General features: G+C 64.0%; 6 protein-coding genes, 2 long non-coding RNA genes, 2 other non-coding genes and 1 pseudogene across 17 annotated transcripts; 4 read left to right on the top strand and 7 right to left on the bottom strand.

Annotated features, from left to right (window-relative positions):
- Window positions 1-528: 528 nt before the first annotated feature.
- Window positions 529-6,566, bottom strand: LOC125149900 (uncharacterized). Its single transcript, XM_047829035.1, has 4 exons — window positions 6,409-6,566; window positions 4,544-4,676; window positions 3,379-3,690; window positions 529-1,676 (listed from the first exon to the last, which is right to left on the bottom strand). Exons 1-4 carry the CDS (start codon window positions 6,564-6,566, stop codon window positions 1,062-1,064), a joined length of 1,218 nt encoding a protein of 405 aa, XP_047684991.1. The 3' UTR covers window positions 529-1,061.
- A 5,296-nt stretch (window positions 6,567-11,862) lies between these two features.
- On the top strand, window positions 11,863-19,391 carry EGFL7 (EGF like domain multiple 7). Of its 4 annotated transcripts, none has more exons than XM_047829764.1 (9): window positions 11,863-11,958; window positions 15,524-15,645; window positions 15,766-15,882; window positions 16,773-16,888; window positions 17,128-17,220; window positions 17,360-17,524; window positions 18,239-18,303; window positions 18,817-18,979; window positions 19,152-19,391. In XM_047829764.1, exons 2-9 carry the CDS (start codon window positions 15,566-15,568, stop codon window positions 19,172-19,174), a joined length of 822 nt encoding a protein of 273 aa, XP_047685720.1. In that variant the 5' UTR covers window positions 11,863-11,958; window positions 15,524-15,565; the 3' UTR covers window positions 19,175-19,391. The 4 variants fall into 4 exon arrangements, with proteins under 4 accessions (XP_047685720.1, XP_047685718.1, XP_047685721.1 ...); XM_047829762.1 differs by having other exon boundaries at window positions 17,125-17,220; XM_047829765.1 differs by having other exon boundaries at window positions 17,125-17,220; window positions 18,779-18,979.
- Window positions 19,392-19,844: 453 nt separating this feature from the next.
- AGPAT2 (1-acylglycerol-3-phosphate O-acyltransferase 2) lies at window positions 19,845-32,862 on the bottom strand. 2 transcript variants are annotated; one of them, XM_047829760.1, is made up of 6 exons: window positions 32,588-32,862; window positions 24,795-24,928; window positions 24,207-24,382; window positions 22,967-23,062; window positions 21,392-21,464; window positions 19,845-20,563 (listed from the first exon to the last, which is right to left on the bottom strand). In XM_047829760.1, exons 1-6 carry the CDS (start codon window positions 32,767-32,769, stop codon window positions 20,388-20,390), a joined length of 837 nt encoding a protein of 278 aa, XP_047685716.1. In that variant the 5' UTR covers window positions 32,770-32,862; the 3' UTR covers window positions 19,845-20,387. The 2 variants fall into 2 exon arrangements, with proteins under 2 accessions (XP_047685716.1, XP_047685715.1); XM_047829759.1 differs by lacking the exon at window positions 32,588-32,862 and adding an exon at window positions 32,055-32,413.
- Window positions 32,863-40,854: 7,992 nt separating this feature from the next.
- LOC125151073 (uncharacterized) lies at window positions 40,855-40,980 on the top strand (annotated as a pseudogene).
- Window positions 40,981-41,917: 937 nt separating this feature from the next.
- LOC125150596 (uncharacterized) lies at window positions 41,918-48,646 on the bottom strand. Its single transcript, XR_007146397.1, has 3 exons — window positions 44,566-48,646; window positions 43,935-44,208; window positions 41,918-43,788 (listed from the first exon to the last, which is right to left on the bottom strand). It is a non-coding gene; the product is annotated as an uncharacterized LOC125150596 (long non-coding RNA).
- A 339-nt stretch (window positions 48,647-48,985) lies between these two features.
- Window positions 48,986-57,422, top strand: DIPK1B (divergent protein kinase domain 1B). Of its 3 annotated transcripts, none has more exons than XM_047830701.1 (5): window positions 48,986-49,125; window positions 52,397-52,531; window positions 55,228-55,335; window positions 55,455-55,631; window positions 56,389-57,422. In XM_047830701.1, exons 1-5 carry the CDS (start codon window positions 49,063-49,065, stop codon window positions 57,040-57,042), a joined length of 1,137 nt encoding a protein of 378 aa, XP_047686657.1. In that variant the 5' UTR covers window positions 48,986-49,062; the 3' UTR covers window positions 57,043-57,422. The 3 variants fall into 3 exon arrangements, with proteins under 3 accessions (XP_047686657.1, XP_047686655.1, XP_047686656.1); XM_047830699.1 differs by having other exon boundaries at window positions 56,233-57,422; XM_047830700.1 differs by lacking the exon at window positions 48,986-49,125 and adding an exon at window positions 51,666-52,054 and having other exon boundaries at window positions 56,233-57,422.
- Window positions 57,423-58,354: 932 nt separating this feature from the next.
- LOC125150595 (uncharacterized) lies at window positions 58,355-61,741 on the bottom strand. Of its 2 annotated transcripts, XR_007146396.1 has the most exons (5): window positions 61,071-61,741; window positions 60,633-60,722; window positions 59,823-59,934; window positions 58,990-59,078; window positions 58,355-58,763 (listed from the first exon to the last, which is right to left on the bottom strand). It is a non-coding gene; the product is annotated as an uncharacterized LOC125150595 (long non-coding RNA). The 2 variants fall into 2 exon arrangements; XR_007146395.1 differs by having other exon boundaries at window positions 58,355-59,078.
- Window positions 59,631-59,766, bottom strand: LOC125151049 (small nucleolar RNA SNORA43). Its single transcript, XR_007146608.1, has one exon. It is a non-coding gene; the product is annotated as a small nucleolar RNA SNORA43 (small nucleolar RNA).
- On the bottom strand, window positions 60,799-60,932 carry LOC125151051 (small nucleolar RNA SNORA17). Its single transcript, XR_007146610.1, has one exon. It is a non-coding gene; the product is annotated as a small nucleolar RNA SNORA17 (small nucleolar RNA).
- Window positions 61,742-72,995: 11,254 nt separating the features above from the next.
- On the top strand, window positions 72,996-101,050 carry LOC125149899 (uncharacterized). Its single transcript, XM_047829034.1, is given in 8 exon segments — window positions 72,996-73,136; window positions 85,796-86,045; window positions 86,353-86,621; window positions 87,681-87,790; window positions 90,261-90,384; window positions 91,497-91,573; window positions 100,364-100,521; window positions 100,524-101,050. Coding segments are annotated over 8 exon segments (1,653 nt in total). The 5' UTR covers window positions 72,996-72,998.
- A 49-nt stretch (window positions 101,051-101,099) lies between these two features.
- On the bottom strand, window positions 101,100-107,239 carry LOC125149898 (translation initiation factor IF-2-like). Its single transcript, XM_047829033.1, has 4 exons — window positions 107,093-107,239; window positions 106,409-106,658; window positions 105,812-106,104; window positions 101,100-101,276 (listed from the first exon to the last, which is right to left on the bottom strand). Exons 1-4 carry the CDS (start codon window positions 107,228-107,230, stop codon window positions 101,100-101,102), a joined length of 858 nt encoding a protein of 285 aa, XP_047684989.1. The 5' UTR covers window positions 107,231-107,239.
- Window positions 107,240-121,896: the final 14,657 nt, after the last annotated feature.

The raw sequence follows: 121,896 nt of genomic DNA, 5'->3' as shown, positions 1-121,896 counted from the left end.
CTCGGGCCCCAGAAGTGATCTCTCCCAGCTCTGGCAGCTGCCCCTGGCTGGGGAAAGGGCACGAGGGTGGGCACTGGGCCGCGGAGGGCACTGCAGACAGAGCCGGGAGGGCGGGGGCCACACCAGGCCCCCAGAGAGCGTGGGACAGAGGGCCCGGGCCCAGGAGATGCGCCCTCCTGGGCTGGGGTCCCCCCAAATATGTCCCCCGTGTCTCGTGGGGTGAGAGCCAGTCCCCGGATACCTCTCAGGCCATCGGCACGGCCCGGCGGGCAGCCGCTCTGAGGCTCCAGCAGGGCCCCACCCGCCCGCGGGTGGTTCTTCTCGTTTCCCGGCTTCATCGAGATGTAGTCCACGAGCCTAGCAGCTCACCGTGAGAGTGTACGAGTCTGGGGGGCTGGTATATGCCATTAAAATTTTTTTTTAATGTTTATTTATTTTTGAGAGAGAGAGAGGGTGACAGAGTGCGAGTGGGGGAGGAGCAGAGAGAGAGAGAGAGAGGGAGACACAGAATCGGAAACAGGCTCCAGGCTCCGAGGCATCAGCCCAGAGCCCGACGCGGGGCTCGAACCCACAGACCGCGAGATCGTGACCTGAGCCGAAGTCGGCCGCGTAACCGGCTGAGCCCCCCGGGCGCCCCTGGCACATTCCATCACGACTGGCCCCCAAAATGCACCGTCTTGCCAGCCTGAGGCTCCGCACCCAGCAAGCGGGCCGCCCGGCCCCCGGCCCCCCACCCGCACCATCACGCCAACGCCCTTCCGACGTGCACGTCGTTGAGGCCCATCCACGTGGCGGTGCGTGTGGGCGCCTGAGGCCTTTTTGTGCCTGAACAATATCCCGTGGCGTGGCAATGCCACCTCGCCGACCCGCACATCGGTGGGCGCACAGGTGGCGGTCGTGAACCGTAGCCACGGGCGGCGGGTGTCCGACCATCCGTCTTCCAGTGCCCGCCGTCAGCGCCTTCCTGCGCGGACCCAGGAGCGGACAGGCTGTGCCGCGTGGTATTTCCGTGTTTACTCTTGGAGACACCGTAAGTGAGCCAGTTCTGTTACAAACCGCGGTCACCGTACCGCGGAATCCCACTTGGCGGCGGGCGGGCACCCGTCCTGGGCCCGCACACGGCACGGACACGAAACTGTGTGCTCGGGATGGTAGGGCGGCGAGCACACGGCGTGGGAGACGGAACGGCAGGTGCGTGCTATCACACGTCTGTCCAAACCCACGGGACGGACGGCCCCGTGCACGCTCCGGGCTCTGCGTGACGACGACGCGTCCGTGTGGGTCTGCGACAAGTGAAGCACCCGGTGGGGTGTCCGTGGCGGGGAGCCCGCTGTGAGGGCAGGGGTCCACGGGCAAACGCGGTGCTTTCCTCTCAATATTGCCGTGAACCCAAAAGCGCGGTAAAAAATAGTCTTGTCCAAAGTGTACGTGTCTTGTTGTAAGTGTTGAACGTAACTCAGCCCCCAGCACGCTTGACCTCGAGGACGCGCTGGCCTGGCGGGAGCCGCTCTGTGCAGGCCCGTGCACCCTCGCCCCTGTGGACGGCGGGGCGTCGCGGGCACGCAGGAGCCCTGCAAACGCCAGGCGGTGGGACGCGAGACGCACCGCTTTCTCGTCGGCTTTCGTGCTTCTGATCCACCGGCTCTTTCAAAACCAGCACGTATCACTTCACGGCCCTGACGATACACAGAAAACATCTATTTCCATTTTGGAGCGGCAAAACACAATCCCAGTCGGTGACGCCCGGCCCAGAGAGACCTTCCTGTCCCCTCCCAGCCACAGGCCAGCTGCCTTCTCCGCCCCTGGAGGGATCACGTCCTCTCTGCCTCCCGGGGCAGGAGCCTCGTCCCTGACCTAAGTCCTCCCGCAGGGGCGCTGGGCCCGGCTGGACCCCGACTCCGGGCATCAGCCCAGTGAGGAAGGTGCTTCCCTCCCTTCTGGATACTGCTCCTTTAAAGTGTGGGGGGTGGGGAGCTGAGGGGGGCGAGGTTCGGGGCGCTCCTGTACCCCCTGAGTCTGACCCACTAAGATCCCGTGGACATCGGCACAGACACAGCCCTGAGCCCTCTACGCTTCGCCCTACGAACCTGGCGGAGCCTCCTGGCTGGGCCGCGGTGGGGGTGGGGCGTCCCTTCCTGACCACAGAGCGGGGTGTGCCTTGGGCATGATGGCCAGCTGGGGCCCGCGTCCCGAACGCCCCGCCAGCCCAGCCTTCCGTGGGGAGGTGGCCATGGTCCGCCCAGAGACAACAGGCCGGCGGGGCTCTCAGGGCCACCGGGGGGGCTTGGCGCTCACGAAGAGCAGCCTTCCCAGCCCTCCCAGGGCCACACATGGCCGCCTGGACCACAGCCCGAGCAAGGCGTTTCCGGCTATTGTGCAGAACGGGGTTGTCTCAGGAAGCTGCGATCCCCAGGCGGGCCCGGGGGTGGGGGTGGGGGGCCCACCACGGGCTGCAGGGCATCCTGGCTGAGGGTCTGGCTGGCGTCCTCGGGGCCAGGACGGCGGTCTGAGGCAATGGCACCGACCTCTCAGACTCGGGGCGGCCCCCACACCTAGTACCTGCTCACAAGCTGCCACCACGGTCGCCGGGCTGGAGGGAGGCCTGACTCCAATCCCCTCCCTTCCCAGGGAAGGACACCGGGCCACCTTCCCAAGGTCACGCCCGGGGGCGAGTGACCCCGGAACAGTGGTGGGTGCTGGTGGAGAACATGCAGGGGGTCAAGGACACCGGGAACCCAGGCACGGGGCGCCTGCTCACCAGGGAGCACTCTGATCCTAGAACGCGCTTGGGAGGCAGCGAGCGGGTGCCGGCCACGTGGAGGCCTCAGGGGGGCCTGGGCTCTAAGCCCAGCTCTGCCGTGTGCCAAATGGCCTCGAGGGGCACTTGCCTCTCTGGACCCCAGTCCACTCCTGGCACAGCGGAGGTCAAAGGGGAACCCTAAGATTTAGCTTGGGGCGTCTGATCATTACCATTACGGCCCGAGGACACTGGAAAGGATGGGGGCTTGCCCAGGACTGGCCTGGACCCCAAGAATCCGGAACACCTGCATCTCCAAGGGGCTCCAGGGCCGGGTCTGGGACAGCATCCTGGGGGGTCCCTTTGACTCCCGGCTCCAAGTCTGCAGAAAGGCGACAGCCCACAGGCCGTGTGACGTCCCGAGAGGCTCCTGGGGCTGAGCTTCGAGCAGGCCCGGAGGAGGCCACGGGCTCCACGCCACGGGTGCCCTTCCTATGCCGTCCCAGGGTCCCCGTAGGACCTCAGTGGCTCCTCCGGCCTTCCTGGGGCTGGGCAGGGGAGTGTGATCACAGAGGCAGAAGGGGGCAGAAGGGGGCACGGAGCCGTCACCCGATCCCGTGACCCCACGCCCAGGTCTGTACCTGAGAGAAGTGAGCGTCCGCGTCCGCGGAAAAATCTGGGCGGGCGTTCGCAGGGTTCACGACAGCCAGAGGGTAGAAACGACCCGACGTCCGCCGGTTGCGGAACAGACAGGACGAGGCAGACCCACCCCGGGCGGCACGGACACGCGCCACGGAACCCACGAGCCTGGCACGTGCTGAGAAGCCCGACGCAAGGGCCACACGGCGTGGGATCCCACTCGTGTGAAACTCCAGAACGGACACGTCTGGACACGGAAGGCACAGCGGGGACGGGGCGGGAGGGCTCCGGGGGCGACCGCTCAAAGCTCCAGGCTGCTTTCGAAGCAAAGGAAGGGCTCTGAGATCGGCCGTGACGGCGGCCGCTGGGCGTCGTCACCAGACGACGCTCCGCGGACTTGCACCTTTGGAGAGAGGGCGCCGTGCGCCGTGCGCCGTGTGACTTACGGCTCCGTGGGCCCGCGCCAGAGACGCCACGCTGACCCGTGGGGCTGAGGGGTCACGGCCCCCCGGACCCGGCCTGAGATCGCGCCGCCAGGGGCCCAGAGCCAGGCCTGGCATGGCGCCCGTTCGCTGCTGCCCTCCCTCCGCCTCCGCCAGGCGTGCTTTCCCTTAACGGCAGGCGCGAGGTGGTACATTGAGGCAGGGGGCGTGAGGGGAGGCCTTTCTCCTCGCGTCCTGGGCCTGGGGCCCCTCGGGGGACGACCGGCAGCCCTGACCACACAGGCGCTGGTGTGCCTTCCCCACACCGCACGGCCCCCAGGCCAGGCTCTTCCCCCCCCGGACCTCGGTTTACCCATAGGGGAGAGGAGGGCACAGCTGGATGGACCCTGAGGGGCCAGGAGCCCCGACGCCCGGGGGCCACGGTGGGCCTCGCGCCCCCTCCCCCCAGCAGCAGGGCACTGGAGCTTTTCATCAGGAAAGACCCAGACTAAGTTTACGCGGGGCCCCCGCACGGCCGGGAGAGGTCAGGCGGGCCCCCCACCCTGGCTGCTTGCTTGACGCAGTTCCCCTTTCCCTCGGGGGGGCCCCATTGTTCCTGCAGCCGGGCTCGCAATCTCCCCGCACACTCACTTCCTGTTTCCTGGCTGAGAGGAAGCAGAGATTTCTGGCCTCTTTCCTTTCCCTCTTTACGTTTTTAAGGATATTGAAAAATAATGATACTCACAGGCAACTTTGGAGCCGAGGTCGTGGACGGGGGATGCTGGAGACGCTTCGAGGCCACCCACACGGACTCCGCACTTGGGGTCACGGGCCCCCTGGGGACCTGGTGGAAGCTGCCGACCCCTCCTCCCCCCACCCTGGGAAGGCCCAGCACAAACCGCCCAACTCGGTGGAGTTCGGAGGCCTCCGGACCCCCCCCCCCCGCCACTGCCCAGGGCCCCCCGACGCTCCACACTCTGATCTGACACATGGGGAAACTGAGGCAGGGAAGCCTCCCGGCTTCTAATGCCCTTGCCTTCACTGGCGCCCGTGACAACCCCGAAGGCGTCACGGTGTCCCTGGGGAGGGGACTCTGACGCCCCTCCTAGCAGCCCCAGCTTCCCCTGGCCGCTGGGACAATGGGCAGTCACAGATGACGTACCAGGAGCCTGCCTGGGGGACAGGGACCGGCTCATCTGTCCCTCACGGCCCCCGCACCCCTGCCTGCCCACGCCCCGGGAGAGCTTCAGCTCTGGGTCAGAGGTCAGGCTTTTCCCGCACCAGTCTCTGTGGCCCCGAGAGGTCATTCCTCCGTAAAGGGGGTCGGATCCCGGCCCGGAGCTGGCAGGGCAGGCGTGACAGCCCACGAGGACCCACGTGCATTCGGCGTGGTGCCAAAGCGCCTCAGTTGTCCTTCTCGTCGGCTTCAGACGGCCTGGCTCCCTCTCTCCCTGGTGGGCAGGGCGGGGACAGGATGGCCCCCTCAGGCAGGGCTGAACGGTCGCCCACCTCCATCAACCTGCCCCCCTTCTCAGGAGCTTCCCTTTCCGTCCCGGGAGATAAAGTGTTTTTTCCTCTCGGCGTTAACGGCCGCCCCATCCGCCGGGCTTGGCAAATTGCAGGCCGACTGCGAGTGGGGCTTCCGTCCGGGGAGCCAGGCCGGGGGTGGGGGTCGGGGGCAAGCCCCCTTCCTCAGCCCCCACGGAGGAGGGAGCCCCAAGGGGGTGGGGGCTGCCCCCAGGGCCCAGAGGAGCCCGCACTGGGACAAACCCTGGCCAGGGGGCCAAGCACCCCGAAGGTGACCCTCGAGGGCCTGGCCGCGGTACTGGGGGGAGGCGGGAGGGGTCTTGGATTCTGCCAGGGGCTCTCCCTGTTCAGCAAGAGGCTCTGGCAATTGGGCCCTGACCACAAATGCCCACCCTGTGAGCCTCCAGGCAGGATCCAGTGCCCACCTCGTGGCCATGGTCAGCACCTGGCCCCCCACCTGGCCAACAGGCCTTGCACTACGGAGGTGAGTGTTTCCTGGAGGCTCCTGGCAGCGGGAACACAGAGCACAGACACAGCAGAGGTTGCGCAGGGGGACCCCTAAGCCCACTCCCGCTCCCCAGCGGGCGGCCCCTTCTCTCTCCACCGCCCAGACCCACTCAGTGCCCTGGGACGTCCACCGTGCCCGCAGCCTGCAGACTGCTGGGCCCGCCGAAGCCCGGAGCTCGGCGCCCTGGGCGCTGTGCTGCTCCCCAAGAGTCCTGTGCCTGGCTTTCACCCTGCCTCGGTGTCTCCACTACAGGATGAGTCTTTCTCCCTCCGTTAAAGAAATACCACAGCAAAACCATCAGAGTGTGCCAAGAGGGCATGAGGCACCGGGCACCCTGGCGCTGGGGGAGTGACCGGGAGTTCTGCTGGGCAGTCCCTGGTGTTACAGGTCTCCCCGGACCAGCGGGTCCCCCAAGACAGTCCCAGGGACAGGCGCCCGGGAGCCACGCTGGAAGGTGGGCACAGAGACCACCAAAGCAGCGCCACGGGTAAGAGCCAGGGCCGGCGGTGTGCGTGGCCTGCTCTGTTCTCCCTGCGGAACACGGAGCTGCCCAGAGGGTGGGCACACCGCCGCACCAGCCGCCCACAGACGTGCCACGGAGGCCAACACCACTCGGGCACAGTGCGGTGCCGTGGACTTGAAACTCCATGAAAGCAGGCGGAACCACGCCGTGGGCGCCTGGGGCGGACTCGGGGCCTCTCTTGGAGGGGTGCTGGCTGCCCGTGCTCCCCATGGTGTGCATCTTCACTGTGAGGACGCACGTATGCAGCCGCCCGGGGGGGGGGGGGGGGCGTCTGGGCGGGCTTGTGATGGGTGGCCCGCGTGGCCTCTCCCTGCCCTTTGCGCACCTGCTAGGGGGCCAGCTCCGTCCCTGTGTGAGCGGCACAAATGAGGTCCCGCTCGGCAGCGTGGAGCTGGTGCTCAGGGAGGGGCATCGGGACACGAGTGAGGGATCAGACTTGGTCCGAGTGCGCTGGGAAGCCTTCTGTTGGGCTTTACGGGACGTCACACGATCTGATGTCACCCTCACAAAGCTCCCTAAAAACCAGGATGGGGGACAGGGCTACCCCGTGGGCCAAGGAGGAGGTCACCAGGTAAGAAGCATGATGGCCTGGACCAGAATGGGGCAGTGGCAGGAGGGACGTGTTCTGAAGGCACAGCCCGTGGGGGTCTATGGGAACGAAGGACGGGGCAAAGGCAGCATCCTGGCCCTCTGGCCTGAGCAGCGGTGGACGGGCCGCAGGAAGGGTATCGAGACGGCATGGGCAGTCCCCAGGAGGTGGGGCCCCGGGGGGCAGGGAGAAGGGACCAAGCGTCCCCCAAGGATGTCCCGCTGCTCAGGCCCCCCTGGGCCCCACGACCAGGGCTTTCATTTCCCACTGGCTGCCCCTGGCTGCCTCCGATGCATCATCTGAAGGCTATTTTGTGAGTGCCGTGCCCGGTGCCTGGCACGGGGGGGGGGGTTCCAGCAGGCAGGCCGCGAGGGGGCCCGTGGGCAGTGGGGTGGAGGACGGAGCACTGAAGACCCCAGGCTCCCTAGAAAACGTCGGGTTCCCTTTGAGACCTTGCCCAGCTCAGGCATCGACGGCTCACCCGGCCTGGGGGTACCCAGCCCCCACCGGGGACAGACAGGTCACCGGGCCCGGCGCATCCCTTGGTGAAGGCTCGGCACATCTGGCGAGAAGCTGGACCCCGCCGTGGTGACAGAGTCACCCTATCCCGAGGCCAGCGGCTGCTCCGGGGGTAAACAGGAAGGCCCATCTCTCCTCTGCGCTCTCGTCCCTCCTTCCTGCAGCCCTGGTCACACGCCTCGCCCGGTGCCCCTCGGCCTCAAGCCGCCTGAGCCGGCCTCTGCTGGGGGCTCGGTCTACCCTCTCCAGGGGCTGCAGAGACCGAAACCTCGGTGGTGAGGGGTCCCAGGAGCTCCTGGCTGACCTGTGCCACGCCCCACTGCCTGACCGTCACGCTCAGGGAAGGTAAGGCAGCAAGACCCCTTTCCAACCAACTGAAGTCCAACCGACTTCAGAACTTTCAAGCAGACTGGGAGCCAGCTGCAAGGATCTAGCTCTACTGTGCCTGGGGTGGGTGGGGGAAACTGAGGCCCAGAGTCTCCAGCAATGGAAAGCAAGCTTTCTCCAGCCTCGGATGCCATGCCGGAAGCCGGCCAGGCTCCGGGCCCAGGTCTCTGAGCTGCCCAGGTATGCCTGGGACCCACCCAGCCCCCAGGGCATATGGGCCTGGGGCACAGGAACACTGACTCCTCCCAAAGATGACTCCGTGAGGGCAGGCTGTGTGTTTCGTGAGTCTACACGGGTGGCATCGGGGGTGAGAGAAGAGGCTGGGTGGGGGGTGGGGGTGGAGGGAGCCCCAGCCCACCCCTCCAGGAGGCCTCCTTCCACCCACCCATCACCCCGGGGAGGCCGTGGGGCAGAAGGCACGCCTCGCCCCTCTCCAGGCCCCCCGGGGCCTCCTGGAGTTCCCCCACACCCGTCTCCTTCCTTCCCGTCCCTAACGGGCCGGGTTAGGGCAGGACCCCAGCCCTCCTCCTGCGTCTGCCCCTGAGGCTCCGGGAACCTGAGAGTGGAGGGCACAGCAGGGTTTACGTGACAAGTCAGGGAGAAGCTGGGCCCTTAGCGCCTGGACCCAAGGCCTCCTTTCCTTAGACCGGTTCCGATCTCAGCTCAGGGAGGGGCTGGAGGCAGGGCAGTGGGGGCTACAGGACAGGTGGGCAGCAGGCAGAGCCTGGGCCCCACCCTGGCTGGCACCCAGGGGCCAGGGAGCCCGGCTTTCTTCCCTCTCCCCGTGTTTGTGCCTCTGTGCTCTGCGGCATCCTTCCAGAAAGTTCCCTAACAAGCCCAAGCTTTAAAGGGAAAGCTGAGCCACTAACCATTCCCATAATTGGCTAATTAGCTACTCCCAAAGTCAGCACCCCCCACCCCCCCCCCCGCACTGGCAGGGAAGGTCTGAGGGTGGGGGGCTGACCCCCTGAGGGAGCGGGGAGGCAGTCGTGGAAAAAGGAAAGGCAGAAGGAAGGAGCCAACCAGTCCTGCCCCGTTCCGGCCCTGCTCTGCCCCACTGTTCACCTGGGGCAAGTCTCCCTCCCCTGGGTCTCAGTTTCCCCACATGTACACAAAAGGGGGCCGGGTGCAGCCAGCCCTGATGTCTGCTGGTCTCCCACCCGGGGGCTCGGAGCACATCTCCGGGTGGGGGTCTGGGTGCGGTGGGCCGCGGGGACGCCTCTCTCACGCTCTGTAGAGTACATTCAGCCATTGCTGAATATGGGGCGAATGTGGGGAAGGGACGGACGGCGCGGGGGCGTGGGGTGACAGGGAGGAGGGTTTCGGCTGCCAGCTCCAGCCTTGGGGCGGGAGGGGGGGCACCACCGAGAAGGGCCCCCCAGTCCTGTGGCTGCAGCAGACCCTGCCCCAACCGTGGGGGTGGGGGAGGAGGCCGGTCGCTCTGGGGGAATTTTCCAAGCTGCCCTCCACCTGCCCCTCTTGGCCAGGACATCCAGTTGGGTGGGGCCGGAGGGAGGTAAGGGCCAGCAGAGGCGCTCAAGGCCAGAGAAATGAGGGTGTTCCAGGCCGTGGGCGGGAAGGGGCCGACCCCGGAGCAAGGCTCGAACCCCCAGGACAGCCAGGGTTTGGAGTGGCCCTGCGTGATCAGGGACCCTCTGCCAACTGTGTGGTCTGGGTGTGTCCTCAGCGGCTGCCCAGCCCCGCCTTGGGCACCCACGCACCCCGATCACAGCAACTGATGCCCAATCTGTGGGTCCCCAGCACCACCTATATGAGGAAACAGGGTCAGTCCGGGGGGCTGGGGGCTGAACCCCCTGGCCAAACCGAGGAAGCACCCCCTTTGGCCGCCCAAAAGCTCCTGCGTTCCTCCATTTCCACCCTCACCCCTCCCACCCCTCAGCCTTCTGGAGGCCGAAGGAGGCAGGAGGGCCAGGGGACACGCTTTCCCTGCCCCCAAGAGAGGCCCCGTGCTGGCACAGCTCCAGGACTCGGGGCTCACTGCCCCTTGGGGTGGCTTTCCTGGAGAAGGCTTCAAGCTGATGACTGTCCCTCCCTGTCACCCCTACCGAGCCACACTGGGTCCCCGGGACACATCGAATGGGCTGCTCTCTGACTACCAGCCTACCTTGCCTGTCCCCAGGTCTCTTCTGGCTGGGTGCCCCCGCCCAGGGCTGTGGGCCCTGCCTCCCACCCTGTGACACGCACATCTGGGAGTGCGGGTACACGCCCTGGGGGAGAGTCCAGGGGCACAGAACAAACAGTCCCTTCTGCAGAGCTGCAGGAACGTGGCCTGCGGTCCCACCAGGTGGCTGGGCCCAGGGCCTTCCCAGCCACGTCCTCTGCCACACACAGGGACCGGTGGGTCCCAGGGTCGCCAGCCGGGCCTGAGGCTGGTCTCCGGCTGCTTCAGAGTTAGAGGTCCCAGGGGACGAGTCCCCCACCCCTGCCCACAGTTCAGCCAGGCCACCCCCCTTGACGGCCCCCGCCCGCCCCTGGGCCTCCTGTTTATTCGCTGACAGCTCCCTGTTATCAGCGGGGAACACACACAGGAAGTCCGGCCGGGAAGGGCCCATCCCAATCCTGATTTACACGGGACGGTGCATAAAAAGCCGCCCTTCCTTGCCCGGGAGGAGCCTCCCTGCCTTGACGGCTGCCCGCAGAGCCGAGAGGGAAGCTCCAGGGGGCAGGCCAGGCGGGCGGCCTCCGGAGGTGCCTCGGTGCGGCAGGACAGGGCTGGGGTCCATCTCTGGCCCCCGGAGGCAGCGATGGTGGCCACGGCCAAGCCCGGGCCTGGGCAATATCAGGTACGGCAGGGGTGACGTCGGGGGGGGCAGGGAGCGGGCCCCGCTGACCACAGCAGCTGTCGGCTGGCGTGCACCCGTGTCACCTCTGAGCTCCAGCCGCCACCTCCTTTCTTCCCAATCGGTGCCGTTCCCAACGCATGGAGGGCACTCGGGCCCCTGGGCCGAGGGCGCCCGCTACTGGGTGGCCCAGTCTAGATGGACTCTGGGGCCCCGGCCTGAACCCTTGGCCCTGGGTGGCCCAGCCTCTGCTGTGACCCCTGAAAGGAGAAGCCAAATGTGGCCGGTGCCCCCCACCCTCCACACACCCTCCTTCTGGCTGACTCTGCTGTCCTGGAAAAGCCCCCCGCCCCCGAGGCTGGCTCAGCCCTCCTCTCAGGGAGCCTGGGGGCCCGGGGGCATCCTCAGGGGTGGGCAGGCACTCCCGAGGCAGGTCTGGGAGGGGAGGCAGAGGGGGCACTGGGCTCACAGGGAGGAGCCCCAAAGCAAAAGTGAACATGGGACCAGAAGGAGCCCCCCGCTTCCTGCCGGGCTGGCTTCAGGAGCAGGGCTGGGGGGGCCTCAGGCAGAGAGAGGCTGCGGGGGGCCTGTTTTTCCTCTACCCCCTCCACCCAGAGGGCCCGAGTCCCCACCCAAAGACCTCAGCCCACGTGGAGGCCCCTCTGGCTTTGGCCGCTCTGTTGTCCCACGGGCCCATCAGCAGTGTGTCTGACGAACCCCCATTTCTCAGATGAAGAAGCAGAGGACGAGGCCTCAGCCCGGGTTACCGGCAGAGTGAGGACCAGAGGACCCAGCCAGGCTGCAGGGGCCAAAGGGTCAGGGACAGGATGGGGGCAGGGGACAGGGCAGGGAAGACCTCCCCAGGCCTGGCTCTTAACTCTTTACCGCTTGGGTCTGACCCAGAGTGGGCCATGGTCAGACACCCCACAGCCACTGGCTCTGCAAGGAGCCCTCGCCGCGCCCAGGAGTTTGCAGGACCCTCCCCCAGCAGCCTGCCCGAGGGGACCCAAGGCCGGTCTGTCTCTAGGCTGACGGTGGGAGCACAGGCAGAACTGGAAAGACGCATCTGGCTTCAGCCATCACGGGGGTAGAGTCTGTTGGGGCAAATGCAGGCTGAGGCCCCACAGGGGCAAGGAGCCTGGCCCCCTTCCCAGCCCCCGGACGTCGGGGTGACCAAGGTTGTGTGCCAACCCACGCTATGTCTCTGACCTGCAGACCTCAGCACGAGGGAGGCACCGGCAGCCCCCGCCACCCGGAAGAGCGGCTGCCACGCGAGCCCAGGGGATGACGGAGCCCCCTCCTCCAGGTGAGTCCACAGCAAGCTTCTGGGCAGCAGCAGGGGTCTGGCTGTGCCTGGGAATGTGTTCCACACACACGTGGTGCACGTAGGTGACCAGGGCCCGGGCTCTGCTTCAAGCGCCCCCCGCCCCCGGCCCCCACCGCGCCTCGCCCATGATGATGGCCGTGACAATCGTGGCACAGAAATGACCCACTAATACCAGCTCTCCCAGGTAGGGCATATCTACGCCCGGTTCCGGCTCCGTGAGCCACGTCTTGCACTGGGCACTGCTGCCCCTGGGGCTGCCTTAGTCGTCATTACAAATGCAGAAACGGAGCCCGGGAGTCCCTGCTGGTGACGGTGGGATTCGGGTGCCGGGGCTCCCCGGGGGCCTGAGGAACACTCAGGGGTGGTCCTGACTGTCCTGAACGGAGGGGGGGTGCCCAGTGGGGGTCCCGCAGGGCCCCTAACCTGGCACTCTGGTTGGGAGGGTCGCTTAGTGTCACACTCAGGATCCAGCCGGGCTCTGGTCTAAGTACGGGGTCTCCGGGCCACCGGGGTCGTTATGTCCACCCCGCGTGGGGCTGCAAGGTAGTGGCCAGCTTCAATCAGCCCCCGGTGCCTAGCGAGCTGGCCACCCCGTTGTGACGGCCATCCCCAGCGTCTGGGGCTCAGCCTGCGGGGTCGAGGGCTCCCCACGCGGCCTCCGGGCTGGCTGGCGTCGCGGTCCTGCGTCCCCTGCGGCCGCGCCGCGCTCCGCTGCGGGGCCTCGGAGCGGGCTCGGGAGGGGCGGCGCGCCGCGGCGGGTGCGCGTCCGAAGCCCCGGGTTCGGGCTGACTCACCGCCGTGCCCGGGGTGGGGGGTGGGGCGCGCCCTGGCCGCGGGCCTCAGTGTCCCCATCTGCGCAATGGGGGCGGGCGCGGGGCCTCGGGGCCCACCCGGGGCGTGCCGGGGGCGGGGGCGGGGCGGGGCGGAGGGCGGGGCCGGGGCCCCTCGGCGCGGCGGCGGCGGCGGCGGCGGCGGCGGCGGCGGCGGCGCGTGCGCGCCCGGCTCGGGCGGTGAGTGCGGAGGGAGCGGGCGCCGGGCCGGGGGGCGCGGGGAGCGCCGAGGGCGGGGTCTGCGCGCTGGGGCGGGGGAGGTCGGGGGCCCTGGCGCGCGCGGAGCTGGGGGGCGACGCGGAGCGACCGCGGGGAGTCGAGAGGTGAGCGGGCCGGGGGCGCCGGGGCTGCCGCGCGGGGACGCGACCCCCGGCCCTGCCCGGATCCTGCGCCGGGTCCGGAGAATGGGCCCGGCGGCCTCGGGAAAGGGCGCCCCCTGCCGGTAACAGGCGACGAGCCGGGCCGCGCGGGGGCCCGAGGGGGGCGGGGGGCGTCGCAGCCCCTCACCCGCGTCTGGGACCTGAGCGTCGCCCCCCCCCCGACCCAGGGCCTGACTCAGGGCCTCGCGGGCCCCAGACCCCGTGTCTCTCCCTCCTCACCCCCACCCCCCGCGGGGCCGACGTGCAGGGGGAGGGGAGGCAAGGGGCAGGCGGCGGAGAGGACGCTTCCCCGGTGCCCCGTAACCCCGCCTTTCTGCCCTCCCAGGGTCCTAATGTCCAGGGCACCCCTCTCGGTGGAAGGGGGACCCAGGGCCGTCGCTTTGCGGCGAGTCGGGCCCCTCCCTCTGCGGACCCAGCCCTCCCCCGGGTGGGCGCTGCGGGGATGCCGCGCAGGCAGGTGGGAGGGAAGTGGGCTGGGCTCACGCTGACCCTCCGGGAGGGTGGGACGTTATCGCTTCGCAACCTGAGGCGCTGCGGCCACCCCCGCCCTGGCTCCTCCGCCCCAGCTGGGCTGTCACCGCGAAGGGAAATGACATTCTGCCAGCCTAGCACAGGCCAGGCAGCACCCTCGGCCTCCCCCAGCCCGGGAGGAAACATGACTTCAAACACTGACTCTCCTCTTTTAAAGCATGAGCAGGGGAGGTGCTGGGGCGGCTGTGTGTGGGGGGCAGTTACATCTGCAAGAACTGAGCCCTGCGCCCCCACCAGGCACCTAGCACGGGGGGGGGGGGGGCACAGGGTCTGTGGGCCCCTGGTGGGCTCCTGCCCAGCTCTCTGACCCACCTCTGCCTTCCCAGGGCCTGGCCTGCTCCCCAGTGCCACCTGCTCCCATCCTCTCCTGCTTGCCTAGACCCCCAGGAGTGCCCCCCCTAACGGTGTGCTGTGCTCCCCCCCAGGGTCCACTCCCGAGCGCCCCCTCCCTGGCTCTGACAGGACGTGCCCCTGCCCACAGACTGCTGAGAAGCACCGCACAGCCCCCCAAACTAAGTCCCAGCACCTCGGCTTCCCCCTGCCCTCCCCGCTTGGCCACCGACCAAGAGCAGGGGTGTGGGAAGGAAGGCCTCTCCGCCCCACGTGGGTCCATGTGACGCGGGGGGGGGGGGGGCCAGAGCGCCGACCCCACTCCCAGCCTACGGTGCAGACCAGCTGTGGTAGCACTCTCCCGTCGGGGTGGGGCTCTGTGGGCCTCACTCTTTATGGGACCAGCTGTCAGAGCTGGAGAAGGGGCCTCTGAGACCCTCGTGGTGTCCCAGAGAAGGGGGCGACCTACCCGATTCTACCTCCTGCCCCCACAGAAGTTCAGCTTTTTCCTGTGTGCTTTCCTGCTGAATGCCCCGTAGGGCCAGGCGCTGCCCACCTGGGTGGGACCCAGCCCCTTGGGGGCCTCGGGTGGGGTGCCTGGAGCATGGGGGCGGGGAGCTCCCCGTCTACCCAGATGCTTGGTTGCGCACATAGCTGGTAACCCCCCAGACCGCACAGCGCCCTCAGCATGTTGCAGACCAGTAATTCTGGGCTGGGGTTTCTCACATTCCCAGGACTCCTCTCCCAGCCTCCTTGACTTCCATCCACAGCACAGAGGGATGGCCTCTGGCTCCACTGGCATGTGGGAAGGGCTCCTCCAGTGCCCCCCGCCCCGCTGTCCTGGGATCCCTGGGCCAAACCGGTCAGACCCCAGTGTAGGAGTGACCCCCTCCTATACGCAGGCTCTGCCCCGTTCTCAGGACCGTATGGCTCCCGCATGCTGAACGCCTGCACCCTCATTGCCCACCCCCCCCCCCCCCCCGCCACGGCTGGCTCCCCATTTGGCAGATGAGGACACTGAGGGCCCGAGGGCCAAGCCAGCTGGGCTGGGTTCCAGCTCTGCTCACTAACGCCCCGTGTGCAGACTGAGATTGGTACTGTCCTGCCAGGACAAGGAGGGCACTAGCCAGGGCGTTAGAACGGGTGCAGAGGCTCCCTCTGGGCCCCCACCTTCCCAGGTGAACTTTGCTGGAGCCACAGACACCTTCACGGTTCACCCAGACCAACATGCCTCCGCCCCCACCGTGAGGGTGCCGGCTTCTGGTCCTGGGCCCCTGTGACTGGCAAAGGGCCGGCCTCACCTGCTGAGACAGGTTGGGGGAGGATGGGACTGGCACTGGCCTTGGGGCTCTCCTGCTGGGGAAGCGGCTGCACGGGACGGGTGTCACAGACCCAGGGCGCCGTCGCCCGCAGAGGTACAGGCTCAAGGAGGGGTCCGCAGAGGGACTTAGGGGGTTGTGCCTTGTGCTCCAGGCCACCGTCAGGAGAAGGCCAACCCGCTGGGACGCACGGGCCATGTGTGACTCCAGGGAGCTGCTTCTGGGGTGGCTCCTGGTGCTGGCAGTGGGTGGCACTGAGCACGTCTTCGGGCCTGGGTGAGTCGGCCCTCTGGCCACTGCGGGGGGGCGGGGGAGGCCACAGGAGCCCTCGGCCCCTCCCCAGAGTCTGGGCTCCGGGAGCCCCGGGCTGACACGCTGCTCCCCCCTCCTCTGTAGCCGCAAGGTGTGTGCCGTCGGGGCTCCCAGGGGCCCCGAGTCTGAGTCTTTTGTGCAGCGGGCGTACCAGCCCTACCTCACCACCTGTGACGGGCACCGAGCCTGCAGCACCTACCGGTGAGTGCCCCCCGCTCCCGGCAGGGCCCCCATCTGCCACACGTAAACCCTGAGGCCCAGGAGGGTGGGTCGCCCCAAGCGACCCGGAGGGGTCAAAGGACTCACTGAGTGGACGGCAGAGGCCGGCGTCCCTGTCGACTTAGGCCAGTCCTGGTCCCGGGCCGTGGCTGTGGTTAGTCTCAGACATCATCTCCTCCCTGCCCGCCCCCCCATCTTCGGAGGGGGTCACCCATCTTGCCCGCTCCCCTCTGCTTTCAGGGGGGCTCGCCCGCTCCCAGCATGGCTGGCTACAAGTTCTTACCGCTTGAGATGCCTGCCTCCCCGACACCTGCCTTGGAGCCCCAGTGGGTCCCCCTCTCCCTGTGACAGCCCCAGTGGTCACCAGACAGAGACCCTGCCCCCACACACCCAGGACATCCCAGTGGCCAGCACGAGGGGGCGCGTCTCCCGTCCTCGGCTGGCAACTTGCCTTAAAAAAGATTTTGCTTTCTGCGGGGGTTCTCAAAGACCTCCCTGTGGGATATCCCCGCACCCCCAGCTGGCCAAGAAGGTGGGGGCAGTGTGGGTGGGGCCCAGGCTGCGACCCTGAGATGCATGCCCAGTGAGGGGTGGGGCCCTGTCCCGTGCACCTGCCACTGGGCAGGCCGGCCAAGGAGGGGCTGGCAAAGCCCCACTCGGGAGTCACCCCTTCCTGGGCCTGCTCAGAGCGGGGCTGGGCGTCCAGGATCCCAGGCCGCAGGTGGTTCCTGCACTGGGGGCTTGAGCGGTGCTGGCCCAGGAGGGCACCCTCAGCATCCAGGGGCCCGGCTCCCGGGGAGGGAAGGCCGGTGAAGAGCTGGGAGGACCAGCCCGGGTCTGCTGACGCCCCACTGCCCCCGCACACCCGGCAGGACCATCTACAGGACTGCCTACCGTCGCAGCCCCGGGCCGGCCTCCACCAGGCCTCGCTACGCTTGCTGCCCCGGCTGGAAGAGGACCAGTGGACTCCCGAGGGCCTGTGGAGCAGGTGAGAGGTGCAGGGCCGCCCCAGGGGCCCCACAGCACCCAGTCAGCCAGTTAGCCAACTGCTCCTGCGGCCTGGGCATGCCACACCCCATCTCCCTTTCCAGACCCCGGGCAGAGCACCTGCTGCTCTCGCCTGAGTGGAGCGCCTCCTTGCTGCACGGCGCCCCTTCCCCGGCTGCCACCCCTGCAGGGCCCTGGGGCCCCCCCTCGGTCCGTGACAGGCCTCTCCCTCAACAGCAGTATGCCAGCCCCCGTGCCAGAACGGAGGGAGCTGTGTCCGGCCCGGTCACTGTCACTGCCCTCCAGGATGGCAGGGTGACACCTGCCAGACAGGTGAGGCTGGCTCCCGTCCCTCCGGAGGGGAGGGGTCCTGTGCACGCCACCCTGGGTGTCCCGGGTGGCCTGCCGACTGGCGGGTGTTAAGGGGGCTCAGTGTGGGTGCCCCTCCCTGCCCACACCCCTCTTCCCGCAGACGTGGACGAATGCAGTACCAGACGGGGCCCCTGCCCCCAGCACTGCATCAACACCGCGGGCAGTTACTCGTGCCGGTGTCAGGAGGGGCACAGCCCGTCCGCAGATGGTGCCCTCTGCCTGCCCGAGAGAGGGACCCCCCGGCTAGCCCCGAACCCCACGACAGGTAAGCTTCCCCCTCGCCCCCGCCCACGTCCTTGCTGCTGTGCTGGGAGGTGGGACAGGGAGGGCCCGAGAGGGGGCTGGGCGTCACCCTGCCGATCTGTGCCCGCCACCGTGGGGGCAGCCAGCCCCGGGCGGCAGGCCATCTCCCTGACCCGGGCAGAAGTGGGGGTCTTCCCCAGGGGAAAGGCGGGTGGCCGTCCCCCCGGCGCATCACGGGACGGGTTGCCGAGAGGGGGCCTCATCTCCGCCGAGAGAGTGGAAGAAGGCCCCCACCCTGCGTCTTCTCCGCGGCCCCTGCCCGGGCAGCCGGGAGAAGCCACACCTCCGCTGCCGACGGGACATTATTACTTTTGGTACGCGCTGTGACACTTCAAACTCGTACCGTGAGTAATAATGCGCTGTCGGCAGCCTGGCACCAGGAGCGCAGTGTGGACCTCGGCTCGGACCACTCAGCACCGCGGGGCCCCTGGCACAGCGTGGGGGCCGGGACGGGGGGCACCGAGGTGTGCGGAGGTGGTCTGCGGGCCCGCCTGGGCACCTGCCGTAGGGGTGGGCTCGCGATGGCAGCTGGGTCTGTGACCGCTGGGGCTTGAGCCCCCGTCTCCAGACCCGTGCCCCACGCTCGGCGGAGGCCGGGAGGTCTCCCGGGGGAGGTGAGGAGCCAGCCTGGGGTGTGGGGCTGGGCCTGCCCGACTCAGCACCGGGATCTCCCCAGGAACAGACGGCACAGTCGAGGAGGAGGTGCGGAGGCTTCGGTCAAGGGTGGACGTGCTGGAACAGGTGAGGCCTGGGCCGGGACCCCCCTCCCCCCCGTTGTCTCCCGTCACGTAGCTCAGACCCTCAGAGTGGTTGCGGGGTTCAGTGGAGGTGGTCCCGGGAAGGAGGCCTCCTGGGTACTGCCAGCCGGGGCCTGGCAGGGGCAGCGGACTGATGCCTGGGAGCCCCAGGGGAGGAGGGACCAAGCTTGGCCACGCCCCCTCAGGCGGGCACAGGTCCACCCCTACCCTCCTCCCTGCCGTCTTTCCATGGGCCCATTGGCTCGATGACCCCTGGAAAGCTCTGGTCCACCCCTCCTAGATCCCCTGACCCGGGATCCTGGGCCTTGGGGACCGTCACTGGACTGGCCCATGTGGTGTCCCCCTGTGGCCCGCTGTCTGGCCCTCCTGGCCCAGAAGCTCCCTCGGGTGAATACCCAGGGCCCTGAAGAGCTGGGGGTGGGCGTCGGCAGGCCTTACTGGCCAGTGCTCCCTAACAGCTGCAGAGCAGAGAGGGAACCTTCTGCCTGCCCCACAGAAGCTGCAGCTGGTGCTGGCCCCGCTGCATAGCCTGGCCTCGAGGGCCCTGGAGCACGGGCTCCCCGACCCCGGCAGCCTCCTGGCTCACTCCTTCCAGCAGCTGGACCGCATCGACTCTCTGAGTGAGCAGATCTCCTTCCTGGAGGAGCAGCTGGGGTCCTGTGAGTGCTGGGGTCCCGGTGCCCACCTCCCCACCCACGGAGCTCCCTGGGAGCCTGAGGGCTCTGGGGGCTGGGGCCAGAGGGCGGGGTGGGGCAGCCCTGCCCCGGGCGGGGGGTGGGGGGGAGGTGGGGGGGCACTGACCTCTGACCTCAGCCCTTCACCCGCCCACAGGTTCCTGCAAGAAGGAGCTGTGATGCGTTCCCGGCTCTGGCTCCTGAGAGCCGGTCACCACGGTGCTGGGTGGGGCGGGATTCGTTCCTTGTAGGTATGAATCCAGCCTCCGCCTGGCCGGCACCTCTGCACCCCCACCAGCGGGCCCATGGCGGAGGGAAGGTACGAGGGTCTTTGTCGCTGGGCAGCACATCGGGGAGCCTCTTGTGATCTGTGTCAGAATAAAGTGAAGGTTCAGGAGCCGCTGTGTCCTTGGTGGATCGTGGAGGGCGTTCTGAAGCTGCCTGGGGGGAGGGGACACCTGCTGCCTAGGGGGAGGGAAAGGTGGCAGCCGTGGGGCGGGGCAGGGGGCTGCAGCCACACAGCCCCTCTCTACAGCCTCCTATGGAGGGTCCCGGTCCTCCCTCTGCGGCAGGGGCTGGAGCAGGTGATTTCCGGGAAGGCGAAACTAGCCTCTAGGTGGCAAGTTGGCTTTACCCCCAGGGGGCAAAGAGCAGATCTTCAGCCTCCTTCCCCAGATCCCCGGGATGCCCACAGCCCAGTTAGGTGGACACCCCCACCCACGGAAGACAGCAATGCAGGATGATCGTGGGCCTGGCCCCTGGAGCGGAGAGGCAGAGGCGCCCACGCTATGCGCACGGGAGCCGAGGGCTGTGGCGTCCCGCCCGCCCCGAGTGATCACGAGTCACCAGGCACTGCCGAGAGTTCCTTTATAAAAAACAACGGAATGCGGTGCCCGGGCACCCGCCCTGCTCCCCGAGGCCAGTGGAGCAAGGACCTCTGCTTTCTGGCTCTCCGAGGCCCCGGTTGCACAGGACCGGGTGTCTGGCCCCCACCTAGAGTCCCGTTTCTCCCGAAGGGCCCGCCCTGCACCCCGCTTCTGCACCCCGCGGGCCCAGGCAGGAGGGTAGAGTGTCTCAGCGCCGGCCATCCACCCCGAGGCCGCCAGCCCGTCTGGGCCCAGGCCTGCTCCCAGATCCGGGAGGCCCAAGGGTAGGCTCCGTGAGGAGGGTCCAGCTGACTCTCCTGGGGGACATGAGAGGCCTGGATCCGAGGCCCGTGACAGGAAGCAGTGGCCTGCATCCGGGGCCAAACCAAAGCTGGGAGAACCACATAGGAGCGGGACACAGTGACGTTTAGCAGCTGGGGCAGGGGAGGAGGTCCCTCGGTCCATTCTCCAGTCAGGCCCTGCCCCCGGTCGGCCCCGTCCTGCCCCCAGGTCCTGCCCCGCTTCGGCTACTGGGCGGGCTGGGAACCAGGCCTTGCGGTGGCCCCGTTCTCCTGGGGTGTCTTGGAGATGCGGAGGAAGGTGGTCCTCATGGCCTGGTGGCAGCTATCCATAAGCTTGGGGACATCAGCGACGGTGAGGCCACTGGTGGGGATGGCATCCAGCACCTCCACCCTGATCGTTCCTGTTGGGGGGGGGGGCATCAGTGGCCTGGGGGCCCCCGCCAGCGCCTGCTTTCCGGGCGCCCGTGTTGCGGCCTCTCTTGGCTCCCGCGCCTCCTGCACCCCCTTCCTCCTGCTCCTCGGCCGCCCACTGGCCTTCCCTGGAGCCTCCCAAGGCCCCGCCAGGCTGGGTCCTTTCCTGGACACCCTGGTCTCAGATGGTTGGTTTTTAACGGAGAATAAGTGACACAACCAAAGCTCCAAAGTACGCGCTCTGCAGGTTCTGACGGCTCTAGGCGCCCCTACCAGCCCTGCCAAGCTGAACACTTCTGCGCCCTCCCGGGCACCCACACCCGCCGTCGCGCTCTCATCCCCCGTGATGGTTTAGGTGGTCGGGAGTCTCACATCTGGGGGCGGGACACAGCAAGGCTCCTCCCCCCACAGCCCTTCAACCTTTGGCCCCACCCTCCCACCCAGGCACCAGGTGCCCACACTTAGGGTCTGGAAGGAAGGGTAGCGGCCCCGAGGTCCCTGGCTGGTGGGCGCAGGGGTACCTGGGAGGCCGCTGCCCAGCCTGGGCCTGTGTGTGTGAACTCGGGCACCTACCCCACCCTCTGCCAGCCTCCGCGTCCTCATCTGGGAAATGGGCCCCCTGCTGCCGGCCTCAGCTCGTGGCTGGGACTCCAGAGTCCCGCCTGCCTTCTCCACTCACCACGTGATCACGGAGGGGCAGGGTCTGGCCCAGAGGAGCCTCCCAGAGACGGGAACTATCCCACTGGGGTTCTGGGCGTCCTGCGGCTGAGGGTGCTATGCCCGAGTGTGGGGACCGGTGGAGGGGGGGGGGGCGCTACCTGAGGTGAAGAACTTCGTCTTGTAGTTATAGAAGGAAGAGAAGCTGGAGTAAACCACGGGGATGACAGGCACCTGTGGACAGGAAGCCACGGTGTCTGAGGACACACAGGAGCCCACCCCCGCCCACCCGGGGCCCCAAGAATGAGCCACTGGGGAGCCCTGCCTGGCCACCCGCTTGCCTTCGGCCTGAGGAGGTGCTGGGAGTGCCATGGCCGCAGGACAGACGTGCTGACCTGCCTCAGGGCCCTTCTGCACACTGACCCCTGGGCCGGGGACACCTTTCACGCCCCGGGTGGCCCAGAGTTCCGTAAACGCATCCCACACATCTTCACTCGAGCGTTCCTTTCCACCAGGAAGCCTCCTGGGCTGGCACATGTCCTTATGATACATATCGGTGCCCCTACGGTCCTGATGGCCCAGGGGAGGGGAGGGGTGGGGGGGGGGTCAGGGTCCTGTCCAGTTTAGCAGGAGGTTACTGAGGTCTTTGGGCCCACCCCTCCCCCATCCCGGCGCAGCTCTAACCAGGGGAGAGGACAGGGGAAGATGCCCAGCCTCCTGGCTGAGGCCGTCTCCCCCCAGCTCTGCCACACCTCAGTGTCCCCTCTCCCACCACCCCTCTCTCTCATGCCACCAGCCCAGGGAAGTGACATCGGCCCCAGGCATGTGGCAGGGGTGCCTTCCACCTCCCAGCTGGAGGGGCCGCAGGTCCAGGGCTTGAGAGAGCCTTGCTGAGGCACTGCCGGCTCCGGGCCCCTCCGCCCCACGCACCCAGGGCATCGGGTGTGTGAGCTGGGAGCCCCTGCGAGCCGTGCTCGGGGCCAGACACCAGGGGGCGCCAGAGGCCACCCGGCACAGGTGGGGATCAGGAGAGCAGACCCCTGCCCAGCCCCCTCCCAGACCCCAACTGGGCAGGAGGACAGCCCCTTCCCCTGACCCCAGACGATGACTTTCCCCTACACGAACACCCCCCGACAGGGCGTGGGACAGGGCGCCCGTTCCCCACCAGGAGACCCTGCCCCGTTGACGGATGTGCCTCCAGTTCTCCCGGCATCACCCCCAAGCCCCTCTTGGACAAACTGCGCCTTGGGCCAGAGCACAACGGCCCAGCGCAGAGCTCGCAGCTCGCTCTCCCCAGGCCCGCCTCCGGCTCTGCGCAGCCCTGCCCCTCTGGACCCGCTGGTGCCCCCGAAACCCCGCTCCAGCCAGCGGTTCTGCGGGACCCAACGAGCACTCGGCCTTCCCGGGCGCTCAGCAAACAGGCCCGCCGCCTCTGCCTTCTATGCCGACCCCAGCCTCCCTGCGGGGGCCCCTTGCCTGGCCAGCTCCAACCCGGGGGTGCTGGAGCTCCAGGCACGGGTGCCCCGCTGACAAGTGTGAGTCCCACTGCCCACTGGACCCGATCAGCCACCAGCCCTGGTGCTCAGAGTGGGTGAAGAGGCCCGAAGAAACGCCCTCCGTCACGGGTCAGGAAGCAGGTGCCGAGGGGCCGTGGCCAGGCAGCCGCCTTCCGCCTGAAGCCGACCGGGACCCGCTTCCCTGCCCCCCTCCCCGGAGAGGGCGCTGCCCTGGTGTACCTGGGCCTGGATCGCCAGGTAGAAGGCACCCTTCTTGAAAGGTAGCAGGTCCCCGTTGTCGTTCCTCGTGCCCTCAGGGTAGACCCACACCTTGAGCTGCAGGGGAGAGAGGGGCAGCTGGAGCGGAACCTCACAGTCCGTCCCCTCCAAAGGAGCCCCGCTCCTCGCCGAGACCACCGCCGCTAACGCGTAGGCACTGCTCCCGAGGGCCGTTCTGCACGACAACGTGGCAGCCTGTGCAGTGCCGAGCAGGCCCGAACCCCACGTTCACACTGTCCCTGACCACGCGGGTGCCCACGGCGGCCATCACGCCCACACTCACTCCGTCCCTGACCACGCACTTGTCCCCGGCGGCCATCACGCCCACACTCACTCCGTCCCTGACCACGCACTTGTCCACGGCGGCCATCACGCCCACACTCACTCCGTCCCTTACCACGCACTTGTCCCCGGCGGCCATCACACCCACACTCACTCCGTCCCTGACCACGCACTTGTCCCCGGCGGCCATCACGCCCACACTCACTCTGTCCCTGACCACGTACTTGTCCACGGCGGCCATCACGCCCACACTCACTCCGTCCCTGACCACGCACTTGTCCCCGGCGGCCATCACGCCCACACTCACTCCGTCCCTGACCACGCACTTGTCCCCGGCGGCCATCACGCCCACACTCACTCCGTCCCTGACCACGCACTTGTCCCCGGCGGCCATCACGCCCACACTCACTCCGTCCCTGACCACGCACTTGTCCACGGCGGCCATCACGCCCACACTCACTCTGTCCCTGACCACGCACTTGTCCCCGGCGGCCATCACGCCCACACTCACTCTGTCCCTGACCACGTACTTGTCCACGGCGGCCATCACGCCCACACTCACTCCGTCCCTGACCACGCACTTGTCCACGGCAGCCATCACGCCCACACTCACTCTGTCCCTCACCACGTACTTGTCCCCGGCGGCCATCACGCCCATACTCACTCTGTCCCTGACCACGCGATTGCCCACGGCGGCCATCACGCCCACACTCACTCTGTCCCTGACCACGCGATTGCCCACGGCGGCCATCATGCCCATACTCACTCTGTCCCTGACCACGCGATTGCCCACGGCGGCCATCACGCCCACACTCACTCTGTCCCTGACCACGCACTTGTCCACGGCGGCCATCACGCCCACACTCACTCTGTCCCTGACCACGCACTTGTCCCCGGCGGCCACCCCGCCCACACTCACATTCTCCCTGACCATGCGCTTGCCCACGTCGGCCATCACGGTCATGGCGGTCCTGGAGCGCTGCCGGTTGATGAAGAAGACACCCCCGAGGTACATGATCAGGCCCACAGGCCCCGTGAAGAGCAGCTCCCGCTTGGCAATCTGCACGCAGCGCTTGGGTAGGGCCTCCATAAGGCCTGCAGGTGGCCATGGGACACCAGGCAGGTGGAGGCCGTGCTCAGAGCCTGGCAGCCATCTTTCCCCAGGAGGAGAGCGCCAGCCCCGTGCCTCGACCACCAACAGGCCTGGGCCGATCATGCCTTCCCACTAGCCACCCCTGCCTCCCGCCTGCAAAGGGGGGGAGTGAAGCGGAACTCCCAGCCGTCAGCGCCCCATGCGCAGCGTCAGGCACATGCAGCTTTGTGTGGCTGCAGGGAGGCACGGGTCCCGCTGGCCCGGGTCAGCATCCCCTCACCCGCCGGCTCATCCGGGCCCGGGCTCTACCTCCCTGAAGCGTCTCCCCCACAGAGACCGGGGCAGGGTCCCGGGCTGGGCCTGCAGCTGGGAAGGGCCAGCTCTCCCACCAGCCCCTCCGCGGCCCCGCCTTACCCATCATGTCCAGGATGCTCTGGTGGTTAGAAATGATGACACACGGGTGGTCCACCTCCAGCTTCTGGCGGCCCTTTATGTCAAAGCGAAGGCCGAATACATACTTGAAGGTCCGGACAAACCAACTGATGATGCTAAAGAGAGACAGCATCAGTGAGCAGGGCCCCGCTGGCCCGCAGCCGGACTGGAGACAGAGACACAGCAGAGATCCCCACGGCAGAGGGAGCCCCGGCTTGCCCTTTGCAAAGGGGAGGGCGCCCACTTCCACATCTGCTTTCCAGGGACCTGCCCGTGTGACCCCGCCCTCACCCGGACACCCCTGCTTGCTCAGCCAAGTGGGAGACTCAGCTGGAAGGAGGCTGGAGGCTGGAGGCTGAGAGCCCCCAGGGCCAGCCTGGGTCTGGTTCCTGGCTGTGTCAGCGACTAAAAACCCAACGTGGAGGGGCGCCCGGCTGGCTCAGTCGGTGGAACGTGCCCCTCTTGATCTCAGGGCTGTGGGTTCGAGCCCCACGTTGGGTGTAGAGATTACTTATAAAAATAAAAAATAATAATTATAGGGGTGCCTGGGCGGCTCAGTCGGTTAAGCGTCCGACTTCGGCTCAGGTCGTGATCTCGCGGTTCGTGGGTTCGAGCCCCGCGTCGGGCTCTGTGCCAACAGCTCAGAGCCTGGAGGCGGCTTCAGATTCTGTGTCTCCCTCTCTCTGCCCCTCCCCTGCTCACACTCTGTCTCTCTCTCTCTCTCTCTCTCTCTCTCTCTCTCTCAGGTAAATAAACATTAAAAACTCCCCGAGGGCACAGGCGAGAGAGGAAAGGAGGCAGGATGCACACGGGCCTGGGACACCACCCGCCCCCGCCCCCGCCCCCGCAGGTCGCTGCTCTGGAGCATCGGGGACCCTCAGGGGCCGCCTCCAAGCAGCATGTGGCGGGTGTGAGTGGGTATGTCTGTGGGGATGTGCCTGCAGGTGCTGGCCGGCCTTGGAGAACACAGGGAGGCAGAGTGGCCTGGGACGCTTTGCTCGTACCCTGGAAGGGACCCATCAGGGGTCCGTGGGGTGACGGAGCCCAAGGCGTGAGGCTCAGTGTCATGTCAACTCCCTGCAGGGCCCCTGGGTCTTTCCCTTTCCCTGCGGGGGGGGGGGGGGGGGGCAGGCGACTAAAGATGTGCCCCCACGGACCCAAGGGTTCCTGACCCAGAAGTGTCTCTTTCTCCCCGAAGGTTCGGGCGCCCTCCAGCCCCTGAGTTAGCGGAGGCCGTCCACGGTCTTGATGGGAAGGGAGGGATTTCCCGCTTTATACAGAAGGGGGAAGAAACCGCCCAAGGCCCAGGGATGGCTGTCAGGAGAGCAGAGACTCAGCGCTGGACTCAAAGCCAGACTCCGGTTTTTTAAATTGTCGTAAAACACACATGACCTAAAACGTACTGTCTCAACTGCTCTTAAGCACACACAGCCCAGCGGCATCGCGCACATTCACACGGTTGTGCAACCGTGCCAGGACCACCTCACCCTCCAGACCCAACTCTGTCCCACTGAACACGGACCCTCCCCTCCCCCCGCTCCCTCCCACTCCCTGTGTCTGTGGGTCCGGCTCCTCCGGGGCCCCCTGTGAGCTGAGGCTTCAGGGCTGGCCGTGCGTCTGCAAGCTGTGTGTCACCCAGCTGCCCCGTGTTGCAGATGGGGACACTGAGCCCCAGGGAGGCGCAGCAGCTAACGTGGGGCTGCTGGGCGAGGTGATTAGGCCAGCTCCCTCCCCGGACCTGCCAGCCTCGGCCACACCTGCCCGTACATCCCTTCCCGCTCCGGGGCTGTGCTAGCCGGCTGCTGGCCTTCCACGGGCCCCAGTTTCTCATCTGCAAAGAGCACTTCTCGGTCACTGTGAGGACCGAGGGGACAAGGAGGGGTCACGAGCAGGTGCTTCGCAAAGAGGAACGATGGAAATGGCCAGTAAACAGGCAAAAGCCTCCGTTTCACCAGCAGTCAGAGCGAAGCACATGGGAACCAGAACCCTGGCTGCATCTAGAGGGGAATCGGCATCAGCCCTCGGGCGGCCGGCACAGCCAGGCCTGGAGGGCAGGTCGGCATTGCCCGGCAATGGGAAATTGCCACCAGGAAATCAGGTGCCTCTCCCGGGATCCGATCCTGAGGCCGGCCCTGCGCCCCTCCAGGGTGGTCCGAATCAGAAAACGGCAGCCGTGCAGGTGTCGCCCGCCCCAGGGAGAGGTGGATTCGTGGGGCGCTGGGCACAAGGCAGCCAGGGAGACCCCCACTCACTCGGGGCGCCTCCCGCCGCCGCACAGGGTCTCGGGCCACACGCGCAAGTGCTCGCCGTTCTCTCTGGTGGAGCCACTTGCCCGCTTCTTTCTCCCTTTCTTTGTATCTCTCTCTCTCCCTCTCTTTAAAAATGGTGGTAAAATACACGTGACATAAAACTTATCACCTTAGTCGTTCTTAAACGTCCAGCTCGGTAGCACCGACACACCCCCACTGAGATGTGGCCGTCCCCGGCGTCTGCCTGTCTCCAGGACTTCTCTCCCTTTTCTGTCAGGATTTCTCTTTGTATCTACTGGAAGGCATTGGCTGCGGACTGGTTTTTCCAGAACTGCGGGGAATACCGTGTGCGGACCTCAGGCAGCGTGCTGGGCGCGCGCGCGCGCACACACACACACACACACACACACACGCACCACGACACTCGGCAGCTGCCGTGACCCGGGCAGGCTGCCAAAGCAAGGTGCACGCTGGGATTGGAGGAGGCACCGGTGCGTCCCCGGGGACACAGCATAGTCTCTGGAGGCAGCGCGCCCCCACCTCTCCCTCTCCTGACGTCACGTCGCTCCAAGGTCTTCCGTAAAAGCGTGAGCGAGGTGAACTTTTTAAGAGTTTCTCAACGTGAAGGAAGCAAAGCGAGGACCCTTTCGGGTGCCCCCCCGCGCGCCTCCAGGGAGAGAAAGCGGGGCTCCCCCCCCCACCCCCGGAGAGCCGTGGCAGGTGGGCACGCCCCCCCCCCACGCCTCGCACGGAACCCTCACGTTCAGCTCAGACAGTAGCCCCGCGAGGTGGGCACGCCCGGGACATCCACCCCACGGAGGAGGGAGTCCAGGCTCAGCAGTGAAGCCGCCCGTCCAAGGTCACACCGCAGGGACGCCAGGTGGGCGGGGACCCACTCTTAACCCGGTTTTCCGAAAACAAACAGAAGATGCCAGGCAAAGGGCAAGCGGAGGTGGGGGTGAAGACTCGGGATTGCAAGACCGAATTCCAGAAGCTGCTGTGAGGCCTCCCTCCCTTCCCTGAGGCTCTGGAGACACCACCCAGGCAGAAGTGACGCCGTCCCCACTCGGCCAGCCCAAAGCAGCCGCCATTGTCCTGAGCCCAGCCCCACTGTACCCTTCCGGCAGCCGCAGAGCATAGGGGGGCCGCCCTCTCGGGAGCCGGGTGTCCCCGGTGCTGGCCCCGGGGACTCGGCCGCACAGCTCTGGGGGCTGTTCTCCATCCCTAGCCTCCAACTCCGTGACCCCACCTCCCCAGGTGTAGCCCAGGTGGCCTGGTGGGTGCCCGCTGCCAGGTGGGTGACAGGTGCCACCTTTCCACCTCATGGCGCGTGGCCCCCGGGAGCAGGATGGTTTGTCGAGCAGATAGATGGGCCGTCCTGGCCCTTCCTGGATCTTTCTCAGGAGCCCTCTACCCAACCCAGAACCACCTAGAACCTCTGAGCACTAGGATGCCACAGATCCTTCCAGTGCCCCAGGAGAGCCCAGGCTCCTCAGACCTTCTGCACTTAGCCTGAGGACACGTGGGGCCTTCGCAAGCTCTAGGTGAGGCAGATCCGGATCCTGGCTCCCTTCTCTGGCCATGACCTTGGGCGATGCACCTGACCTCACTAAGCATTCATGTCTGCCTGTGAATGGGGAAGGGTGTGGACCTTGAGCCCAGGAGGCTGCGACCCTGGGAGCAACTGAAGAGTGAAATGTGGTGTCGCAAGCACGTAAGAATCCAAAGCGGATGAGAGTGAGAGCCCTCCCCCCGCCCCCCCACCCCCCAGCCAGCACTGTGCCCCAGCAGCTGGAAGGAAGTTCAAGGCCAGTCCCAGGCCGCCTGCTGACCTTTGCCCCAGCCCCTGGACTTGGGCGGGGGAGGTGCACCAGCCCGCAGCCAGGCCCCTCTGGGTTTGCGCCCGTCGCCTCCCCCCACCCCCTGCCGCCCCGAGAGCTAGGTCTCAGTGGGTTCATCTGGGGGACAGCCCTGCCAGGAAGGCAGCATGGAGCCATCGATCTGCTCAGGGGACAGGAGGCTCCGGAGAGGCCACCTGGCAGGGCAGGAATGTTTTCCACGTGTGCGACGTGTCGGAGCACAAGGAGGGGGCAGGGGCCGGGTGGGGTGGGGTTTCCAGCCTGTGCAGCAGGACGCCCAGAGGTGTTAGGAGGGGCCGTGTGGGAATGGGGTGCACACCAGGGGGCTGGAAGGAGGGGGGGCCGGCAAGCTCTTAGTCCCCAGGCAGGGTCTCCAGGGCTCCGAGCAGCACATCCAGGGAAGGACACTGCCCCTGGCCGTCCTACCCCAAGAAAAACAAAGGCAGACCTTCCTGCAACACCAGGACCCCCGGCCGGTGCCCACGTGCCACGTGACTTCCCGACTGCACCGTGCCCCCCTCCATGCACCCCCACAGGACCACCGAGTGGCTGGCTAAGAGGCTGGGCTGTTCTGGGTTCAAACCCTGACCGGCATCGATAAGCCTCCGGTCTCCGGCCGAAACAACGCATCGGCTGCACAAACCGTGCCTCGCTGCCCCCACCCCCCACCTCCTCGAAGCTAAGAGCTATGCCACCTGGGTCCTGACAGTTCGGAAGGACGCAGAAGCACGCGGGCCAACCCCCAGCGGCCCTGCCACAGCAGCGGCATCCCGGACCCCGAGAACGGCGGAGCCACGGGGCCGGAGGGGCCGGAAGCTTTCCGTGGACCTGGGCGGCCCGGCTCTGGTCTCCCTCGATGCACAAAAGAGTAAAGCCTCTTGGTTAAGCGGCTCTTACCAGGATCTCCTGACCCTGCGGCGGAACCTACTTCTCACACAGGCAGCACAGAAAAGCTTTATTTTTCTGTCAAATGGGTGTATTAAGGGCCTCTCCTCCCAGGATGGGGAAGACGACCTAATAACTCCACCCACCCCAGCCAACAGAGCACAATCAGCCTGGGAGGAGTTCTTAGTCTCAGCCCCCAGCCGGGCCGGGGTCTCCTCAGCTCTTCTGTTCCCATCACTGCTCCCCGCACCCTGCAAACTTCAGTCTAACAGGCAAAGGCTCCCTGGGGACCAACTTGGCAGAGCAGGGCTGCCCCCCCCCCCAGGGCTCCAGTGCCCAGAGCCTGGCATCCAGCCCCACAGAGCTGGGTGGGCACGGAGGGAAAAGACAAAACACGCACTTGGGAGTCATTCCCAGCGGGTCGGCCCCCCAGTTCCGCCATGTCTAACTCCGGGACCCTGGGCGGCCACCTCCCCCACCCCCCCCGCACTGTGCAGGCCTTATACCTGCGGGTTTCGGTCACACCCCGGACTCCTCAGCAGTTAAGTGAGGCACAGGATAATGCCCGTCCCCACAATGGAGGTACAGCAGCCCACGGGAGATGGGAGTAGAGGCTGTGGCCTCAGGCAAGGTGGCCTCTTCCAGAAGTCAGGGCGGGGCTGGAGAGCAGAGCAGCCAGGCACCCAGGGTGCTCAGGGGTCCATCTCCATCCTCCCGGGTCCCGTCCTGGGGCAACCCCCCCACCCCGCCCCTTCGGGGAACTCCTGCTCACAGCATGCCCCACCAGTGCCCCCACTATCGCCAGGGGCTCACATCCCTGTGACCCACCCCTGTGGGACCTGACGATCCAGGGGAAGGAGGCTGTGGTCTCTCCCTGGGGAGAACACAGCACCTGCCATTACCTGGCAGTATCCTGGGGTGCCCCCCCCCACGCAGAGCCTGGATCCGGGGCTGCCCTAGGGAGGGGAGGGCAGCAGGAAGCCCCCCCCCCCCCATCAGAGCCTCTACAGTCCCAGGAGGACACCCGAGTGGGCCAGAATCTCAGGCCACTGGGACCAAGGAGAGCAGACCCAAGCCGGGGGGGCGGGGCCAAGGGCAGGCCCAGTCCTAGTGTGGCCAGCCTGCCAGGTCCAGTCACCAAGTCAGAAAGGAGCCTGGTGGCTTCTGATGTGACCCCTGGGAGGCAGCTTTGAAGTCTGAGTCAGTCCTTTTAAAAGACAAGAAAGCTGCTTCTAAAGAGGCCACCTGATGACACAAGGTGGGGGGAGGGGCGGGCCACCTCCCCGCCTCCTGTCGCTTCTGGAAACCTGCTCTGGGCCCAGCTCTCCGCCTGCCCCCCCCCCCCCCCCCCACTGCCCCGGGACAGCTCGGCCCGGGGCTCCCCCCGCCTCAGAACCAGAGGTGCCGTCCCCTGGCCCGGCTCTTGCCAGGCAGCACCACCTCCAAGAAGCCCTCCGGCCTGTGGGTCCCTGAACCCACACCTCTCCTCCTGCGCCCAGTGGAGGCCCCTGCAAGGGGCCGGGCAGTCAGAGACGTTTGCAGCCTCCGGCACCCCTGCCCTGGAGTGGTGGGGGCCCAGCTTTGGGGACCCACCCCCAAAGGAGGCCCTGCCCTTCCCTCCCCAAGAGGGAAGACGGCCTGGAAGGGCCACCCCCGGGCTGTCCCTGGGGTCTGCACTCCCGTGGACGCCTGTCTGGGCCCTGGTGGTGGTGGGCGGGGGACCAGAGACCCACTGAGGGCCCTGCAGTCCCAGTCCTCACCTACTCCGGGTACCACGGGAAGCCACCAGCCCCGAAAGACAGGGCCTGAGGCCCCACAAAGTGTGGGCCGGCCCCGGCAGCCTGGATGGACAAGGACAGAGGTGGGAGCAAGCCAGCAACCCTCACCAACTGCCCTGTAACCACACAGGGGGCAGGGACCTCAGAGACCAAATACCCTCACGGCAGGTCACAGCCAAGAGGCTGTTGCAAAAGCCACAGACAGAAATGGCAGCCAAAGCCGCGCCTGGGATCCCACAGGGCAGGAGGACGCCCCTGCTCAGGCAGCCTTGCCCCCCCTTAGCCTCTGGCCCGGAGAGGCCCCCACCTGACCTCCCCTCCCCACCCCAGGCCCGCCAGCCCTCAGCACCGCACCTACGGCTCCCAGAGTTGTCCAGAGAAAAGTTCCAGGCGCCACTCCCTTCCTTCCCCAGGCTTGAGGCTGGACCCCGGGCCCAAACCGCCCTTCCTTCCCACCAGGGAGCCTCGTACCTTAGAAGAAGGGAACGGAGGGGAGGCGTCGGAGCACAGGTGCGTTCAGGGGGCGGAGGCAGGAGGAGGTGCGGAGGGGACAGGGGCGCCCCAGACTCCACGGCGCTCCGGCCAAGCCCACCCCGGGGCCGGCCCCGCAGCCCCCGGGTGAAGCAGGAGCGCGCCCGGAGCCGCTCGGCCCCCCGCCGCCCCCCGGCGTCCCCCGGCGCGTCCCGCGCGTCCCGGGGCCGGAAGGACGCGGCGGCGCGGGAGACCCAGACCTCCGAGGCGGCCGCCCCCGGGCGCGGGGGGGGGGGGGCTGGGGGGGCGGGGGAGCGGGGGAGGGCTCCCGGGCGCGGCGACATTGTGACCGCGGGGCCCCCCGCGCCCCCGCGCGCCCGCCCGGGAGCCCCGAGAGGCGCGGGCGGGGCAGGAAGGAGGGACAGGAGAGAAGAAAGTTAGGGAAGCGGAAGCGGGCGGCGGCCGGCGCTCCGCCCCACCCGGGGCTGTCCCCGAGCCCCCCTCCCCGGCCCCCGAGCCCCCGGCCCCCTTGCCTCAAGTTCTCCACCGTCCGGCCGCCGTGCCGCAGCAGGCAGATGACCGCGGCCAGGGTGGACGCCGACACGCAGAGCGCGCAGTACAGGGAGACCTTGGCGTAGAACCGGGCCGAGCGGCTCAGCTGCACCAGCAGCAGCAGCAGCAGCAGAGCCCCCGTCAGCCACGGCCAGAGCCCCATGGCCCCGCCGCGCCCCGACGGCGCCCGCCTCGGCCCCCCTGCGCGAAGGCGACCTGCGGGCTGGCGGCGGCTGGCGGGCTCCCGCCGCGCCCGCGCCTCTTATTGCGAGGGCGCAGGGGCGGGGCGGAGAGGGCAGCCAGCGCGCCCAGGAAGCGGCTAGGTGAGGCGCGCCCGCCCCGTCCCGCCCCGTCCCGCCCCGCCCCGTCCCGTCACACTCCCGCGGGTCGCGCGGCTCCGGGCGGCGCGGCCCCCGTCCCGGCCCCGCAGCCGCGCAGCCCGGTGGCCTGGACCCCGACACCGCCGCCCGGCCCCACCCCCACCCCCGCTGTGCCGGCCGCCCCGCCCCTCCTCGTGTCCCCCCACATCCCCGCGGCCCCTTAGCCCGGAACCGGAGCTCCAAAGGCGACCCAAGGACGCCACGGCCCTGGCGGCCCGGTGGCCGAACAACCGCGCCCCAGTGACGAACGGCCGCCTGGGCCATCTGCGCCTTCGGGTCCCCTCTGGCAGTTGCAGGGAGACCCGGCCGGCCGGCCGGCCGTGGGGCGCTCTCTTTCTACGGGCCTGGTGGGCGCACCGCGGAGGCCCTAGGGATGGGGCGGGTTTCTGGGCGGGGCTGGGGGGGGTGTCTGCTCTGCGTGCCAGGAACACTGTGTCACCGCTCACCCACTGTTGGTGCGCCGCCAGGAGCAGATATCAGGCGACTGCGTTCACATCAGCTCAGCGATCGGCCAGCCTGGCGGCATCGGTGCCCTTAGCGTTGGCTCGAGGTAGAGGGAGGGGCCCTGCCTGGGCGCCCAGATGACCGCTGCCGCGGCCAACAGGTCCCACAGAGCAGGCTGAGGTTGTAAGGCCACGTCTCCTTCCCGTGCTTCTGTCCTGGGTGGCCAGGGTGCTGTGTCTCCTGCAATTTCCGGAACGCACACGCATGCCTGTCAAGGGCATGGAGAACTATCTTAGAGGTCCCTTGGATGTTTCAGATGCTGAGGCAACCTGCCACCGACACAGTCTCCTGGCACCCACCCCCCAAACTGGCCTGTTTTCCCTCAAAATACGAAAGCTTCGCTCTTAGGATGAATGGGGAGCTCTGGCTCCAAGGGAGGTGGGGTTCCCTGTGTGGGCACGGTGGCCCATTCCCGGGTGGCCCTAGCATTTCAGCCGCCTTACACCTGTCAGTACCTGGGAGAGAATCCTGGTTCCGCCTTGTTCCCAGTCTGCGGGGCCACCACTTCGAGTCAGTGTCCACAGCCCGGCTGGCGTCTCCCTGTGTCCACAGGCTGGAGGACCCACCTCCCCCTGGGCAGACGGCACCAGGACAGAAGGAGAGGACACAGCCGGGTGGGAAAGGGTCCCCTGCATCCATGGGTGGGGCAGGGAGCTGGCGCTCCGGGCAAGTGCATCCCCATCTTACAGATGGAAAACAGCCTCCCAGAGGTAGGGGTCGCCCAGCCAGGAAGTGACAGGGAGGGAGACTGGTCCCGGCCGCTGTGTCCCACACCTGCTGCCCGGAGGCTGCCACGTGCTGGGGGGGGGAGGGGGCGGGGGGGGCTGCCCCGTCATCTTCTTCCAGCTCCCAGGGGTGGTGGTTCCAGACCCAGTACCAGGTCCTCATCGAGACACAGAGGCTGTTACCCACTTTCACCTTCTTCCCAGTCTCATCCTGGGGAAGCGTCACAAGAAAAGAAAAGGCTCTTCTTCAGATAGGAAAGGGGAAGCGGGGCGGGAGCTGGGGAGAGGTCTGCCGGGTGCGGGCGGGGGGGGGGGGCTGAAAGACATACTCAATCCTGTAACGTCCTATTTGGAAAGCTAACAAAACCTTTTTGTTTCCAGAAAGTGAAACCCCAGAGAATCTTCTGGGTTGGTGGAGATACTGAGAAGAGAGATGTTCTCTAAAATCAGTGATTCCCACGTAGGTGGGGACTGGCAGGGCTCCCCTCAGGTTCCTCCCCAGAGGATGGCCAGAGCAGGGACACTCTGGTTTGACATGCCAAGTGCCCTGACTTCCCGCGGTGACCCAGGTGACCCGGCGATGAGTCCGCCCTGGTCCCTGCTGGGTAACAGCTGGGAGCCCTCCTGGGCATTTGCTGGGACTAAGCCAGACAGCACATGACACCAGGTGACATAATCAAGGCTGGGTTGGCACCCCCTCCCGAGGCCCGAGTGAGCCTGCAGCCAAGGGGAGGGGACGTCACTGGGTGCCAGGTGCTGGTGCAGGGGGAGAGGGAGCGGGCGGCCCCGGGGACCTGCGGGGTCCCGCAGGCAGAGCCACAGAGGCCAGGCCGCCCACAGCCTCCTTCCTCCGGGGCAGGGTGGGGCCCTGTGGTCTGCGTGTCTCTCTTGGGTTGGGTGGCATGCCTGGAGGGAAGGGCCAAGGCTCTCCGCTTCTGGAAGCCAAGATAAAGTGAGCACTGTGTGACCCCTCCTCGCCACTTGGCAGCTGGGACAGGGGTGGGGCACCTAACCGTCGAAGTCCCAAGATTTGGCTTCACACCCAAGTTACCCAGTGCGCCAGAACCTCAATTTCCTAGTCTGTAAAGTGGGGACACTAACCCCACCTAGCACGGCTGGGATGAAATGAGGGCGTGGCCCAGGCTGGCCCAGCAGGGGCCACTCCTGACTTTGCCGCTGGTGTCTGGAGAGACCTGCCCCGGGGGAAGTAAGGGGGGGGGCCAGGACGAAAGCCCAGGAGGGGGGTGTCTCAGAGATCACACAGGATCAGGGAAGCGGGCTAGGGAGCAGCAGGTTGCATAGGGGGGCAGGGGCAGGAGGTGGGCGGCGGAGCCCCCCATGAGCCCCCTGTCGCCTCTGGGGGGCACCTCCTGGAGAGAAGGCCCAAGGGAGCCGGGCCTCTGGCGGGATGGGAAGAAGGGAAGTAGCCTGGGGAGCCTGGCCCGCATGAGGGGGGGGCGGTCCCAGGGGGCCCGGCTGGCCTTGGGGAGGGGGGCCCGGGGCCCCCGTGCACAAGCCAGGCCGGGCTGCCCCGGGGCGCTCAGGCTGAGCTCGCCTAGGCCGACATGTTTTCAGGCCTCTCGCGCACACCATTGCATCCTGCCACCTGTAAATAAAGCAGCCTGTGAATCTTTCATGGGCTTGTACTTAAAAATAGATGAGATGAGGCCTCTGGGCCCAATTCCCAGGTCTCTGCAGTGGGCAGGGCCAGGGCCGCGGGGAGGCGGGGAGGGAGGGCGAGGGCTGCCGGCCAGGGCACGTGGAGCCTGGGACGTGCGGCCCCGGACTCAGGCACCAATGGGCAACATCACCATCTGCATGTGGTTTCTGGAGCTCCTGGGTCACAGGCTGGGAGGAGGGTCTGGGAGCCGCAGAGCGACAAGACCCTTCTCCTCCCCAGAGGGATTTCTGGCTGGGACGTGAAGGGACAAAAGGGGACAGAGGGAAAGGTGGAGGGGTAGGGGGACACCGCTGGACAGCGCAGGGGAGAGGAGGCCCCACGAGGAGCCAGGGTTGGAGGTCTGGTGTACGGAAGGGCTGGGCCCCCCACATGGCAGCCCCCACGCAGCCCCCGCAGCCGTGACACGCGCGTCTGACCCCTGCGCTTGGGTCAGCAGCCCACGTGAAGCTCCACCAGCCGCCAGAGCCTCGGGTCTCAGATGAGTCCTCGCAGGTGGCCTCGCCCAGCCCCCTCCCCGGACACACAGGCACACAGGGACCCAAGAAGGCATCCCCGGGACCCCGGCCAGCAACACGGAGCCCAGAGCCAGACCCAGGTGGCCCCCGTGGCCCCCAGGTGACTTGGGACCAGCCCTTCCTTCCTCGGTTTCCTGATCTGTGCACCGTGGGCCAGGATGGGCGCCCGGGGGCCCGTGAGGCCGTGTGTGAGACACCAGGCCTGCGGGCCTCTCCTCCTCGGACAGGCTGCCTTCTGGTCAGCTCACCCTTGGCCCAGCTGGCATCCAGACTCCATCAGCTGCCCCAGCACACCCCAGGCCGGCCCACCCGCTGCCCTCTGCCCTGCCCCGCCCGCTCCTGGCTTTGGCTGCTGGCTGCGGGGCTGCATCTCGGGGCCAAGGAGCCTTGGAGGAGCCCTGGCCCGCTCTGTTGCCCTCTCACTGCTGGGGAGAGAGGAGCCAACGAGCGGCAGAGAAGGGGCGGGGGGCTGGGGGGGGCCCTCCATTCTGAAGGCCGGCATCCTGCCTCTGGCACGGGCTGGGGGTCAGTGAGGCAGGTTGCAAGGAGGCCCGAGGGAAGGCCCGGGGGACCGGGAGTGGGAGAGAGGAAGGCTGTGCCCTGCCCACCAGGCCCCGTGCACCCTTTCGGGAAGTATGCTGAATTCCCACAGCCCTGAAGTCAGGGGGTCTGCTCCCCTCCACCGGACTGTGGCCAGGCGGGTGTCTGTCCCCCGAGCCACGCCGGAGGCACCTCGCGCACCCAATCTGGAGACTTAGACTCACCAGTTTGGAGGCGGGGGCCCAGCTCTGCAGAGACCTGGGCCTGAGTTCCACCCAGCGTCACTGGCTGGCGGCTCTTCCCCCTGTGGGCCACCGACGGTCCAGGCCCAGCGGGGCCCGGGAGATGGGCCCTCACCTTCCGGGGGTCCCCCTGCCGGTGCCTCGGTCCCAGAGCCATGTGCCCGGGGTCCCCCGACCTCTGTGCCACACCAGGCCCCCAGTGCCTCAGCCTCTCTGTGCAGCTGTCCCTTCCATCCCCGGGGCTTGAGAGCGGCAGGACCCCGCCCCCCGGCCCCCTACCTCACCCGTTTTTGGTGAACAAACGAATGAATGAGGCAGTGAGGGGATGACGGGATAGAGGAATCCTCCCTCAGGAGCCCAGAGGGAGAGCGCGTGTGCTGAGTGGAGCCTGTCAGCTCACGGAATACCAGACGGGGGACAATCGGGGACACTGTCCATAGAAAGACACCAAGGAGCTCTGGAGGTCAGGGCGGCTGGCAGGAGCGGTCGACGTGTGTCTGTGCAGGCAGAGTGGCCAGCACAGCGATGGCCCCGCAGGTATCCAGACCCGAGAACGCAACGGTCTCGGACATGGACCGAGCACCGCTGACCTGCACGCGGGCCTCAGGTACCGCCGTCTGTCCCTCGGCTCTCCGGTTTCTCCGTGGAGACCCCGCCCCACGCGGCTGGGGGTCGGACCGCTGTCTCTGCCCGCGCAGGCGCACTTGCTCAGATAAGCGGGCGGGGTTCTAGCCCTCGAGGGGTGGAAAGTGAGTCAGAGCCCCTAGCTCCGTCCATGAACCCAGTTAAAGTCCAGGTGAATTCATGGTGTAAACATAACCAAGGAAACTCCTGCGGGAGCACAGGGGCCATGGTGGAGGCGGAAGCCTGGCCGGTGGAGAGGAATCCGGGTGAAGACAGAAGCAGACCCTGCTCAGGACCACGCAGCACAGTATGCAGGCCCGGAGAGTGTCAGAACGCTAATGACAGCTGCAGCTGACCTTTCCAGAACAACCGGATCTGGCCTTTGACCGCCAGCCACCGCACACTTTGCCACCTGGAGGCCTGGACCAATGAGTCCTGAATCCTGCCGCCTCGAGTGAGAGGCCAGAGAGAGGCAAGGTCCCCCCGTTCAGCCCCACCTCACCCTGCCTCTGCCTGGATGCCAGCCAGGACGACTGCCAACATCCACCTGAGTCACCGCTCGGGGCAGGTGTGGCCTCCCGGTGGCCCATCCGGACACCAGTCACTGAGCTGATGAGCTTGGAACCAGAGCTGCAGCCCCGCCCTGGCTCCCTCTGCTTGCGGGCTGCTGTCGGTGGGGTCCCCGGAGGTAGGGTCGCCAGGTCTAGCAAATAAAAGCGCGGGACGCTGTAGGAGTTGGATTTCAGATAAACAGGGACTACTTTCTCAGCCCGAGTATGTCCCGTGTCATATTTGGAACATATCTCTACTAAAAAACGTTGTCTTTCTGAAATTCAGGTCGAACCGGGCGCCCGGTGTTTTATCTGGCGACCCCTCCCCCAGACTAGAGCCGCAGCCGCCGCGCCCGCCACTGGGTTCTCGCGCGTCCTCGGCCTCCGCCCGCCAGCCAGCCGGGCCCCTGCCCAGCGCCGGGCAGCGCTGCCCTCTAGCGGACGGACCCCGGGAGGGCGGAAGCCGGGCGGGAGGCGGGGCCAGGGCCAGGGCCAGGGGAGGCGGGGCCAGGGCCAGGGGGAGGAGCCCCGAGAGGCCACGCCCCCGCGGGAAAGGAAACGCCCGGGGATCCACCCGAGCCGCCCGCCCGCGCCGCGCCCGCCGCGCTGCCCAGTCACCCCCTCCCCCCACCCCCCGGGCTGCAAGCAGGGTGGGTTCTGGCTGGTGCCCGCCCTGGTGGGTGGGTTCCAGCCCCGCGTTGGGCTCTGGGCTGGCAGTGCCGGGCCTCCTTGGGATCCTCTCCTCCTCCCTCCCTCTGCCCCCGTCCCCCTCTTTCTCACGTGTGCCCTCTCGGTCTCTCAAAATAAATAACAGATGAGCGAAAAATAAAGAAAAAGTGAAACAAAGAAACCAAAAAGGCAGCGGGTCACCCCCCGGCCGCAGGGGCCCTTCCTTCCCCACTCCCATCCCAACACGACCAGCTCAAAGTCTGCCTGTGTGTTTGGCTTGGGACATGGTTTTGGAAGACCGGGAATCCTGCCGGTGGGGGGGGGGGGGCGGGGGCTGCAGGGGAGGAAACGTAAGTGAAAGTGGAGGCACAGTCTCCTTTACAAGGACTGCCGCACCTTGTGTCTGCCCCGAACAGGTCGTAACATCGACACCATTTCCTCCTTGAATAGTGACTCAGAGAACATCTGCCCCGCCCCCCCCCAGCGGCCAAAGGTTGCTGTCCCCCAGGAGGCCGCCCGGGACAGCCTCGGGATCAGAACTGGTTAGGAGGCCAGAGGTCAGTGGCTGGGGGCCAGAGGTTGGGAAATGAGACAGAGGCACAGAGACAGAGAGAGACAGGGCGTCCTGGCCAGGACTCCTGACTGCTGCCTCGCCTCCTAGATTCCCTTAGATGTCCTCTAGGCCTGCAGTCTGGAGCCCCCTCCTCCAGGGGGCCCTCTGGAACTTCCCCACCAGGTGCACCTCTCCTGCGCACTCGTCTGTCTTAGCCACCAGGCGAGTAGTCCATGGCAAGTGCAGGGCCGGGTGGAATTCACACGTGCGTCCTGAGCACCTGCTCGTGGCTTCTTAGTGACGGCCGGCACTGAGTTCCAAGAGCAACAGATTACCAAGTAGGTGCTGCTGGGGAGTTGGAGCACGAGGTGAGGCGGGAGCACGAGTGAGTTGAATTCATGTTCTCTTGACCTTCCTCGGTGGGAATCCTGTCCCTCTAAATCAGGGATGCTGGGAGAGACTGCAGCTGTGCGGGCGGGAGCCAGGGCCCCTGCCCTCGGGGCAGGGGACGTCTGCCTGCTCACCTCGCACCTGCCCCGACAGAGCCCAGTTTGTTCCTCAGAGGCAGGGAAGCTCCTGGGAGTCATGTGAGCTCAGCGGCAGGGGCTCCTGCGTCCAGCAGTGGAGAACGGCGGCCGCCCAAAAAGACGCGTCCACATCCTCACCCCGGTGCCTGGGAATGGGACCTTGTTTGGAAAAAGGGGTCTCTGCCGATGTCTTGAATTACGGATCCTGACATGAGCGGGTCACCCTGGATTATCTGGGGGGGGTCCCTAAAGCCAGTGATCACCATCCTCATAGGAGAGGCACAGAGGACAGACAGGCAGACACAGGGTGAGGCCACGGGACTCGAGCGAGGGGGCCACAGCCCAGGAGAGCCCGGAGACAGCAGGAGCCGAAGGAGGCAGGAAGCACCCTCCCCGAGAGCACCCGAGGGTGAGCACGGCCCTGCCCGCACCTGCATTCTGGACTTCCAGCCTCAGAACACTGAGAATAAAGTTCCGCTAGGTTTTTTTAAAAAATTTTTTTAATGTTTATTTATTTTTGAGAGAGAGCGAGAGCGGGAGCGGGGGAAGGGCAGAGAGAGAGGGAGACACAGAATCCAAAGCAGGCTCCAGGCTCCGAGCCATCAGCACAGAGCCCGACGCGGGGCTCGAACCCACAGACCGCGAGATCACGACCTGAGCCAAAATCAAGAGTTGGTCGCTCAACGCTCAACGGACGGAGCCTCCCAGGCGCCCCTGAGCAATTCTCCTTAAACTGGAGCTTTGTGCGGGGGCAGCATTGTAGCCAAGGAGGTTTATCCGGGGCACGATTATTGCTAACTGAAGACTTTCCCCGGGGCACCAGGCTGGCTCGGGTCAGTGGAACATCTGACTCTTGACCTCAGGGGCATGAGTTGGAGCCCCACGTTGGGCATGGAGCCGACTTTGGAAAACAACGCCTTTTGGATTCTTTGTAACTTGTTTTTCTCTCAGAATATTCTCCCCACGGAAGATGCGTCCAATTCCAAAAGTGTCCTGTGTCCTCCACCCCCCAGGAACCCTCTACTCGGGGTCCTCTCGCACCCCAAGATACGGGTGCGAACGGACCCATGGTCAGAGATTCAGGAGAAGCCCGGTGATGTGATTACGGCTGAGGGTCCCTTGTGCCAAAACGTCAGCCGGGCTCAGGGTCCTTCGAAGATTTGACTGGGGCTGGGGGATTCACAGGCCGCCAGCTGCTGCTGGCCGCGGGCAGGACGCCTGGGCTCCGGACCACACTGACCGCCTGCCTGGCCAGGCTGCTTCAGTGTCCTCACTGCCTGGGTGGCGGCTTCCCCAGGGCGAGGGGTCTGAGACAGCAAGGTATATGCCAACACCCCCACTGTGCCAGGAAGTGGGGTCTCTGGGGGCCCCCTGGGGGCCTGGCCACCACGGCCACATGGGAATAAACCACGGCGGGAAACACTGAGGTCAGACCCAGGGCAGAACTTTCTTACTGTAGCACCAAACCCTGGAACCTTCCGGGTCTCCGGGTCCCTGCCACACGCCACAGTCCCTTCACGACTCTCACAGGGGCTCTACGTGGGGGACGATTCCTCGGCGCCTAGTGGATGGCCGACCTGGGTCTCCGAGGGGGTGAGCAACCCCTCAGAGCCACTCGCTGTAGGCCCGGAACCTTCTTTTTGATTCCACATCTCAGCCTTCAGCCACCCTCTGATGCCACTGCCCACAGCGTCTTGGGTGCCATGTGTGGTGGTCACAGCCACCAGCCTGCCCCGCCGTGGCTATCTCTGTCCCTCCCTCCACTCCCCCGCCCCACCCCTGCCCACATCCTGACCCCCTGCTGGTCTTGTAGGAGCTTCTCCAGGGATGCAGAGGTCACCAGGTCCCAGGCAGAGGCAGACTTGGCCCTGGGTGCAGGGAGTGGGGGGTCCAGGGGAGAGCCCGACATGGATCGGGTGTGGGGGTCAGGGTCTGACGGGGAGTCCCAGCATTCAGGGGGCCCGGTGACCTGTCAGACAGGGAGGGGGGCCTCTGTGCAGTGGGACCCACCCAAAGGGGGTTGCCTGGGCGGGGAGGGGGGTGCTGCATGGGAGTCCTGGCAGGCGACAGCGTTCACAAAGTGCGAGGCAGGCAGGAGCAGGTGCCTTCTGGGACTGCAGGAATGGTGGGCCGAGGGGCGGCTCACAGAATAAGGTCAGTCCTTGGCCCCAGAGGACCGTGCCACCCGGAAGGAGAAGCAGCGGGCTAACCCCCCCCCCCCCCACCAGGATGGCACCCTCGGAGTTTTCATAGTTCGGGGCCCATGGCGGTGGCCAGGCGGGGCCCTGCCGAGCATTTATCATGGAAAACAGCTAAAGCCTTTGACCTGCAGGTACCCGGCCGAAAGTTAATCATTAAGGAATGGGGCACAGATTCAGCCAGAAGTCCACCCACCCAGCCTTGACGCAGGAAGGACAAAGGTCAGACAACCCTAAACACCCACCGGGAGGCAACGGGTTACATAAATCAGGGTCCCTTCAGGCAACAGAACATTGCGTCACCCTGGAAATGGCGCGGGGGCCCTGGGCTCTCAGACCCGAGCTTGGTCCGTTCTAACGGAGAAGCACGTGCCCCAGGGTCCCGGAGGAGGTCTGCCCCAGAACACAGGGGCCGCGGAGGTGCCCCTCGGGAAGTCCAAGGCGCTGGGGAAAACCAGTCTTTCTGGGGCCCAAGGGAAGCCTGTCTTTACCACGACGGTTAGACCATGTCTGTGATGTAGCATCAGAACGAACACACAGCATTTCGGACTTCACTGCCAACTGCGGGTCCCCGAGAATGGGACTGAGGACTCCGGTTCTACTGAGAGAAGCAGGTCAGGGAGCAGTGCGGGGGAGGGGGGGGGACATGCAGGTGCACACAACAGCGGTGGGGGCTGAACCGCACTCCCATCCACACGCGCGCGTGCAAACAGCACTCGCGGCTGACACGACAGGCGCTCGCTTCTCCGGGTTCCGGAGCCAGGACGCTGGAGGTCAGGGTTGGCTCCTGGTGAGAACTCCCCGGGCTTGCAGACGGCCGCCTTCTCTGGATGCGCGCACCTGTGGGGAGAGGTGGGGAGACGGGGGGGGGGGGGGGAGACACGGGGGGGGGGGGGACGGGGGGGGACACGGGAGGGGGATGGGGGGGACACGGGGGGGGGGACGGGGGGGGGACGGGGGGGCGGGGGGGAGAACCGGGGGCACTAACCCCATCACCCCCAGTCCCCTCCCAGCAGCATCACCTGGGGGGTTAGAGCTCAGGCTGTGGAGCTGGGGGCGGGACTCGGGCCACAGTAAGGCGTCCCCCCTTTTATGAAAAGCGGTCACAGGTACAGTCGGCCGAAGGTGAGCTAGCTACGCACGGGAGGTTTACACACACACATGCACACGCGCCCCTGAAAAAAGTCCCAGAAAATCCCAGGGAAGTTTGCCAAAGTATCCCCCTGTGGCACCCCCAAAATCATCACCGTGGGGACAGCCAGCCACGCTGATTCGGGGTCGGTCTGTCGCGCCCACGTGGTTCTCTGCGGGCTCCCGGTGGCCCTCTCTGCCAGAGTCAGGCCGGGAGGCCGGTGCCCCTGCGGGACAGAGCTGGACCCAGGCCGCCGCCCTGGGCTTCTGGCTGCGCCCTGGGCTGGGAGAGAGTCACCCGAGCCAGGGGCCGGGACTCCCTACCTCCCTCGCGCCCCCTTCCTAAGGAATAAAGCCAACTTTTGGTCACTTAAAAATGCCGAAATACATAGGCGTCATTACAAAGCGGACAGGGGCCCCCCCTCCTCCCAGCCCATCCCCCAAGGGGAGCGCGGTTAACCAGCCCGCTTCCGGACACAAACACGCACACGTTATGCCCGTGCGGCCGCACGCACACCACGGGCTCGCCGCCCACGCACACGGAGGCACGCCCGTCTGTTCGTCACAAACACGGTAGCATTGTACACGGAGCGCTTTGCGATTTGCTTCTGTGGTTGTAGCGGGTTGAGCGGTGCCCCCACGCGGCAGTTATGTCCGCCTGGAACCCGAGTGTGGCCTTTGTGATCTTGGCAGAGGCGCTTGAGGATCTGGAGGGGAGATCGCCCCGGATCACCTGGACGGGCCCTGCTCCCAGCCGCTGCCCTTGCAAGAGGAGAGGAGACACCGCAGGGATCGGGGATCCAGCTGGGGCGCCTGGCCCCCATCCCCTGCAGACAGAGACGGCCTGCGCCTGGGGAGGTGGCCCTGAGCTCCTGCCCATATCCAAACCATCCTGCCCCGCCCCGCCCCCACCTGGAGGGGTCGCCCTGGGGCCCTGAGAACTCCCAAGCTTCCTCCCCTCTCCAGAAGCCCCCCCCCACACTGAGAAAGTGACCCTCCTCCCTGCGTGCCTGGAGCCCCCACCCCTGCTGGGGAGGTGGCCCCCCAGACGAGCCCCCCCCCCCCCCGCCCCCGCCTCCTTATCCCAGCCAGAGTGAGCCCTCTGGGCCACGCACTCACCGGCCGGTGGTCTGCACCCCGTCCACGGTGATCCTGGGCCCTCCGGGCTGAAGTTCCACATCCAGAGCCCTCGTCAAGGGCCCTCAGGACCCCGTGCCAGCTGAGACCTCCAACCTCACACCTGCTGTGGTGCTGCGGTTTCATACCTGTCCGTGGCCTCTGGGCCTCTGCATACTCTGTTCCTCTGCTGGAACCGCACTCCTGCCCGGCCGCCCCCGTCCCTCATCCTGGAGGTCCCAGACATCACCCTCCCCGGGCCTGGCCTGGGTCCCCACCACGTGCTGGGCTCCTCATTCTCACCCCCTCCCAGAACACCCACCTGAAGGGGACGACGTGGCCCCTGACCTCAGTCCAAAGGTCAGTGGGTCCCAGGGCAGTGGGATGGGTTATCCCTGGAAGGGCAGTCTTCCCGGGAGCCATTTTCCCTGTGACATACTTGCGCTCAAGACTACGGGGTAGCAGCATCCGGGACTTTTAGTCGGTCAAGACTACGGGGTAGCAGCATCCGGGACTTTTAGTCGGACGTGTGACTATCCAGAGGAAGACGACACTTCCCAGCCATCTTTGCAGCAAAAAGGGTCATGTGACTAAGTTTACAGGCACTTGAACATAAGTGATAGATTAGTTCCAGGTCCTTAAAGGGAGAGGCGTGCTTTTCACTTCTTTGCTCTTCCTCCGTGCTGGAGTGTGGAGGTGATGGCTGGAGCTGCGGCAGCCATTTTTGACCACAAGACAGAAACCATGTCTTGAGGACTGCAGCACAGAAGGCAGGAGTTTAAGTTCCTGACAACAGGGGTTCTCAGCCCTTGGATGCTTACCCTCTGAGCACAATGTGAGAGATAAATAAACTTTTCTCCTGATTAAGCCACTTTTATTTCAGGGTCCCTTGGTGAAACCTGTTATGCTTCATGAATTCTTGGGCCTGTGATGTAGACGATGTAACTACTCGGTCTGTGTAGTGAGTTGGATAGTGTCCCCCCAGACTCATATCCACTTGGAACCTCAGAATGTGGCCTATTTGGAAATAGAGTCTTTGAAGGCCAGGTGTGAAGACGCAAAGACAGAGAGGGGACACACAGGGGGACGGCCGCCATGTGACAATGCAGGGGAGAGACGGCAGCGATGCAGCCACAGGCCAAGAAGCACCAAGGATGCGGGAGAAGCAGGAAGGACCCTCCCCCAGAGCCTCCCCAGGGATGGCCCCCTCCCTCGCCTCCGTTTCAGACTTCCGGTCTCCACAGCCGTGGGCGGATCGATTCCTTTGTCTTCAGCGGGCCCGTCTGTGATACTTTGTTACAGCAGGCAGTTATGCCCTAGGAAACCAATGTGGTTTGCAGGGTGTTCTGGTGTTTTTTTGCTCTTTTGCAAAATTACAGATTAATGACGCCCCTTCTGGGTGCTGTGGACTGCAGGAATAAATGACAACTGCTGACCTTGTGGGGCCTCTTGTGCTCGCGCGTGGCGGGCGCCTGCTCTCTCACCCCACCCACCAAAACTCATCTGCCCAAGCAGCTGGCGCTTCCCAGTCGGGCACGGGCCGCCGTTGCCACGGGGATCCATCACGGCGACACCCCGTGTCACCGATGGGATGCAACACACGGGACTTCGCACTGACGCAGACCTGGTCACCGCACACCAGACCCGACTCCTGCCCAGGGCTGGCTCACCGATGGGGTGGGTAGGCGGACACCGCCTGGGTGGGCGACCCTAGCTCCTGGCAAATGACTCCATCAGACTTGGACCCTCCCTCAGGCTATGCATCTCGCCTCCGACCTCACCCCTGCGCTGCTTCTCCAAGCCAAGGAGCTGAGGGGCCGTGGGTTTCGCCTGCAATCTGCAAGGTGTTTCTTTCATCACAAAGGACGCCCCGTGGCGGGCCGGGGCTTGAGGTGGCCGGGCTCTCCACGCGTCCTGCCGCCCCAGCACGTGGTGTTGCTGACCCTTCCCCAGGGTTCGCTTATGAGGATTTCTGACTCCACCTCTGTGCCCGCTTCCGGCCTGAGCACCAGGGCTGCCCCCAGACAGGCACACGTCCGCTTGATCCCCTCCCGGGTAATGACCAGGACGAAAGGGTGGGGGTGGGGCTGCATAGATCTTCTTCGGATATTCAGTATTCTACCCTGACCCTCCCGAGCAGGGTGCTTTGTCTTTCCTCCCAGGGCACCCTCTGGCCGGCCAGGGGACCCATGGGACGCAAAGCTGATGCTGGTCGAACAACCTGGACCCCCCAGCGCGACTGTCCAGGCCCTGGACCCAAGGATAACCTGGTTGAGGACACTGGGTGCCTGCAGAAATCGCTGGCCATCTGCTCGCTGCGGTTTTCTGGAACACCAGCCTCCCGGGTGCCGGGGACAGCCGTGCACTGCCTGTGTCTCACTGGGAGCACTCCACTGCAAAACCACACGGGAGTTCATCTTTTCCACAAATGTGTTCGAACAACTAGATAGCCACGTGCAAAAAAGGCCAACAAAACACAGAACCAAAAACCAAACTACTCCTTGATCTACCTCCCCCACCACGTACAAAAGTTAGCTCTAATGCAATCGCTGAGGTACATGTAAAACCTAATACGGTAACTCCCCCCACCCCCATCCACAGGGGATACATCCCAAGACCCCCCAGTGGACGCGGATGGTACTGAACCCTACATGCACAGACCTATGTTAAAGTTTCATTCCTAAATCAGTGGCTGAAACAGAGTAACAGTAACTAAAAGTTGAATGGCTGTAGCAATATGCCGTAATAAAGTAACAGGGCTGCGGGCTCTCTGTCACAACATCTCACTGCCCTGAGGCTGCCCCTCTCCTGAGGCTCTGGGAGGATGAGGTGCCCACGTGATGGGATGAAGGTGGCCAGGGATCTGCCAGAAGGAAGGAGGGTCACGTGGTTCTGGACCCCGGCTACGGGGGGGGGGGGGGGCAAGCGGCAGACACAGCTGCTGCAAAACCTCTAGAAGAAAACCCAGATGTTTGCACTGCTCAGTTAGGCAAAGATTTCTTAGATGTGACAGACGTGAAATGCACAAACCACAGGAGGAAGAAATGGGTCACTTGGACTCCGTCGACCTCAGGAGCTTGCGCTCTTTTATGTTACTTCATTTCCTTTTTTTGGGATCTTGCGCTCTTTGAAAGACACTCAAGGGAAACAGAAGACAAGCCACAGACGGGGAGAAAAATCTTTGCAGATCACCTGTTTGATAATGTCGCGGCAATGATGATACAAAGGACTCTCAAAGCTCAATGACAAGGAAACAACACAATAAAAAGAAAATAGGGAAAAATACATTTAAAAACATACGCATTTTAGCAGAGAAGCCATACGGGTGGTTAAGAAGCTCGTGGGAAAAAAAAATGTTCGACATCGTCAGTCGACAGGGAAAGGCGGGTCCAGCCACAAACAGACACCGCGGCGCGCTCGCCAGCGCGGCCAGAGCTCCCGCTCCCGCCAGCAGGTGCCGCGAGGACCAGGACCCGGGGCGACGCCCCGCTGACCCCAGCCCGGCGGAGTCCGGGCTCACATCTCTGCCAGCCTCCTCCACGCGGGAAGGGAAAACGCACCCTCTCACAAAACCCAAGGCGACGTTGAAGGCAGCCGGGCCCCCGCCCCTGCCCCCCACGTCCGCGCGAGCGCCGACCGAGCCCGGCACCGGTGCGGGCGCGCGGCTCCGCGGGCACACGGGCGCTCAGTGAATTTCTGGCTTCTGCCGGCCACAGGCCAGACCCCAAGGCTGTCCCTGCTCTCTTCCGTTTATGGGCCGCGGGGGCGCCGATCAGGGCCGGGGCTGCGGGGGCTCGAAGGGAGGGGGCCCGCTGGTGGGGGCGCTGCGGGGCTGCACGCAGACACCCCGGCGGAACCGCGCACAGAGAAGGGCGCACTCACCGCGTTCCCTGAAAAATGGAAGAAGCGGGCCAAGGCTCGCACTGCGTCCGTCCACCCCTCCTCCAGGCCCGCCGGGTGGCTGGCGCCGGACGCCCCCTCCGCGCCCCCACGCGCCCGACCCCTCCCCAGGGCGCCCTGCCGGCGGCCGGCTCGTCCCTCCGCCCGGCGGGTCCGCCGCAGCTCGCGGTGACGCCTCGCGGCGACAGCCCCGCCGCCAAAGCCCGGGGGTGCGGGGCCGGGGCGGGGCCGCGGGTGCCCCCTCCGCCATCCGCCCCTCCCCCGCTAGCCCCCGCCGCTCCTCCCGCGCCCCCTCCCCTCCGCGCCGCTCCCCGGCGCTCCTCCCCTCCTCTCCCCGCCCGCGTCTCTCTCCCGGCGCCCCTCCCCTCCTCCTCCCGCGCCCCCGCCCCTGCCCCTCGCCCGCGCCCGCGCCCGCGCCCGCGCTCGCGGCCCCGCCCGGGCCGACCGGCGGAGTGCGCCCTCGCGTGGACGTGGACGTGGACGCGGGCGCGGGCGCGGGCGCGGGCGCGCGGGGAGGCGGCGGCGGAGGGCGGCCGTTGCGGGCCGGCCCGCGGGGCTGAGGCCGAGCCGAGCCGGGCCCGCGCCCGCGGGGGGCCCACCATGCGGCGGCTGCGGCGCCTGGCGCACCTGGCGCTCTTCTGCCCCTTCTCCAAGGGCCTGCAGGTAGGCGCCCCCCACCCCCACCCCCACCCCCACCCCGGCCTCCGTGCCGCCCGCGGGCTGGGAGGGCCTGGGGTCGGGACGTCGCGGGCCGGCGGGGGCTGCGGGGTGGCCGCCCCGGCCCGCGGGGCCGCAGAAGCCCCTCCCCCACGGGCGGGACCCCTCCCCCACCCCCCTTCCCAGAGGCCCGGAAACCGCGCCGAGTCCGCGCCGGCCCCTCACTTGGAAGAGGTGAGGTTGGTTTTCCTGTTGTGGAAAACTTGGGACCCGCAGAAACGCCGTCAGAAGGACATAACCTCCCCGTGGGTCGTCTCCCAGCCGGCCCGACCTCAGGGGTGTGCCCTGACCCCACCATGACCTTGGACGAGTCTCCGTCCCCGCCAGGGGGCCGCTGTCTGCGGGGGAAGCGCAGGCTGCCTTGGGAACCACGGTGGGAAGCCTGTCACCGCTGCTTTGGGTGGTCGGGGCCAGGCCCACCCCCGAGACCGAAATGCGCCTGCCCTCCGCAGCCCTGTTCAGGGCAGCCCACACCTCCCTGGCCTCTGCAGGCCGTTCTGGGGCAAGAGGGTCCCTGCCGTGGTGCGCCCTTGGCCCCGGCCTGGCTGTCCTCCCGTCCCCTCCGGGAAGAAGCCTGGGAGTCAGGAAACATTCAGGTTTTGTGTCTGTGGGGGACGCCCTCCCTGCCCACCTGGGCCTCAGGGTGCATCCTGGTCTCCACCCAGCCCTGGGCAAGATGGGAGCTGAGGGGTCTGAGGGTGCACCCGCAGGCCTGGGAAGTGGGGTGTGCCCTCCCCGCCCCCCCCACCCCATCCTGAGGGAGGGGCCTTGACCAGGTTGCTGCAGAGGAGGCCCAGAGCTTGACCTAGGTACTGGGACGGTCTGGTTCCCAGGGGTTGGAGCCAGCCCCGCCCACCTGCTATTAAGGGGCCACATTCAGAGCCTCAGTCTCCCTGTCCGTGAAACATCCTTCTGGGCTAGAGGTAAGGGTTGGTGCCATGGTGCGCGTGGGGTGCTGGTGCATGGGTGACGTGGCTGTTACTGACCCCTGAGTGATTCTCCTTACTCCCCAAGTGGCTTGATTAGGAACTGAGGCCAGGTGGGATCGGGGAGCTGCATAGGACTCGGCCGAGAGTAAGCCTGTCCTGCCCCAGGGGCTCACTCACTGGTGGGAGACGGGACGCTTGGAGGGCAGGCACGGCTCCTAGAGGAAGGACCCATCTAACCCATCCAGGACCCAGAGCGTGGGGACCGCATACTGGGAGAGCATGGAGGGAGTCTGGCAGGGCCGAGGTGCTATCTGTGCTGGGCCCTGCAGGCAGGCTCCTGGGCCCTTGGTCACCCCGTGTGCCTGGGTCCGCCCCAGGTCCCCCCCGCCCCGAGGCCCAGCGCTCCTACCCATCAACCTCTGACCCCTGCCGCCAGCCTTCAGGGCCCTCTGGGAGCTGAATGCCCACCCAAGGCCCCGCTCCCGCCACCTCGCGGCATTGTGCGCCGCCGGCCGGAAGTCTTCTGACCTTGTCCTGCCACAGCGACACCCCCCCCAGCTCCCGGCCCCCCATCCACTGTTTCTCTGCTTTCCTGTTTTTCATTTTGAACAAATGTGACGGAAGCAGATGTGGTGGCAGGGACAAGGAGGGCTGAGGCCCAAGCCTTCCTGTTCTTCCCTGGTCCTTGCTGCCCCTCAGGGGCCCCTGGAGCTCCCCGGGGCCCTCCTGCCGCAGCCCCTCCCAGGGCGGGAGCCAGGGAATCGGGAGGTGAGGCCCCCACCCTGTCCTCACTGGAGAGCCGGTGGCCCTGTCTCTCAGCGCCAGCCCCAGCGTTCAGCTAGCCGGGACCCCGGGCTACCAGGACTGGAGCCGCCGCCCTGGGGCACGTAGTGTGGCTGGAGGGAGGTCGGGGGGCACGGGGACCTGAAGCTCTGGGCCCTCCTGCTCTCCTGGCCCCCCGGGTCCCAGCCCTTTCCTCTGGGGTTCACCTCCCGCCCCCGACTGAGACATTGGTAACCCCATCCCCTCAGTTGGCTGCTCTAGGACGGCCGTCTGGGAGGCCTGTGATCTGCCAGGGCGGGGGGTGGGGCTGGGAGGTGGTGTCCCTGGAACCCAGGGGTTGGGGAGCTGGGTGGGACACCGAACCCTCAGCCCACCTGCTTGTGCATGGGTCTGGGCCCTCACATCCTGCGATTCTGCTCATCAGCTGGGGAAACCTGGCAGAGGGGGCTGAACCCCCACAGAAGCTGTCCCCCGCCCACCCAGACATCTGGGACAAGGCCTCTGGCAGTGGGGGCAGGGGCTATTTATCTTATTTATTGTTTACTGTGGGAAAATACACACCATGTGAAGTTTAGCATCTTAACCATTTTTGAGGGCACAGTTCAGGGGCGTCAGGCACATTCACGCGGTCGTGCAGCCGTCCCCCCGTCTGTCCCCCGAACGTGTTCATCTTCCCAGACTGGATCCTCCCCTCCCCGCCACGCCTGTGGATCCGACTTCTCCAGGGCCTCCTGTGAGTGGGTCCTACAGGACTTGTCCTTCTGTGTGTGACAGGCTCATCTGAGGACAGTGATCTCAAGGTTCATCCGCGTTGTAGCCTGTGTTGGGATTCCCTGCCTTTTAAAGAGCAGATGACGTTCCACGGTGTGGACGGACCCTGTTTTGTTTCCCCCCTCACCGGTCGGTCGACCCTAGGGTTGTGTCTCTCTTTGGCCCTCGGGACAATGTGGCCGTTCTCGTGGGTGTGCGAGGTCGTGTCCCTTCCAGGCTCCCCGGGTGGGGGCTGCTGAGACCCTGCCCCCTGTGCCAGCGCCCCCCCGCCCCGTCCCCCGTGCTGGCCCTGGCCCAGCTGGAACTGCCCACCGGTCAGAGGACAGGGTGCACGGGTGGTGATTTTCCACCTCGACCTTGTGCAGAGGTTACAACGTCGTCATGAAATGAGGGTAAGATGAGAGAGAATTTGTGAAAAAAGGTCTTTATTCGTCAAAGTAGACTTGCCTACTCTGTGTCCCTTCGGTTTGAAACTTATCTTTGCCTGCCTGCGTGATTTAAAAGTCTGGGAGCACCGCGCAGCGGCCCCCAGCCCGGAGTGGGTGCACCGAGGGCGGAGGGAGACTGGGAGGAGAGACGTAGGGAGTGCCCCCGGGTGGTGGGCAGCTTTGGAAGCCGGAGCCCGGCAGGGTGCTGGCCCCGGGGGTGGGGGTGGGAGGTAGGCCGGGAAGGCCGGGGTCAGTGGAGGGGGAGGTAAACGCACCCCGAACGTGGCACTTCCTCTCTCCCCCCAGGGCCGGCTCCCGGGCCTCCGGGTCAAGTACGTCTTCCTGCTGTGGCTGGGCATCTTTGTGGGCAGCTGGCTGGTGTATGTGCACTACTCGACCTACGCGGAGCTCTGCCGCGGGCACGTCTGCCAGGTGGTCATCGTAAGTGTCGCCTCGTGGGCTGGTGCGGGGCCGGGGGCGGGGGCGGCATGCCCTGGACCCTCAAGACGCCAGCAGGGTGGACTTTCAGGTGGGCCCGGGAGCGCCGTGCAGAGCCGTCTCTGGCTGGCTGCGGAAGAGACGGGGTGGCGGGGAGGGGGGGGACCGTGGGGACGCCACTGCAGGTGTGCAGGACGGCATGGGCTGGCGGCTGGGCGCGTTCACAGAGGTCTGGGGGGAGGACTTTCAGCAGGGAGACTGGGATGGGCAGATGTGGGTGGCCTCGAGGGCCCCTCGCTAAGGGAGGCTGTGAGGCATGGTCCTCAGAGCCTCCCGTGGTGGGGAGGGGGGTGGTCACTGCCTGTGGCCTCAGGGAATGTGACGTGTGTGAGCCACTCATGAGCGTGTATGTTTGTGGGTGTGCGTGGGAGGGGAGGGGCGTGACGAGCTTGCGTATGCTCATACACGTGAAGGCACGCGGACTCGTGTGTGCACACCTAGCTCACGCCCTGCTTCTGTGGACACTCGGTGACTCGGGCGGGAGGTAGGGGCCGCGCCAGCCCACGAGGCACCGACAAGCCCCAGGCTCTTCTGACCCCCCTCGGCACCCTGCCTGGCCTTCTCCCGGGCAGTCTGGAGCCCCTGGCGAGCGGGTGGCCAGGGTACCGCCGCCCCCTCGATGGGCCTGCAGGACCCACCCTGGAGCATCAGGAACTCGGGGCTCTGCACCTGCCCCACCGGAGCCGGGCAGCCTGGAAGATGAAGGGGGCCTTGTCTCCGGGGGGGGGGGGGTCCTGTGTGGGGCTGAAGTTGGCCACGGGAGGGCTCAGACAAGCCAGCTCTGGCGCAGAGCCCCCAGGGGCCCCAACTGGGAAGGTCCAGACATGGCAGTGGGGAGGGAGTGGGGGGTCCGGAGGTGGGAGAACCCATGTGATGGGGTTTTCAAGAGTGTTGGTTAAGCACCTCCTCAGGACAGGCCAGCACCGGGCCCCGAGGACACGGTGTCCACACTGGGGGAACGGCTTTCCCATTTCCTGCCTGTTCTCGGTGGCCTTCAGGAGCCAGGTCTGAGCTGGGCACCAGACACAGGGCTCTGCCCTCACGGTCCAGGGGGTCCGGGGACACACGAGGGCAGATGTGGGGGGGGGGGGGGCTCTGGGTGGGGAGAGGCCCTGCTGTGTGGACAGCTCGGTGGGCCCGGGGAGCCAGGTGCAGGGCAGGCGACCTGGGGCCCTGGGAGGCCTGTGGTGAGGGTTGTGGAGGGCTGTGGGGGGATGCAGGGTGGCTGGGGTGAGGGTGGTGGGTGGGGCAGGGAGATCGGGCAGGAGGTGAGGGCTGGGGATCTGGCTTAGGGGTGCAGGGAGCAGCCAACTAGAGGGTCAGCTGGTGTTTCTGAGCCTGAGGGTCCGCTGGGGGCCCAGCAGGGGACTGCCCCTCTCCCAACAAGGGGGACTGTAGCTCCTCCCTCCCCCCACCCTCCCCCAGGGTCTCTCGGCTGCTGAGCGCCTGGCCCTCAGTCCATGAGGACGTGTCTGCCTCGTGGGGGTATTTTCTGTCTCGCCCAGGCCCCACAGCGTGTGCACGACCACGCGCCAGGGCCACGGGCAGTTCGGGTCGGGTTCTCCGTGGCCTCTGGCTGTCTGATGGGTACTAGCCTTGAGCCCCTGCCGCGGCCCCGTGTGCAGGTGGGAAGCAGGCTGGGAGGCGAGGCGACACGCTGCCCCCTCAGCCTCTGTGGGAGCCCCTCCCCGGGCCCGGAGGGCAGTGCGCGCCCGCCCACCCACCTCCAAGGCCCTGCAGTTCTGTGGGGTTCTGGGGGGGGCACACCCCTCGTGGAGGAGGGCATCCCTACGAGGCGGGCGAATGGGATTTTCTTTTCTTTTGCCACCCTGATGACGGCATCGTTCGCGTGGCGCCGTGGCACGGACCCTCCTTCCCGGCTCCCTGAGCTGAGCCACGGCCTCGGGTTTTGTCCCTGGGCCTGCCCGCCCTCCCCCCGCACGTTGGGCGCCTCGCTCTCCTTCCTCCAAGCCCGGCTCGGCAAGGGCCTGGGCTCCATGGCGACGGTGATGCACTTCCAGGAATGCACCCCACAAGCTCCAGAGCTCCAGATGGCCGCACCTCCCGCCTCGGGGGGAAGGGCCGCGCTCCGTCACCGCTAAGCTTTCCCACCCTCCTCAGGGTCAGCCCAGACCCCCGGGCTTCAGGGGGCCGCAAAGGAGGGGGCCCAACGTGGTTATCGCTGCAAGCGGCTGGCTGGCTGTGGGTCTGGCTAAGCCCCCGGTGACGGACACGGGGAGGAGCCGCGCCAGTGCCCCCAGCTGGCCCCCAGGCTCCCTGTACGCCACCGTCGGGGCAGAGGCGGGGCCCACGCCAGGGAGTAGCAGACTCCCAGACCTGGCAGGTGGGGGGCTGGGTGGCGGGGGGCAGCTCTCAGGCCACGGTGAGCAGAGGCCCTTGCCAGCTGCTCTGGGCGGTGCCTTGGCCGTCCGCTGAGCCTCAGGTGTGGCTGGAAGCTGCAGTGGCGGCGGCGGTGCCCTCCCAGAGGGGGTGTGGCTTGAGAACCAGGGGGCACCTGGCAGGTGTGGTGGGGCCTCGAGCTGCCCACCCGGGGTGCCCCACGTGGGTGACGGGGTGAGGACTCGGCCTGGGGAGGGGCCCCGCCGCCTCAGCCCGCCCCCTGGCGTCCCCATCCACAGTGTGACCAGTACCGCAAGGGCATCATCTCCGGCTCCGTCTGCCAGGACTTGTGCAACTTGCACAAGGTGGAGTGGAGGACCTGCCTCTCCTCCGTTCCCGGCCGGCAGGTAAGCCCAGAGGGGTCGCAGGGTCGGGTGTGGGGCAGGCCCTCCGCTCTCTGTCATCCCCCCCCGCCCCCCCCCCCCCCCCCGACGTCTGCACAGAGGGCTCCTCTGGCCCCACCCAGGTATACAGCGGGCTGTGGCAGGGCAAGGAAGTGACCATCAAGTGTGGCATCGAGGAGGACCTCAACTCCAAGGCCAGGTCGGACGCGGCCCCCCGGCAGGAGCTGGTACTGTTTGACAAGCCCACACGGGGCACCTCGATTAAGGAGTTCCGAGAGATGACCCTCAGCTTTCTCAAGGTCAGTTGGCTCCTGCGAGTTGGGTGTGGAGTTGACCCCAGGAATGTGTGCACAGGGCAGGAGGCAGGCTGGGTCGGGGCCGTACCCACCGGACAGGGGTCTGGCTAGACCTCGGCTGCAAGCAGACGCTTGCTCAGGGGGCCACCCCCTGGGTGCAGAGGACCCGTTCCCTGGCCCGGGGCATCTGTGGGGGGAGCAGGGAGCTGTGTGTGCATGGGAGGTGGGGGTGGGTGGGAGCAGATGAGAAGTCACCGGCCCCGCACACCTCTCAGCTCTGTGCTGAGGTGCCCACTCCCAAGCTCCCTGAGCACCAGTGGAGACCAGAAAGCCCCAGGAACGGCTCCTGGAGAAAGGAAGGTGTGCCAGTGGCCAGGGAGGGCTCCCAGGAGGTGGTGAGAGGTCTTCCCACATCCCTGGGTCGTCCCCTCCTGCTTGTGTGCGCTTGGACGGGCTCTCCCAAGCTGGCCGATGCACGGGGTTCCCAGGGTCTGAACCAAGTAGGTCAAGGCTGGCATCCTGCCAGCCTCGAAACCCACCATGCGGTCAAGCCCGCGGGCCCTGAAATGACTCGGTGTCCCTCTCCCTCGGTCTCCGATGTCAGGCGAACCTGGGGGACCTGCCGTCCCTGCCGGCGCTGGTCGGGCGGGTCCTGCTCATGGCGGACTTCAACAAGGACAGCAGGGTGTCCCTGGCGGAGGCCAAGTCGGTGTGGGCCCTGCTGCAGCAGAACGAGTTTCTGCTGCTGCTGTCCCTGCAGGAGGACCACGCCTCCAGGCTGCTGGGCTCCTGTGGGGACCTCTACGTCACCGAGGGCGTCCCACACGGCTCCTGGCACGGGGCCGCTCTCCCACCCCTCCTGCGCCCGCTGCTGCCCGCCGCCCTGCACACGGCCCTCCAGCAGTGGCTGGGGCCCGCGTGGCCCTGGAGGGCCAAGATCGCCATCGGGCTCCTGGAGTTCGTGGAGGAGCTTTTCCACGGGGCCTACGGGACCTTCTACATGTGCGAGACCACGCTGGCCAACGTGGGCTACACGGCCAAGTACGACTTCAAGATGGCGGACCTGCAGCAGGTGGCGCCCGAGGCTGCCGTGCGCCGCTTCCTGCGGGGCCGCCACTGCGAGCACAGCGCGGACTGCACGTACGGCCGGGACTGCAGGGCCCCTTGCGACAAGCTCATGCGCCAGTGCAAGGGCGACCTCATCCAGCCCAACCTGGCCAAGGTGTGCGAGCTGCTGCGGGACTACCTGCTGCCCGGCGCCCCCGCCGACCTGCGCGAGGAGCTGGGCAAGCAGCTGCGCACCTGCACCACGCTGAGCGGGCTGGCCAGCCAGGTGGAGGCGCACCACTCCCTGGTGCTGAGCCACCTCAAGACCCTGCTCTGGAAGAAGATCTCCAACACCAAGTACTCCTGAGGGGCGCCCCCCTCCCGCCCTCCCGCTCACCAGGGGGCGCCCGGGGCCCTAGCGAGCCACTCCTCCCTCTTCGCCCTGCCGGGCCAGCTCTGCCAAGGGGGCCAGGGCCAGGACCGAGGCGGGGTGGGGGCCTGGCCAGGCGGCCGGTCTGCACAGAAGCCCGGGAAGTGGTGTGGAGCCCTTCCCCCACCCCCCGCCTTCCCAGCTCTCCAGACCCCACGACCAGACAGAGGGGCTGTCGAGCTGGACCAGGAGGCTGGGGTGGGGGCGGGGGAGCAGGACGGGAGTACGCGGAGCCTGACCACCAGGGGCTGAAGGACCCTCCCAAGGTTTTGTTACCTTTAAGGACTCGTGATGTAAATAAACAGCTTTTCTGTGAGTGCCCCGGAGTCCCTTACCCTGGACCCTAGACCGGCTGTCAGCCACCTGGGCTCAGAGGTAGGGGCTGCGGACGGAAGACGCGTGGCCCCCAGGGTCTAGCTGTGGGAAAAGGCCTCAGCGGGCATCGCGCTGGGGTCTCCTAGAGCCCAGCCACATCCGGGGGGGGGGGGGGGGGGAGGCAGGAGGAGTGGAGTGGGGATGGGACCGGGACTGCTGAGGTTATGGCACAATAGCAATGGTGCTCTGGGAGGAAGCGTGGAGCCCAGCTCTGCACGGTTACTGGCAAGCAGCTCATTTTCTGGTTCCAGACCACCCCTCCTGCGGTGCCGGGCTCACAGAACACACTGGAGGAATTTGGATTTCAGTGAACCCCAACGTGGAAAACCCACTATCTGGGAGAGTCCAGCATTTTCCCTGCCCCTCCCCAAAGAGAAGCTGCAGGAGCCCGGCACCACTCCCCGCCCCCCGGGGTCCCCACTGTTGAGGAGCCCAGGCCTGTGCAAGGAACTGAGAATCTGCAGGCTGCGACCTGCCCCACAGAAGGAGCAGGAGCCAGCCCCAGGGTGCGAGCAGGCGGCTCCCTCTCTCGTCCTGGGGTCACGGCTTCAAGACCTCTACACGATGATCAGGGACTGACTCTGCGAGCTGGGGTCAGCGCACCTCCCTGCCCCAGGTCACCGGGGACAACTCCCGAGGCCGTGGGCTTTTGCAGGCCGAACTCCAAGGGGTTATTTAAAACCCTGCCTGGGAAGTGACTCAGGAACTTGGGGCGGACACCCCGGCCCACGCCCTCCTCTAAATGTCACCCGGTCAAACCACCAGGTGGCAGCTCAGCAGAGCAAAGCCGCCCCACCCCCATACCCACCGGTGCGTGCGCCCGCCCACCCTGTCGCCACGCGGCCTCCGCTAAGCAAACTGAGGAGAAGCCAAGTCAAGACGGCTTATTCAAGACCGGTTTAGCCTCGAGTTTTGCCGACAGAGAAACAGTTTTATTGAAAAATAACAGCACTCGATCCTTCAGCTTACTTCAGCACCGTTTGCCTAAACCTGTTCCCGACTCCAGCCGTCCTCCCGCGTCTTCAGCGTTAGTTCTCAACCCCCGTTCCACCTTACGTTGAAATCACCTCTCCCGTCCGCATTTTCCTCCCTTGTGTGCAGGGCAAATAGTCCACACGCGGCACAAGCAGCAGTTTAGAACCCCGGACTCCGGGCAGCTCGAAACCTCTGCTCCCCGCGGGACGCAGCGGCCGGGGAGGAAGAATGAGGACCCGAGACACCCGCGCGGGGCGGCCTCCGAGCGGGGGGGGGGGGGCTCCTCCGAAAGCAGAGGCGAGGCAGCTCTGCCAACAATCGCTGCGTCAAAAGTGGAGGCCCTGGCCCCCCGACGTACCTTGACCCCTCGTCTGTGCTCTCAATCGCGTCTACTTTTCTTGGATTTTTTGGAGTCAGAGGGGGCCCAACGAACAGTTCAACACTCCCCGCCTTGCCCCGCAGACCCACGCCACAGGACTGCTTTCCAACACGCCAGCACTCTGCACAAGCGTTTCAGAAAGCAATGCAAAATACCTTGCTACTTCTTGGCTTTGTATCAGGGAATGTCTCACCCTGAGCAGACGGCCTGGATCTCGCCTGGCTGGGCCGGCTGGGCTCTCCACCTGAAAACAAGGCAGGACAGCCCTCGTCACAACCGCTACCCGAGTGCGGTTTACCCAGACCACCCCCCTCCACTCGCCAGCACGCTGGTCTGGAGGGTCACGTATAGGGTTCTAGGTGGCACTGCGGCGTCTCCTTGGCGGGACAAAGCCAGGTGTGGCCCTCTGGTGTTCCCCCACCCGCCCTCCGGGCCCACCTCCTGCTCTGCTGTCTCAAGGGTCCTTAGAGCAGGGTGTGGGGGCACAGGGCTTAGAAGCCCCAGCCACTCGGGAGCAGCCGGAGTGCAAAACACACTCGCCCGAAGACCTCCAGAAAGCCCTCCCCAGACAGACCTACAGAACGATCACTTCCAAGAGGGAGACCCTCTCCTGGTCAGTCCCAGCGGGCCAAAGGCCGGCCACACGCTCGCCTCCATGCGCCCCCCCGTGACGAGGGTCATCTTACACACGAGAACCCGAAGGGCAAAGCGGCTGGTGCCCCGCTCGGCGTTCCAGCTAGAAGCCCAGAGGCAGGGCTACCTGTGGCGCGTAAGCACCGCCCGCGGCAGCTGGCAGGCATGTTCGGCTACAAACCATTCTTAGTGCCCACGGTTCTGAGCACTGAGCGTAGAAATAGCCGCTTCCTCTTTGCCCCAACGTCACAGGTGCAGCAGAGCAGCTGTGTCTGTGGTGCCGGGAGGCCCGGCGTCTGAGGGGCACAGCCACCCCCCCGACCCCCAGCAAGGAGGCGGCAGGGTAACACCTCACCTGCTGGGGCCAGCGTCTCCTCTCCACCTTGGTCTGGACGGTGACGGTGTTATTCTGGCCCACGTTCACAGGCTGGCAGTCCCCTTCCTTCCTGGATTAAGGAACAAATACCCTGACCCCCCAAAAACCACCGTGTAAAGTTGGCCGCCATTATTACCGTTACCAAATCAGACACCAGCCTCTACCTCTGCGGGACTGTGACAGCCGTCTGGCGAGGCGCGTGGCAGGGAGGCGCTTTCGAGCGGTCTCTCGTCCTGCCTGTCACTCGTGTTTCCAACCCCGGCTGCTACGGACGAGGTGATCCTTTTTAACTTTTCTGCGGTCACCTTTAGGAGCCCCAACGGGCAGCCCGCACTGGCGCCTTAGTGCCCGATGTAGCCGGGGGACCGCAGTGCAGCCGGGAGGGCCTTCCTTCCTGAGGGGTTGCTGCCCGCCCCGCCCCCCCCCCCCCCCCCCAAGAGCTACTAACCAACGGACCAGAAAGCCACAAACCAGGGGACGGGCCAGGAAACAGTGCCCTGCAATTCTTAAAACCGGAGAAAGCCAGGATGGCCGGCCTGTGCCACGGTCTCCGCATTGTCAAAACCCTGCAACTTGACCGCTCGAGTTTCTGGCTGCGCAACGCATCCAACTTGCTTCAGGAGGCAGAGCCCGCTAACGCTCTGACCCAGAGTCATTTGAAGGTTAGATGGATAGGGGCCGGTGCTCCGTCTCCCCCAAAGGAAATTTCAGGTGCCTTCAATTCTTTTCATCCCTGGGGCGGGGAACCCTCAGCCCTTCAGCAGGTCAGCCTACCTGAAATCCACTCACCTCTTCTGCTCATCCCTGCTCGTCAGCGACTCACTCCTACCTCCTGCTGTCAAAGGCCGGACCGCCTCACCATCCGAGGCCACCCAAGAGCTGCGACACAACGGAAGGGCTTTCACGTGAGGCTCCAGGGTGCCAGGAAGCGCATCTACGATCTAGCTCCCTGTCCGCTGTCAGGCCATTAATCATCCAGACGTTCTGCAGCCGGAACGCTGGGCGTAGACAAGCCTCCCTTCTCTCTGCCGCCGAATGACACAAATGTGACACCAACGCAGCCACACCTGCAACGCCTCTGGGGGCAGTGAGCTCTGTGCCGGGAACACCAGCAACTCAAGGGTTATTCCCCTGACCGCATGGATGGTGGACTGGCCCCCGTTCAGAAAACCACACACACGCCACACGTCAGGGCGGACTTGTTTCAGCGCCTCCGTGTCGACTCACCTGAGACCCCAGGACGCCCTCCCAGGTGCTCGGTCTCTAGCAAACTCCCTACAGAAAAAGGAAAGCAGCCCTTTGTAAAACTCCGGCAAACCCACAAGGAGCCACTTCTCCTGGGCTGTTCTGCTTGCGTTCGGCGTCCAGAGACCCTGCCACCAGGCCTACGCGTGGCCAGGAACCCCCAAAACCCATTTACCGTCCCCCTCCCCGGTCCCCGCCTAACTCGAGTGTGGGAAACTAAGGTCACTGGCTGGCCGCGTATGGAGCCCGGGGACCAGGTCTAGGAATGCCTGTCCCCACCGGGCCCCCGGCTCAGCAGCGGCATTCACACCACCGCGCTTCGGAAGCCGCCTTTCGGCCACACCCGACCAGGGAATGAGGGGCAGCCGACCCGCTTTTTAAAGCAAAAACAACGCGTGGCCAGAGGCGGGAGGCCACTTCCTCCGGGTCTCAACCCGCGAGGGAGGGCGGCGGGCGCTCAGCAAGGTCCGGACCCGCCCGCCGCCTGGCCCGGGGCCTGCCGTCCCTTCCGCGGCCGGCCCGGCACCGGGGGCGCACGGCCGCAGCTCGGGTCACGGCTGGCAAGCCTGGCGGGGCGGCGGGCGCCCGGGGCTCCGGGAACCAGGCCGCTCGCACCACGCGGAGACGCCGCCACCGCCCGGAAAGGACGCGCGCACGCGCGGTGCGCCTTTTATATCGCGTACGGCGGCCCGCGAGGGCCAAACCGCGCCGTCCCCAGCACGCCGCCGCAGCGCCCCCTAGCGGAGTCTCCCGGCCTCTGCCGCCGCCTGTCGCTCCCCGGGAGCCGTCCCCAGAGACAGCCAGGCCCCACCGGCTGGAGCTCCCACTCTCTGCCGGCGCCCCCGGCTCGGTCCGCTGCGGGCGGCAGCCCCGGGTCCTCCTCCTGGAGAGTGCGAGCCAGCGAAACGGAGATCCGGTGACCCACGTCCCGTGGGGGGCAGGACTGCAGGAATTGATCTGTGCAAAGCACCTGTCCCGCACCCCGAGAGCGGCCCGGAACCTGGGGCCTCCTCTCTGCGGAGGCTAGGCTGAGCCGCTGCCGGGCGGCGGGGGGGCCTCTCAGGAGGATCCCCTGCGGGGAGCGCCGCCTTCACCCCCTGGGGGGGGGTCACCTGGGCAAGGCCTCTCGCCGAGCGGGGCGGGGCCGCTAGGGCACCAGGCAGCGCCCCTCTGCTTCCTCCTGCACCTGGAAGGTTCTGGGGTCGGGTCGGGAAGGACCTCCAGGGATTCATTAGCCTCCTGGTGCTTCTCCCCAGCTAACAAATTACCGCTAACTGGGGCCGATGGGGCGTGGCCTGTGGAGCCGGGGTCAAGTCAGGGTAAGTTACTGCTGAGGACTGAGGACGCATCCAGGAAGAATGCTACCGTGCCCTGGGGGCAGAGTGGGGAGTCCCAGGGTGCCCCCAGACCTGGCCCGCCCCAGGCATGTCCATTTTTGCTGTAAGCTCGGTTTGGTTGTGAGCACTCTGGGGAGCTCTGGGCTGCTTTGGGGAAGAAAGTACACCCTCCCCGCTCCCCATTGACCTAACAGCCTTGGGGAGGCTCCGTCCCAGCGGGAGGGACCAGGCAACTCTAGCTGGAGGCCTAACTCTGAGGAAAAGAGGAGTTTCTTATGCTCTGGCCACTCAGATCCAGTGCTCCAGCACCCCGGCCCTGTGCCCAGCCGTCACACTCTGGTCTTCGAAGCAGCAGGCCACGCTGTTGACCTGGGTGACCGTGGCACTGACACTGGGAGCCAGCTGCCCGTTTCCCTTTTTGTCCCACTGGGACCGGATGGAGCCCAGGTGGTGGCAGGGTGCCACCTTCTCAAACAGCATCTGGGGATCAGGGGGGGTGCCAGCAGGCCTTGCCACACCCCAGAGCTTGGCACCCATGGTCCCCCCAGTTCCAGGGAGGGTCCCTGCTCAGAGCTTGAGCTCAGGAAGCTGAAGACATACCTCAAGAGTAGGGGAAGCCTGGGTTTGTTCCTGCCCACCGAGAACACCCCACACAGGATGACCGGGACCCCACACTGGCCGAAAGGGAAGCGGCATGTCACTTCCTCCAAGCACCAGAAGGCAGCTCCTACCGCCCGCCTGGAGGGGGCAGGGCCATCCTTGCACCCCCCTCCCCACCAGTCCCCTGCTCAGCGGCACACTTCCTGTGGCAGCTGCACTGAGGGCTGCGTTTCTGTCGCCCATGTAGTCAGGTTCACATCAACTGCCTGATCGGTGCTGTGGCCTGAGAGCCTCTTGGGCAGATGCGAGGAAGGCGAGCCGTGGAGCCCCCTCTGTCCCCAAACGGGCCAGATGCCATCCAGCTTTATATCTGTTTTGCCTTCTGGAATGGTCACAGCCCATCCGAGCGGATGCATGGCGAGTGTCCTGTCCACAGTCGGAGGATAACCGAGGCCCCAGGGTTAACAACCTTGCCCAGGCCGCATGGTTCGCAACGGTGGAGCCGGGACTGGGACCACGGAATGGCGGGTCTGGGCCGCCGATGCCAGAAGGAGGCTCCCCTGCGTCCCCTTATCCAGCTCAGGTGCTCGCTGCGTCCAGCAGCCTGGCTGGGAGGGGACCCCCTGCAGTGAGGCTTCTCTTCACTCACTCCGGTCTCTGAGCCCCAGGAAAAGGCTGGAGGGCCTTTGCTGGTGGAGCTGACTTTGCGCTGGCAGGTCACATCCTGGACACAGACAGTGGGTCTTACAGGAGGTGACCCCTAGGTCTCCAACTCCGCAGGTAGAGACCTCACACCCACTCTACTGCTCAACTGATTTCTCTCCCCAACGTGGACCAGACCCAAGGGTCCCATCACTGTTCCCAATCCCTTATGTCCACCGCTGCTATGATGAACACCCCCAAAACAACACCTTTGAAAAACTGCGCCAGGGTTTCTCTGCTGATCCTGGGACCAGCCCTGCCGGGGGAGGGTCTGCGCCTGCGGCGTGGATGGGAGCTGCGCTCTGTTGTCCCAGAGAGGGGAGCCTGTCACACTTCTCGCTGGGGATCGGCTGGGGCCTCTGCTTCCTCACGTTGTCACCTGGGCTGGCGGTCCCAAGACCAGAAACCTGCCCCTCTGAAGTAGACCACCGCTGCCTCCCTTGGGTCTCACTTGCCCGAGTCCCTCCCCGGGACGACCCGCATCTCTGACGCCTGCTCCCTTGGGGGCCGCCTCCCCTTGGACTGGGACAGGTCTGGCCTCCATCCCAGGGAACACACTGGCTTTGGTGCATTATTTGGCCCAGAGGCCTGTGAACCGTTCTGGCCCTGGGTCGTGAGGGATGCTCTCCCCTCTGTGGTGTGACCGTCCGGCCTTCTGCATCTCCCGGTTTCTGTTTGGGCCACGGGAGGACCCGCCGTGTCCTGTCTGGCGTCAGGCTGTGGTGTCACAGCACCCACGGGGTCTCCACCCCGAGACCATTGTCACCGAAAGGGCCCCCATATTCCCAGCTAATCGTTAATCCATTGCGATTTCAATATCAAAGGAGAAAGAGTCTATTTCAAACGAACACAAAGTACAAAAATGAATCTGTCCCGTCTGAAAACACGGTGCAGACCCAAAGGTATCTCTTGCGAGATTCCACTTGAAGGAAACCTCCAGAGGAGGTAACGGAACACGGAGAGAAAGCAGACTGGGGGTTCCCAGGGGCTGGCGGGGGCACGAATGGGGAGGGAGGGCTCCGGGTACACGGTGACCCTTGGGGACCGAGATATTCTGCCGCAAAATTCTGTGGCGTGGTTCACAGCGTTGTGAGTGTACCCAGTGCTCAGGGATTGCACAACATAAAATAAACAACATTTTTATTGAAGATTAATGTGGATTATAAAGAAACAATGAACAAATAAAGTAACAGCTAAAAAGAAGAGGAGAGAAAGGATAAGGGAGAAGAGGAAGAGACATTCCAGTGGGGGGTCGTGGTCAGGGAATGGAGCAACAATTAGAAATAGAAGAAACACCCCACGAGAGCCTTCAGGCCCTTCATTTGTGGCTGGCATCCATGTGGGAGCAAGGGCAGTGGCAGGGGAGGGGGCAGGAGTGGGGAGAAGGGCGGTGACAGGAACAGACTTGGGAGCAGCAGTGGGAACAGTGGAACCAGCAGAAGCAGGACCCAGCTGACTCTGCTCAGGTGCCCGCTGTCCCCGCACAGGTCCCAGGTCACTTGCTGGCTCTCTGGCCCCTGCAGGAGTCGCTCCAGGCACCACCCCTGCCTGCAGAGCCCCTGAGGCCCCCGATGCTGTTGGGTCGGGCTCTGGAGCCGACCCGGCTTTTGCTCCTGCACCGGACTCTTGAGAAGAAAACAGAGTGATGGTTGCAGCGGCTCCAAGGCCTCACGGTGAGAGGAGGGAAGGTCCACCACCCCACCCAGCGCCAGCCTCTCCAGGGAGCTTTGAAGACACACAATTCACCCCAGACCCTCCCCAAGAAGCTGTGGCCAGGAACCCACACCAGGACCTCTGCCCCACTGCAGGCCGCAGCCCGGGGCTCTCAGTCTCTGCTCCTGGCCCCACACCAGCCCCCGGGGGCACCTCCCTGGGTGGCCCAGCACCGCCCTGGTCCCATGAACACACATCTCCCACCTCAGCCTTCTCACCCTCGGGCTCTGGCTCCGGGGGCTCTGGGTCCTGGGCTCAGGACCCGTGAACCAGGACCATGTCTGGGGGCCGGGGTGGTGAAGGAGGCCTTCCCAGGCCATCTCCAGGCTCTGCTTCCCAAAACCTCAGTGCAGCCACTCTCTCCCTGGGTCCAGGGTGGCCCTCCTGGGCGACGGGGCACACGCACAACTCTGTAGGACAGATGAATCGGGATTCCGACAGTCGCCTGCGATTTCATCCGTTGATTTCTATAAAGACAGTGACCCGTGGACGGCCCGGAGACATCACAGCCCCGCCCGGCCACCTCAGTGTCCTTCCGCCCTCTCTACCTGTGGCTCCCAGATTGGACACAGACCTGAGTGTGCACAGACCTGCACCCGGAGCACAGTGACATCCACCTACAAGGCTCGGGATGAATATTGGGGACAAGAGGGCCACCCCAGCACACCCTGTCCCTCCATTCCAGCCTTGACCGGGGTGTGAGCCTGACCCGCCCACCAGGCATCTAACCCCTTCATCAGCCTGCACCTGCTCAGGCGGGCCCTCTACACACGACCCCTCCTTCCACACAGACACACACAGACACACAGACACACAGACACACAGACACACAGACACACACACACACACACACACACACACACGGGAGGGGACGTGGGGCCGCACAGGTCAGATCAGAGCAGTGTCGGGCTGGACTGGCTGTCTCTAGGTCTCCCTGTGTTACCTTTGGGTCCCTGCGAGCTAGAGACCTGAGGCGTCCTGTGCACGACCTGACCCACTGTCTCCAGGGTCGGGAAGCATCGCAGCCACGGGCTCCCCTGAGCCGGCAGCCACGGGACACGGGCACAAAACAGGAGAACATGTTCGTCAGGCAAAGGTGTCCCAACGAATGAGCCCAGTCGGGCGCTGAATCCAGAAGGTGGGTGCCTGGTGACCCGGGTTGTGAGTTCAATTGGGCACCGTGACCAGAGAGGTGAGGTCACATCCTGTGGCCCCCTTACCAGGCTTCCTCCTCCCACAAGAGCCCCTCCCAGTCTGCAAAGGAGTCCCCTCCACCCCATGCCCTGTCCCTACAGTGACACCAACACAGCCCAGACACGTCCCCGCGAGGCCTGGTGCAGCCGGGGCCGCAGCTTTGGGGTCACAGAGCTGGGTTCAGACCTGGGTTTCCTCCTGACCAGTGCTGGGACCCCACACAGACCCCGTGCCTCCTGGGGCCCCCCAGTCTCCCTGTCTGCACAGTGGGGTCCTTGTGGCATCTACTTGTAGGGGCGCCATCAGGGAGCCACCTGTAGACACGTCCTATGCCTGCTATCCCATGAGGCTCGTGGGCACACGTGGCCGTGGAGGATGAGGAAGGGGTGCGCCTGGCACAGAACACAGGAGAGGGCAGAGTGGAGTCTCCTGAGGTCATGGCCTCCTGCTCAGCCCAGACCCTGGTGTGTGCCGACCACTAGGGCACCTGGACCCCAGCTGCCGGCCGGGCTCGGGGACAGAGACCAGAGTGTGTCCCTGTGTCCTGTAGCTCTACACAACTCACCCTGTCCCTCCCAGTCACCCTTGACCTGGGGTGTGGACATGACCCTCCCATCAGCCTGCTCCTGCTCTGGGTGGCTTCCCCCCCACGTCCCATCCTTACAAGCACACACAGCCTCACACACACTCACAGACACAGGGAGGCTCGTGCGACTCACAAGTCGGATCAGGGCCGTGTCAGGCTAGACCGGCCAGGCCTTGGCCTCCCGGTGTCACCTTTGCGTCCCTCCGGGCACGTGACCAGAGGCCTCGGGGGTGAGACTGGACCCACCGTCTGCAAGTGGGAAAAGGCTCTCCCTGTGGGCTTTCCTGAGACCACAGCCTCGAGATATCAGGACACAGCATGAGAACACGTTGCGCATTCGAAGGTCTCCAACCACAGGGGCTGAGTGGGGTGCTTCTCTAGAATGGGAGTGCCAGTGATACACACGGGGGCATTTGGGGATCCCCTGGCCATTGGCCTGGCGTGGCTCCCCTCATGGGCATGTTCCCTGGAGACAATGTCCCCCCCCACACCTCTTCTCTCCCCCAACCCCTGTCACCTCCAGGGTCCACTCATCCTTTGACCCCCACGCGGGTGGTTAGTTACTGGGGGGCGGGGGACTGTGTTTCCATGCAATTGCGTGGACCTGTGCCCACTCGGGGATGCCCAGAGGAAAGGACCCCACAAGGGATGGGTTCAGTGGTCCTCCAGGATCTTAGAGGCTCTCATTCCCTCGAAAACCCCCCGGGAAAGTGAAGCCCTGGCCTAAGAGCCCGAAACCTCCCCCAGCCCCTCTAGGCTCTGCTCACCTGGTGGGTCCCCGGCCAGTCCCTGTCTCTCCTGGCCTCAGTTTCCCGACTGTTCCACAAGCGCTTGGAGGAGGAGCTTCACCAGTCCGGCTAGAGTGGCCCCTGGCTCCTACCTTCGGGCAGGATGTGGTGCGGGAGACTTGTGGGCGGGGAGGTGCTCCCAGCAAAGGTCGAGGCAGGTGGAGCCTGCGCAGGTGCACCGGGACCATGGGACTGCGCGCACGGGACCACCTCGCGGCAGGAGCCCACAGACACCTGGGGTCGCACGTATCCGATCTCCGACGCCCGCTCAGTGACCCTCATATCCTCTTAGGCCTGGGGCCACGGCCACTCCACCCAGGCAGGGCGGCTGGACACAGCGGGTATGGAGACCCGGGTCAAGAGGGAAACGAGACAGACCCCCACCCTGCTGACCTGGCCCCCACACTCCACTCCACTGTTCATCCGGGCGCCTGGCTGAGCAGGGGGAGGGGGAGGTGGACACCAGTCTGGGCAGCGAGAGGTCAGGCCGCCTTTCCCTCCTCCCCATCCCCTCCCCCTGCCTTCCCGAGAGTCCCCTCCCCCCATAAGCTCCCCCACTTCGGACACCTTCACCTCCCTGCTTTCATCCCCCACACACCCACCAGAGGTGGGAGCCGCCGACCTCATCTTCCAAAAAGAGCACCGAGGTCCCAGAAGCTGGCATAGAGCTTGCGTGTCACAGGACTCTGACGTGGCCCCGCTGTGAGTGTGAACCCGGGTCGTTTTGACCCGAAGCGTGGGCTTTCTCAGGACCCCGAGGAGGTGACCTCTGAAGCCAGCCTTAGAGATGAGGGTGCTCTGGATGGGAGCCATGGAGCGGGGCGGTGGTAGCAGGGGGCTCGAGGGGCAGGGATGGTGGGCTCCCTGGGGGAGGAAAACACTAGGGGAGGGGGGAGGGGAACACCCTGGGGAGGGCATCTGGCCCAGTTCACTTGGGGCTCCGGACGTCAGGTAAGGAGTCGGGGGTCACCGCAGCTTGCCAGGTGCAGGCGACGTGACCAGGCAGTGTCGTCAGAGCCACGGCATCGTAGATCTGGAGGGAGCTCGCGGGCTTGGTATTTGCCCCCAGGCAAGCATGGATTCCCAGGCACCGGGCTGGGAGGATGATGTTGCCTCAGTCTCCTCCTCTGTAGAGCAGAGCAGGTCGTCGCCTCCTCCCGGGGCTGGATTCCCCGGCAGGTCCAGAGATGGTCTCCTGTCAGAGGAGTTGTTCAAGTGAGGCCTGTACCCGGAGAGGTCTCGGAGAGGGGACCAAGGGACGTGCCCCCTGCCAGCTCGGCGGATGCTCTCGTCCAAGCTGCTGATCCTCACGTCCAGGCCGGCACCGGTGATGCAGTGTCGCCCGCTGGCTGGGGGGACGGCGCAGTGAGGAGCTGTGCCTGCGGACCCTGAGACACAGAGTTCGTGTGCGCCCGAGGCTGCCCCGGGACGTGTGGAGGCTGAGGCTGAGCTGACGCCTGATGTCTCTGGGAAGGACCAGGAGGAGAGCCCGGGCCCTGGGGTCTCCGGGAGGGACCGGGAGGACAGCCAGGGACCTGGGATCTCCGGGAGGGACTGGGAGGACATCCTGGGCCCTGGGGTCTCTGGGGGTGAATGGGAGGACAGCCAGGGCCCTGAGGACTCTGGGGGGGACTGGGAGGACAGCCTGGGTCCTGTGGTCTCCGGGAGGGACTGGGAGGACAGCGCAGGCCCTGGAGTCTCTGGGAAGGACCGGGAGGACAGCCCGGGCCCTGGGGTCCCGCCTTGTTCCTGCCGTGGGAGGGGTTAGTCTGCATCACCCATTTCACAGAGCAGGAGAGTGAGGCCCAGAGAAGGGAGGCAGGTGTTTCTGGGCACAGGGCTGGTCAGCAGAGAGCTGGAATACCACCTCCGGAGCCCCCGCCAGCCCGGGCAGGGACCCCCCGAGTCGAGGGTGATCCTTCCCCTTGTGCCTGGCCACTCATTCTTCCCAGACCTTGACGGTGGCCTGTGCCTCTTGGCCACAGATATTGCTGGCCGACCAGGAGGGAGTCCAGCTGGTAGGACAGGTCTAGCTACAGGACACAGGGACACCTGTGAGCTACCAGGAGCCACATTGTGGTCTCTGTCCCCGAGCCTGCCCGGCAGCTGGGGTCCAGGTGCCCTAGGGGTCGGCACACACCTGGGTCTGGGCTGAGCAGGAGGCCATGACCTCAAGGAGCCTCCACTTGGCCCTCTCCTGGCTCCTGCCCGGTCTCACCTGTCCTCCCTGAGGGGCTCCAGGGCCCGGATCCAGGCCCCTGATGGCTGCTCGGGCTCCAGCCGGGAAAGATGTAGAGCCTGTGGAGCAGCTGGACCTCTTGGGGCTGGAGGGAGGGCCGGCCACCCACGGGCCTTGGCTGGGGAGGATGAGGGGCTCTTGGGGTGAGGAAGAGGCCAGGACCCGGTGCCGGGGTCATGACTCATGTATACAAAGGGCTGAAATCACTGAGTGCCCGGGGGATGGCCAGTTAAAGTGGCCCCCTGACACTTGGTTTTCCTGGAGGTGCCCTCTGGCCTCCAGGGGCCTCTTCCCACCCTCTGACTCCGCCCAGGGCTGCAGCCAGGCTGGACCTCTGTCCAAGGTCCTGCCAGGAAGACAAGGCGGAAGGAGGAAAGGAGAGGGCAAGGGGCGGACTTACTTCTCCCTGCCCTAGTCGGCCTCCACTGCTGCCTCCAGGAGGCCTGGCCCAGCCATGCCCCAGGGTCCATGCACCTGGACCCCGGGGTGGAGTCTGCGGTCCAGGCCAGCTGGGTGGGGTGGGTATAGTCACTGGCCATCGTGCCCCCAGATGTCCAACTCACCTAGCCTCGCACCCTGAGGCCTGCCTGGCAGGGGCGGGCATGGTTCTGGGGCTGAGGAGAGGTTTGGTTCCCAGAGCAGTTGGCGGAGGTGGGAACATGGGGGACCAGCCAGGTGGGGAGCGATCGGATTCATGCACGTCAGCGTCACCTCTGGATCATCCACAGGTGTTGAGTGCCGGTCCCTGGGGATACCTGGCCATGACACAGACCGGGCTGACCCTGGAGAGGGAGGTCTGTGTACCCGGGGCACCTCCCATCCACCTTCCCCCTGGGGCGAGCCTGGGCCACGGCCACGCTGATGCACTTCCCCGTCTGACCCTCAGGGACAGGGGGACACTGAGGTCAGGAGAGGCAAGGACTGGCCTAGGACAAGTGAGGTGTGCAGGGTCCAAGGAGCAGGGCTGGTCTCCAATCCTAGGCCAGCCTCTACCCCCCATGGGGTTCCCCCTGGGAATGAGAGCCCCTGAGATGCTCGGGGGTCCCTATCCACCCCGTCCCTGTGAGGCTGTGACCTCTGGACATCTCCAGAAAGGCGTGCACACACACACACACACACATATTCTGACTGTCCCACTGGAGATCAGAGGGGAGTCCCCACTGGGAGGGCGTGGGTAATAGGGGGAAAGAAGAGAAAGGCTGGAGGCAGTGGGGCCATGGGGCAGGGACATCAGGATTCCTGGCAATAGCCCGGGACCCACCACATAGGGAGGGGATATGTGCCGGCTGAGGGTCAGGGGGTCCACAAGTGTCCGGGGGGATTGACAGGAACTAGGGTAGAACAGGGTCTGGGGTCCTGTGTCCACCACGCTGGGCCCCTGGAGCTAGGAAGTGTGGACAGGGCTACGGCACAGAAGGACTCAGCTTCCTCCTCCTAAACTGGGCTGCGTCGACAGTGTCCCAAGGGTCCCACAGGCTCATAGATGAGTCTGTGTCCTGGGATCTTCATCCCTGGCCCTCTGTTCTCCCCTCCTGGGAAAATGCTTCCTACTCCCTCAAGGTCCTTCGGAGCGGAGGGCAGCCTATGGGCCTGGAGGACCGAGGACCTGGGTTTGCAGCACGTGGCCGAGCAGTGGACCCTGGTGTGGACACCGAGGTCAAGAGCCTCCTTGTTGGAGCCTCAGGTCCTCATTAGGAAGTGGTTCCCCAGGCAGAGCCCTGGCTGGGGAGAGGAGGCCTCGTGAGGGACCTGAGCACCGGGCCAGGGGAGGGACACGGGCCACAAGGGAGGCTTCTGAGGGTTGTCACCTGGACCCTGGAGCCCACAGGACCTGCGCCTATGAGACACAAAGAGAGAGACAGAGTCTGAGGCAGAGACAGAGAATGGACCCAGGAGAGAGGAAACCAGAAATTCCATGCATCGGCCCAGAAATGACACCCAGTCATCATATTGTAGCCCTTAGAACCCGGTCACATGGGCCGTCCACCCGGGAGGGGAGGGGGTGACAGAGGCACGTAGGACCAGGATTCGGGAAGGCTGGGAGCCACAGTGGTGACCGCCCAGTACGTATGTCCAGACCAGGCGCTGATACCCGAGCCCAAATGCAATGGAGCCCCTGGCATGCGTGTCTGGTGGGCACAGGGTCTGAACGAGTTCACCTCCACCTTCCCTGGGCCTGGGACCCAGGCAGGAGGGGTGGCTGTGCCTGGACCCGGAGAGGACCCAGGCCCGCGTGAGTGTGTTCCGTGCCAGGCCCACCCCTTCCTCGTCCTTCCACGGACACGTGTGCCCACGAGCCTCATGGGATAGCAGGCATGGGACGTGTCTACAGGTGGCTCCCTGATGACGCCCCTACGAGTAGATGCCACAAGGACCCCACTGTGCAGACGGGTGACCGGGGGCCCCGGGAGGCACAATGCAGGGTCCCAGCACTGGTCAGGGGGAAAACCCAGGTCTGAACCCAGCTCTGTGGCCCCAAAGCCGCGGCCCCGGCCGCACCAGGCCTCACGGGGACGTGTCTGGGCTGTGTTGGTGTCACTGTAGGGACAGGGCATGGGGTGGAGGGGAGCCCTTTGCAGCCTGGGAGGGGCTCTTGTGGGAGGAGGAAGCCGGGTAAGGGGACCCCAGGAAGTGACCTCACCTCTCTGGTCACAGAGCCCAAGAGACTCGGAACCCGGGTCACCAGGCACCCACGTTGTGGGGACAACGCCCAACTGGGCTCATTCGTTGGGACACCTTTGCCTGACGAACATGTTCTCCTGTTGTGTGCCCGTGTCCCGCGGCTGCCGGCTCAGGGGAGCCCATGGCCGCGACGCTTCCCGACCCGGGAGACAGTGGGTCAGGTCGTGCACAGGACGCCTCAGGTCTCTAGCTCGCAGGGACCCAAAGGTAACACAGGGAGACCTAGAGACAGCCAGACCAGCCCGACACCGCTCTGATCTGACCTGTGCGGCCCCACGTCCCCTCCCGTGTGCGTGTGTGTGTGTGTGTGTGTGTGTGTGTAAGGAGGGGTCGTGTGTGGAGGGCCCACCTGAGCAGGTGCAGGCTGATGAAGGGGTCAGATGCCTGGTGGGCGGGTCAGGCTCACACCCTGTCAAGGCTGGAGGGCAGGGACAGGTTGTGCTGGGGTTGCCCTCTCGTCCCCAAGGTTCATCCCGAGCCCTGCTGGTGGATGTCACTGTGTCCCAGGGGCAGGTCTGTGCACACTCACGTCTGTGTCCGATCTGAGAGCTTCAGGGAGAGAGGGCGGAAGGACACTGAGGTGGCCGGGCGGGGCTGTGATGTCTCAGGGCCGTCCGTGGGTCACTGTCTTTACAGAAATCAACCAATGAAATCGGGAGGCGACTCTCGGAATCCCGATTCACCTGCCCTACAGAGTTGTGCGAGTGCCCCGTCGCCCAGGAGGGCCACCCTGGACCCAGGGAGAGAGTGGCCGCACGGAGGTCTCGGGAAGCAGGGCCTGGAGTTGGCCTGGGAAGGCCTCCTTCACCACCCTGGCCCCTCCACAGGGTCCTGGTTCACCGGTCCTGGGATGAGGACCCGGAGCCCCCGGAGCCAGAGCCCGAGGGTGAGAAGGCTGGGGTGGGAGATGTGTGTTCACAGGGCCCGGGCGGTGCTGGGCCACCCAGGGAGAAGCCCCCGGGGGCTGGTGTGGGGCCAGGAGCAGAGACTGAGAGCCCCGGGCTGCGGCCTGCAGGGGGGCAGAGGTCCTGGTGTGGGTTCCTGGCCGTGGCTTCTCGGGGAGGCTCTGGGGTGAGTTGTGTGTCTGCAAAGGCCCCTGGAGAGGCTGGCGCTGGGTGGGGTGGGGGACTGTCCCTCCTCTCACCCTGAGGCCTCGGAGCCACTGCAACCATCACTCTGTTTCCTTCTCAAGAGTCCGGGGCAGGAGCGGAAGCCGGTGCGGCTCCAGAGCCCGACCCAAGGGCATCGGGGTCCTCGGAGTCTCTGCAGTCAGGGGTGGAGTCTGGAGCGACTCCTGCAGGGGCCTGGGAGCCAGCAAGTGACCTGGGACCTGTGCTGGGACAGAGGGCACCTGAGCAGAGTCAGCTGGTTCCTGCTTCTGCTCCCGACACTGTTCCTGCCCCCGCCCCTGTCAACGCCCTTCTCCCTGCCCCTGCCCCCACCCTTGCTCCCACATGGATGCCAGTCACAAATCAAGGGCCTGAAGGCCTACACGGGGCGTTTACTTTACTTTATTTTTGTTATATTTTATTTCAAATTTATTCTCCAATCCCTGACCCCGACCCCCCACCAGAATATCTCTTCCTCTTCTCCCTCATCCTTTTTCTCTTCTACTTATTAGCTGTTACGTTATTTGTTCATTAGTTATAATCTTATTAATCTTCAATAAAAAGTTTTATTTATTTTACATTGTGCAATTCCTGAGCACTGGGTATGCTCACAACGCCGTGAACCACGCCACAGAATTTTGCGGCAGAATATCTCGGTCCCCAAGGGTCACCGTGTACCCGGAGCCCTCCCTCCCCATTCGTGCCCCCGCCAGCCCCTGGGAACCCCCAGTCTGCTTTCTCTCCGTGTTCCGTTACCTACTCTGGAGGTTTCCTTCAAGTGGAATCTCACAAGAGATACCTTTGGGTCTGCACCAAATTTTCAGATGAGACAGATTCATTTTTGTACTTTGTGGCCATTTGAAATAGGCTTTTTCTCCATTGACATTGAAATCACAATGGATTAAGGTTTAGGTGGGAAAAAGAGGCCCCTTCAGTGACAATGGGCACGGTCTCGGGGTGGAGACCCCTGTGCGTGCTGTGACACCACAGCCTGAATCAGACAGGACACGGCTGGCCCTCCCGTGGCCCAAACAGAAACCGGGAGATGCAGAAGGCCGGACGGTCACACCACAGAGGGGAGAGCATCCCTCACGACCCAGGGCCAGAACGGTTCACAGGCCTCTGGGCCAAATAATGCTCCGACTCAGTGCGTTCCCCGGAATGGAGGCCAGACCTGTCCCAGTCCAAGGGGAGGCGACCCCCATGGGAGCAGGCATCAGAGATGCGGGACATCCCGGGGAGGGACTCAGGCAAGTGAGACCTGAGGGACGCAGCGCTGGTCACCTTCAGACGGGCAGGTTTCTGGTCTGGGGACCCGCAGCCCAGGTGACAACGTGAGGAAGCCAAGGCCCCAGCCGATCCCCAGCGAGAAGTCCTCGTCCTGCAGGGCACCGGCTGGCCCAATACTGGTAGAGCCCCCAGAGCCCGGGGTCGGCCCTTCCCCAGCCCCATGTGGGGCCCCAGGCAGGCTGGTCGCTCTGCTCCCCTGAGTTCAGGGGGGGCCCTCGGTACGTGGTGGGGTTTCCCAGGAAGAGGGACCCCGAGCCCCAGGACGCCAAGATGCAGGCCCTCGGGTAGGACAATCCAAAGTCAAGGAGATGGGCTTCCTGACCCAGTTCGTCTTACTAGTGACCCAGGCTGTGCTATTAGCCTTGGTGTTCCCATCTGTGACATGGGGATGTAACGGGCCTTGTAGATGGGTTGTCGCATTCCCTGAGAGATGAGGTGGAATCGTGGCCTGGTGCCTGGAGGACATAAAAGGGCCACCTGGAAGGCTGTCCCAGAGTCCCCCAGGGCACAGGATTCCGGTAGCCCCTCTTTGGCCCCTACCCGCTGTCCCCCTTTTGGGAACACTCAGCGTTGTTTGCGGAGGAGGTGGAGACGATCCAGGAGGTCAACAGGTCCCACGTGGAGGAAGGTCAGCGCTGGAGGGACAGAAGGACGTGTCCCGTGCCCCCTTCCAGGGCCCGAGTTGTGACGCCCTCTGACCGGACCTCTGACCCGACCTGGTGTGGACCCCGCTTCTATGGTTTCCCTCCCTCCCTCCTTCCGTTCCTCCTTCCCTAATTCAGCTGGGGAACTCAGGTCCCTGCTGTGTGCTGAGCACCATGACCTCTTCAGTGAGCACAACCCTCCGGCGTCCCCCGGGTGGCATCTTCCTTTGCAGGGTCTGAATCTTCCTGCGCTGTGTCCCCTCTGGTGAGTCTGGGAGGGAGGCCTCTGCACATGTCCCTGCAAGGAAGCACGAGTCCAGAAGGTCCAGCCCACCTGCCCCAGGTCCCAGCCTGTGGAGCCTGAACGGCAAGGCGGCCCCAACCCCCACAGTGGATGAGGGAGGCTGGACCTTCGTCCCTCCCAGCCTTCTCCAAAGTGCAAGGCCTTCTCTCCATCCCAGGGTGAGCCTGCTGGGCACACAGGCCCCTCCGAACATGCCCTCGTTCACCTGTGGGTCTGGGCCCCTTGCCCCACCCTCAGCTCCTCTGCCGGATGCAGGGGGAGCCCTCTCCTCTCCCTGGGTCTGCTCCTGGGGTCCCGGCCTGCTGGACTCAGAAGAGCTTGCAGATTTACTCCCCGTGACCAGCGTGGGGTCAGGGACAGGATGGGGTCTGTGGGTCGAGGCCAGGCCTTAGCGAGTGCGGGACGATGGGATTTGGAAAAAGAATGACCCGCAGGTTCAGCTGGACTCCTGTAGACTGAGCCACCAGACTGCATACCCACTGGTGCCCCCTGAGCGCACCGGACAACACGGAACAGAGGAGCAGAGACCCGGAGGGACAGGCTTGGCCCAGCGCTCACCTGCCCTTACGGTTTCAAACCTCACCTATATGGGGGCGGGCGTATGCTGTCCCGACGGTACCTGAGGCAGAAGCCCTGGGTCGGGCTCTGGAGCCGCACCGGCTTCTGCTCCTGCCCCGGACTCTTGAGAAAGAAACAGAGTGATGGTTGCAGCAGCTCCAAGGCCTCAGGGTGAGAGGAGGGACGGTCCCCCACCCACCCAGCGCCGGCCTCTCCAGGGGCCTTTGCAGAGACACTACTCACCCCAGAGCCTCCCCGAGAAGCCACGGCCAGGAACCCACACCAGGACCTCTGTCCCCTGCAGGCCACAGCCCGGGGCTCTCAGTCTCTGCTCCTGGCCCCACACCAGCCCCCGGGGGCTCCTCCCTGGGTGGCCCAGCACCGCCCGGGCCCCGTGAACACACATCTCCCACCCCAGCCTTCTCACCCTCGGGCTCTGGCTCCAGGGGCTCTGGGTCCTCATCCCAGGACCGGTGAACCAGGACCCTGTGGAGGGGCCAGGGCGGTGAAGGAGGCCTTCCCAGGCCAACTCCAGGCCCTGCTTCCCGAGACCTCCGTGCGGCCACTCTCTCCCTGGGTCCAGGGTGGCCCTCCTGGGCGACGGGGCACTCGCACAACTCTGTAGGACAGGTGAAGCGGGATTCCGAGAGTCGCCTCCCGATTTCATCGGTTGATTTCTGTAAAGACAGTGACGCGCGGACGGACCGGAGACATCACAGCCCCGCCCAGTCATCCTCAGAGTCCTTCCACCCTTTCCACCTGTGGCTCCCAGATCGGACACAGACCTGAATGTGCACAGACCTGCCCCTGGGACACAGTGACATCCACCAGCAGGGCTCGGGATGAACCTTGGGGACGAGAGGTCCACCCCAGCACACCCTGTCCCTCCCATCCAGCCTTGACGGGGATGTGAGCCTGACCCGCCCACCAGGGATCTGACCCCTTCATCAGCCTGCCCCTGCTCAGGTGGGCCCTCCACACACGACCCCTCTTTCCACACAGACACACACAGACACACACACACGTACAACACACACACACACACACACACGGGAGAGGACCTGGGGCCGCACAGGTCAGATCAGAGCGGTGTCGGGCTGGACTGGATGTCTCTGGGTCTCCTGTGTTACCTTTGGGTCCCTGCGTGCTAGAGACCTGAGGCGTCCTGTGCACGACCTGACCCACTGTCTCCAGGGTCGGGAAGGGTCACGGCCGCTGGCTCCCCTGAGCCGGCAGCCGCGGGACACGGGCACACAACAGGAGAACATGTTCGTCAGGCAAAGGTGTCCCAACGAATGAGCCCAGTTGGGCGTTGTCCCCACAACGTGGGTGCCTGGTGACCCGGGTTCCGAGTCTCTTGGGCTCTGTGACCAGAGAGGTGAGGTCACTTCCTGGGGTCCCCTTAACCGGCTTCCTGCTCCTACAAGAGCCCCTCCCAGGCTGCAAAGGGGCTCCCCTCCACCCCATGCCCTGTCCCTACAGTGACACCAACACAGCCCAGACACGTCCCCGCGAGGCCTGGTGCAGCCGGGGCCGCGGCTTTGGGGCCACAGAGCTGGTTCAGACCTGGGTTTTCCTCCTGACCAGTGCTGGGACCCCGCACAGACCCTGTGCCTCCCGGGGCACCCCGGTCTCCCCGTCTGCACAGTGGGGTCCTTGTGGCATCTACTTGTAGGGGCGCCATCAGGGAGCCACCTGTAGACACGTCCCGTGCCTGCTATCCCATGAGGCTCGTGGGCACACGTGGCCATGGAAGGACGAGGAAGGGGTGGGCCTGGCACGGAACACACTCACGCGGGCCTGGGTCTTCTCTGGGTCCAGGTACAGCCACCCCTCCTGCCTGGGTCCCAGGCCCAGGGGAAGGTGGAGGTGAACTCGTTCACAGCCTGTGCCCTCCGCACATGCACTCCAGGGGCCCCATTACATTTGGGCTCGGGTCTCAGCGCCTGGTCTGGGCCTACGTGCTGGGCGGTCCCCACTGTGGCTCCCAGCCTTCCCAATTCCTGGTCCTACATGCCTCTGTCACCCCCTCCCCTCCCGGGTGGACGGCCCGTGTGACCGGGTTCTAAGGGCTAGAACATGATGACCGGGTGTCATTTCCTGGCCGATTCATGGAATTTCTGGTTTCCTCTCTCCTGGGTCCATTCTCTGTCTCTGCCTCGGACTCTGTCTGTCTCTGTGTGTCTCGCGGGAGCAGGGCCTGTGGGCTCCAGGGTCCAGGTGACAACCCTCAGAAGCCTCCTTTGTGGCCCGTGTCCCTCCCCCGGCCCAGTGCTCAGCTCACTAATGAGGCCTTCTCACCCAGCCAGGGCACTGCCTAGGGAACCACTTCCTAATGAGGACCCGAGGCTCCAACAAGGAGGGTCTTGACCTCGGTCCCCACACCAGGATCCGCTGCTTGGCCACGTGCTGCAAACCCAGGTCCTCGGTCCTCCAGGCCCCCAGACTGCCCTCTGCTCAGAAGGACCTTGAGGGAGTAGGAAGCATTTTCCCAGGAGGGGAGAACAGAGGGCCAGGGATGAAGATCCCAGGACACAGACTCATCTATGAGCCTGTGGGACCCTTGGGACACTGTCGACGCAGCCCAGTTTAGGAGGAGGAAGCTGAGTCCTTCTGTGCCGTAGCCCCGTCCCCACTTCCTAGTTCCATGGGCTCAGCGTCGTGGTCACAGGACCCCAGACCCTGTTCTACCCTAGTTCCTGTCAATCCCCCCGGACACTTGTGGACCCCCTGACCCTCAGCCGGCACATATCCCCTCCCTATGTGGTGGGTCCCGGGCTATTGCCAGGAATCCTGATGTCCCTGCCCCATGGCCCCACTGCCTCCAGCCTTTCTCTTCTTTCCCCCTATTACCCACGCCCTCCCAGTGTGGACTCCCCTCTGATCTCCAGTGGGACAGTCAGAATATGTGTGTGTGTGTGTGTGTGTGTGTGTGTGTGTACACGCGCCTTTCTGGAGATGCCCAGAGGTCACAGCCTCACAGGGACGGGGTGGATAGGTACCCCTGATCATCTCAGGGGCTCTCATTCCCAGGGGGAACCCCATGGGGGGTAGAGGCTGGACTAGGACTGGAGACCAGACCTGCTCCTTGGACCCTGCACACCTCCCTTGTCCCGGGCCAGACCTGCCATTCCTCAGGGTCCCTCTGTCCTTGGGGGTCAGACGGGGAAGTGCATCAGTGTGGCCACGGCCCAGGCTCGCCCCCAGGGGTAGGTGGAGGGGAGGTGCCCCAGGTACACAGGCCACCCTCCACAGGGCCGGATGGGTCATGTGGAGGCCAGGTGTGGCCAGGGACCCGCACTCAGCACCTGTAGATGATCCAGACGGACCGGTGATGTGCATGAATCGAACCGTTCCCCACCTGGCTGGTCACCCACGTTCCCACCTCTGCCAACTGCTCTGGGAACCAAACCTCTCCTGAGCCTCAGAACCACGCCCGCCCTTGCCAGGCAGGCCTCAGGGTGCGAGGCAAGGTGGGTTGGGTTGGACATCTGGGGACAAGATGGCCAGTGACTATACCCACCCCACCCAGCTGGCCTGGACCGCAGACTCCACCCCGGGGTCCAGGTGCATGGACCCTGGGGCATGGCTGGGCCAGGACTCCTGGAGGCAGCAGTGGAGGCCGACTAGGGCAGGGAGAAGTCGGTCCGCCCCTTGCCCTCTCCTTTCCTCCTTCCGCCTTGTCTTCCTGGCAGGACCTTGGACAGAGGTCCGGCCTGTGCCTGGCTGCAGCCCTGTGAGGAGTCACAGGGTGGCAAGCTGCCCGGGGAGGCCGGGGGCCAACTCCAGGATGACCAAGTGTCAGGGAGCTACTGTAACTGGGCATCCCCCGGGCACTCAGTGATTTCAGCCCTTTGTATACATGAGCCGTGACCCCGGCACCGGGTATCAGCCCATTCCTCACCCCAAGAGGCACGTATCCTCCCCAGCCGAGGCCCCGTCGGTGGCCAGTCCTCCCTTCAGCCCCAAGAGGTCCAGCTGCTCCACAGGCTCTACATCTTTCCCGGCTGGAGCCCGAGCAGCCATCAGGGGCCTGGATCCGGGCCCTGGAGCCCCCCAGGGAGGACGGGTGAGACTGGGCAGGAGCCAGGAGAAGGCCGAGTGGAGTCTCCTTGAGGTCATGGCCTCCTGCTCAGCCCAGACCCAGGTGTGTGCCGACCCCTAGGGCATCTGGGCCCCAGCTGCCGGGCAGGTTCGGGGACAGAGACCACATTGTGGCTCCTGGTAGCTCACAGGTGTCCCTGTGTCCTATAGCTAGACCTGTCCTACCAGCTGGACTCCCTCCTGGTCGGCAGGCAATACCCATGGCAAAAAGGAACAGGCCACTGTCAAGGTCTGGGAAGAATGAGTGGCCAGGCAGAAGGGGAAGGCTCGTCCTCGGCTTGGGGGTCCCTGCCCAGGCTGGCGGGGGCTCCGGAGGTGGTATTCCAGCTCTCTGCTGACCAGCCCTGTGCCCAGAAACACCTGCCTCCCTTCTCTGGGCCTCACTCTCCTGCTCTGTGAAATGGGTGATACAGAGCGATCACTCCCATGGCAGGAACAAGGCGGGTACTGGTGACGGATGGAGCACCCGTACAGGACCCGGATCGCAGACCGCAGTGGGGAAGGAGGGAGTGGACGCCAGTGAGGTCCCGCCCCAAAGCCATCCAGCCTTTCCATGCAGCCACCAGGGCCTGGCATGGCCCCAGGAGCGGTGGCCGACCAGACTCCTGACACAGGTCCCTGTGGCCTCTTTCTCAGCAGTGGGGACCCGGGGGCGGGGACACCCAGGGTGCAGGGGTGCTCGGGGCAGCTCCTCCCTTGGAGGGAAGAGAACAATGGAGACAGAGAACAATGGAGACGTTCTCTGGGGTCCCCCCAGGCCAGGAGAAATGGGAGGAGCGCTTCCCCAGCCCAGAGAGCTCTTCCTCGTGACTATTTCCCTGGCGATGGTAGGGGGTCAGCGGGTTATACTGGCTGTGACTCTGCACTTGAATGTGTGAGCCCCCAAATTCACCATATACACTGAAAGGCGGTTTCATTGAAAACTCGGCAGGAACTTGCTTCGGCAACTTGTGAGTCTCAATTTGGAGCCCCGTCCCTGCCAGAGTCCCCAGGGCCGTTCTGTCCTCCCAGTCCCTCTCAGAGACCCCAGGGCCCGTGCTGTCCTCCCATTCACCCCCAGAGACCCCAGGGCCCAGGATGTCCTCCCGGTCCCTCCCGAAGACACCAGGGCCCTGGCTGTCCTCCCGGTCCCTCCCGGAGACCCCAGGGCCCTGGCTGTCCTCCCCGTTCCTCCCGGAGACCCCAGGGCCCTGGCTGTCCTCCCGGTCCCTCCCGGAGACCCCAGGGCCCTGGCTGTCCTCCCGGTCCCTCCCGGAGACCCCAGGGCCCGGGCTCTCCTCCTAGTCCTTCCCAGAGACATCAGGCGTCAGGTTAGCCTCAGCCTCCACACGCCCCGGGGCAGCCTTGGGCGCTCACGAGCTCTGTCTCTCAGGGTCCGCAAGCACAGCTCCTCACTACCCCTGTCCCCCCAACTGGCGGACGAGACCACATCACCGGTGCCGGCCTGGACGTGAGGATCAGCAGCTTGGACGAGAGCATCCGCCGAGCTGGCAGGGGGAACGTCCCTTGGTCCCCTCTCCGAGACCACCGAGGTACAGACCTCACTTGAACAACTCCTCTGACAGGAGATCATCTCTGGACATGCCGGGGAATCCAGCCCCGGGAGGTGGGGACGACCTGCTCTGCTCTACAGAGGAGGAGACTGAGGCAACGTCATCCTCCCAGGCCGGTGCCTGGGAATCCATGCTTATCTGGGGACAGATACCAAGCCCGCGAGCTCCCTCCAGATCTAGGATGCCGTGGCTCTGACGACACTGACTGGTCACGTCCCCTGCGCCTGGCAAGCTGTGGTGACCCCCGACTCCTTACCTGACGTCCGAGCCCCGAGTGAACTGGGCCAGATGCCCTCCCCAGGGTGTTCCCCTCCCCCCTCCCTAGTGTTTTCCTCCCCCAGGGAGCCCACCATCCCTGCCCCTCGAGCCCCCTGCTACCACCGCCCTGCTCCATGGCTCCCATCCAGAGCACCCTCATCTCTAAGGCTGGCTTCAGAGGTTACCTCCTCGGGGTCCTGAGAAAGCCCACGCTTCGGGTCAGAGCGACCCGGGCTCACACCCACAGGGGGGCCACGTCAGAGTCCTGTGACACGCGAGCTCTATGCCAGCTTCTGGGACCTCGGTGCTCTTTTTTGAAGATGGGGTCGGCGGCTCGCACCTCGGGTGGGTGTGTGGGGGATGAAAGCAGGGAGGTGAAGGTGTCCGAAGTGGGGGAGCTTGTGGGGTGAGGGGGCTCTCGGGAAGGCAGGGGGAGGGGATGGGGAGGAGGGAAAGGCGGCCTGACCTCTCCCTGCCCAGACTGGTGTCCACCTCCCCCTCCCCCTGCTCAGCCAGGCGCCCGGATGAACAGTGGAGTGGAGTGTGGGGGCCAGGTCAGCAGGGTGGGGGTCTGTCTCACTTCCCTCTTGCCCCCATGTCTCCATACCCGCTGCGTCCAGCCGCCCTGCCTGGGTGGAGTGGCCGTGGCCCCAGGCCTAAGACGATATGAGGGTCACTGAGCTGGCGTCGGAGATCGGATACGTGCGACCCCAGGTGTCGTGGGCTCCTGCCGCGAGGTGGTCCCGTGCGCGCAGTCCCTTGGTCCCGGTGCACCTGCGCAGGCTCCACCTGCCTCGACCTTTGCTGGGAGCACCTCCCTGCCCACAAGGCTCCCGCGTCACATCCTGCCCGAAGGAGGGAGGCAGGGGCCACTCTAGCCGAACTGGTGAAGCTCCTGCTCCAAGCGCTCGTCGAACAGTCAGGAAACTGAGGCCAGGAGAGGCAGGGACTGGCCGGGGACCCACCAGGTGAGCAGAGCCTATAGGGGCTGGGGGAGGTTTCGGGCTCTTAGGCCAGCGCTTCACTTTCCCAGGGGTTTTCGAGGGAATGAGAGCCTCTAAGATCCTGGAGGACCACCGAACCCATCCCGTGTGGGGTCCTTCCCTCTGGGCATCTCCGAGTGGGCACAGGTCCACGCAATTGCATGGAAACACAGTCCCCCGCCCCCCAGTAACTAACCACCCGCGTGGGGGTCAAAGGATGAGTGGACCCTGGAGGTGACAGGGGTTGGGGGAGAGAAGAGGTGTGGGGCGGGGACATTGTCTCCAGGGAACATGCCCATGAGGGGAGCCATGCCAGGCCGATGGCCAGGGGATCCCAAATGCCCCCGTGTGTATCACAGGCACCCCCATTCTAGAGAAGCACCCCACTCAGCCCCTGTGGTTGGAGACCTTCGAATGCGCAATGTGTTCTCATGTTGTGTCCTGATAAATCGAGGCTGTGGTCTCAGGAAAGCCCACAGGGAGAGCCTTTTCCCACTTGCAGACGGTGGGTCCGGTCTCACCCCCGAAGCCTCTGGTCACGTGCCCGGAGGGACGCAAAGGTGACACCGGGAGCCCAGGACAGGCCAGTCTAGCCTGACACGGCCCTGATCCGAATGGTGAGTCGCACGAGCCTCCCTGTGTCTGTGAGTGTGTGTGAGGCTGTGTGTGCTTGTAAGGATGGGACGTGGGGGGGAAACCACCCAGAGCAGCAGCAGGCTGATGGGAGGGTCATGTCCACACCCCAGGTCAAGGGTGACTGGGAGGGACAGGGTGAGTTGTGTAGAGCTATAGGACACAGGGACACATTCTGGTGTCCGTCCCCGAGCCCGGCCGGAAGCTGGGGTCCAGGTGCCCTAGGGGTCGGCATACACCTGGCTCTGGGCTGAGCAGGAGGCCATGACCTCAAGGAGACTCCACTCTGCCCTCTCCTGTGTTCCGTGCCAGGCGCACCCCTTCCTCATCCTTCCACGGCCACGTGTGCCCACGAGCCTCACGGGATAGCAGGCACCGGACGTGTCTACAGGTGGCTCCCTCATGGTGCCCCTACAAGGAGATGCCACAAGGACCCCACTGTGCAGATGGGGAGACTGAGGGGCCCCAGAAGGCATGGGGTCTGTGCAGGGTCCCAGCACTGGTCAGGGGGAAAACCCAGGTCTGAACCCAGCTCCGTGTCCCCAAAGCCGTGGCACCGGCCACACCAGGCCTCGCGGGGACGTGTCTGGGCTGTGTTGGTGTCATTGTAGGGACAGGGCATCGGGACGAGGGGAGCCCTTTGCAGCCTGGGAGGGGCTCTTGTAGGAGCAGGAAGCCGGGTAAGGGGACCCCAGGAAGTGACCTCACCTCCCTGGTAACAGACCCCAACAGAACTCGGAACCCGGGACACCAGGCACCCACATTCTGGAGACAGCGCCCGACTGGGCTCATTCGTTGGGATAACTTCGCCTGACGAACATGTTCTCCTGTTGTGTGCCCGTGTCCCGCGGCTGCCGGCTCAGGGGAGCCCGTGGCCGGGACGCTTCCCGACCCTGGAGACAGCGGGTCAGGTCGTGCACAGGACGCCTCAGGTCTCTAGCACGCAGGGACCCAAAGGTAACACAGGGAGACCCAGAGACATCCAGTCCAGCCCAACACCGCTCTGATCTGACCTGTGCGGCGCCAGGTCCCCTCCCGTGTGTGTGTGTGTGTGTGTGTGTCTGTGTGTGTCTGTGTGTGTCTGTGTGTGTCTGTGTCTGCGTGCCTGTGTGGAAGGAGGGGTCGTGTGTGGAGGGCTCACTTGAGCAGGGGCAGACTGATGAAGGGGTCAGATCCCTGGTGGGCGGGTCAGGCTCACATCCCCGTCAAGGCTGGATGGGAGGGACAGGGTCTGCTGGGGTGGCCCTCTTGTCCTCGAGGTTCATCCCGAGCCCTGCTGGTGGATGTCACTGTGTCCCAGGGGCAGGCCTGTGCACATTCAGGTCTGTGTCCGATCTGGGAGCCACAGGTGGAGAGGGTGGAAGGACTCTGAGGATGACTGGGCGGGGCTGTGATGTCTCTGACCCGTCCGCGGGTCACTGTCTTTACAGAAATCAACCGATGAAATCGGGAAACGATTGGCGGAATCCCGAATCACCTACCCTACAGAGTTGTGCGTGTGCCCCGTCGCCCAGGAGGGCCACCCTGGACCGAGGGAGAGAGTGTCTGCAGGGAGGTCTTGGGAAGGAGAGCCTGGAGATGACCTGGGAAGGCCTCCTTCACCGCCCCGGCCCCTCCACAGAGTCCTGGTTCACAGGTCCTGGGATGAGGACCCAGAGCCCCTGGAGCCAGAGCCCGAGGGTGAGAAGGCTGGGGTGGGAGATGTGTGTTCACGGGGCCCGGGCGGTGCTGGGCCACCCAGGGAGGAGCCCCTGGGGGCTGGTGTGGGGCCAGGCGCAGAGACTGAGATCCCCGGGCTGTGGCCTGCAGGGGGCAGAGGTCCTGGTGTGGGTTCCTGGCCGTGGCTTCTCAGGGAGGCCTGGGGTGAGTTGTGTGTCTGCAAAGGCCCCTGGAGAGGCCAGCGCTGGGTGGGGAGCCGGGGGACCGTCCCTCCTCTCACCCTGAGGCCTTGGAGCCACTGTAACCATCACTCTGTTTCCTTCTCAAGAGTCCGGGGCAGGAGCGGAAACCGGTGCGGCTCCAGAGCCCGACCCAAGGGCATCGGGGTCCTCGGAGTCTCTGCAGGCAGGGGTGGAGTCTGGGGCGACTCCTGCAGGGGCCGGAGAGCCAGCAGGTGACCTGGTACCTGTGCTGGGACAGCGGGCACCTGAGCAGAGTCAGCTGGTTCCTGCTTCTGTTCCCGACACTGTTCCTGCCACCGCCCTTGTTCCCGCATGGATGCGGGCCACAATTCAAGGGCCCGAAGGCCTTCGAGAGGTGTTTATTGTATTTCTAATTGTTGTTCCAGGCCCAGTCTCCGACCCCCCACCAGAATGACTCTTCCTCTTCTCCCTTATCTTTTCTCTCCTCTACTTTTTAGCTGTTACTTTATTTGCTTATGGTTTGTTTAAAATCCACATTAATCTTCAATAAAAATTTTGTTTATTTTCCGTTGTGCAATTCCTGAGCGCTGGGCATGCTCACGATTCTGTGAACCACGCCCCAGAATATTGTTGCAGAGTAGTTCGGTCCACAAGGTCACTGTGTACCCGGAGCCCTCACTCCCCATTCGTGCCCCCGCCAGCCCCTGGGAACCCCCAGTCTGCTTCCTCTCCGTGTTCTGTTACCTAGTCTGGAGGTTTCCTTCAAGTGGAATCTCGCCAGAGATACCTTTGGGTCTGCACCAACTTTTCAGACGGGACAGATTCATTTTCGTACTTTGTGGCCGTTTGAAAGAGACTTTTTCTCGTTTGATATTGAAATCACAATGGATTAAAGATTAGGTGGGAAAAAAGAGGCCCCTTCGGTGACAATGGGCACGGTCTCGGGGTGGAGACCCCTGTGTGTGCTCTGACACCACAGCCTGAAGCCAGACAGGACACGGCTGGCCCTCCCGTGGCCCAAACAGAAACCGGGAGATGCAGAAGGCCGGACGGTCACACCACAGAGGGGAGAGCATCCCTCACGACCCAGGGCCAGAAGGTTCACAGGCCTCTGGGCCAAATAATGCTCCGACTCAGTGCGTTCCCCGGAATGGAGGCCAGACCTGTCCCAGTCCAAGGGGAGGCGACCCCCATGGGAGCAGGCATCAGAGATGCGGGACATCCCGGGGAGGGACTCAGGCAAGTGAGACCTGAGGGACGCAGCGCTGGTCACCTTCAGACGGGCAGGTTTCTGGTCTGGGGACCCGCAGCCCAGGTGACAACGTGAGGAAGCCAAGGCCCCAGCCGATCCCCAGCGAGAAGTCCTCGTCCTGCAGGGCACCGGCTGGCCCAATACTGGTAGAGCCCCCAGAGCCCGGGGTCGGCCCTTCCCCAGCCCCATGTGGGGCCCCAGGCAGGCTGGTCGCTCTGCTCCCCTGAGTTCAGGGGGGGCCCTCGGTACGTGGTGGGGTTTCCCAGGAAGAGGGACCCCGAGCCCCAGGACGCCAAGATGCAGGCCCTCGGGTAGGACAATCCAAAGTCAAGGAGATGGGCTTCCTGACCCAGTTCGTCTTACTAGTGACCCAGGCTGTGCTATTAGCCTTGGTGTTCCCATCTGTGACATGGGGATGTAACGGGCCTTGTAGATGGGTTGTCGCATTCCCTGAGAGATGAGGTGGAATCGTGGCCTGGTGCCTGGAGGACATAAAAGGGCCACCTGGAAGGCTGTCCCAGAGTCCCCCAGGGCACAGGATTCCGGTAGCCCCTCTTTGGCCCCTACCCGCTGTCCCCCTTTTGGGAACACTCAGCGTTGTTTGCGGAGGAGGTGGAGACGATCCAGGAGGTCAACAGGTCCCACGTGGAGGAAGGTCAGCGCTGGAGGGACAGAAGGACGTGTCCCGTGCCCCCTTCCAGGGCCCGAGTTGTGACGCCCTCTGACCGGACCTCTGACCCGACCTGGTGTGGACCCCGCTTCTATGGTTTCCCTCCCTCCCTCCTTCCGTTCCTCCTTCCCTAATTCAGCTGGGGAACTCAGGTCCCTGCTGTGTGCTGAGCACCATGACCTCTTCAGTGAGCACAACCCTCCGGCGTCCCCCGGGTGGCATCTTCCTTTGCAGGGTCTGAATCTTCCTGCGCTGTGTCCCCTCTGGTGAGTCTGGGAGGGAGGCCTCTGCACATGTCCCTGCAAGGAAGCACGAGTCCAGAAGGTCCAGCCCACCTGCCCCAGGTCCCAGCCTGTGGAGCCTGAACGGCAAGGCGGCCCCAACCCCCACAGTGGATGAGGGAGGCTGGACCTTCGTCCCTCCCAGCCTTCTCCAAAGTGCAAGGCCTTCTCTCCATCCCAGGGTGAGCCTGCTGGGCACACAGGCCGCTCCGAACATGCCCTCGTTCACATGTGGGTCTGGGCCCCTTGCCCCACCCTCAGCTCCTCTGCCGGATGCAGGGGGAGCCCTCTCCTCTCCCTGGGTCTGCTCCTGGGGTCCCGGCCTGCTGGTCTCAGAAGAGCTTGCAGATTTGCTCCCCGTGACCAGTGTGGGGTCAGGGACAGGATGGGGTCTGTGGGTCGAGGCCAGGCCTTAGCGAGTGCGGGACGATGGGATTTGGAAAAAGAATGACCCGCAGGTTCAGCTGGACTCCTGTAGACTGAGCCACCAGACTGCATACCCACTGGTGCCCCCTGAGCACACAGGACAACACGGAACAGAGGAGCAGAGACCCGGAGGGACAGGCTTGGCCCAGCGCTCACCTGCCCTTACGGTTTCAAACCTCACCTATATGGGGGCGGGCGTATGCTGTCCCGACGGTACCTGAGGCAGAAGCCCTGTGTGGCAAACACAGGACAGAGCTGCTCAGGGTGACACCGGGATGAGGCGTGGACTCCCCGAACGTCCACGGCCCCCTAGAGGCCCGACCCCCAATCCCAGAAGCACAGCTTGACGAGCCCATGAGGAACCCATCGCTTCTTTTTATAGCAGGCAACACTGAGGTTTTGTCCAAGGTCACCCAGAACGTCTAGGGCAGAGCCCGTGGCAGGTGGCCTGAGACCCGGCATCTGTCCACAGAGACACGTCTCCTGTTGTCAGCTGGTCCCGGTACCGAGGCCCCGAGGGGCATGACATGGATGTCTGGGTCTACCCTGAGCTTTCCAGAGCCGTCTGCTGGGCTCCCGGGAAAACGCTGGCCCTTGCTCCAGACAGAAGGTTCTGCCCTCTGGTAACAAAAGGGAGGTGCGTGCACTCACTGGGCTAGAGGCCCTGCGCCCACCTGCCCTTGGAGATTAAGGTCTGGGGAGCCCTGTCTTCCTGCTCCTTCCAGGGTTCTAAGACATGCGCGACCACGTAGCCCCTCCTTCCTGGGAGACATTCCCAGGCCTCCTCCGGGATCTCAGGCGGAGGTCACAGCAAGGGATCAGGCGGGAGGATCTGGGCGGTAGGGAGGTTGAGGACGGAGTTTGGAGGCCAGGGCTCCCGGTCCAGCTTGGCCGCTAACCAGAAAAGGATCCCTAGCCATTCCCCGGGGGTGCCGCCCTATCCCCTTGGTGATGTCAACCCCTCTCCTGCAGTTACCAGTGGGGAGACCGACCACCAGAAAGTTCTTCCTCATCTGCCCGGAAGAGTCGAGACCACGTTCACGGACAAATCGAGGGGCCTGTTTCCCTACACACCCATTTGACAGATGGGAAATCTAAGGACAGGCCAAGGGAACGGAGGCTTGCTTCTCCGGGGTAGCTGGGACATAGCCCCTCCCCCGCGGGCCTCACTTGGCTTCGTCCTAAGCTGCTGGACGAGCCCCCTGATCCCAGCGAGACCACACGGCTGTCACCAGAAGTCCTCAGTGAACCCCTCCCTGCTCCAGTCAGCTCCATGCGAGCAGGAACCAGGTTGGCTCATTGCTCTAAGTCCAAGTCCCCAGAACCTTCCCGCAATGTAGTGGACGTTTACCTTCTCTCGAATAACCAGGTGAATTGATATGCGTCAGGTGCTGTCATTGACAGAAACCGCCTCTGTCCTTGTTCCTCTGTGGATGCGTCCATGCCTGCCCTCAGCACCCTGTCTGCTCCCCGCTGTGTGCACGCACTGGGATCCCAAAAGCGAGCCCCGGACCCAACCGAGGAGGTGGTACGGCCTCTGACCCACAGCCAGCAAGGGGGAGCGCTGTCCCCATGGCCCTCCTCCCCCTAAGAAGACACGTAAGCCATATTCACCAAGGTTTTTAACCATTGTACACACTCACACACACACACACACACAGACACACACACATAGAGCGAAGGGTGGGGGTCCTGGAGGACCTGCACACGTATGTCTCCTGCACCTCCCGCTCCGGGCTGGTGATGGACACAGGACCCCAGACCCCATCTTCTCTGGGTGCCCCGGGGAAGTGCCAGCCTAGGCAGCCCCTTGGGTACCCTGGAGACCCCCTGGCCATCAGGCTGGCACATCTCCCCATCCCACGTATGGGCCCTGGTCGTGCTGCCAGCCCACTGGGGACCCCTGCCCCGTGGCAGAGCTGCCTCCAGTCCCCTTCTCCTTGCCCCGGTGTCACCTCCCCCCTCCAGGGTGTACTCCCCTTGAGCCGCTGCCGGGTGGTCAGTGTGCGTGTGTGTGTCTGCGTGTCTGTGTGTGTGTGTCTGTGTGTCTGTCTGTCTGTCTGTGTGTGCGTGTGCTTGCCTGTACGGTCTGGGGACATCCAGATATAACAGCCACACCTCGTATGGCGTTGATACGGATCAGACGGGATCTCATGGGTCTCATTCCCAGGGCGAACCCCAGGGCAGGACTGTGTTTGGCCTAGGACGGAGACCCCCACTGCTTGGACTTTGCCCACCTCACATAACCTGGGCCGGTCCCTGGCCTCAGTCTCCCACCTGGCCCTGAGGTTGGGCGTGGAGTGACGTCAGCGTGGACAGGGCCCAGGCTCTCCTCCTGGGTGGAGGGAGAGGAGATGTGCCAGGCACACAGGCCTCCCTAGCAAAGGGCAGCTGGGTCTCGTGTCCTCGGCCTGGCACGGCTGTGTGCCCTCCCCGGGGGGCTCCGTGCCGCTGATCCCGTGTGAGCCCTGCCGCCAGACCGCTCCCTATACCCCAAATCCTGTGAACCCTCGGATCAGCCTCACCCCAGCCAGTGGGCTGCAGACTTGAGGGCCGGGTGGGTTGGACACACGGGTACACGAGGGTCGCCGAATGTACCTATACCGTCCCAGCTGTCACAGACCCCACGCTCCCCCCCAGGGTCCAGCTGGGTGCACGGCCGGGGCAGGGGGCCTGGAGGAGACGGTGGACACCAAGTACGGGCAAGGAGAGGATCGGCCTGTCCCCTCCCCCCTCCCTTTCCTTCTCTCCACCTCCTCCCACGGTCTTCCTGCCAGGACGAGGGACACAAGGGGCAGCCTGTCCCTGGCTGCAGCCCTGGCCGGGTCAGAGGGGTGGGAGGGAGCCCAGGAAGGAGGGGGCACATCGTGGGGATGTCTGAGTGTTGGGGGTGGTTAGAGTTGCTAGGGACCCCCGGGGTGCTCACTGACTTCACCCCTTCTTATACATGAACTGCGGCCCCGGGATCAAGGGCACTCAGCTCTGAGTGACCAAGTCGAGCCGTGAACGGGAACGAGGGACTCAGTCTTCACCCTCATGGAGCCCTGCCCTGACCATCACAGGTCTTGTCCTGGGTTGGGGCTCCCCCAGTCAGGTGACCCCCGTGCCTCCGGCTCACCTTCCTGAGATGGGAGTCACAGACCCCATTTTCAACGAAGAAAATGAGGCTCTGACACCCACCACGTGAGCTTGTGGGTCACAGGGCTGGGACATGGCCCTATTGTGGGTTTGCCCCCCGGACAATCCGACCCAAAGCCTGAGCTCACACGGGAGCCTGAGGAGGCTCCAACCCTGGAGATGGGGACGTCCTGGGTGGGGTCCATGGGAGGGGCGGTGGCGGCAGGGGCCTCTGAGGGGCCGGGGCTCCATGGGCTCCCTGGGGGGAGGAAGGCCCTGGGGAGGCCAGAGTGGGGTGAGGGGTGTCCACGGGGGAGGGCGTCTGGACCAGCTCACGCAGGGCGCTGGATGTCAGGCCAGGAGTCGGGGGTCACTGCAGGTTGGGGAGGGTGGGGATGCTTTGCCTCTGTGGCCCCCAGCTGCTGACCATGGGGGAGACGCCGTCCCACCGCTTAGGCTGTGAGCTCGAGGGCGGGTTGGTGTCTGGGCTTCACCATCGTGTGCGGGTGCCTGCACACAGCAGCAGACAGACACGGGTGCTGACGCGTGCGGGGATGAATGAATGGACACGAGGCTGCGGCTCCCATCTGTCACTGTAAACAGCGGGGTCCGCGTCATGCGGCACTGGGACGGTCCCAGTGAGTCAGCGAGATGTGAAGTGTTATGCCTCACCCGGCACAGTTTGAGGGCTGAGAATCCAGCTGGGGACGGGACGGGGTGTGTGCGCATGGAGCTGACCGGAGCGGGTGCCGCTCGAGCCGGGCACAGACACTAGAAATTCGTCGCTTGCGGGTGTTCTCGGCCCTCCCTCTCCGGCTGGGAATGTGGTGGCCGCCGGCCTGCCGCAGAGGGAGTAGCGGGAGGGAGCGGAGTCCACACGGCCCCCAGGCGAGGGGCAGGGGCAGCACAGAGCTGACGCGGAGGGGCAGGGAGAAGCGCCCGGGGCCTGCAGCCTGCCCGTCTGGACACGCGTGTGGGCTAAGCAGGTGACCTCTAGCCGGTCAGTCCCTGGAGCCACGACACTGGGGCGTCCGAGGGGGATGCCGCGGAAAGCCAAGCACCCTTTTCCCAGTTTGATGCAGACTCAAACTCCCAGGACTCACCTGCGAGCCAAGGGAGGTGGAGGTCAGCGGTGGGATTATGGGGTGTCTCCGGGCCCATCACTGTTCTTTTCCTCATTTCTAACATCCTGTAGGAAATATGCCAGTAACTGAACAAGGTATCACATACGATGTCTGCATAACACCCTGTTCTAGATTTTCTGAAACAAGGTCCTCTACAATTAGGGTCATGGCAGACGCTGGACCGCGGCCAGCACCCCGGCGGGAGACACCGTGGCTGGCGTGCAGGGTCTGGGGCGGCAGGGCCGCCTGGAAGTGGCGGGAAGTTGGGGGACGCACATCTCCCCCGGAAACTTGCTGTGTTACTAGGGTCTCAGCCCTCCCCGCAGTGTCTACGTTTTGTATTCCACCTAAAACTGGCCCAGCCTTTCGTTCCAGAATTTCACACGTCCAGTAACAGCCGGGACAGAGGAGTGAGCGCACAGGTGTTTCCTACAGCTGCCCTGGGCCAGTGCCCGCCTTTCCTGGCTTGTTTCCCAACTGTCCCTGAGGGCCTGAGGTGGAACCACATCGCTCACCCAGCCTGGGGGCAGTGTGGGCTCTCAGCAGGGCTGGAGGGTAGCAGGAGGCAGGGGGTGGGGACGCCGGAGGCACGGGTGGGGACACTGGAGCAGGACTGGGGCCCTCCAGCCAGGGCAGGGGAGGAGACGCACGCCTGGGGCAGGGGAAGAGAGGCTCGGGCTCAGGTCACGGGCCTCAGTCCTCACTTAGCCGGGTCCCGAGACCCAGCCGTGAGGGCGTGCACCCTGCCCCGGAGACTCCGCCCCTCCTCGTCCCGCATGGCGCACATCCGTGGGGGTGTTGGAAGGGTTCCTCCAGCCGCTGTGGGGCTCGTCGTGGGCACTGGGTGTGCGCAACCTGTTGCAGGGCGACCCGTGCCCGCCCACAGTTTGCAGCCCTTGCACGCGGCTCAGCCGGTGCCCAGAGTCCACTTAGGACTTTCCGGTGCCGGGGCAGGTCTGGGTGCCCTTCGACTGCCCAGCTGCCCCGGGGGCCCAGGGATCCTTTGCCTGTCCCCGGGCCTTTGTCTTGCACTGTCCTTGTTTGTGTATGAAGGGACCGGCTGGAGACCTCCATCCCTCCACGGAGGATCGGGGACCCCCGTCATCCAGCAGGTGAGAGGGCGGATCCTCGGCACCAAGGGGAGCACCGTCCACCACCACTGCCCTCGACCCCCTCGGGGCGCCTGGGGCAGGGGCACACCTGAGGTCATTTTTCCTGTAATGACCTGGTAGCAGGTGCCCAGCTGTAGCTAGGGAGGCTGTGTTGGGCCTTTTCTGTACACAGAATAATGCAGATGTGCTTGTTTCCGAAGGCTCCTTTAATGCAGCTGATGTTGTCAAGGTTCACCATGAGTGCGGCATGGACCGGGAGTTCAGTCGGTCTCAAGCCTCATAATGTTCTTCAAATCATTTTTATTGTGTAGATAGGCCGTGTTCTGTATCCACTCAGCAGTCGATGGACATTGGGGGTGTTTCTACCTTTGGGCAACTGTGAGTGGCAATGCTGTGAATGTTCACGGTCAGGCTTTTCACAGGTTTTCATCCCTGGATCATACGGATACTCCGTGTTTACGTTTTGAAAAATGGCCAGACCGTCTCCCAAAGGGTTACATCACTTTATATTTCTGCCAGCAAAGGAGGAGGACCCCAACGTCTACGGATCCTTGCCAACACTTCTTAATATCTATCTTTTAATGACAGCCGTCCTGGTGGATGTGAACTTGTATCTCATTGTGGCTTTGATTGGATTTCCATCCTAAAGAATGATTGTGGAACATTGTTGGTCACTTGTTTATCGTTTGTCGAGAAATGTCTCCTCAGCTGCATTTCCCATTTTTTCTTAATTTTTTTTAATGTTTATTTATTTTTGAGAGAGACAGAGACAGAATGTGAGTGGGTTAGGGGCAGAGAGAGAGGGAGACACAGAAGCAGAAGCAGGCTCCAGGCTCTGAGCGGTCAGCACAGAGCCCGACACGGGGCTCGAACTCACGAGCTGTGAGATCATGACCTGGGCCGAAGTCGGAAGCTCAACCAACTGAGCCACCCAGGCGCCCCTGCATTTCCCATTTTTAAATTGGATGCGTAGTTTCTTCCTACTGAGTTGTAAGATTTAATATGCATTCCACATGCAAGTCTCTTAGGATATATGTCCTTAGCCGATTCTTTGTCCCATTCAGTAGGGTGCCTTCTAGCCTTCGTGATGCTGTCTTTCAGTACACCTACTTGTAGTGTTTCTTTTTGAGAGAGAGAGAGAAAGACAGAGTGCAAGTGGGGAGGGGCAGAGAGAGAGGGAGACGGGGAATCCGAAGCAGCTCCAGCTCTGAGCCATCAGCACAGAGCCCGATGCGGGGCTTGAACCCACGAACTGTGAGATCATGAGCTGAGCTCAAGTCGGCCGCTTAACCCACTGGGCCCCCCGGGCGCCCCTGATTTTGTTTCACTGACGCGTAGCATTCAGTCAGTTCCGTATATACCTCGATGATTGGGTAGCTGTGTGTATGGCCGTGATCACACAGCAGGTCCTGTTAACGTCCATCTGCACACGTAGTTGCACATGTTTTCTTGTTACAGAGACTTTTCAGATTTACCCCTTGGCAGTTTCCACACGTGCAATGCAGTATTAACTATAGTGACCACGCTGCACATCACGTCCCTAGACTTATTTTTTTTATCACCGGCGGATTGTACCTTTCGACCACCTTCCCCGGTTGGCTCATCCCTTAGCCCCTGCCTCTGGCAACCAGCGGTGTGATCGCTCGATCTGTGAGTTCTTTGAGCTCTGTTTTTAAGATCCCACTTACAGAGGAGATATGATATTTGTTTTTCTCTGTCGGACTTATTTCACTTAGCATAATATCCTCGTCTGTGTTGTCACAAATGGGTTTCCTCCTTGTTTATGACTGACTGGTATTCTATGATATGTACGTTTCTGTGTGCGCACACTCCCACATCCTCTTTATCCATCCATCCATCGTGGACGCTTGGGTGCCTTCCACGTCTTGAATCTGTAAGTAATGCTGGGGGGCGGGGGTAACATATCTTTTGGCGTGAGTGTTTCGTTTTCTTCCTATAAATACCCGAAAGTGGAATTGCCGGGTTACCTGGTGTTTCTCTTTTCGATGTCTTGAGGAGCTTCCATGCTGCTTTCCGCATCGGCTGCACCAGTTTACTGTCTCGCACAATTTCTTTCTTGGTACTGTGCTTGTATCCTGCAGCCTTGCTGAACTATTTTATTACTTCTGGAAGATTTTCTGTGTATTCTGTACGATTTCCTGTATACCCAGTCATGCTGTTTGCAAGTAGAGACGGCTTTCCTTCATTCCCTCTGACCTAGAAGTCTGTTATCCCCCTTTCTTGCCTCGTCCACACGGCCGAGACCTCCGGGACAGGGTGCGAGCAGCCAGGGCTTGGGCCTTGTCCGTCTTGCTCCTGACCTCAGGGCCAAGGCTTCCAGTCTTTCCTCCTTTCTGGGTGAAGGGATCTGTGGCTTGTTCGCAGGTGGCCTGTAGGAGGGCTCAGGAAGTTCCCTTATGTTTCTGCTTTGAGCATTCGTATCACGAAATGGTGTTGGATTCTATCAAGCGTTTTCTGTACTCAGTGGCGATCGGATTTTACAGCAGCTTGAGAACCACGAAACCGTGTCACTTTCCCTCTTCTTCTGTCTTTCTCCCTCACACAAACACACAGAACTTCTCTGGAAGCTCATCAGATCTGGATGGGAGCTCTTGGGTCCTGGTTAGCCTCGTTCGGGCCGCTGTGTGCCTGGGGGTGGGCCCGTTCAGAGGACACGCCCCACAAGGGACAACTAGAAATCAAAATAGTAATGATAATCTTCCAGGTGGTGGCTGCCTCTGGCATGCGTATGCCATGATTTCCTCTTCTCTGTCCCGACTGTAGAGTGAGAATTTTTACCACTAATGGAGACGACTGTACGGGAAACAGAGCATATCAAGCATGTGTCCTAACGGGTAATGACCAGGAGGCAAAAACCCCTGCTCACCCGAGACGCATGTCAGAGGGAATACAGCATCTTCTGTACTGACTTCCTTTGTGGAAGTCCACGTTCCGAAAAGACCGTTTCTGGCTTGTTTTCTGAGGCCTCGTGTCGGGAGGCCCGCTTTTCTCTTCCGGGAGTCTGGGTGCTGACGGTGTTTCTGGCCGGTCTCACGAGCGGCAGCTTGAGCCCACAATGTGGCCTCTTGCAGGTAAGAGGGCTTGGGGGGTCACCTGTGTCCTCAGCCAGGAAAGCATCAGCCACGCACTTCTCGGCATTCCCAGGAGGTGCCCGCAGAGCCCAGTACGCAGCGCGAGGCCTGGACCGGGGAGGCACTTTGCACGCTACGTGGCGCTCGGTCTCTAAGGCCCGCAAGTGACAGAGACTCTTAAAGTGGGAACGGGAAGGCAGTTTAGCGCTGTGGTAGTTGAGGTTCTCCAGGTTAAGCTCCAAATAAAGAGAGTGAGAGAGTCATCCTCCCTCCTCACGTAGCACAGCTGTCCCACGTACGGTTCAAACCATACGAATCCTCTCCCCGAGGAGGATGCTGAGCTCTCAGGGGACGTCCACGCTTGTCTCTGATATCCTGTGACTTACATCCTATCATGTGAAGTGAGCCGTTATTAATGCATCTTATGTTACACGATTAGAAGACAAGGAAGGGAAGAAAAGAGAGGTATTTGATACTCAGGCGTACGGTCTACAGGTGAGGAAGACGCCCTGGGGTGTTGTTCTAACATCAGCTCACATGAGAGCCCTGGAACCACAGCCAGCTCCAGCACCGGCTCCAGGACCAGAGGAAGGCCTGGAACCAGCACAGGTACCCGCGGTATCACCGGCTGCAGAGACAGAGGCAGCTCTGCCGTCAACCGACTTGCCAGGTCCGGCACCAGCCAGCTCTGGAGCCTGGGTCGGACCGACGTGCATTCCAGAGCAACGGACAAGGCAGGAGTGACCTAGACCTGGTCCTCATCGCTCCCAGCAGCACGACTAGAGCTACAGGCATCTCTAGGGCTGGAACCGTCTCCAGAGCCAGCGTCAGCACCGGAAGTGGCCTCAGCGCCAGATCCCGCCCTAGAGCCAGCTCCGGCAGCGGCTCAAGAGCTTGAGAGACCTGCAGAGCCAGCCAGCTCCATCAAAGCGCCAGACTCAGAGTCGGTCTGAGCCCCGGCCTCTGCGTCTGAGCCACTGGCACAGCCGGTTCTGTCACCAGCTCAGAACTAGAGCCAGAACCGGCTCCAGAGCCAGAGGTCAAGCCCCTTCCCAGCTCGAGTCAACTCCAGGTCCGGCACTGATTCAACTGCCGAGATCGAGGCCGCTCCAGCTTTGGCTCCGGTGCCAGGCCCAAGGTCAGGGTCGGTGTTCTCCCACCAGCTAGCCCTGGCTCGATGCCGGCTGGAGCGCTGCCTCCAGAGACGGAAGGCTGCACGTCACCCAGGAAGGCAGCTCCAGACCCACCAATGACCCCAGGTTGCTCCTCTGCTGAGTCAAGGAAGCAGCAGAGCACCCCAACCTCCAGGCGGCAGGGGAACCCTCCTCCAGCCGCAGAAGCAGAAGGGAGTAAGCTGTGTGCTTCCCTGGACGCGTAGGAAGCCAGTGCCTGTGGAGCTGGGCTCCTGTGTGCTCCCGTATAGGGTGACGGTCATGGAGGGGGAACAGCCAGGTCAGGCACAGCACTCGGTGCCAGACCCCAGGCTCCTGTGAGGGAGCTGAGCAGTGAGGCCCTGGGACTCCAGGGACAGGTGACTTCCGCCGAATGAGCTGGGCAGCCGCAGGTAAGTGGCGTGGTCTCTCTGAGGCTCTGGAAAGTGGGGCTGACGACAGCATCCTCTCTCGGGATCGCCATGGGGGAAGTGAAAGCTCGTAGGTGCTGGGCCCGCGTGTGGACAGGTGGGGCTTCCTCCCTCCGGAGAGCTCACCCGAGACCCCAGAGGACGGCCCTGAGGCCTTTGCAACCCCTTTCCCAGGTCTTGGCCCCAAGTGCAGGGAGTAAGAAGGGCACAGGGTCGCCTCAGAATCCTACTGCAGTCCCTGGACACAAGTGGCTGAAATCACCAACCAGAAGCTTCACTGCCCAGGGTCCTCGGCCAGTGCCAGTAACTCTGACGCAGAAGTGCCTGCTGCGCGTGCGCTGGCTGTCCGCGTGTGTCCCCTCTGGGCTCCGAGTGCAGTCCCCAGGGGGTGGGCAGGTGGTGGGCATGTCCTCAGACGAAACCAGACTCCCCGAGTCGAGCTGTGAACCCACGATCACATCGGCTGGGTCTGGACTTGCCCCTGATGACCTGACTGGTGGCTGGGCAGGGGTGTGTGTGTGTGAGTGTGTGCGTGTCGTCTATTGAAATGGAGTGCCCACCTTCCCTGTGGGAGGGGTTTCTGGGCCAGGCACCGGGAAGTAGCCTTAGGGCCTGCTCAAAAAACTGTCACCGAGGGGCTCACCGCACTTGCCCGATGACGGGGGAGCTGCTGTGTGCAGGGTGGGGAGCAGCGAGCCCCCTCGAAGAGGGACCAGCCATGGGAGGCGGTTGGAGAAGACTTCCAACCTCTTGGGGTTGGGGAGATACAGACCTGGACCCAGAAGCTTACATGCTTGGGTTCAGTGCTGGGGCCCGAGCAAGCCCCCTCTTCCTCCAGGGGCCCTCTTTGGCCTCCCCTGGCCACATGCTGGGCCTGAGTCCTGATCTGGGGAGATGGGGGGGTGACCCCTCCCCGGAATACCCGCCATTGACTGAGGGCCCAGTAGCCTTCAAGGGAGGGCCCTGCAGGGGCAGACACAGTCCTGGGGGGCGAGGGACCGACTACTGAGCCAAGAGGGGCAGGTGGCCGGCCCTGCAGGTTCTGCGAAGTCTGCTAGGCCACGTTGACCAGAGCTGTGCCCGAAGGGTGTCGACTCCCTCACAGCAGGTGGGAATCTGCAGGGCATTTGCCAGGGGCGGGTCCTGCGGGTGGAGGGGGTCTGCCAGGGGAGCTCGGCACCGGGGTGCGCTGCTGGCTCCAGCATGCTGACTCGAGGCTGCACGGGTTTCCAGCCTCCTCCGCCTCAGGCTCGCTCCCCTTTGTAAGACGGGGTGCTGATGGTCCCCCGTCCCCTGAGGCAGAGGTTAGGGAGGCGCCGTGGGCAGACTCGCCCAGGACAGGCCAGGACAGCGGCTGTTCCTTAAGCAGCCCAGGGTCTGCCTCCTTGATAAGGCGCACAGGTCCGCGGCCCAGGCTTTGGGTTCCTGCCGCCAGCCTCTGGCAGCGACACTCCTCCCACCCTGTCCCCTGTCCCTGCAGATACGTGGCCTTCCTGGAGCTGTTCCTGCAGACGGCGGAGAAGCACTTCATGGTGGGACACAGGGTCACCTACTACGTGTTCACCGACCGGCCGGGGGATGTGCCCCGCGTGCCCCTCGGGGAAGGGAGGCAGGTGGTGGTCCTGGAGGTCCGGAGCTCTCGCGCTGGCAGGACGTGTCCATGCACCGCATGGAGATGATCAGCAACTTCTCCCGGCGGCGCTTCCTCCACGAGGTGGACTATCTGGTGTGCGCGGACGTGGACATGAGGTTCCGCGACCACGTGGGCGTGGAGATCCTGTCCCCGCTCTTCGGCACCCTGCACCCCGGCTTCTACGGGGCGGCCCGCGAGGCCTTCACCTACGAGCGCCGGCCGCAGTCCCAGGCGCACGTCCCCAGGGACGAGGGCGACTTTTACTACGCGGGAGGCTTTTTCGGGGGGTCGGTGGCCGAGGTCCTGCGGCTCACGTCGGCCTGTCACCAGGCCACGGTGGTCGACCGGGCCCCCGGCATCGAGGCCGTGAGGCACGACGAGAGCCACCTGAACAGGTACCTGCTGGACCACAAGCCCACCAAGGTGCTGTCCCCCGAGTACCTGTGGGACGAACAACTGCTGGGCTGGCCCGCCGTCGTGAAGAAACTGAGGTATGTGACCGTGCCCAAGAGTCACCGGGTCATCCGGGACTGATGACGGGCTGGCCTAGTGTCCGTCAGGGGTGCCACCCTGACCCCAGCCGTCAGAGCGGATGGGCTGTCGCCGCTCCCTTTCTCTGTCCGGTCGTGGGATATCGCCGAGGCCCGGCGCCCCCCGCATCGGGCACGGGCACAGTTAGGCCTGACCGGGGGCCTGCCGGGGAGCGCGGCTCCAGCAAGACCCCTTGCTCTTCGGGTTCCTGGTCAGAGTTGAAATGTCGCTTGCAGCCGCGGGCAGGACGTGAAGGTGAGGCCGGATCAGGACCCCCTTGGCTGGCGCCTGGCTTCCCGGCAGCCTGAGGCACAGCCCGCCGCCCGCTGGGGCAGGACAGTCCCCCCACCCCCTGGCCTCCCTCAGTCACTGCGGTGTTGTGGGTGTCGCGCTTGCCCTGTCACTGCCACTAAAATGTTTCTGGCGGATGACGGGAATTGAGGGTTGTCCCGGAAACCTGCGTTGTGCGCTTCCTCGAGGCCCCGGCCAGGGTGAGTGCTGCAGTTTCTCCGCCTTGTGTCTCCCTTCTCACATCAAGCACAGGGCGGTCCGCGTTGCCACTGCTATTTCTCCGTGACGTTGGCCAACTGTTACAATTTCTGGGGCACTTGCCGCTGTAAACGGCTCCAATTTTATGTCGGATGTTTTCTATTTATTTTTTTAATTTTATAAGGTTTATTTATTTTTGAGAGACAGAGAGACCATGAGCTAGCGGGGAGGGGCAGAGACAGAGGGAGACATAGCATCCGAAGCAGGCTCCAGGCGCCGAGCCGTCAGCACAGAGCCCGACGCGGGGCTCGACCCACGAACCGTGGGCCGAAGTTGGACGCTCAACTGACTGAGCCCCCCAGGCGCCCCTATAACCTTGATAATGTTAACCATGTTCAGGTGTACAATTCAGTGGCAAGAGGCACATTCACTGTTCTGCAACTGTCCCCTCCGTCCATCTTCACGACTCTTTCGTCACCCGAAACTCTGTGTCTGCCCACTATACCGTAACCCTCCCACACCCGTCCCCCTCCCCAGGCCCGGCACCCACTGCTCCTCCCACCCCCCTGGATCTGACTGTTCCCTGTCCGTCATGAGCGGGGTCCTCCAATATCAGTCCTTTAGGGACTGGCTTATTTCACATAGCACAGTGGCCTCAAGGTCTGTCCCCGTGAGCCTGGACCTGACCCACCTTTCCCCCAGAGGAGTTGCTCAGCTCTGTCTTGTCTAATCTGAGCCTCCTCAGTCCCCTGTGCTCCCCTCATCTTCCTCCTCAGCCTGAAGGACCCCGGGGCCCCATCCCTTAGGCCTCACCGATCCCACCCCATCTGAACCGAACTGTTCAGTCCAGATGCCAGACACACACCCCTGGGGGCCTCGGGCCTCCCCTGCCCACCCGTCTGTGTCAGGTATCTGCTCCTCCCGAAGGTGTCCCCATGTCAGGAGAGAAACACCAGGTCCAGACCCTTGGTGTCATCTGTGACTTCTTGCTGGCCACCAACTCTCCCAGTGGTGAGGTGGCTACCGGAGGGCACTAAATGTTCAAAACATTTCAAGGCATATGTTAGTCTCAGCTGCCTAAGGCAATGGCTGAACCGAGCAGAACGACTGGAAGAAAGGCCGAGTGGTGAGGAGCTTTAGGGAATAAGGACCTAGAACCTCTGGCCCATTATTCCTGAGCCTCTAGGAGGCTTGCGTGCATGGGCCGGGTGCATGTTCAGGAAAGACCTGAGAAGGGCCCCGGCTCTCCCCTCTGGTGACTGTCAGACTCTGCAATTAGGAAGTAAAGGTCAAGGCAGAGTTGTAAACAGCCTGGGTGGTGTGGAAGGTGTATCCTGATCTTTGCAGACCATCTCCTCCCCATCTGTAAAGACTGGAGGTTGTTTTCTTCTTTGGGGGGGGGGCGGTGGTTTCGGGTGTTTAAGGAAATGTCTGCCCAATGAGCACTACATTCACAGAACAGACACTTCGGTGACCACACACGACAAGGAATACAGATTTTACACAATTAGTTCAGAAAAGTCACTACAGTAGCAACTACTGCGAGCTGTGCCAGGAAACCCTGGAGGGGAAGACTGATATTTGAGTTGTACATTATACTATTCAAAATGTCAATTTTCAACAAAAAACATTTAAAAATTTTTTAATGTTTCTTTGAGAGACAGGGAGACAGAGACAGAGACAGAGTGCAAGTAGGGAGAGGCAGAGAGAGAGGGAGACACAGAATCCGAAGCAGGCTCCAGGCTCCAGCTGTCAGCACAGAGCCCGACGTGGGGCCCAAACGCACAAACCATGAGATCATGACCTGAGCTGAAGTCAGATGCTTAACCGACTGAGCCACCCAGATGCCTCCCCCAAAACACTTTTTACAAAAAGTTTATTTATTTATTTTGAGAGAGAGAAAGAATGAATGGGGGGCAGAGACAGAGGGGGACAGAGGATCCTACGTGGGCTCTGTGCTGACGGCAGAGAGCCTGATGCGGGGCCAAAACTCACAAATCATGAGATCGTGACCTGAGCTGAAGTCGGATGCTTAACCAACTGAGCCCCCCGGGCACCCCAACTAAAAAACACTTTTGAGGTGTGCAAAGAAACAAGAACATGGACCCTGTAGACCGTTGAAAACAAAGCAATTGACGGAAACCGTTCCTGAGGAAGCTCATGCATTAGACTCTCTAGACTTACTTAAAACCAACTATTTCAAATATGCACAAATACCTAAAGGAAACCACGAGAACAGTATCCCCCAGGGAGAAGATAACAATGGTGAATGCATTAGGAAGTGTCCCCTCCTGTCTTTTTGAGGAATTTGGGGACAAGTCGTGTTAATTCTTTGTCAGATGGTTGGTAGAATTAACCAGCAGTGAATCCTGGTACTGAGATTTTCTTTGTTGGGAGGGTTTTGATTCCTGATTCAATCTCTTACTATAGGTCTATTTAGATTTATTATTTATCCTTGAGTTGTTTTTGGTAGTGTTTGTATTTCTAGGAATTGATCCTTTTTTTTTTTTTTAGAGCGAGAGAGAGAGAGAGAGAAGTGGGGCTGACTGGAACTTGTGTTTTACCTGAAGTGGGGCTCGAGCTCACCTGATGTGGGACTTGAACACACGAATTGTGAGATCATGACCTGAGCCGAAGTCAGTCTTAATGAATGAGCCACCCAGGCGCCCAGAAATTTACCCGTTTTATCTAGGCTGTCTGATGTGCTGGTGGAAAACTCTTTGTGGTATCGTCTTATAATCCTCTTTATTTCTGTAAGGTTGGTAGTGATGTCTCCATGTTCATTCCTGATTTTAACAATTTGAATCTACTTCCCCCCAACCCCAATGAGGCTAGGATGGGGCTACTATTATAAGCAGCAAAGAGAAAACCCAGAAAATAACCAGCATTGGTGAGGATGTGGAGAAATCAGAACCCTCGTGCCCTGTTGGTGGGAAAGTAAAATCTGCCACCGCTCTGGAAAGCAGTGTGGTGTTTCCTCAAACATTAAAAATGGAACCGCCATATGATGCAGCCATTCCACTTCTGGATACACATGCAAAGAATTGAGCGCAGGATTGTGAAGAGTTATTTGCACACCCAAGTTATTTGCACACCCAAGTTTGCACACCCAAGTTTCCCAGCAGCCAAGAGGCAGGAGCACCCCCAGTGTCCACCTCCACCAGTGAGTGATGGACGAACAGAATGTGGTAGGAACGTGCATTGGTACATCACCCAGCTTTCAGCGGGAAGGAATTGCTGACACCTGCCATGTGGGTGAACCTTGAGGACAGGATGCGAAGTGAACTAAGCAAGTCACGAAAACACAAACGTTGCATGGTTCCACTTCTATGAGATGAGGCATGTAGAGTGGTCGACCTCACAGAAGCAGAAGGAGCAGGGTGGTTTTGGGGAGCTGGGCAGGAGAGGGAGACCGGGAGTTGTCCCCTGAATACGCACCGTGATACTGTGCTTCACGGTAAATATATATTTGGTCTTCGCCCCTGTTTGTGGCACAGATTTCCCCAATTTCCTGAGTGATGAAAACCGTGACACTGCCTTTTGCTGTGTTCATGGGTGGCTTTTGGACTCTACCTGAGGGGGGAGGCTGGCTGCTGTGGGAGCCAACCCTGGGATTAGATGGCTGGAAATTTCGATCCCCTCCCCCCACCTCTGGGGAGGGAGAGGGGCTGGAGACGGCGTTCAGTCCCCAGTGACCAGTGATCCAATCAATCGTGCCCGTGTAATGAAGCCTCCCCGAACGCCCATCCGACTGGTGAACACGTGGAGATCAAACGAGAAAAAGTCTATTTCAAACGACCACAAAGTACAAAAATGAATCTGTCCCATCTGAAAAGTCGGTGCGGACCCAAAGGTATCTCTTACAAGATTCCACTTGAAGGAAACCTCCAGACTAGGTAAGGAAACACGGAGAGAAGGCAGACTGGGGGTTCCCAGGGGCTGGAGGGGGCACGAAAGGGGAGTGAGGGCTCCGGGTACACGGTGACCCTTGGGGATCGAGATATTCTGCAGCAAAATTCTGTGGCGTGGTTCACAGCGTTGTGAGCGTACCTAGTGCTCAGGAATTGCACAACGTAAAATAAATAAAACATTTTATTGAAGATTAATATAGATTATAACTAATGAACAAATAACATAACAGCTAAAAAATAGAAGAGATAAAGGACAAGGGAGAAGAGGAAGAGACATTTTGGTGGGGGGTCGGGGTCAGGGATTGGAGAATGCATTTGAAATAAAATATAATAAACAAAAAATGAAATAAGATAAAAAAAGCACCCTGTATAGGTCTTCAACCCCTTGATTTTGGGCCGACATCCATGTGGGATCAAGGGCGATGGCAGGAGCAGTGTTGGGAGCAACAGCGGGAACAGTGGAGCCAGCAGAAGCAGGACCCAGCTGACTCTGCTCAGGTGCCCGCTGTCCCCGCACAGGTCCCAGGTCACCTGCTGGCTCCCGGGCCCCTGCAGGAGTCGCTCCAGATACCTCGCCTGCCTGCAGATACGCCGAGGCCCCTGATGCCTTTGGGCCGGGCTCTGGAGCCGACCCGGCTTTTGCTCCTGCACCGGACTCTTGAGAAGAAAACAGAGTGATGGTTGCAGCGGCTCCAAGGCCTCAGGGTGAGAGGAGGGAAGGTCCCCCACCCCACCCAGCGCCGGCCTCTCCAGGGACCTTTGCAGAGACACAACTCACCCCGGAGCCTCCCCGAGAAGCCGCGGCCAGGATCCCACACGAGGACCTCTGCACCCTGCAGTCCGCAGCCCGGGGCTCTCAGTCCGCTCCTGGCCCCACACCAGCCCGCGGGGGCTCCTCCCAGGGTGGCCCAGCACCACCCGGGCCCCGTGCACCCCCATCGCCCACCCCCAGCCTTCTCACCCTCGGGCTCTGACTCCGGGGACTCCAAGTACTGGTCCCAGGATCGGTGAACGAAGACCTTACGGCGGGGCCGGGGCGCTGGAGGAGGCCTTCCCAGGCCAACTCCAGGCTCTGCTTCCCAAAACCTCCCTGCAGCCACTCTCTCCACGGGTCCAGGGTGGCCCTCCTGGGCGACGGGGCACACGCACAACTCTGTAGGGCGGGCGAATCCAGATTCCGCCAATCGTTTCCCGATTTCATCGGTTGATTTCTGTAAAGACAGTGACCCGCGGACGGCCCGGAGACATCACAGCCCTGCCCGGCCACCTCAGTGTCCTTCCGCCCTCTCCCCTGCAGCTCTCAGATGGGACACAGACCTGAATGTGCACAGACCTGCCCCTGGGACACAATGACAACCACCTGCAGGGCTCGGGATGAACGTTGGGGACAAGAGGGCCACCCCGGCACACCCTGTCCCTCCTAGCCAGCCTTGACCTGGGGTGTGAGCATGACCCACCCACCAGGCATCTGACCCCTTCATCAGCCTGCTCCTGCTCAGGTGGACCCTCCACACACGACCCCTCCTTACACATACACACACACACACACACACACACACACACACACGGGAGGGACGGGGGGCCGCACAGGTCAGATCAGAGCGGTGTCGGGCTGGACTGGATGTCTCTGGGTCTCCTGTGTTACCTTTGGGTCCCTGCGAGCTAGAGACCTGAGGCGTCCTGTGCACGACCTGACCCACTGTCTCCAGGGTCGGGAAGGGTCGCAGCCACGGGCTCCCCCGAGCCGGCAGCCGCGGGACACGGGCACACAACAGGAGAACATGTTCGTCAGGCGAAGGTATCCCAACGAATGAGCCCAGTCGGGCGTGTCTCCAGAATGTGGGTGCCTGGTGACCCGGGTTCCGAGTTCTGTTGGGCTCTGTTACCAGGGAGGTGAGGTCACTTCCTGGGGTCCCCTTACCCGGCTTCCTGCTCCTACAAGAGCCCCTCCCAGGCTGCAAAGGGGCTCCCCTCCACCCCATGCCCTGTCCCTACAGTGACACCAACACAGCCCAGACACGTCCCCGCGAGACCTGGTGCAGCTGGGGCCGCGGCTTTAGGGCCACAGAGCTGGGTTCAGACCTGGGTTTTCCCCCTGACCAGTGCTGGGACCCTGCATTGTGCCTCCTGGGGCCCCCGGTCACCCGTCTGCACAGTGGGGTCCTTGTGGCATCTACTTGTAGGGGCGCCATCAGGGAGCCACCTGTAGACACGTCCCATGCCTGCTATCCCATGAGGCTCGTGGGCACACGTGATCGTGGAAGGACGAGGAAAGGGTGGGCCTGGCATGGACACACTCACGCGGGCCTGGGTCTTCTCTGGGTCCAGGTACAGCCACCCCTCCTGCCTGGGTCCCAGGCCCGGGGGAAGGTGGAGGTGAACTTGTTCACAGCCTGTGCCCTCCGGACATGCACTCCAGGGGCCCCATTACATTTGGGCTCAGGTCCCAGAGCCTGGTCTGGGCCTACGTGCTGGGCGGTCCCCACTGTGGCTCCCCGCCTTCCCGAATCCTGGTCCCACGTGCTTCTGTCAACCCCTCCCCTCCCGGGTGGACGGCCCGTGTGACCGGGTTCTAAGGGCTACAATATGATGACTGGGTGTCATTTCTGGGCCGATGCATGGAATTTCTGGTTTCCTCTCTCGTGGGTCCATTCTCTGTCTCTGCCTCGGGCTCTGTGTGTCTCATAGGCGCAGGTCCTGTGGGCTCCAGGGTCCAGGTGACAACCCTCAGAAGCCTCCCTTGTGGCCCGTGGCCCTCCCCTGGCCCGGTGCTCAGGTCCCTCACGAGGCCTCCTCTCCCCAGCCAGGGCTCTGCCTGGGGAACCACTTCCTAATGAGGACCCGAGGCTCCAACAAGGAGGCTCTTGACCTCGGTCCCCACACCAGGGGCTGCTGCTCGGCCATGTGCTGCAAACCCAGGTCCTCGGTCCTCCAAGCCCCCAGGCTGCCCTCTGCTCAGAAGGACCTTAAGGGAGTAGGAAGCATTTTCCCAGGAGGGGAGAACAGAGGGCCAGGGATGAAGATCCCAGGACACAGAGTCGTCTATGAGCCTGTGGGACCCTTGGGACACTGTCGACGCAGCCCAGTTTAGGAGGAGGAAGCTGAGTCCTTCTGTGCTGTAGCCCCGTCCACACTTCCTAGCTCCAGGGGCCCAGCGTGGTGGACACAGGACCCCAGACCCCGTCCTCCCTTAGTTCCTGGCAATCCCCCCGGACACCTTGGGGACCCCCTGACCCTCAACCGGCACATCTGCCCTCCCTATGTGGTGGGTCCCGGGCTATTGCCAGGAATCCTGATGTCCCTGCCCCATGGCCCCACTGCCTCCAGCCTTTCTCTTCTTTCCCCCTATTACCCACGCCCTCCCAGTGGGGACTCCCCTCTGATCTCCAGTGGGACAGTCAGAATATGTGTGTGTGTGTGTGTGTGTGTGTGTGTGTGTGTACACGCGCCTTTCTGGAGATGCCCAGAGGTCACAGCCTCACAGGGACGGGGTGGATAGGTACCCCTGATCATCTCAGGGGCTCTCATTCCCAGGGGGAACCCCATGGGGGGTAGAGGCTGGACTAGGACTGGAGACCAGACCTGCTCCTTGGACCCTGCACACCTCCCTTGTCCCGGGCCAGACCTGCCATTCCTCAGGGTCCCTCTGTCCCTGAGGGTCAGACGGGGAAGTGCATCAGTGTGGCCACGGCCCAGGCTCGCCCCCAGGGGTAGGTGGAGGGGAGGTGCCCCAGGTACACAGGCCACCCTCCACAGGGCCGGATGGGTCATGTGGAGGCCAGGTGTGGCCAGGGACCCACACTCAGCACCTGTAGATGATCCAGACGGACCGGTGATGTGCATGAATCGAACCGTTCCCCACCTGGCTGGTCACCCACGTTCCCACCTCTGCCAACTGCTCTGGGAACCAAACCTCTCCTGAGCCTCAGAACCACGCCCGCCCTTGCCAGGCAGGCCTCAGGGTGCGAGGCAAGGTGCGTTGGGTTGGACATCTGGGGACAAGATGGCCAGTGACTATACCCACCCCACCCAGCTGGCCTGGACCGCAGACTCCACCCCGGGGTCCAGGTGCATGGACCCTGGGGCATGGCTGGGCCAGGACTCCTGGAGGCAGCAGTGGAGACCGACTAGGGCAGGGAGAAGTCGGTCCGCCCCTTGCCTTTCTCCTTTCCTCCTTCTGCCTTGTCTTCCTTGCAGGATGTTGGACACGGTTCCAGCCTGTGCCTGGCTGCAGCCCTGTGAGGAGTCACAGGGTGGCAAGCTGCCCGGGGAGGCCGGGGGCCAACTCCAGGATGACCAAGTGTCAGGGAGCTACTGTAACTGGGCATCCCCCGGGCACTCAGTGATTTCAGCCCTTTGTATACATGAGCCGTGACCCCGGCACCGGGTATCAGCCCATTCCTCACCCCAAGAGGCACGTATCCTCCCCAGCCGAGGCCCCGTCGGTGGCCAGTCCTCCCTTCAGCCCCAAGAGGTCCAGCTGCTCCACAGGCTCTACATCTTTCCCGGCTGGAGCCCGAGCAGCCATCAGGGGCCTGGATCCGGGCCCTGGAGCCCCCCAGGGAGGACGGGTGAGACTGGGCAGGAGCCAGGAGAAGGCCGAGTGGAGTCTCCTTGAGGTCATGGCCTCCTGCTCAGCCCAGACCCAGGTGTGTGCCGACCCCTAGGGCACCTGGACCCCAGCTGCCGGGCAGGTTCGGGGACAGAGACCACAATGTGGCTCCTGGTAGCTCACAGGTGTCCCTGTGCCCTGTAGCTACACCTGTCCTACCTGCTGGGCTCCCTCCTGGTCGGCCAGCCATATCTGTGGCCAAAGGAACAGGCCACCATCAAGGTCTGGGAAGAATGAGTGGCCAGGCACAAGGGGAAGGATCACCCTCGACTCGGGGGGGTCCCTGCCCGGGCTGGCGGGGGCTCCGGAGGTGGTATTCCAGCTCTCTGCTGACCAGCCCTGTGCCCAGAAACACCTGCCTCCCTTCTCTGGGCCTCACTCTCCTGCTCTGTGAAATGGGTGATGCAGACTGACCCCTCCCATGGCAGGAACAAGGCGGGACCCCAGGGCCCGGGCTGTCCTCCCGGTCCTTCCCAGAGACTCCAGGGCCTGCGCTGTCCTCCCAGTCCCTCCCGGAGACCGCAGGACCCAGGCTGTCCTCCCAGTCCCCCCCAGAGTCCCCAGGGCCCTGCCTGTCCTCCCATTCACCCCCAGAGACCCCAGGGCCCAGGATGTCCTCCTGGTGCCTCCCGGAAACCCCAGGTCCCTGGCTGTCCTTCCGGTCCCTCCCGGAGACCCCAGGGCCCGGGCTCTCCTCCTGGTCCTTCCCAGAGACATCAGGCGTCAGCTCAGCCTCAGCCTCCACACGCCCCGGGGCAGCCTTGGGCGCACACAAGCTCTGTGTCTCAGGGTCCGCAGGCACAGCTCCTCACTGCCCCTGTTCCCCCAGCCGGCGGGCGACACCGCATCACCGGTGCCGGCTTGGACGTGAGGATCAGCAGCTTGGACGAGAGCATCTGCCGAACTGGCAGGGGGCACGTCCCTTGGTCCCCTCTCCGAGACCTCTCCGGGTACAGACCTCACTTGAACAACTCCTCTGACAGGAGACCATCTCTGGACCTGCCGGGGAATCCAGCCCCGGGAGGAGGCGACGACCTGCTCTGCTCTACAGAGGAGGAGACTGAGGCAGCATCTTCCTCCCAGGCCAGTGCCTGGGAATCCATGCTTGCCTGGGGGCAAATACCAAGCCCGCGAGCTCCCTCCACATCTAGGATGCCGTGGCTCTGACGACACTGCCAGGTCACGTCCCCTGCACCTGGCAAGCTGCGGTGACCCCCGACTCCTTACCTGACGTCCAAGCCCCGAGTGAACTGGGCCAGATGCCCTCCCCAGGGTGTTCCCCTCCCCCCTCCCTAGTGTTTTCCTCCCCCAGGGAGCCCACCATCCCTGCCCCTCGAGCCCCCTGCTACCACTGCCCCGCTCCATGGCTCCCATCCAGAGCACCCTCATCTCTAAGGCTGGCTTCAGAGGTCACCTCCTCGGGGTCCTGCGAAAGCCCAGGCTTCGGGTCAGAGCGACCTGGGCTCACACCCACAGCGGGCCACGTCAGAGTCCTGTGACACGCAAGCTCTATGCCAGCTTCTGGGACCTCGGTGCTCTTTTTGGAAGATGAGGTCGGTGGCTCCCACCTCCGGTGGGTGTGGGGGGGATGAAAGCAGGGAGGTGAAGGTGTCCGAAGTGGGGGAGCTTGTGGGGGGAGGGGGCTCTCGGGAAGGCAGGGGGAGGGGATGGGGAGGAGGGAAAGGCGGCCTGACCTCTCCCTGCCCAGACTCGTGTCCCCCTCCCCCTCCCCCTGCTCAGCCAGGCGCCCGGATGAACAGTGGAGTGGAGTGTGGGGGCCAGGTCAGCAGGGTGGGGGTCTGTCTCGTTTCCCTCTTGACCCGGGTCTCCATACCCGCTGTGTCCAGCCGCCCTGCCTGGGTGGAGTGGCCGTGGCCCCAGGTCTCAGAGGATATGAGGGTCACTGAGCGGGCGTCGGAGATCGGATACGTGCGACCCCAGGTGTCGTGGGCTCCTGCCGCGAGGTGGTCCCGTGTGCGCAGTCCCATGGTCCCGGTGCACCTGCGCAGGCTCCACCTGCCTCGACCTTTGCTGGGAGCACCTCCCCGCCCACAAGTCTCCCGCGCCACATCCTGCCCGAAGGTGGGAGCCAGGGGCCACCCTAGCCGGACTGGTGAAGCTCCTCCTCCAAGCGCTCGTGGAACAGTCGGGAAACTGAGGCCAGGAGAGGCAGGGACTGGCCGGGGACCCACCAGGTGAGCAGAGCCTAGGGGGCTGGGGGAGGTTTCGGGCTCCTAGGCCAGGGCTTCACTTTCCCAGGGGGTTTTCGAGGGAATGAGAGCCTCTAAGATCCTGAAGGACCACCGAACCCATCCCGTGTGGGGTCCTTTCCTCTGGGCATCCCCGAGTGGCCACAGGTCCACGCAATTGCATGGAAACACAGTCCCCCGCCCCCCAGTAACTAACCACCCGCGTGGGGGTCAAAGGATGAGTGGACCCTGGAGGTGACAGGGGTTGGGGGAGAGAAGAGGTGTGGGGCGGGGACATTGTCTCCAGGGAACATGCCCATGAGGGGAGCCACGCCAGGCAGATGGCCAGGGGATCCCCAAATGCCCCCGTGTGCATCACAGGCACCCCCATTCTAGAGAAGCACCCCACTCAGCCCCTGTGGTTGGAGACCTTCGAATGCGCAACGTGTTCTCATGCTGTGTCCTGATAAATCGAGGCTGTGGTCTCAGGAAAGCCCCCAGGGAGAGCCTTTTCCCACTTGCAGACGGTGGGTCCGGTCTCACCCCCGAAGCCTCTGGTCACGTGCCCGGAGGGACGCAAAGGTGACACCGGGTGGCCAAGGCCTGGCCGGTCTAGCCTGACACGGCCCTGATCCGACTTGTGAGTCACATAAGCCTCCCTGTGTCTGTGAGTGTGTGTGAGGCTGTGTGTGCTTGTAAGGATGGGATGTGGGGGGGAAGCCACCCAGAGCAGGAGCAGGCTGATGGGAGGGTCATGTCCACACCCCAGGTGAAGGGTGACTGGGAGGGACAGGGTGAGTTGTGTAGAGCTACAGGACACAGGGACACATTCTGGTGTCCGTCCCCGAGCCCGGCCGGAAGCTGGGGTCCAGGTGCCCTAGGGGTCAGCACAGACCTGGGTCTGGGCTGAGCAGGAGGCCATGACCTCAGGAGACTCCACTCGGCCCTCTCCTGTGTTCCGTGCCAGGCGCACCCCTTCCTCATCCTTCCACGGCCACGTGTGCCCACGAGCCTCACGGGATAGCAGGCACCGGACGTGTCTACAGGTGGCTCCCTGATGGCGCCCCTACAAGTAGATGCCACAAGGACCCCACTGTGCAGATGGGGAGACTGATGGGCCCCAGGAGGCATGGGTGCTGTGCGGGGTCCCAGCACTGGTCAGGAGGAAAACCCAGGTCTGAACCCAGCTCCGTGGCCCCAAAGCCGCGGCACCGGCCGCACCAGCCCTCGCGGGGACGTGTCTGGGCTGTGTTGGTGTCACTGTAGGGACAGGGCATGGGGTGGAGGGGAGCCCTTTGTAGCCTGGGAGGGGCTCTTGTAGGAGCAGGAAGCCTGGTAAGGGACCCCAGGAAGTGACCTCACCTCCCTGGTCACAGAGCCCAATTGAAGTCAGAACCCGGGTCACCAGGCACCCACGTTCTGGAGACAGCGCCTGACTGGGCTCATTCGTTGGGACACCTTTGCCTGACGAACATGTTCTCCTGTTGTGTGCCCGTGTCCCGTGGCTGCAGGCTCAGGGGAGCCCGTGGCTGCGACCCCTCCCGACCCTGGAGACAGTGGGTCAGGTCGTGCACAGGACGCCTCAGGTCTCTAGCTCGCAGGGACCCAAAGGTAACACAGGAGACCCAGAGACATCCAGTCCAGCCCGACACCGCTCTGATCTGACCTGTGCGGCCCCACGTCCCCTCCCGTGTGTGTGTGTGTGTGTGTGTGTGTGTGTGGAAGGAGGGGTCGTGTGTGGAGGGCCCACCCAAGCAGGTGCAGGCTGATGAAGGGGTCAGATGCCTGGTGGGCGGGTCAGGCTCACATTCTGTCAAGGCTGGTTGGGAAGGACAGGGTGTGCTGGGGTGGCCCTCTTGTCCCCGAGGTTCATCCCGAGCCCTGCTGGTGGATGTCACTGTGTCCCAGGGGCAGGTCTGTGCACATTCAGGTCTGTGTCCAATCTGGGAGCCACAGGTGGAGAGGGTGGAAGGACTCTGAGGATGGCTGGGCGGGGCTGTGATGTCTCCGGGACAGCCGCGGGTCACTGTCTTTACAGAAATCAACCGATGAAATCGGGAAACGTCTGGCTGAAACCCAATACACCTGCCCTACAGAGTTGTGCGTGTGCCCCGTCGCCCAGGAGGGCCACCCTGGACCGAGGGAGAGAGTGGCTGCAGGAAGGTCTTGGGAAGCAGACCCTGGAGTTGGCCTGGGAAGGCCTCCTTCACCACCCTGGCCCCCCCACAGGGTCCTGGTTCACCAGTCCTGGGATGAGGACCCGGTGCCCCAGGAGCCAGAGCCCGAGGGTGAGAAGGCTGGGGGTGGGGGATTGGATGCTCGGCCGTGCGGTGCTGGGCCACCCAGGGAGGAGCCCCTGGGGGCTGGTGTGGGGCCAGGAGCAGAGACTGAGATCCCCGGGCTGTGGCCTGCAGGGGGCAGAGGTCCTGGTGTGGGTTCCTGGCCGCGGCTTCTCAGGGAGGGTCTGGAGTGAGTTGTGTCTCTGCAAAGGCCCCTGGAGAGGCCGTCCCTCTGTGGGGGGGAGGGAGGGGGCCGTCCCTCCTCTCACCCTGAGGCCTTGGAGCCGCCGTAACCATCACTTTGTTTCCTTCTCAAGAGTCTGGGGCAAGAGCGGAAGCCGGTGCGGCTCCAGAGCCCGACCCAAGGGCATCGGGGTCCTCGGAGTCTCTGCAGGCAGGGGTGGAGTCTGGATTGACTCCTGCAGGGGCCAGAGAGCCAGCAGGTGACCTGGGACCTGTGCTGGGACAGCGGGCACCTGAGCAGAGTCAGCTGGTTCCTGCTTCTGCTCCCGACACCGTTCCTGCCACCGCCCTTGTTCCCGCATGGATGCGGGCCACAATTCAAGGGCCCGAAGGCCTTCGAGAGGTGTTTATTGTATTTCTAATTGTTGCTCCAATCCCAGTCTCCGATCCCCCACCAGAATGACTCTTCCTCTTCTCCCTTATCCTTTCTCTCCTCTACTTTTTAGCTGGTACATTATTTGTTCATGGTATGTTTAAAATCCACATTAATCTTCAATAAAAATTTATTTATTTTACGTTGTGCAATTCCTGAGCACGGGGCACGCTCACGACGCTGTGAACCTCGCCACAGAATTTTGCTGCAGAATATCTCGATCCCATAGGTCACCGTGTACCCGGAGCCCTCACTCCCCATTCGTGCCCCCTCCAGCCCCTGAGAACCCCCAGTCTGCTTTCTCTCCATGTTCCGTTACCTACTCTGGAGGTTTCCTTCAAGTGGAATCTTGTAAGAGATACCTTTGGGTGTGCACCGACTTTTCAGATGGGACAGATTCATTTCTGTACTTTGTGGTTGTTTGAAATAGACTTTTTCTCCTTTGATACTGAAATCACAATGGATTAAAGATTAGGGGGGAAAAGAGGCCCCTTCGGTGACAATGGTCTCGGGGTGGAGACCCCTGTTTGGCCGTGACACCACAGCCTGACACCAGAGAGGACACGGCTGGTCCTCCCGTGGCCCAAACAGAAACCAGGAGATGCAGAAGGCCGGACGGTCACACCACAGAGGGGAGAGCATCCCTCACGACCCAGGGCCAGAAAGGTTCACAGGCCTCTGGGCCAAATAATGCTCCAAATCAGTGCGTTCCCCGGGATGGAGGCCAGACCCGTCCAAGTCCAAGGGGAGGCGACCCCCACGGGAGCAGGCGTCTGAGATGCGGGACGCCCCCGGGTGGGACTCGGGCAAGTGAGACCCGAGGGAGGCAGCGGTGGTCGCTTCAGACGGGCAGGTTTCTGGTCTGGGGACCGGCCGCCCAGGTGACAAAGTGAGGAAGCAGAGGTCCCCAGAGACAGCTGTGATGGGCTCCCGTCTCTGGGAGAGAGTCCTCAGGCAGAGAGGAGGGACCGGGGGTTCCAGAGGGACGCTGCCAGCCTGCCGGGAACCAGCCCCTCCGGCTGCAGGTGCACCCAGGTGCCAGAGGGGACCTGAACGGGACCGCGGTGCGTGGCCGGCCTCGCTTTCCCCATCCAAGGCCAACGTCCTCTGCAGCCCTTGCCACTCCGCCCCTCGTCTCAAAGCCAAGTGGTCTCTTCACTGAGGTTCCCTGTTGCCCGTTCAGGACAAGGATGCCTCCCGGGAAGAAAGAGGAGAGCCGGCGGGGCTCACCCAGCCCGGGGGCCCTGGCAGACAAGCCGGCACTCGGCCTGTGGGCCACGGCCCTCTCCTGCCCCCACCGGCACCGTCTGCCCTCTGTCCCCTGACCCCCACCTCCCAGGAGACGAATCCAGCCCGAGGACTGCCTCAGGGCCGGCCTGGGAAGAGCTGGGTGGAAGGAAAGGTGAGGGAAGACACAAGGGGTGTTCTCGACCCCAAATCTGACGACCGAAGTCTGGGAGGCGAGAGGAAGATGGGAGGAAATGCAGGGTGTGCATTTGCACGTCTTCCTAAGAGGAGAGGTGGGTGGGTGACCCAGGGACTCGGGCAGAGACCTGACGCATCCAAGGGAGCCGGGAAGAGGATCCGAGAGAACCAGAGCAAACCCACAAAAGCACAGGGGCGGGGGGAGGTACAGGAGACATATGTGTGCGGGTCCTCCAGGGCCCCCACCCGTCTCTCTATGTGTGTGTGTGCGCGCGCGTGTGTGTGTGTGTGTGTGTGTGTGTGATAGTTAAAAACCTTGGGGAATATGGCTTACGTGTCTCTTTAGGGTGAGGAGGTCCATGGGGACGGCTCCCCCTTGCTGGCTGCGGGTGAGAGGCCGCACCACCTCCTGGGTGGGTCCGGGGCTCGCTTTTGGGATCCAGGTGCGTGCACACAGCGGGGAGCAGACAGGATGCTGAGGGCAGCCATGGACGCATCCTCAAAGGAACAAGGACAGAAGCGGTTTCTGTCTGGGGGGTGGGGCAGAGGGCTTGTGTTAGGTCTTGTGCTTGGATTTGGGGAAGTGGGGCTGGCAAGGCACAGCTGTCCTGGTGACACCCCCTTGGGGCGCCCGAGTCCACCTGCCCCTGGGGGAGCACCTGCGACCCTCCTCTCTGCCTCTCTGTCCTGCCCCAGGGGCGCCTCCTCTCCTGCCAGCCGGGGCCAGCCTGCCACCTGGGAGCGCAGGTACCCCGAATGCCCTGGGGACAGGGCCGGTCCGGGTAGGACACCGTCTCCCAGCGGACTTGAGCGCCAGGCCGCCATGGTGCTCCCCCTCCTCCCCTGGGCTGCGTGGGCCCAAGTCCTCCTCTGCTCAAGGACCACCCTCTGTCCAGGCTCCACACGCTGGCACTTGGGGCAGGTCGTCTGGACCTTCTGGACTCGTGCTTCCTTGTCGGGAACGTGGGCAGAGGCCTCCCTCCCAGACTCGCCAGAGGGGACACGGCCAGGAACATTCAGACCCTGCAAAGGAAGATGCCACGCGGGGGACCTATCGGGTCGTGCTCACTGGAGAGGTCACGGTGCTCAGCACACAGCAGGGACCTGAGTTCCCCAGCTGAATTAGGGAAGGAGGAACGGAAGGAGGGAGGGAGGGAAACCATAGAAGTGGGGTCCACACCAGGTCAGGTCGGAGGTCCGGTCAGAGGGCGTCACAGCTCGGGCCCTGGAAGGGGGCACGGGACATGTCCTTCTGTCCCTCCAGTGCTGACCTTCCTCCACGTGGGACCTGTTGACCTCCTGGATCGTCTCCGCCTCCTCCGCAAACAACGCTGAGTGTTCCCAGAAGGGGGACAGCGGGCAGGGCCAAGAGGGGCTTCCGGAATCCTGTGCCCTGGGGGACTCTGGGACAGCCTTCCAGGTGGCCCTTTTATGTCCTCCAGGCACCAGGCCACGATTCCACCTCATCTCTCAGGGAATGCGGCAACCCATCTAGAAGGCCCGTTACGTCCCCATGTCAAAGATGGGGGCACCGAGGCTAATACTACAGCCTGGGTCACTAGTAAGATGAACTGGGTCAGGAAGCCCATCTCCTTGACTTTGGATTGTCCTACCCGCAGGCGTGCATCTTGGCATCCTGGGGCTCGGGGTCCCTCCTCCTGGGGGATCTCACCACCCGCCGAGGGCCCCCCCGCACTGATCTCAGGGAGCAGAACTGACCAACCTGCCTGGGGCCCCACATGGGTCTGGGGAAGGGCCGACAGGGGCTCTGTGGGCTCTCCCAGTACTGGGCCAGCTGGTCCCCTGCAGGACAAGGACTTATCGCTGGGGATCGGCTGGAGCCTCAGCTTCCTCACGTTGTCACCTGGGCTGCCGGTCCCCAGACCAGAAACCTGCCTGTCTGAAGGTGACCACCACTGCCTCCCTTGGGTCTCACTTGCCTCAGTCCCACCCCAGGAAGCCCTGCATCTCTGACGCCTGCTCCCATGGGGGTCGCCTCCCCTTGGACTGGGACGGGTCTGGCCTCCATCCTGGGGAACGCACTGGCTTTGGCACATTATTTGGCCCAGAGGCCTGTGAACCGTTCTGGCCCTGGGTCGTGAGGGATGCTCTCCCCTCTGTGCTGTGACCGTCCGGCCTTCTGCATCTCCCGGTTTCTGTTTGGGCCACCGGAGGACCAGCCGTGTCCTCTCTGGTGTCAGGCTGTGGTGTCACAGCACAAAAAGGGGTCTCCAAGATTGTCCCCATTTTTACTAAAGGGGACCCAGTTTTACATCTAATCTTTAATCCATAGGGGAGTTTCCCTTTCAAATAAAATGTTATTTCATTAAAAACAAGGCACCTGTTGTGAGATTCCACTTATAGGAAGCATCCATGGTAAGGAATGGAACAGGGAGAGAAAGCAGATTAGGGCTTCCCAGGGGCTGGGTGAGGGGATGAACGGGGAGTGAGGGCTCCGGGTACACGGTGTCCCTTGGGGACTGAGATATTCTGCAACGATATTCTGTGGTGTTTGCACAGTGTTGTGTGGGGGGCCGGGCCCCGGTGCCAGGCTGAGACCGGGTCGAGCAATGTTCCCCGTTGACTCAAGCCAACCCGGTGGTTCCCCCTCCCATTCCCCCACTTTCAAGGGCATACGAAAGCCTTGTCAAGGCTGAGTTAATTCCTGAAGCCTGTGGTCTGCAGGTGTTGGCAGTAATGCTACCTCCCTTTTTCTGCCCCGAGTCAGATAGAAACCAACATGGGAACTGTGTTTTGCTAGCAATCTATCAACAAAGTCTTGTGACCTGTTCACAAGGTTCACAAGGTATACAGAACTAAATGTTTTGGCTGGCAGTGATCATGTGAAGCCTGTTTATTCTTAGAATGACCTGATCCATAAGAGTCTTATATTATAAAAGATTGTGTACAGCAACAATAAAGCCGTCACTTGGGCCATCAGCCCAGGGGACCCTCCTGTTCCCAAACTGGCTTCTCTTCTCTTTTTTTTCTTGCATTCCCCTACCCTCAGGACCCTGACCTCGGTGAATGTCGCACCAGTCGTGACAGTGTTGTGAGTGGACTCAGTACTCAGGAATTGCACAATTTAAAAGAAGTGATTTTATTTAAAGTCTGAAGTAGACAAAAGCATAAGAAAAAAATAGACAAAACAAACACAAAACAGAAACCATAACAGGGGAGAGGAAGGAGTGTTTGGCGGGGCATCGGGCTGAAAATGTGTATCAGGCATTGTGTAGCAGGGGTAGCTGTACGGCTGGAGCTCCCCTGAGGGCTGCTGGGTGCCCCGCTGGCTCCGGGATCTTGCAGGGGCAGGGACGGAGGGCGGCAGGGGCAGGCTCTCCCTGCAGGGCTGCTGGGTGCCCCGCTGGCTCCGGGATCTTGCAGGGGCAGGGACGGAGGGCGGCAGGGGCAGGCTCTCCCTGCAGGGCTGCTGGGTGCCCCGCTGGCTCCAGGTCTTCTGCAAGATCGAGCGCAGAGGTCGGGTCTACGTTCCCAGTGGGTGGGGCCCTGGCTCGGGTTCTCCTGGAGCCGCAGCAGAAGGCGGGCGCCGCTGGGTGCAGGCGGCTCCTGGTCTGGAGGAGGGACTCCTGCCCTTGATGGAAATGCTGCCGGCTCTGGATGCGCCTTCAGTTCCGTTGCTGCTTCTGCAGCTGAATCTCCATCTTCAGATCGGAGAGGATCCGGGGCCGGAACCGCCGCTCGCTCCGGAGATGACGCAAGAGGAGATCAACATGCCTGCCTTCCAGACAGGCGTTTCCGAAGAGAGGAATATCCTGCTGCCTTTTCCAGAAGCTCTTGCCCAGGAACCCACACCTGGACCTCTTCCGGACCGCGGTCCCCCACTGGGTGCTCTGAGGCCGGTCTTAGCTCCTGGTCCCACACCAGCCTCTGGGGGCTCCTCTCTGCCTGGCCCAGCTGCGCCCGGCCCCACACACCCATATGCGTCCACCGCCAGCCTTCCGGCCCTCAGCTTGGCCTCCGTGGACTCCGGCTCCTCAGGCCGAGTCTGGAGAACGAGGGCTTTGGGGGCGGCCTGGGTGGCATCTGGACAGGACGACTTTCCTGGCCATCTCCAGTCCCTGGATCTAGAAACCCCTCGGTGGCCACACTCGTCCTGAGCCCACACTGGCCCACGCTGGTGGTTTCATGCACCTGCCCCTCAGTCGAGAAGAGGGAGTAGGCGTCCCCACTGACCAGCTTCCTGCCGATCTCCTGAGTTTGCTGGGCGAAGACAGCGACCCGCAGCCGGCCCGGACGCATCACAGCCCTGCCCGGCCGTCTTCAGCGTTCTGCCTTCACCCCCTGCTGCTTCCAGATGGGACACAGACCAGTCTGGGGGCTGACAGAAGTCCTCCGAGTACTGGTCCAGCCAGGTGCCCAGAATGGAGGAGATGGCACTGGAGGGAGCGGGGGGCAGGCAGCAGAGTCAGCGGCCCGGCCTTTCCTTCCCCACGGCCCCCTGCGGCACCCCTGGGGGTCCTCCAACCAGAGGCCAGGCCCACCTGAGCACCCCCCCCCCCCACCACTGGCCGTCCAGGCAGGGGCAGGTCCGGTCAGAAGGCGGGGGCCTGGCCGTCCCCACGGGAGGGAGCCCTCCATCGATGGTGTGGGCACCCCTGCCCTCCTCAGGGAGGCCTGCCCCTCCCCTGTCTGTCCGGGGGCCTCCTGGCTACGGCGTAAACTCCAGGACGGCGGAGGGCTGCCGTGTCTGCTCTGTCCCTGCCCTGGCCGCACACAGTAGGTGCTGCGTAAGTGTGTGAGGAGGAGGGAACAGGCAGCGTCCTCCCGCCCAGCCTGCGTGGGCTCTCATGGCCCCTCGTCCCCAGCTCCTGCACCCACGGCTGCCGTACTGCCTCCGAGGCGCCTGGGGGTCTCCTCTCCCCACAGACACTATTCTCAGGAACACTGTTCTCAGTCCGGGCAGCTGGACTCAGGGGACTGACGCGTGAGGTCGATGGGTGAGCAGGTGGCCCCCGCACCTCCGTCCTGGGACCCCGGGTCGGGGCCGGGCAGGAAGGGCTGGGGTGGGCTGTGGGGGGACCCACTCTCTCAGGGGCCAACCTCAGCCCCCGGCCTCTCTTCTGCTCCCCAGGGCCCAGGACCCCAGCCACGGCTGTCTGACTCCTTTCCTCCTGCAGGAGTGGCCCCCACCCCTCGGCCCTCCAGCAGGAATCACAGCTCGTGTGGGAGCCATGGCTCTGCCCAGCGCCCCCGCCCTAGATGTCCCCCGCCTTGGAGACGGGGGTCCTCCCATCAGCTCCCAAGTCCGCTCACTTTTTCAGTTGGTCCTGGGGTCCGCCGTCCTCGTCAGAATAAGGAAGGATCGGG

Source organism: Prionailurus viverrinus, chromosome D4 (genome assembly GCF_022837055.1).
Source record: "Prionailurus viverrinus isolate Anna chromosome D4, UM_Priviv_1.0, whole genome shotgun sequence".
Lineage (NCBI taxonomy): Eukaryota > Metazoa > Chordata > Mammalia > Carnivora > Felidae > Prionailurus > Prionailurus viverrinus.
The sequence above is the reverse complement of the archived record's forward strand: the minus strand, read 5'-3'. Positions and strand labels throughout refer to the sequence as shown.

Bases quoted from the DNA above. Each gene is read 5' to 3' on its own strand.
- LOC125149900 (XM_047829035.1), bottom strand. From the start codon at position 6,566: ATGGGGAGCACGGGCAGCCAGCACCCCTCCAAGAGAGGCCCCGAGTCC. The intron at 4,677-6,408 runs GTGCGGCGGTGT...GGGCCTTCCCAG, and splicing joins GGCACGTCTGTGGGCGGCTG to GGTGGGGGGAGGAGGGGTCG. The intron at 1,677-3,378 runs GTACAGACCTGG...GTGTATCGTCAG, and splicing joins CGGACGCTCACTTCTCTCAG to GGCCGTGAAGTGATACGTGC.
- EGFL7 (XM_047829762.1), top strand. From the start codon at position 15,566: ATGTGTGACTCCAGGGAGCTGCTTCTGGGGTGGCTCCTGGTGCTGGCA. The intron at 15,646-15,765 runs GTGAGTCGGCCC...CCTCCTCTGTAG, and splicing joins GAGCACGTCTTCGGGCCTGG to CCGCAAGGTGTGTGCCGTCG. The intron at 17,525-18,238 runs GTAAGCTTCCCC...GGATCTCCCCAG, and splicing joins AGCCCCGAACCCCACGACAG to GAACAGACGGCACAGTCGAG.
- AGPAT2 (XM_047829759.1), bottom strand. From the start codon at position 32,398: ATGTCGCCGCGCCCGGGAGCCCTCCCCCGCTCCCCCGCCCCCCCAGCC. The intron at 24,383-24,794 runs GTAAGGCGGGGC...GGCCACCTGCAG, and splicing joins GAGCATCCTGGACATGATGG to GCCTTATGGAGGCCCTACCC. The intron at 23,063-24,206 runs GTGAGTGTGGGC...TCTCCCCTGCAG, and splicing joins AGCGCATGGTCAGGGAGAAT to CTCAAGGTGTGGGTCTACCC.
- DIPK1B (XM_047830699.1), top strand. From the start codon at position 49,063: ATGCGGCGGCTGCGGCGCCTGGCGCACCTGGCGCTCTTCTGCCCCTTC. The intron at 52,532-55,227 runs GTAAGTGTCGCC...CCCCATCCACAG, and splicing joins ACGTCTGCCAGGTGGTCATC to TGTGACCAGTACCGCAAGGG. The intron at 55,632-56,232 runs GTCAGTTGGCTC...CTCCGATGTCAG, and splicing joins TGACCCTCAGCTTTCTCAAG to GCGAACCTGGGGGACCTGCC.
- LOC125149898 (XM_047829033.1), bottom strand. From the start codon at position 107,230: ATGTTCTCCTGTTGTGTGCCCGTGTCCCGCGGCTGCCGGCTCGGGGGA. The intron at 106,659-107,092 runs GTAACACAGGAG...CTGTCTTTACAG, and splicing joins TAGCTCGCAGGGACCCAAAG to AAATCAACCGATGAAATCGG. The intron at 101,277-105,811 runs GTGCTTTTTTTA...CGCGGCTGCAAG, and splicing joins GGGTTGAAGACCTATACAGG to CGACATTTCAACTCTGACCA.